General features: G+C 43.1%; 2 protein-coding genes across 6 annotated transcripts in view; both read right to left on the reverse strand.

Annotated features, from left to right (window-relative positions):
- Window positions 1-13399: 13399 nt before the first annotated feature.
- Window positions 13400-94578, reverse strand: LOC120936162 (cytochrome P450 2K6-like). 4 transcript variants are annotated; one of them, XM_040348310.1, is made up of 10 exons: window positions 94476-94578; window positions 82223-82418; window positions 75059-75221; window positions 55236-55385; window positions 50965-51125; window positions 47952-48128; window positions 39170-39311; window positions 32341-32525; window positions 16740-16881; window positions 13400-14179 (listed from the first exon to the last, which is right to left on the reverse strand). In XM_040348310.1, exons 2-10 carry the CDS (start codon window positions 82403-82405, stop codon window positions 14001-14003), a joined length of 1482 nt encoding a protein of 493 aa, XP_040204244.1. In that variant the 5' UTR covers window positions 82406-82418; window positions 94476-94578; the 3' UTR covers window positions 13400-14000. The 4 variants fall into 4 exon arrangements, with proteins under 4 accessions (XP_040204244.1, XP_040204246.1, XP_040204247.1 ...); XM_040348312.1 differs by lacking the exon at window positions 94476-94578 and adding an exon at window positions 93761-93923; XM_040348313.1 differs by lacking the exon at window positions 94476-94578 and adding an exon at window positions 93678-93747.
- Window positions 94579-103420: 8842 nt separating this feature from the next.
- LOC120936163 (cytochrome P450 2K1-like) overlaps window positions 103421-144179 on the reverse strand; it is a 99402-nt gene continuing 58643 nt past the window's right edge. For both annotated transcript variants that reach the window (XM_040348314.1, XM_040348315.1), the window contains 5 exons: window positions 120209-120385; window positions 118513-118654; window positions 113840-114024; window positions 105496-105637; window positions 103421-103755 (listed from right to left, as the gene is read on the reverse strand). In XM_040348314.1, the coding sequence (XP_040204248.1) occupies window positions 103577-103755; window positions 105496-105637; window positions 113840-114024; window positions 118513-118654; window positions 120209-120385 (825 nt within the window). In that variant the 3' untranslated portion in view covers window positions 103421-103576. The remainder of the gene's footprint in view (window positions 103756-105495; window positions 105638-113839; window positions 114025-118512; window positions 118655-120208; window positions 120386-144179) is intronic.

Raw genomic sequence — 144179 nt, forward strand, 5'->3', positions numbered from 1 at the left:
TTGGTCACCACACAATAAAGTTAAAAAAGGGTAAGCAATATCTTATATCGTGTGCACCCCAAAGCTCAAACATATGTGTGTATGTGTGTGTCTACATATATATATATATATTCCTGACACCTTGATCTCCCTGCCAGCGCAGTGAAAGAGAAGTGTGTAAGAACTTCTCTTATGGCAGAGCCGATAAGAGGGAGATCTTTGACATTTTCCCACCTGCACACAGAATGATAATGCTAATGCACAAAAGGTGTTTAGAGTGTGCCAACAAAGGGTGCTGTATGTACACATTGGACACCAGTCCAGATTGTTTTTTGGTTCCAGGCTGGTGTGAATGAGTCCTTAGCTAACCTACCACATAAAATGCTTTAGGCCGCATACACACGGTCGGGCCAAACCGATGAAAACGGACTGAAGGACCTTTTCATCGGTCCAAACCGATTGTGTGTGGGCCCCATCGGTCAGTTATCCTTCTTATCCGCCTCTTCAAATCTATGCCAGAGACACTCGAGGGCCATGAGAGAAAAATGCAGACTCTGGGCCAGGATGCCAAATTCTGGCTCACCTGGCAGGGCTTTGTGCATTGTGTCCTCCATAGCAGTGGGAGCAGTGAAAAGAGATCACTATTCCCTGTCTGGGGCACTGGGCAGTCTGGGAGAGCTGTGAGATGTGAGAGCTGTGAAGGGGGGCTTTGAGAGCTGTGGAGGGGGGCTGTGGGAGATGAGAGCTGAGGAAGGGGGTTGTGAAAAGGTGAGAGCTGGGGGGGCTGTGAAGAGGTGAGAGCTGGGGAGGGGTCTGTGAGAAGTTAGAGCTGTGGAGGGGGGCTGTGAAAAGGTGAGAGCTGGGGGGGCTCTGTGAATTGGTGAGAGCTGGGAGGGGGGGTTTGTGAGAGGTAAGAGCTGTGGAGAAGGGCTGTGATGAGGTGAGAGCTGGGAGGGGAGGTGAGTGAGTGAGTGAGTGAGTGAGAAACTTATATAGCGCAACAAATGCGAACTTAATCGCCTCAAGGTCTGTGAAGAGGTGAGAGCTAGGATGTGGGTATGTGAAGAGGGCTTGTGAAGAGGGCTGTGAAAAGTCAGGGAGTTTACAGTTGAAGGAGTGGATCTTAAACCGGAAGGAGTGGGACGAATTTAGATAGGGGGCGCCTGTATTTAGTTTTTCCTAGGGCCACAAAAAACGAAATACTCCACTGGTGAGAGCTATAATGTTTTGGATTTTCCATCACTTCATATCCTGGTGATGGGAGTCACTGGGTCAAATAAAGGGTTGAATTCCCCAGCAGGGACACAGACAGCAATATAAAACAGAAAAAGGTTCTTACCATTTCCCACTCAATCCAAAATGAAAAAAAGGGTTATGACTTAATATAATCTTTAAAGACCACCTGTAGGCTATAGCAAGGTACTGCACTGTTATAATGATAAAACAGTGCCGCCAGATGCTGGACTACAGCAACATAGAGGGGTGGGGGGGGGGGCAATGCCTTATGTTTCTCTACTTTTTACTGTAATGCTGATATTATGCTGTGTTATCCCAACTAGGAGGGGAAAGCAAAGCCAAGCCAATCCATAGACTTCTATGCAGAGCGTTGTGAATCATCGGAGTTGTAGTTCAAGATGGCAGCCATACAATGGGACCCATGGACTCTTTATTCTACAGTTCCCAAAAATCACTAAGGTGCTGGTGGAGGAGCAAGACAGATTCTATTGGATTGCTCTCTTGGCTCCATGGGCAGATCTGTAGCAAGGGTTGGACTGCTTTTAGGCCTGGGGAGATTGATCGGGAGGCAGGGGATGAGAGAAACATTCTTGCTACACTACAGACAACTGTGATTGAGCTGCACCATTGCTGCAGAGGGACTGGAATGTCCTTTCACCGACTGCTTTTCACCGCAAGAATTCAGAGGCACCTCAGATAGGTAAAGGGAGAGCAGTGTATAGGTAAGAGTGGTCATCGCCCAACATATGCACTGTTAAGCAGGAACTGAGTTATTTGAGGTAGGACATTGAGCATACCACATTGGACCAGTGCTTTACCAACTCTGCAATTATACCATTCCCTCCTTGATACAGCCTCTGTGCCATATTTGTTGTATTTCTACTACCCCAATACTGCATGCTGGTCTGTTAAGACTGGCATCAAGTGCACCCACAGTCCTTAAAGGACCCCAATGATAGCTAGCAGAGGAACAGTTTAAAGGACTTCCCCTCCTGTTGAAACACTCTACACACTCTTCTGATACCCTTTTTATTATGACCATTTTTACACAAAGAGTCTATGCCAGTCAGTATAGGCCTAGCACAACCACCATTAATTCACTCTGGAAGTATAGTTGTCAGGGAAATGGTCGTAGGAGTACTGGCAATAGTGTCAATAGTGCCAGTACTGGTAATGGATGCTTCTGCCACATTGCCATGCGCACTAGTGCAAGAAGTGCGAATGGGTGTACGCAAGTCCACAACGGTGCTAACGTGCAAAAGAGAATGCGCAATGCGCTAATCAGCATACACACAATGTGACAGGTGCGGCCACTTAATGGCCTATATAAGACTGCTGCTAAGCCCATCACATTGCTGGATTGTCGTCAGCTTCCCTGTGTTTCTATACCTTTGCACCTACTCCTTGGATTTCCTGTTGTGACCCAGCTTGTTCCTGACCTGTCTGATCTGCTCTCCTGGTTTGACCCCCTGGCTTGCTTTACCGACTTTGCTGCTATCTCCAGTGTCTGATCCTGGCTTGCATCACAGACTTGCGACTGCTACCTGTTCCTGTTACCTGTCTCTTCCTCCTGTCAGAAGTGTTTGACCCCTGGCCTGGCTTTCACTACAGTCTCCGGCACACACCACTGCCAAGTGTTACTGAGGATTCCTAGAGACTTTTTCCCAGCTGTGTATCCTGCATTATCCGGTATACTTTAGGTGACCACCGGCTCTACTCTCCTGTACCCATCCGACAACCTGTGCTTCTTTGGGCACTACACCTTTTGTAACATCTTCAGGGGTGTACTGCGCTTAGCCGCAAGTGGAGCCCTCTCTGCATTTTGGCCTCCAGCCAGGTATGTGACAATAGTCCAATATATGGTTGCTTGAGTTTCATTACTGCCCACTGCTGCACCTAAGGTGGCATTGCTACTGTTTATGGGGATATGGAAACCAAATTTTTGACTGGCATGTAGCCCTTACCACTCATCATTTTATACGTTGAATGTGTTACTACCATTTTGACTGGACTTAATGCTTGCTTTTTATTAATTTTGCTTAGTGCCAATATATTCATTTTGCTTTTTCTGACAAAGTGTTTTGCTTTGACAAAGTGTTATTTTTGATTGCCAAGTGTCACTCACAGTGGATTTCTTTAGTGTTATTGTATGTCCATGTTCAACCCTGTGTGTCAGAGATGCTGAGGTCTTTGAGAAGGTTGAGGCAAAGAACAAGACACGCACCTTATTCAGTTGCTCCTATGGGGGTAGCTGCAACACATTCCCCCCATTGCCATGTTCAGTTAAGTCTATAAGACGTAATATATGCTCCAAGATCTATTATGGTAATGTTCCAAGGTCTCCATCTATTATGGAATTGGGTTGTAGTTTCTCTTTTCATAGCAATGGTTTCTTCCATTTCATGGATTAGTTTGACTGTTAATAACCAATCTTTTATTGTTGGAGTGTCTCTGCTTCTCCAGTTTGTCGGGATTAGTGCCTTAGCGGTATTAAGTAAGTGTCGTGTTAGGGAGTTTTTGTATTTTTTGTAGGAGAGATCATTGACATGTAACAGGCAGCAGGCTGCACTTAGTTCTATTTGGGTGTTTGTGATATTAACTATCCATTTATTAATTTGTGTCCAATAAGTTTGAATTGGTGTGCAATTCCACCAAAGATGTAGGAAGGATTTAGGGATTTTAATAGAGATTTTATTTTTGTAAGAAACTTTACCTGAGGATGCATCCTGGGTTGGGTTCAAAGGAATATTGAAATCTCCACCCAAGAGGATGCATACCTCCGCAAATTCCTTCAGCTCATCAATTATGAGTTGGGAGAATGCAGTATGAACCTTATTTGGAAAATGAACATTGGCAGGTTTACCGTCCAAGGTTCCTTTTAAAAAGATGTATCTGCCTTCTGGATCAATTATTTGATGTTCTGTGTAAAAGGTTGTGTTTTTTTCTCAAGAGAATTGAAATTCCCCTTGATTTTGCATGTGAATTAATAGCATGAAAAGCTTCCGTGAAGTAATTGTTTGTTAGTTTGGGTATTTGAGAACCCTTAAAGTGTGTCTCCTGTAGATATACAATTTGTGATTTACTTTTCTTAGTTCATAGAGTACACACGCCAGGAGCCTTGTAACAGAGGTCCAGCGCAAGAGAGCACGCCGATTCGATGCACCATAACAGGTGTGGGACTACCTCCTTTCTATACTAGATCTGGTATTACGGCGTCTCCTAACTGGTCACTTTGCTTTAAATTCAATACTATGGCCCAATATGAATTCAAACGGTGTTAAATCACAAGAATCCAACTACCCAACTTTATTAATATCTGCAATCTACCCAAGGGTACTGCATCACCCAGAACCCTGCGGATCTGACTCCCGCAGGGGGTGTAGGTGCTGCTTAGGCGCGCCCCTGCCCGGTGGGCATTTTTCCAACCTCCCTCGGTCCTGCTTCTTGTGTCTCAGCTGGCGTTGCTCGATATCCCACAGTTGCTGATAAGAGTGTGTCATAGATGACTGCTGTGCCCAGAAGACGCTTTGTGCGAAACATGTCGGCGATCAGCTGTTCCATTCATCTAATTCTTGTTGCATCTTATCTGTCACAGGGCAATCAATGATTTCAATCATTGTATTTTTTATATATTTTGTTTTCATGTATTTATAATAAATTTTGATATTTTTCTATATATCCTTCTGTACCTTGTTTCATTGCTCACCTACTTATGACACGACACACCATTAAAAGTCCTAGATTACTGATACGGTTTTATTACCTATTCAGTTTGTTCTTCGCTCTTATATTTTAGTTCATAGAGTAATTTACTCCTCTTTTCTGGTGTATTTAGGCCATTTATATTGTGTGATAAAATGTTAGGGTTTTTTCCTAATCCTGAATATTCCATGTTGTTTAAAACTGGTAGTCAGGAAAGGCGGGATAGAGGGAGGGGAAGGGGATGGAAGAAAGAAGAAGAAGAAAGAGGGGGGAGGGGTGCAGGAAACTCTAGTGAATAAATCATTAATATTAACCCAAATAAAGCCTCTAAAATGTGTGGCTTAGATGTTAGATCGTATAGGGTAATCAATTATAGGTATCTAGAGATCACTGTTTAGAGGGGTCCTTCTGTTGGATATTATAATTCCTTCTCCCCCAAATGTATTACCTGAAAAGAAGTAGAATGTTTGTGGTTGAATTGCGGTACTACCTTGTTCAGTAACAAAGATAAGAACAGTCTATAAAAGTTTAAGAGTCCATTAGGTTCTGAATACAAGTTTCTAGTGCCCAGTGGGGCTGTTATTTAATTACAGCTGGAAATGATTGAATCTTGGGCAGAAAAAATTATCAGGTATGCAAGTCAGTAGTTGCCAATAATTAGTGAACAGATTCTTGTTGTATATTCTTAGATGTAGCTCCAGATAATAAGAGTTTATCTACATCAGATAACATGAATGTTATTAAACCACTCAGGTAGTAGACATGTGCATTAGTTTTCGTCCGGATGCATTTTCGTCCAAATTTCGGGAATTTTCGTTATCATTTTAACAAATGTAAACAAACGCACAGAATCTGTAATCCGAAAGATGTCACATAAAAAATGCTTTTTTTTTCGTTGTCGTTGCTACAACAGTTCGATATAGATAGGAGATTCAACATAACACTAACAATAGCAATCTGTGTCAATCTAATCTGCAGTTGAATGTGCCTTAACTCTATTAGTCCAAGATTATTCTACACAGAGAGGAAAGATTCGACATAGAGAGAAGAAATGCAACAATATAGAGACAGTGTTGGGGTAGACCATTCGACATGAATGATGAAGATTTGACTGTGACGGTATTAGAATGATATCCCCGTCAAATATTCCCTTCTTCCATAAAGAGCATCACCCAATATTCCACGAGGAGGAACATTCCTGGAATTGCCCCAATAAGCCACACATGAGTCAGCGCTTACTGCTGGAACAAGACACTTTAATGGCAGCTTGCTGCTGGTATATATACAGTTTTCAAGCTAAATCCTCAATCAAGGAACAATGAAATCTCCACCCCCTTCTCACACACAGTGGGGGCTCTCATACAGATTATTAGGCAGACATTTCGGAGCCGACCTGAAAACACATTTTCTTTAGATAATGACATCAGTGAAGGTAATTACTAGTTGTACAGAATACATTATCTAGACAGCTTGGCCCCGCATATAGAAGGGATAATTACCACAATGAAGCAATCAGAATAATTAACATGAGTCACTTCTAATCACAGTAAACAGTAAACACAGGGCTCCTTCACACACACAATTACCCTTTGAAATAGGACTGGCTGAGGAAGGGTCATTAACATTTCAAAAGCCTGTTACACTTAACACACACACAATATTACTTAGCAGGGAGAATTTAAACTGAAGCATCTTTCACATTGACGAAGCAGCGAAAAACATACAAACGTTGAATCTGTCATTGAACGCTTATGGTGTCTGTCGAAAGTTCTAAGAAGATTCGACAAGCAGCTAAACTGTACGATGCCACAATTGTACATTTCCGGTCAAATGCTTGGCCCATAAGCTATAGAAGAATTCGAATGTTGGTTTACTAGTAATAATAATTTCTAAATATAATTATTACTAGTGTCATACATTAGAATTCTTCTATAGCTTATAGGCGGAACATTCAACCAGCAATGTACGATTGCTGCGTCAAACAGTTTAGCTGTACCATTGAATCTTCTCAGAACATTCGACAGACACCGTAAGCCTTCAATGACAGATTTGACCTTAATTTATTCAGATTTTCGGACGAATGCATTTTTTTACGAAACTAAATAAATAAAAACATATTCCGGAACTAAATAATTATTTTTTTTGGACGAAAACAAAATTTCGAAACAAAATATTTCAGTGTGCACATGTCTATCAGGTAGTAAGTGTGGTATAAGATCAGTGTGTAGCCAATGCATCATGTAGTTTTCAGCAGAGAATAGCAGGAATTAAAGTTGAATTAATTAATTAATCATAGGTGTGTGCACAGGGTGTGCCGGGTGTGCCTGGGCACACCCTAATCTGGGGATTGGCAATCTGTAGATTTCTGATCTACCTGTTGATCATGGACAGGTGATGGATAGGCTACGATCCTTCCTTGCCAACCCCCGAGACCTGGACCTGGGTGGTGAGGGAAGAATTTACTGGAACCAATCTGTATTTTCCTCCGGCAGCAGCTGAAAGTAGGCTTCTCTTCCTCTCCCTCCTGCTGGCATTCAACTACCACATTCAGCACCAGTATATGCCACCCCTCCTGTCCCTGTTCCTCTACTTCCTGCTGCCAGGGCCCCCCCTCCCCCTCCCTCTGTGTGATCCCTTGGTCCCTCTGCCTCCCAACCCCTGAAGACTCGCCGGTTTCTCCTCCTTTCCGCTCCTGCCAGATGGCGAGGGAAATCGTTTCAAAATGTAGAGTGGGTAAGAAGCCAGTAAATATGTAATTCTGGCCCCTTTCCTTTTGAATGAACTCATTGAGTGATTCACTGTCCAGTGCCGCTGAGGCTGAATAGGACTGGTGAATCTATGTCTGCAGTCCCTTTCTCTGTCTCAAATGTGAAACATCAGAGGTCTGTTTGGATCCCTAATATTTCACCATAGCCCCCAACAGGGCTCCTAAAAAACTAATAATAATGATAAAAAATAATGTAAAAAATAATGAAACTACCCATGTTTTACATTTATTTATAAGAATGTGAGTCTATGTGTGTATGTTTGTATATATACAATTTTAACTTTGGTGTGCACACCCTAATACAATAGGCTGTGCACACCTATGTGATTAATCCTGGTTCAGTGATACCATTAAGATACCATTAAATAAGTAGTCACACATCAGATTGTGTATTGGGCCGTTCAGGTATGAAGAGTAGAGTAACTTCAGTATGTGTGCTAAGGATAAAAGCCAGAGTTGCAATATGTTATCCCAGTCTGATATTGCCATCTTCTGGCGGTTCATGGTATCACATTTTGGAAACCTAGGGCCAAATTCTCAAAAAAGCTGCGTAACTTAAATTTCAGCAGTTACCGTATTTATCGCGGTATAACGCGCTCTGGCGTATACCGCGCACCCCCAAAGTGGCCCCCAATCCTGTGGGAAAAAAAGATTTTTTGTTATTTTGTACTTACAGTTTTGATGTCTTGCGCGGCGTCCATCTGCGGCCTCGTCGGGTGTCCTCTTCGGCGGGTCGGGCGTCCATCTTCGGCGGGTCGGGCGTCCATCTTCGGCGGGTCCGGTGTCCATCTTCGGCGGGTCCGGTGTCCATCTTCGGCAGGTCCGGTGTCCATCTTCGGCGGGTCCGGCGTCCTTCGGCGGCGTCCTCCCGCTCGTTTCCCGCCACGACTTTGAATACTGCGCCCGCATATAGCGAGCGCAGTACACTCGTGAATCTTCGGCCAGGCTCGGGCGCCTCTCGCACTGACGTCCTGTACGCTCAGGACGTCAGGACGTCAGTACGAGAGGCGCCGAGACTGGCCGAAGATTCACGAGTGTACTGCGCTCGCTATATGCGGGCGCAGTATTCAAACTCATGGCGGGAAATCGGGTATCGGCGTATACTGCGCACCCACGATTTTGCCCTGATTTTCAGGGCAAAATAGTGCGCGGTATACGCCGATAAATACGGTAAGTTACACTGACTTAAAATTTCTACCTAAGTGCCTGATCGTCAAAGCACTTACATAGAAATTACACGCCGTGTAACTTAAGTGCCGCCGTCGTAAGGCGGTCCTCCTCTCCTGGGGGGGTTTAAAATTTAAATGAGGCGCGCTCCCGCGCCGGCCGTACTGCGCATGCGTGTGACGTAATTTTCCCGACGTGCAGTGCGCGAACGTAATTAACGCCGGGCGGCTTTGAGAATTTCGACGGGACACTAAAGTTGCGACGGGTGAAAAAAAAAAGACGCGCCGGGAAAACAAATAATTATAAAAAAAAATGACAGCGTCGCTCAGCATGCATTCCTGAGAGGGAGAACTCCATGCCAATTTTCAAAGAAAAAACCGGCATGGGTTCCCCCCCCCCCCAGGAGCATACCAGGCCCTTAGGTCTGGTATGGGTTGTAAGGAGACCCCCCCACGCTGAAAAATTGACGTAGGGGGTCCCCCTACAATCCATACCAGACCCGTATCCAAAGCACGCTACCCGGCCGGCCAGGAAGGGAGTGGGGACGAGCGAGCGCCCCCCCCCTCCTGAGCCCTGCCAGGCCGCATGCCCTCAACATGGGGGGGTTGGGTGCTCTGGGGCAGGGGGGCGCACTGCGGGCCCCCCCACCCCAGAGCACCCTGTCCCCATGTTGATGAGGACAGGACCTCTTCCCGACAACCCTTGCCATTGGTTGTCGGGGTCTGCGGGCGGGGGCTTATCGGAATCTGGGAGTCCCCTTTAATAAGGGGGCCCCCAGATACCGGCCCCCCACCCTAAGTGAATGGATATGGGGTACATCGTACCCCTATCCATTCACCTGGAGGCAAAAAGTAAAAGTTAGTAAACACACAACACAAGGCTTTTTAAAATAATTTATTATTCTGCTCCGGATGCCCCCCCTGTCTTCGTTATTAGCTCAATTACCAGGGGGGGCTTCTTCTTCCACTCTCCGGGGGTCTCCTCCGCTCTCCGGGGGGGGTTTCTTCTTCCGCTCTCTGGGGGGGCTTCTCCGGACTCCGGGGGGCTTCTTCCATCTTCTCCCCTCTTCCGCTGTTGACTCGGCGAACCCCGGTTCTTCTCCAGCTGTCCGGTGCCTTCTTCTTCAGCGCCGGCTGCCTGCTATGTTTGTGTGTTAGCTCAATTAGTAACAGGCAGCCGGCGCGGTCTTCTGTGACGTCAGGGTCTTCTTCTCCCCTCTTCCGATGTTGACTCGTCGCCTGTTGTCGCTGTAATGATGGAAGCGCGCCTTGCATCCCATTTATATAGGCATCACCGTCCCATCATGCTCCGGCAGGTACCCACGTGGTAAACACGTGGGTACCTGCCCCAAACACTTTTTTTTATGACAATACCATGCATATAAGCCTTTAAAATTAGCACTTTTAGTTTTTCATGTTCGTGTCCCATCGACTTTAATGGTGTTTGCGTGTTTAAACACATTTTTTGCCTGTTCACAAGTTCTGGTCCGAACCGGGGGGGGGGGTATTTGGCTCATCCTTAGTCCTTATGTACACAGTATTGTAATGTAATGTGTGCTTGTACTGTATACAGGTATTTCCCACACCATGTCAGCAAAAAGAAAAATCATGCTTGCATCTGCAGAAAGTGTTCAGAAAAAAAGAAAATGTATTTATTGATCTTGATATGAAAAATAAGATCATTAAGTGAGGCCGGCAAAGAAGTTAAAGAAAAAGCTAGTGAATTGAAACTAACTAGGCAGCGGGAAGGCCTCATTCATGAAACTCATTCATGAAACAGAGAAATTGCTGGTGGTGTGGATTGACGAACAAATAGAAAAAAGAATGCCAATGAGGCTATTTTTGATTCAAACCAGTATTTTTGAGAATTTGAAAGTGAACAAAGGAGAAAATTTGACTAAAATATTTATAGAAAGCCATGTAAGGTTTCAAAGGTTTTGTCAAAGATTCAACCTCTATAAACGGAATATCAGTGGGGAGGCTGCAAGTGCAGATGTGGAAGCAGCTGAAAAATTTGTGGTGGCGTTTGATAAAATCATCGAAAAAGGTGGCTGCTGTCCATAGCAGATATAGGCATAGCCCACTTTTAAGTACACAATGGGGTTTATTTACTAAAGCTGGAAAGTGAAAAATCAGGCTCACTTCTGCATAGAAACCAACAAGCTTCCAGGTTTTATTACCAGGCTTAATTGAACAAGCTGGGGTTAGAAGCTCATTGGTTTATATGCATAAGTGAGCGTGATATTGCAATTTCCAGCTTTAGTAAATAAACCCCATTGTGTACTTAAAAGAGTAACGTGGATGAATCTGGACTTTTTTGGAACAAAAAGGTCCTAGATACACAAAGAAAATAAAACAGTCACATTGTTGTTGGGAGGAAATGTTGCTGGGTTCAAGTTAAAGCCTCTCCTCATCTATCATTCACAGAACCCACATGCATTAATGCAGGTTAGTAAGCACACACTGCCTGTTTTATTATAGTGTAAATAAAGCATGGATGACACAAGCTTTATTTGATGACTGATTCACCAACTGTTTCATACCTTCAGTCAAGTGTTGTTGTCAGCAAAAGGGTGTTCCCTTTAAAATTTCCTCCTGCTCGATAATGCCCGAGGCCACAGAAACATCTTGATGAACTACAACCAGACATAAAGTTAGTGTATCTGCCTAAAAACACAACTGCTATCCTACAACCCATAGACCAGGGTGCAACAGCAACATTCAAGCCCTACTATTTTCCAAAGATGTAGCAGCAACTGAAAATTATGAAGTTACCCTTCATGATTTTTGGAAAGCTTACACCATTTTACATTGCATCAGCTTGGGAGCGAGTAATAGGAAAGTGTATGCACTGTATATGGAAAAGATGCTTAAAGCGTTTTGTGAATTTTGATGAAACAGATGTTGAAAATATAAATCAAAAAAGTGTGCCACTTGTTAACATGCTTGACTTAGGCCCCGTACACACGACCGAGTTTCTCGGCAGAATTGGGCCAGAAACTCGATCGGAGCTGAATTCTGCCGAGAAACCCGGCGTGTGTACACTTTCGGCCGAGGAAGCCGACGAGTTCCTCGTCGAGCCAAATAGAGAACATGTTCTCTATTTCCTCGTTGTTCAATGAGGAAAGTTGGCTCGCCGAGATCCTCGGCAGCTTCACACAGAACTCGACGAGGAAAACGATGTGTTTCGCCTGACGAGTTCCTCGGTCGTGTGTATGAGGCCTCAGATGTTGAAGTGACCAATATTAAAGAATTTGTGAAATTTGTTGAGGGAGAGCTAAGTAATTAAGATTTAATAGAGTTGGAAGCACAGCAGCACTTAGAACAGAAAGAGGAAGAAAAGGAGGAAACAGTGGAAGACGTACAAAAGAAGTTCACAATCAATGGGTTAGCTGGCGTGTTCTCAAAAGTGAATGCAGCTTTATTACAATTAGAGAATATGGACCCAAATGTTGAAAGGTTCTCTAAAGTGGAACAGAAGATGAAGGAACTTATGCAATGTAATCGTGAAATTTATGACGAAAAAAAAGAAAATTACAAAGCAGAGCACCTTAACAGAATTCTTCTTGCAAGCTACCCCTACCAGTTCTATCATTTCCTTCTCATCTTCTCCCTCATCTACAACTCCTGATGACCCTGATGGTAACTCCAATGATGATACTGATGACCCTGCTGGTAATTTCAATTTCAGTGATGACATTGATGACCCTGAGTGAGTGAGTGAGAAACTTATATAGCGCAACACATGCAAACTGAATCGCCTCTGGGCGCTTGGTATCCATTCCCTGGGCCCTCAGAAGAGATGGGTCTTGATCTTTCTCCTGAAGGCCAGGTGGTTTACCTCCAATCGGATGCTGGTTGGTAGAGCGTTTCATAGTCTAGGTCCTTGGACTGCAAATCTCCGTTCTCCTTTGGACTTGTATCTGGCTTTGGGTATCTGGAGTAGATTTCGGTTGGTGGATCGCAGAATGCGATTGGTGTTGTGAGCTTTTAGTTTCTCGCATAGATATTGGGGGGCATTTCCCAGAATACACTTATGCGTTAGACAGAGTGCTTTGAAAGTGATTCTGTCTTTTACGGGCAAACCCTGAAGCACTATTACCCTTTGAAGGATTTGATGACTAAAATGTTACTCAAAATGTCTACTGTACAGTACACATTTACTTTTTGGGCACTGTACACTCTACGTATCCTGTACAGTACAGTATTTTTGTTTATATGTTTGTGTTCTGTACTTCTGCAAAATAAAACAACATTATTGCATTGGAGTTTTGTGTTTAGACTTTTTTTTTCAGAATACAGTACAGTACAGTACAGTAGTTAGGAATGCTTAAAATATTGATTACTTGTGGTTCCTCATTTTAACGACCAATTAATTTAACGACCTGGTCGCTGGAAAGAAACCCGGTCGTTAAGTGAGGAGTACCGATACTGTTTAGATTACTATGTTCTTTTATTCCTCCCTTCTCTCCTCCTTTTTATCTTTCAATAAAAACAAAAAGAACCTACATTTTTATTTCTAGAATATGCATACTTAGTAACTCAGAAATTGTGGTCTGACAAAAACAAGATTTTAATCGCTATGGTGCAAATGTGAAAAAGTATTATGTTTCCATTTTCAAACAAAAAAAAAACAAATTTTTCATTTCCAGTTGCAATATTCCTGCTCAATTACTCTGAAATTTAGGTACAAGCAGTTTTAACTTTTGACTTAACAAAACACACCTATCCAACATCACACATGAGGTGCCCAACCATTACATTTTACCAGAAGTTTTAAAAATAGCATCATCCACTTAGAACCTTTGCCATAAATTCTAACTTTCATTTTTAAATTTCTTAAACTTTCTTCTGTTATGTTTTATTTTAAAAACACAGTTGGCATTAGGAAGTAATTTATCTGAGTTTAGTTTCTATTTTATAAATGAGTTAAACTAACACTTGTTATTATGTGTCTTTGTAAATACAATTCTGTGTATCATGTCAGAAATGCACACTTTTTTTTTTTATGTTCCATTTGATATTGCTTTTTGTTGTATAAAATTTTCTGTATCTTTGCTATTTACTACAAAAAAAAAAAAATCATCTTTATTTCTCCAAAATTGTGGTTGCCATGTACACCCCTGAATGCTCTGTATTGTTTTTTCTTGTCAGTCTCGAGGCAAAGCACAAATGTCATGTGTCACTGGTGGAGATGTAAATCCAACCGAAGGGGTGAGATCTAGCTTTTCCCCTATAGGAGCCTGGAAGGTGAAGTTTTGCAGTAGTGTAGTAAAGAAGAGAAACAGCTCCATTTTAGCCAAGTTCTCCCCGGCACAACTTCTCTTACCTAGAAGAAATAAACACATGCTTATACTGTAAACACATGCGCTGTGTTGCAATGTGTTGAATAAAAAAAAGAATGAGGTACTTTTTTTTCTGTGTGAATGCAATTATGGATGCATAGGAGATGAATGGGTAGATGCAAGGCAAAGTGTCGAGATGCAATAAACACAAAAACATACTTGAGGGGCACACCCAAAAAATGCTATACATTTAAGATGGTGCTGCTATAAGACCAAAGACAGTACAAAACAGATTATAGCGCATACATGCAAAAATGACATTTATCCTGCAAGGCTAGTTAAAAACACCTGAACATATTCAAAAATACGGGGGTTTGGTCACACTATATGGTCATATAGTGCTAAGCTATTAAGGAGATAAACTCCTCTATATGGGAGAACTGAAGGGATTCTTCCTATACACTGGTGGCCACTAATGTGAGGTAATGCGTAGTAGTGGGCTTAGCACTATATGACCATGTCTTTGGTCTTATAGCAGCACCATCTTAAATATATAGCATTTTTTGGGTGTGCCCCCTAAGTATGTTTTTGTATTTTGTATAGACTCTGACCAGGTTCTTGGGATGGAGCACCCCTCCCCCTCTTCATTACCTCACATTAGTGGCCACAAGTGTATAGGAAGAATCCCTTCAGTTCTCCCATATAGAGGAGTTTATCTCCCATGGTTGAGACACAGGTTCTTTCATTCTATTAACAGGTTAGGACCCACTAATTTCGGGGAAACTTTGTCGCAGTAAGTGGGCTTAGCACTATATGACCATATAGTGTGACCAAACCCCCGTATTTTTGAAAATGTTCAGGTGTTTTTAACTAGCCTTGCAGGATAAGTGTCTTTTTTGCATGTGTTGCATCTGTTTTGTAGATGCAATAAACACCACACAACAATAGGAAATGCAGAAGAATCCCAGTCATGTTCCTTATAGCAATCTAACCTTGAATATCTTGGTTGCTAGGGTAATCAAACACTAATGTGAGAAAAGTCCAACAGATGATCTATATTCCAACAGATCAAAGTGAAATAAAGGTGCTGCATAAAGCGCTAATGCAAATGGAATCCAACAGTATCCTCCACTAGGTGACGTCACCAACATATAGTTAGAATGTACTCTTACCCCACAATATAGACTCTCTATTATGGAAGGTCAAATGCGCTTTTAGATATACCAGCTCCAGACATCAATAAGGAAGTAGTGCAGGCAGTACACGTCTCTCCAGCCATTCCTCCCACAGCAAAATCAGAACCTCATGTCAGCCAAACAACACCCAAAATAAATAAATGGGGCTTCCAATTGTGTAAAACCCTTTAAAGTGGTTGTAAAGGTTCGTTTTTAAAAAAAAATAACAAACATGTCATAATTACCTCCACTGTGCATCTCGTTTGCACAGAGTGGCCCCGAACATTTTCTTCTAGGGTCCTTTGGCAGCTCTCACGGCTCCTCCTCTCATCAGGTAACACCCTAGGAGAAGCACTCTCCTGGGGGTTACATTGTGGGAACGCTCCCCAGTCATTCATTGGGCACCATAGCTGCCGAATGTATGTCTTAGCCTCCCCCCGGTGCCCGCATCAATGGATTTGATTGACAGCAGCGGGAGCCAATGGCTGCGCTGCTATCAGTCTATTCAATCAAGTGCAGAGAACCCTGGGAAGAGGAAGAGTGCATGTCCGCCGGGTCAAGTTCAAGGGCTCAGGTAAGTAAAACAGCTGGGCTAGGGGGCCGGTGACAGACAGAATTTTTTTCACCTTAATGCATAGGATGCATTACGGTGAAAAATCATAAGGGTTTACAACCCCTTTAAGGTGTTTATTAAATTACATGCACTAAACAGAAGATCACTGAAGGTGCATCAATGTTAGAAAAACTGCAGCATGAATCTTTAAAAGAAAATCGCAGTGACTGGGATAGCATCTCCTCGCCCCTCAGTGATCGATAGGGTAAGAGTAGATCCTAACTATATGTTGGCGATGTCACCTGGTGAAGGATACCGTTGGATTCCATTTGCACTAGCACTTTATACAGCACATTTATTTCACTTTGATCTGTTGGAATATAGATCATCTGTTGGACTTTTCTCTAGTTAGTGTTTTTTGCAGCGCAACTTTTTTTATTTGAGTCAATGTGTCTATCTCTCACGTACTGTTGCTGCTTTCTGGTTATAGTTTGTTACACAAGCGCAGTATGATTTTTGTTTTTTTGTGCTAGGGTAATCAAAAAATGGACTGGACATTTCTAAACATGTAAATGTAAAGTAAAAATGTTGTCGATCCATAAAAATATTGTTTTACTATTCAGTTTTATTAAGTGACAATCAATATGCCATGTTTTAGGGATGCTTCGTTAGTTGTGTGTGGATGTAAATGGGTCAAGACTGGGAGTGGGGCTCAGTAACAATGAGTGATAATGTGATAGTTTTTGATTTTCCAAGCTTTTTAATAGGTCTAAGAGGAGATTGGTTAAATTTACAGGTAGAAAGTAGTAAGTAGAACCCTTCTGAAGGTAATGATAAGTTCTTATCTAAATGTACAGTGTATTGACTTTGGATTACCTGCTGAAAATGGCAGAAATGCTTCTTTTTTTAAGAAATTTCCCTTTGAATCAAGAAAATGTTGTGGGTAGAACTCTTCTGGCTTCTCAAAGTAACTCTCATCCCGAAGTACAGAGGCCAGTAATGGGATCACATAGGTTCCCTGTACGATAAGGAATTCAGGTCAGTTCCAGCCAACTTGTGTACATACCATAGACTCTGATAATAATGAATAACATCAAACACTGTTCTTACCAGGCATCTAGCTTTAATAAGACCTTATACAGATCATGCAGTTTCCAGATGAAATACACTCTAAAAAGCTTTCAATTTGTATTACACTGGATGAACTGGTACATTTAGCACATATTCTGCTATAAACAGTAGTGCAGGCAAAAGTGGATAATTACCTTTACTCCCTGTCCCATAGACACATTAGAGAGTCTCTCCAAAATATAGTTTATCCCTTTATGACACTTGCCATAAAAACAAGTATCCCCTTTTACTCCTGTTCCAGTGAAAATTTAGATTTTTCCCTTACCTACAGTGGCAGTAGTGTATTTAGGTTCTGTGCTGCCCTAGGCCTGACTAAACTTGTGACCCCCTAATTTAAATATGACCCACCCCTTCCTGTCAGGGTCACACCCCTTTCTTTTTAAGACCCGACCTGAAATTTTCAAGTGGGGAAACTAGTTCTTAGGGCCTGGGGGGGGGGCATTGGATTCCCTTCATTTGCATAGATTTCCTCTTAGTTCCTGTGTGGCTATGGGGCAGGAAGTGAAGGGAAATCTCTGCAATGGGACAGGGATGGTAAAAAATAAACTGACAGGGGCTATAGTCCCCCTTAATCCTTCCAAAAACAAAAATTAAAGTGTTGCCTATATTTCTTCTTTAAAGGGGTTGTAAAGGTAAAACTTTTTTTCCATAAATAGCTTCCTTTACCTTAGTGTAGTCCTCCTTCACTTACCTCATCCTTCGATTTTGCTTTTTAATGTCCTTATTTCTTCTGAGAAATCCTCATTCCCTGTTCTTCTGTCTGTAACTACACACAGTAATGGGAGGCTTTCTCCCTGCTGTGGAGAAAGCCTCTTGAGGGGGAGGGGTGAGCAGGAGGGTCAGGATGCTCTCTTCTTTGCAGATAGAGAAAGGAGCTGTGTGTTAGTGAGCATCCTGACACTCCTGCTCGCCCCCTCCCCCCTCAAGAGGCTTTCTCCACACCAGGGAGAAAGCCTTGCATTACTGTGTGTAGTTACAGACAGAAGAACAGGAAGTGAGGATTTCTCAGAAGAAATAAGGACATTTAAAAGCAAAATCGAAGGATGAGGTAAGTGAAGGAGGACTGCACTAAGGTAAAGGAAGCTATTTAGGGAAAAAAAGTTTTAGCTTTACAACCCCTTTAAGCACAAATTCCTGATCATTTTATGGAGAGGACTAACAAGATATAACCATGCCAATGGTGCAGCAGAAAACATATAGCACAGTACGGAAAACGTACGCGGTGACGTGGCCGCGCCGTTGCCGCGACGATGGTGCGGCGACGTGCGCGACCCTGGAAGGTAAATACTTCCACGCATGCGTCGAATCACTTCGACGCATGCGAGGGATGGGGATCGGTCTGACTTATCCGGTGAGTCTGTACAGACGTCCGGATCAGTCCGACGGACAGGTTTCCAGCGGATAGATTTCTTAGCATGCTAAGAAAGTATTATCCGCTTGAAAACCGGTCGGCTGGACAAATGTCCGCCGAAAAATGTCCGCTAGGCCGTACACACGACCGGATTTGTCTGCTGGAACTGATCCGCGGATAAATCCCAACGGATAGATCCGGCCATGTGTACGGGGCCTAACAGTGTAGCGCAAGCCGGCGGGGACTCTTTCCGTGCTGCCCCCCTGCAAAGTGCTTCCCTAGGCCTGGATACAGCAATGTACAGTGGTCACCTATACAAAAGGGAGGGTGAATCCCCCCAACAAAAACAGACATAAAATTAAAACTGCCTTGTTCATCATATAAAATAAAGATCATATTTTTTTTGCTACCAAGAAATTAGGCTAATGTGTGATTACAAGAAATTGCAAGGGAAAGGCAGGTAAGTAGGAGAGCTGATGAAATACTTTAATAGATTAAGCTCAAATCTGATCCGCCTAGTTGATGATGATGTTTAAGAGAAGGGGTCACCTTCCCAGTGGTGTGAGAAAAAAGTCCCCTTAAAGTGGAGGTCCACCCCAATTTTTTTTTAAAAAGCCAGCAGCTACAAATACTGCAGCTGCTGACTTGATTAATGGACTTTTAATTACCTGTCCAGCGCGCCTGCAATGCCGGCAGCCGAGGCCGAGCAATCGCTTGTCTCTCGACTGCCCTCGCCGCCACCCTCGGTGAGGGAATCAGGAAGTGAAGAATTGCGCCTTCACTGCCTGGGTTCCCTACTGTGCATGCATGAGATGTGCGCCCTCACTGGTCCTCGCTGTCTCCTGGGACCAGTGTGTTTCCCAGAAGACAGTGGTGGGTGACGCGAAGGGGCGTGACTCCCGTGGGAGTCTATTCCCGGAAGTGGGTGCAAATACCTGTATTATACAGGTATCTGCACCCCTCTCAAATGTGACACCGGAGGGGGGTAGGGTTCAAAAAAGCGGAGGTCCACTTTTTGCGTGGACCTCCGCTTTAAGGTATGACATGCCAGATGTCTTGGCTTCCCAAGTCTAATGAGACTTAGGTGTTCATCTAGTTTTACAGATTCCTAACCTGCAAGCATAAGACATTAAAAGGCCCTGTGTAACAGTGTGCTCAAGTCATGTGGGGAATTGGCATGGATGTGGATCAGGGGATGGAATGAAAGGGATTTACAACCAGCCATCCCACATGTGTGGCGGGCATAGGGATTGTATTGCGTACCAGGACTGTAAATTGGGAGGTTTGTCCACATTAATTAAGCAGCTAGTGGGCACCTAAACCTGCTTATCAAAGAAAGACGTTTAATCATAAGCGGCCCTATGATTATGCAACTCGCAATGAGATATTCAGATCAGAACAACAAGACAGAGCAACGCTTGCTTATCTAAATAAAAAGTAATTAATCTTTAACTAGTCAGAAAATAAAAGTTTAGGAAAAGGTTGTGCTCTGGGTGGCCCTTATTGCTGCTTAAAGAAAACTGCTGATATCAGAATCCCAGTGACTGATTGTTATAGCAGGAATATATCCTTCAGCATAGGATTGCAATACATAAGTGAGAGATCTTACTAAATTTCAAGAAGGGAAAGATCCTTATAGTACATATGCAGGTTGGATATGGGGGTACTCAGATTAAACTGTTTTTAATGACATAACTGTCATTTTTATGGTGGTGGTAAATAGTACATTGGTTTAATATTTTTCAAACTGTTTTTTTTTTTTTATAAATAAAGGTATTTGTGACTGCAAATGACTTCTATTCTTTTTTTTCATGAATTTTAGCATGGCTATAGTTAGTGAAGGATGCATCATACACATGACATTAAATTGACATGTATGCAGAGAAAAAGGAAGAACATTTATCAATGGGAGAAGAAGCTATGCGTTTTTTTTTTATTATTATTTGTATTAAGGCAGTGTTTCTCAATTCCAGTCCTCAGGCCCCCCCCAACAGGTCAGGTTTACAGGATTTCCCTCAGATGAAAAGGCTGTGGTGATTACTAAGGCAGTGAAACTGATCAAATCATCTGTGCAAAATAATGGAAATCCTGAAAACCTGACCTGTTGGGGGGGCCTGAGGACTGGAATTGAGAAACACTGTATTAAGGGAAGGGAGTGGAGTCATGTCAGATTGCCTGGTGACACTTACATCGATTTACTCTGCAACACAGGTCATTGGTTCAAATCCCAGCCATGACCCCTACACTACCATGACACTACCTGCCTAGAGTGTGCATGTTCTCCCTGTGCCTGTGTGGGTTTTATCCAGGTACTGCAGTTTCCTCCCATTCTCTAAAGACCTGCTGGTAGGTTAATTGGATACTGTCTAAATTAGCCCTAGCACTAAGTGTATGAATGTGAGTTAGACCTTAGTATGTAAGCTCCTTAACCACTTGCCTACTGTGCACATACACCCCCTTCCTGCCCAGACGAAATTTTAGCTTCCGGCACTGCGTCGCTTTAACTGACAATTGCGCGGTCGTGCGACGTGGCTCCCAAACAAAATTGACGTCCTTTTTTTCCCCACAAATAGAGCTTTCTTTTGGTGGTATTTGTTCGCCTATGTGGTTTTTATTTTTTGGGCTATGAACAAAAAAATAGCGTACATTTTGAAAAAAACCCACAATATTTTTTACTTTTTGCTATAATAAATATCCCATTTAAAAAAAAAAATGTTTTTATCTCAGTTTAGGCCGATACGTATTTTTCTACATATTTTTGGTAAAAAAAATAAACTACAAATAAAATCGCAATAACCGTATAGTGACTGGTTTGCGCAAAAGTTATATTGCCTACAAAATAGGGGACATAATTATGATTTTTTTTTTTTTATGATTTTTTTTTCTAGGAATGGTGGCGATCTGCATTTTTTTTCGGGACTGCGACATTATAGCGGACACATCGGACACTTTTGACACATTTTTGGGACCATTCACATTTATACAATGAACAGTGCTATAAATATGCATTGATTACTGTATAAATGTGACTGGCAGGGAAGGGGTTAACCACTAGAGGGCAGGGAAGGGGCATAGTGAGTGTTCTAACTGTAGGGGGAGGGGGGTGACTGGCAGAGGTGACTGATCTGTGTCCCTATGTACAAGGGACACAGCATCGGTCTCCTCTTCCTGACAGGACGTGGATCTCTGTATTTACACACAGAGATCCACGGTCCTGCTCAGTTACTGGGCAATCGCGGGTGCCTGGCGGCCATAGCGGCCACCGGGCACGCGCATTGTGTTCCCAGTATGCGCGTGCACGTTCCTGTCAGAACAATAGAGTATTCCGCCCGCTGTCATTTGACGGCAGACGGGTGTCAATCGGTTAAAGTGGTTGTAAAGCTTTGCGTTTCTTCACCTTAATGCACCTTGCACTCTCTGCCCTCTCCCCCGAGCCCTCGTTTTACTTACCTGAGCTCTGAATCTCTGTGGCCGCGATCCCGCATTGCTTTCCCCCAGGCTCTTCATTGGAAAGATTGATAGCAGCACAGCCATTGACTCCGGCTGCTGTCAATCAAATCCAATGATGCGGCCGCTGGGGGGCGGAGCCGAGTCATACAATTGGTGGCTATGGACGCTGATTATATGGCATGGGAGCACGCCCGCAAGCTAACCTCCCTCTGGAAAGAGCTTCCCAGAGGTGGTTAGCTCTTGCAGGGAGGAGCCACGAGAGACGCCGTGGCACCCCAGAAGAGGATGATCGGGGCAACTCTGTGCAAAGCAAACTGCACAGTGGAGGTAAGTATGACTTGTTTTTTTTTAAATAGCTGAACAGGTCCGACTTTGGATCCGACTTCAAGTCGCGCTGCATGAAGAAATCAATGTAAGTGAATGGAGCTGTCTTAATGCACACTACTGCAGTCGCTCCGACTTGAAAAAAGGTTCATGTACTACTTCAATCCCACTTCTAGGTGACTTGTACCCATTGATTTCAATGGAAGTCGCCTCCAAGTCGGATGCCCGTTCATAGTGAGGCAACTTTACAGGAAGTCGCCCCAGTGTGAACCTGTTCTAAGGCAAACCCCTCCCTCCCACAGGGGAACTCCACACCAAATTTTAAATAAAAAACCAGCATGGGTTTCCCTCCAGGAGCATACCAGGCCCTTGGGTCGGATATGGATTTCAAGGGGAACCCCTGCGCCCAAAAAATAGGCGTAAGGGTACCCCCAAAATCCATACCAGACCCTGCACACAGCCTGGCCGGTCAGGAAAGGAGGTGGGGAAGAGCGCGCCCCCTCCTGAACCGTACCAGGCCGCATGCCCTCAACATGGGGGGTGGGTGCTTTGGGGCAGGGGGGCGGAAAGAAGATAGCGGCGGTGCCCGGCAGAAGGGAGAAAGAATCTGAGAAGTCGGAAGACCCCCGGAGCTGGCTAATAAATTACTTTAAAAACCTGTCTAGTGTGTTTTTTTTCTTGACACTTCCCTGCCCCAAATCACCCACCTCCCCATGTTGAGGGCATGTGGCCTGGTACGGTTCAGGAGGGGGGGCTGCTCGCTAGTCCCCACCCCCTTTCCTGACCGGCTAGGGCTGCATGCTCGGATAAGGGTCTGGTGTGGTCTAGTATGGATTTTGGGGGACACCACGCTGTTTTTTATATAGGGAAGGCGGGGCCACCTGTCACGTGACCCCACACCCTCTGACACACCCTCTGCTACGTCACTGGGAAAGCCGGTCTTCCCCCTTGCGTCAGAGGGGGCGAGGTCACGTGACGGGTGGCCCGCCTCCCCTATATAAGAAATGTCAAAGCTTCAGTGTCCAGCGGAGAGAGGAGGTCGGCGATGGTGCGCTCTGGATGGATCTTCTCATCTCTGGACCAGAGATCACCCCCCGTTGCTGGATACAGACAACGTTGGAGCAGGAAGCCGGAACCGAGAGTGGATTACCACCGCTGGATTTTTTTTCTTTTTTTTTATTAATAAAGGACTTTTTTCTACGTGTGTGTTTTTTTCCAACTATTTACACTTCCTTCGTGAAATGGTAGGGGTACAATGTACCCCATTACCAATTCACATGGGGGCAGGATCTGGGGGTCCCCTTTGTTAAAGGGGTCTTCCAGATTCTGATAAGCCCCCCACCCGCAGACCCCCACAACCACCGGGCAAGGGTTGTGGGGATAAGGCCCTTGTCCCCATCAACATGGGGACATCCTGCCCATGTTGAGGGCATGTGGACTGGTACGGTTCAGGAGAGGGGGGGCCGCACTCTGTCCCCTCCTCTTTTCTGTGGCCGGCCAGGTTAACATGCTCGGATAAAGGGTCTGGTGTGGATTTTTGGGGGAACTCCATGCCATTTTTTTTTTAATTTGGGGTGGAGTTCCCCTTAAAATCCACACCAGACCTGAAGGGTCTGGAATGGATATTTGGGGGGAACCCCATGTCATTTTTTTTTAAATTGACTGCAGGGTTTGCCTTAATATCCATTCCAGACCTGAAAAGCCTGGTTATTGAATTTGGGGGGGGACCCCACGCTATTTTTTTTTTTTATGAATGAATTCGCTCTGAATTGCCAGAGCCGACAATTCATTATAGCCGCAAGTCAGTTTTGAATGTCTTTTTTTCTTTCAGAAATGACACTTTGTGCAGAGACAGTTCTATGTACGGGAAACATGCAATATTTTACATGCTAACTTTACACCCCCCCTAGGTACGAAATTTAAAGGAATATTTCACTTTTATTGTTTCACTTTTAGCATTATTAAAATCACTGCTCCCGAAAAAACAGACGTTTTTAAAACTTTTTTGCATTGATACATGTCCCCTGGGACAGGACCCAGGCCCCCAAACACTTTTTAGGACAATAACTTGCATATTAGCCTTTAAAATTAGCACTTTAGATTTCTCCCATAGACTTTAACAGGGTGTTCCTCGGCTTTTCGAATTTGCCGCGAACACCCCAAATTGTTCGTTGTTCGCCGAACAGGCGAACAGGCAATGTTCGACTCGAACATGAGTCCGACTCGAACTCGAAGCTCGTCCCTATTCAGGAGGTTTTCTTCATTCACATCATGATTGATGATATGCATGTTTTTCACATTTGTATGTGAGTAGTTTATCCCTAAGTTACAATTTTAATAAATGTTATTAGTAAAGAGCACTATGGTTTGCCTTTGTTTTATATGGCCACACATGACTGAATGAGATCCCCGGAGGAGGTCTGAGCTGTCTAGGTGCACTGTGAAGAGGAGTGGGGTCTACATAGTGAGAACCCGGGAGGAGGTCTGTCTTGTTCAGGAACAATAGGAGGAGGAGTTGTTTTCCCATGGCATCCTGAGAGATATGAATGAATGAAAAACTTATAAAGCGCGGCGCATGCGAACTGAATCGCTTCTGGGCGCTAGTTGTTCGTGTCTCATGACATCAAAAGAGCAGAGTTTTGATCTGTCTTCTGAAAGTCAGGTGGTTTTCCTCCAACCGAATGCTGGTTGATATAATCACAGGTGTGTGTGTGTGTGTGTGTGTGAGACTCTATAGTGGGCTCAACTTTTGGCATTCCAGCTAGAGGTGGTGGTCACTGAAGTCACTGGAAATTTATGAACTGTCACTGAAAGTTGCAATGGTGGAATTTTGTTATATTTGGACTTGTTTTATTTGTATTTGTTTATGGTTGCGCTACACTATATTTTGTTTTGTTCGATATATTGAGAGTCACATGTGGATACACTCTAAATGGCGTATGCAGCAATCATGTGAAGCCTATTAGTAGGCTAATTACATTATATATTGATTTCACATTATTATATTGATTATTGCACTGATTTTTTATATACCGTATATACTCAAGTATAAGCCAAGTTTTTCAGCCCCCCCCCCTCGGCTTATACTCGAGTCACCCTTTTGTGCCTGATCTCCCGGACTTTGGGGACCTGGTACCAAACTTGGCACACATATATCCCAACTCTTCCTCTACAAGTGTGCAAAGTTTGTTGGCCGGGGAGCACAGATTTTTCAAAGTCGGGCACCCCTTCCATAGACTCCCATGTTAAATGGTAATTTCTCCGGTAACTTTGGGGACCCGGTACACATGGCCTCAGATTTTTTTTCAAAGCCAGGCACCCCTTCTATATACTCCCATGTTAAATGTAAGTCTAGTCATGGACACAGTGAGGCATGGGCACAGTGAGGCATGGACACAGTGAGGCACAGTGAGGCATGGACACAGTGAGGCATGAGCACAGTGAGGCATGGGAACAGTGAGGCATGGACACAGTCAGGCATGTACATGGACATAGTGAGGCAAAGTGAGGCACAGTGAGGCATGCAGATGGACACCCTAGGCTTATACTCGATTCAATACGTTTTCCCATTTTTTTTGTGGCAAAATTAGGTGTCTTGGCTTATATTCGGGTCAGCTTTTACTCGTGTATATATTTTTATATATATATATATATATATATATATATATATATATATATATATATATATATATATATATATATATATATATATATATATATATATATATATATATAGGTTATACACATGGTGAAATACATGACGTGATCAAGGGCTGATACAGCTTAGCTTCTCTGACTAGCATTTGCTTGGTGGGAGCACATAGCTACCATTGAGAGAACATCTTCCCAATGGGAGGGCTCACAAGCCTTCTATCCTAGAGAAGGAAAGTCTGCCAAGGAGCCCTTTCAGAACAGTGCCCCTCTGTGTAATCAATAGTTTGGACCAGTCTTTTACAAAACAACTACCAGGGGATGGCCAGCTAAAGAGACAGACAGAAATCCCTGTACAGCACTCTTGTCGAAGAACTTTGGAACAAAGTATGGCAAAAGTTGTAGTACACGTTGTCCCTGGACACAGGGTTCCAGCAAGTCTGTTATGCCGCGTACACACGATCGGTTTGTCTGATGAAAACGGTCTGATGGACCATTTTCATCAGATGAACCGATCGTGTGTGGGCCCCATCATTTTTTTTTATCCATCGGTTAAAAAAATTAGGAACTTGTTTTAAAATGATCTGATGGTTAAAAAACCGATAGAAGGGGGGGGGCGTGGCGACCGAGCTCCGTGATGGCCGCATAGTCAGAGAGCTCCGCTCATCCGCCGGAGAATAACAGCCGCATCGAAGCCCACCAGCACCGGCCGCACACTAAGGCAATCCCGTCGGATCGTACGGACACCGTAGCACCCCGCAAGGATGACGAGACGCCGCAAGGACTCACTACAGCCGCGCAAGCTAGACAGCTACTTTGCTGCGGATCCCCAACATGGCGGCGGCCCAAGGCATCCACGGGAGGCTCCGACGGCAGAGTTGCCCAAAGAAGGATACGGTCCGGCACCCAGTCACTCCAGAGCTGCCGTCCTACACAGCGAATCGTCCTCTGGGACGCCAAGCCCCACCACTAGAAGCCCGGTGAAATCAAGGCAGCGGACCGCATCTCCTGCTAGGCCGCAGCCCGATCCTCAGATGGAGGTAAGCAAGCCTCACAACGCTGTAGCAGCACAGGGACGGTCGGAGGGGGATCCCATTACTGACTTCCCAACTACTAATGCCCCCATATCTGACACAACACTCAAGGAAATGCTGCTGTCCCTGAGGGCTTCACTGCATGCAGATCTCGTGAGGGGGATTAACAACTGCCATAAGGAAGTGCAGGCTCTGGGCGCCAGAATAGACAGGGTGGAGCACAAGATGGAGGATTACACATCCTCATACAATGTAATGGTGGAAGCCCACACTGCACAGGGAGAAGACATAGCTTGGCTGAAAGATAAAATAGCAGATTTGGAGGACAGATCTAGGAGGAACAACCTCAAACTGCGTGGAGTCCCAGAATCCATACCTCCTAACCAACTCCTGCAATTTGCTCAGGCCATGTTCTCCACTTTGGTGCCAGAATTGACTGTACAGGACCTCATTGTGGACCGAATCCACAGGGTTCATAAGCCGTCCTTTCTCCCAGATGAAACACCAAGAGATGTCCTATTAAGAGTGCACTTCTATCATATCAAAGATAAAATATTGCTGGCTTCCCGCAACCTGGATAATATCCCCTCTCAATACGCTGGCATAAGGTTGCTACCAGACCTCTCCAGACATACATTACAAAGGTGTCGTAACCTGGCGACCATCACCAAGGCATTGCGAAACCACAACATCATACATAAGTGGAAGTACCCAGCAACTCTCTCCATTACTCATAATGGGACCACGGTAGGGATTTCCACGCTGGAGGAGGGGATCGCTACCCTGAGGAAATGGAATATCTTACCAGAACAAGTGGCTGTCCAGGTGCCAAATGTAAACCCGCAATACCTACAAGGCGATTGGCAAATAGTGTCCCACAAGCGTTCGCATAAAAAGAAGAAGCAAACCGTAAATGGTGGAAACTCGTGAACCAACCTTTCACAAAATCAACAAATTCTCCGGGGACAGGGGATGAGTGTCTGTTCCTTACCTTTCTTATCCCCTCGACCCCTCCTGGTAATAAGCAGTAGTTTTCCTGCACTCGGATCAGTTTCAGGATCCTTTTCTTATGACCACTATGTTGACTGTTAATTTTTTGTTCTCAGTTTTCTTTTTTTCGTTCCCTTTTATACGTTCACCCTTTGATGCACACGGAATTTCAAGATACTTCTGGCCGTCCGGAAGCAAAACCTTTGCTTGTGAGATTCATCGCACACCATGGACTACGCCCGAGGTTTTGAAAAACGGGCACGCAGTGAGGAATCACATTACACTGTCATGCTACGACATATCAAATACTACTAATGTCGTTCAAGTGCCTATCCGTTAATGCTCGGGGTCTAAACCACCCTGCTAAACGATTCTCACTGTGGTACGAAGCACGCAAAAATAAAGCAGACTTGCTCTGTGTACAGGAGACCCATTTCCAACAGGACAAGGCTCCACTCTGCTCGCACCAAAACTACCCACATATTTTCATTGCTTGTACACCCAATCACAAGAAGGGTGGAGTTCTGATGGCCATTAGTGACTCAGTATCGTTCCAGCTCAAAGAGTCCTTTTTGGACGAGGGGGGGAGATATATCATAGTTACTGGCGACATGAATGCAAAACCCTACACGCTTGTCACACTCTATTCTCCAAACTCTCATCAGCTCCGCTTTATACGAAAAGTATTGAAAAAAGCTAAATCTATGCAATATGGCAACATGCTAGTCTGTGGAGACTTTAACTTGGTGTCTGACTTGTCGATGGATACTACAACCCAGCAGACTAAGGGCAAAGTTTCACTCCAAGCGCTACTTCACAATGAGGAACTATTCGATGCGTGGAGATGTCACCATGCCAATGAGAGAGACTACACATTCTTCTCTCATAGACATTGCTCTTATTCACGAATAGACATGTTCCTGATGGATAAATGGCTCCTTCAATGTGTAGAAACTGCTAAGATACATGACATAACGTGGTCAGACCACGCAGTGATTTCTATATCTGTTAGGGAAAAGGGTATCTCCTCCTCCCCCCCCATCTGGCGTTGCAATCCAAGATTGTTCCAAGAACCACATACACATAAAAAAATAGTGCAGCATATTGAAAATTTCTTTCATGACAACGAAGGGTCGGTTCAAGACCCCTTTGTGCTATGGAATGCCCATAAGGCATACCTGAGGGGAATACTTATCCAATTAGGGGCTCAGGAAAAGAGACGTCTTACCCAAAAGATCAATACATTACTCAAGGAAATTCATGATGTAGAAACGCTGAACAAACAAGCTCCCACACATAGTCTAATGAGTAAACTGGCCAAGCTCAGGGACTCATTGAGGGACCATCTCTCCCAGCAATATGATAAACACCTGCGACGTTTACAACTGAACTACTACGCTAACGCTAACAGAGCAGGCAAGTATTTAGCAAACAGGCTGAAAGCAGTACGCACTAAAACTAGAATTCCTTTTCTTATTAATCCCACAACACAACACAAAATTCTTGACCCACAAGATATTGCGAATCATTTCGCTGATTATTACAGCTCATTGTATAACTTAAAAGAGGATAGTGCCACGCCTCAGCCATCTGTGGACAAAATACACTCCTTCTTACAGAGACTACATCTCCCTTCCCTTTCAGAGCAACAACTTGAACACCTTAACGCTCCCTTCTCAATCCAAGAAATAGAACAGGTCATAGACACTCTCCCAAATGGTAAATCGCCAGGGCCGGATGGTTTTTCTAATGAGTACCTTAAAATATTTAAAAGTATTTTAACTCAGCATATAAAGCCGGTATTCTCCTCAGCCGCAGAGTCCGCATCCTTTCCCCAGGAAATGTTAAAAGCACACATAGTTACACTGCCCAAACCTGGCAAGGACCCTACTACCCCAGCCAACTTCAGGCCGATCTCTTTGCTCAATTCTGACATCAAGGTATATGCTAAACTGTTGGCCAAAAGATTAATGTCTGTTATTCCATCACTTATACAACGAGACCAGATGGGGTTTGTGAGGGGGAGACAAACCTCCGATGCTACTAGGAGAATTGTAAACGTATTGTATTCTGCCGTGACTAGCCGAACGCCTTCTCTGTTGTTATCCATTGACGCAGAGAAGGCGTTCGACAGGGTCCATTGGACCTATATGCAAATGGTACTTTCAAGCTTTGGCTTCAGAGGCCATATATTGTCAGCTGTATTAGCACTATACTCCTGCCCATCTGCTCAGGTGCACTCAGCTGGATTCCTATCCAAGGTCTTCCCACTGACTAATGGTACCAGGCAAGGCTGCCCTCTTTCGCCAACTATATTTAATCTCATGATTGAACCACTAGCCGAAGCAATTAGGTCACACCCTTCTATCACGGGATTCCAGTTTGGTTCTAGCTCCCATACCATAAATCTCTTTGCAGACGATGTTATTCTGCTGTTTACCAATCCGTTAAAATCTCTGCATCAAGCACATAACATCCTAACGGAATTTGGAGCAATATCATACTACAAAGTGAACTTTAGCAAATCCCTGATTCTAGACTTGGGAGTACCTTCCACAACGCGCGCCTCACTACAGGAACAACTGCCATACTCTTGGAGTAACAAGGGTATCACCTATCTCGGTATAACCATAACTAAAAACATCTCGACCTTAGTTAAAACAAATATGACCAACCTAATAAACAAACTGGAATCCCAACTGAAGGACATGTCAAAAAAAGAAATCTCATGGATGGGAAGGATATCGGCCTATAAAATGATGATCCTACCACAAATTTTATATATATTCCGTACGTTGCCGGTCCATATACCAAAGAGATTCCTTAACCGACTTTCAAGTATGGGTTGGAAATACATCTGGGGAAGGAAAAAAGCTAGGTGCCCTCGCACTATTCTTATTGCACATAGGAAGGTGGGTGGGGCAGGGTTGGTAGAACTGGCGGATTATTTATGGGCGGTTAGATTGGACCACGTGAAATATTGGATGAGTACTAAAGAAACCCCACTTTGGGTGGACATAGAAAAGACTATAGCGCCCACGACTGATTTAAAATTGCTACTTCTTAGTGACAAATGGTCTCCATGGGACTTTGCAAATCTTTCTCCACCCATACAGATCTCGTTGAGTGCATGGAGGCTATGCCTTACACGCCATAGAGTGGACGCTCAGGAATTACCCTATGAACTCCCAATAACATTGTTGGAAGCTAAAATTCCTTCACTGTCAGCAAAAGATCTGATGAACAATGGTATTACCCATATATCAGACTTCTATGACGGTCCCAAGCCCAAGTCCCTAGCACAAATAATGACGCAATTTGATTTGCCTGTTAACAAAATGTTCACCTGCCTACGAATCTTACACTTCCTCAAATCATATGCTAACCCAGAGATACGCGTGCCAACTAGACTATGGAACTTTTATTCTGACAACGACGAACCAAAGAAGGGTACAGCAATGTTTTACAATCTCTTACAGGATAAACTGACCTTCAAAAAAACAACTGCAATGGAAAGATGGGAAACCGATCTTGCCACCCCCTTCACTAATATACAGTGGCAGGACTCATTTAAAGAGATTCATAGAGCCTCCCATTGTGTTGGACATTGGGAAATGACGATAAAAATTGCCAATAGATGGCATTATACACCATTCAGACTGGCAACATACTATCCAGCGCTATCACCACAATGCTGGAGAGGCTGTGGGCAAATAGGTAATCTATTACACATGTTTTGGCACTGTCCGAATATTCGGAGTCTATGGAACCAAGTCTTCTCCTTTATTTCCTCTCTGACGGGAAATTTGACCCAACCCTCTCCAGCATTGGCAATTCTCCATCTAGGCGTAGAACGGTTTCTCATAGAGCATAGACCGGTTGTTAGCCACGTCCTTCTAGAAGCAAGAGCGACCATTCTACGCACTTGGAAAACAAATATAACTCCGAATCTCTCTGATATAGTTAGAGTAGTCCATAGAAACCACACGTTCGAACGTTTGATTGCAATTAATTCTCTACAATGTTGTCGATTTGACAAATGTTGGTCTATCTGGCCCAAGAAATGATTACATTGTGCTAATGAACTGTATTGCGTGCAAAGTATATTGTGCATCTTGAGTGTGTCGTGTATTTCGTGTGTATCGCCCAACATCTTTTTCCTTTTGTTTTGTTTTGTTTTGTTTTGTAATGCTTTATACGAAAGTCTTAATAAAAACATTGTGATAAAAAAAAAAAAAAAAAAAAAAAACCGATAGAAAAAAACGATCATCTGTGGGCACGTCCAGTATCAAGTCGACACATGCTCGGAAGCATTGAACTTAATTTTTCTCAGCACGTCATTGTATTTTACGTCACCGCTATCTGACATGATTGTTTTTTTAACAGATGGTGTGTAGGCAAGACTGATGAAAGACAGCTTCATCGGATATCTGATGAAATAATACATCAGACCGTTTTCATCGGATGAACCGATCGTGTGTACAGGGCATTAGGGAACACAACCCTACATTTGAAGACAACAAAGAACAAATATCACACTACTTACTTTTGGTAAAAAGTATCCTTTAAAATTAACATCCTCTGCGGTGGCATGTGGAAGGTTGGTCGGTAATATGTTTGAAAACCTCTGAATCTCATGTATAACTGCATCTGTATATGGCATCTTCTTTCGGTGCTCAATCTGAGGAACAGCCGATCCAATAACCTTGTCTATCTCATCGTAGACATTCTCTAAAGTCAGCAATGGAAATAAAACATAAATATGCAGTAAAAGGAGAAATGTAGCCAAAATAAAATCAACCAGTAAAGGTCACGTCAGGTCATGTTAGATTATGTTGGTTTATAATGTCAGGTCACATTTGTAAATAATGGAAAAAGAGTGTTCTTCAGAACCGGACACTGTGTGTAATGGCTACTTTGAAGGCTACTTTTCTAGCCAGGAGCACAAACAAATGAATAGAATGTTTTCCTTTTCTAAATGGCAAATTCAATTTGAATGCTTTCTTTCTAGCCAAAGGTACAACAAGTTGATGGAATGCTTTTCCTCTATATGGCGAATTCAATGGTGCCATGCAACGGTAGTTAAATATGTGTTTTTTATGCATATTTATAGCTAAAGTTTGTCTTTCGCCAGATTGTAAATGATCTAAATAATTTTACTTACTATCTGAAAAATCTTTTTTTTGGGGTTTTATTTATTTTTATTGAGAAACATGCTTGATTTACAGAGTTCAAGTACCCAGATCACAAAAAAGTACAGTTTAGACACTTCATAAGATTATTTATACAAAAAGAAGTTGTCCGTATACAGAGGATAATTAACCAACGAAAAAAGGTTAAGCGTTTGTTAACCCAGAAAAAAAAAAAAATTAGATACTGTTCCCTTAAAGCATGTTTTACAGCACAGTGCTTGTGCTGTGTAATTTGGCCCCCTGTATCACCTGAAATACCTGGCTGATCCTGCCTGATTCTACACTCCCCCCTGTAAGCTGATCATGATATATCAGGGCTGCTGAGCCCTGACACCATAGTCAGAGTACGTCCCTCTGTCAGACGCTGCTATCTGCAACTCTCCTCTGTCTCCCTCTGTCCTCCTCTCCTTCCCCTCCCTGCCTGTCAGCTCTTACTAGTGCTGCTCTGCTCCTCTCCTCTCCTCTACCTACGGCTTAAAAACTATGTTATCTTTATACCATACCCTCTGTTAGATAACAACCTGTATCCTGGTGCCTGTGCTCTATAAAAGAAAGCAGATTTCTACCTGTTTTTCACAGCGATCACATGACTCCATGCTCTCTGCTCCTCTCCTCCCCAACTGATGTCAGTAGGAGAATCTTGACCCTGCCCACTGGAGATATCAGACAGGGAGAGCAGAGATCCTGTAGTCATGTGATCATTGGAAGACACTGTGAAACCAGTAGAAATCTTTTTTTTTTTTTTTTTATAAAAGCACAGGCACTAAGATACAGATTGTTTTCTGACAGAGGGCATGATATAAACATGAGATAGTGGCTTAACAACCACTTTAAACAAAAACAGTATCATTTTACAGGGGCATAGAAAAAGTGCACCCACTCGAACAAGTATGAAATGTCTGTTCATGAAGTTTCAAGACCTCAGTCACCTGCCTCTCAGATGTAATAACACTCTTTAGTATAATAGGATGGGGTGGGGGGGGGGGGGTTAAAGGTCTAAAAGAAAGTCAAGATATGGAAAAGGATAGAAAGAGTAAAAAGGGGGAGAGAGTGGGGTTCGGGTTGGATAGAGAGTAGATCTTCTATAGTGGAGTTAAGAAATATTTTTCCTGCCTCTTTTATCTCTTTACTTACTCACTGATGGTTTCCTAAACATACAGTATAAATAAAAAAAAACCTTTGCAACATTCTCCCTGCTTCTTTCAATAATGTGCTTCAAATATGCAGATAACTCCCAAATTGTGCAACATCAAAGTGCTACAATTCCAGTGCAAATTTCAAATTAATACAATAACAAAAAGTGCTTTGTGCAGAATATCCTTTTCGCTCATTTAAGTCTTTATGAACCTTGCTTTGTGCACAGTGGGGGTTATGGTGTGTGGTTGTTTTTCAGGGATTGGGCTTGGTCCTTTTGTTCCAGTGAAGGGAACTCCTGAAACGTCAGCATACCAAGACATTTTGTAAAATTTCCTGCTCCCAAATTTGTGGTAACAGTTTGGGGACGGCCCCTTCCTGTTCCAACATGACTGCGTACCAGTGCACAAAGAAAGGTCCTGCCAAATATGGGTTTAGCAGGAGTGTAGTGCCATTTGAGGAAAAACTGCTTAAATTTAACTTCCACAATCATAAATGAAATTGAGGGAACATGTGTTGGTTGCAGGTTCTTGTTTTTTTTTTTTGGTTATCTGATAAGGAGGTATGAATCTCACAATCCCAAGAAGTTAGATAGCGAGGATATGAGAGGGCTTCAAGATTTAAAAGAGCAAAATAAAACTGAAATGTTGTTTTTCAAGGGAGAAAATTAGGAAAAACATTTTGAAAACAGAAAAGTCTCGTACACACGTTCGGATTTCCATCGGACAAAGCCGTGGAATTTTGTGCAAAGGGCGTTGGCCGTGAATTTGTTCTGCATACAAACGGCAAAACTTTGTCGATTAACAAACAGAAACAAAGTGGTTTTCTGCTCTTTAGCGCCACACTTTGGGCAACTTCTGCTAATGAACGTTTGTGAGGCACAGAGGGTCAGGGACAGTTATTGAACATGGCCCAGATTGGTGAGTTGGTTGCTCATTATCAAATATTTGGTGTAATTTACATCTGCTTTGTATTTGTATCCAATATTGATATCATTACCTTTTCAAAACAATCATGCAAATGTATTTTCTCTGAAAGTAATCTATGTATCCTAATGAATTTGTAGTGATTTTTGTTTCAATGCCTTATTCCTTATAGATCATTTCTTTATTTTCCAGTATGACCTGTATTAGCTCCTGATGAAGCTCTATCTAAGCTAAACATGTTGGGCATCCTTGATACAGGTTTTCTTGTGGCTCTCTGTTGAGCCTTTCATGTCCTTTGTGATGATATTGTGTTTGTTTAATTTTTTTTTTTTTTTAAATGTATATATGTAAAACAATAAATTATATTTATATCTATTTGACTTATTGGTGTTGATTTTGACACCTTCAAAATCCCAGGGTTTGTTACTCTTCCCATTTGCTTTTTTACCAACTTCGGCTAATGTTGTCATATGGTTAGCACTGATTCTGAGCATGCGTGTTTGTACTTTGGATTTCTGTACACACGATCGGAAAATCCGACAAGACATTTGTTGTCGGAAAATTTTAAAGCATGTTATCCCACATTTGCTGTCCGAAATTCCGACAACAATTGTCCGATGGAGCGTACAAATGGTCGGATTATCCGACAAAACCCTGCCATCACACAATTCCTGTCGGAAAATCTGATCGCAAGTATAAGGCATTAAGGTCCTTCAATGACTGCAGAGTTTTGGGCAGTGACTTAATAAATTAACACACTAAGGCCTAGCAGCAGATATCCATAAAGGAAGGCACAGGCAAAGAAGTGAGAGACTCCAGAGGTAACATGATGTAAGAAAAATGGTTTGTGAGGAAACCAGGACTGAAAGTATGCATCCATAGAGTCAGGTAGGAAGTAGGAATGGCCCAATAGATGGTATTTGTGGGTAGTTAAAGGACCAGCTGTATTTTGTGAGAATAGAGTCCCACATTGCTTTAGATCAGTGGTCTCCAAACTGCGGCCCGAGGGCTGGATGTGGCCCTCTGCTTGCCTTTTTCTGGCCCATTGGCCACTATTCCTCCCACTGATACAAGACACTATTCTGCCACCTGCCACCAACAATGGGGCATCATTTTTTCCACTCACACCAAAAATGGGGTACTATTCCTCCCTATGATACCAGGAACCGGGCACTGTTACTCCCCCTAATACCAAATGTGGCAATGCTTACTCCCACTGATGCCAGGAACATCTCCACTCCTGCTGGCCATAGTCCGGCCCTCCTAGAGTCTGAAGGACAATAAACCGCCCCTTTGTTTAGAATGTTTGGAGACCCCTGCTTTAGATGATATGATTAGTGAAAAGGTATGATTCTGGTTCTTAAGTTCTGGGTGCACCCAAATACCAGTGACGCAAATAAAGTGTGCTTGATTGGTGACTGCTTAAGGTAAAGAATGACACACAAGAGGTCATCACAGACACCTGAACCTCACATACTGTATAGTCTCCTGCTGTCTTTCTGGGCTTGGTATCAGAGAGATCATTTTGATGCTTGCTAGACGTATAACAGCAAAGGCTTTCTAAATAAATCCCAACCTTGATCAGCACTTGTGGAGAAAACTTAGAATGCTTGAAGAGTGATGACTCTTATGCCGCGTACACACGATCATTTTTCGGCATGAAAAAAAAATTGTTTTAAAAACATTTCATTTAAAATAATCATCATTTTTCGGGTACTGAAAAATGACAATTTTTAACGACGTTTTAAACAATGTCGTTTTTCGGGTTGTAAAAAATTATCGTGTGTGGGCTAAAACGACGTGAAAAATCTGCGCATGCTCAGAAGCAAGTTATGAGACAGGAGCGCTCGTCCTGGTAAAACTACCATTCGTAATGGAGTAAGCACATTCATCACGCTGTAACAGACAGAAAAGCGCGAATCGTCTTTTACTAACACGGAATCAGCTAAAGCAGCCCCAAGGGTGACGTCATCCGCATGGAACTTCCCCTTTATAGTGCCGTCGTACGTCACCGCACTTTGCTAGAGCATTTTTTTAAAACGATGGTGTGTGGGCAATGCCGTTTTAATGATGAAGTTGGAAAAACTTTGTTTTTTCTAAATGCCAAAAAACGTATTTTTTTTTCATGCCGAAAAATGATCGTGTGCACGCGGCATTAAGCTTGGGTCTTTAAAGGGGAATTCAGGAATAGGCAGGAAACTTGGAAAATATCTTCTGTGAATGAGCACATGATGATAGAAACAAAGGTAATAAACAAAACACTGGGGTTGATTTACTAAAACTGGAAACACGATCTGGTGCAGCCCTGCATTGAAACCAATCAGCTTCTATTTTTTTTTGTTTTGTTTTTTGTCAAAGCTTAACCACTTGCCGACTGCCTAACGTAGATATACGTCGGCAGAATGGCATGGACAGGCAAAGCAATGTACAGGTACGTTGCTTTAAATCTGCCACCTAGTAGGTGCACACGCATGCCCACCCGCCAGCTCCGTGACCGTGTCCGCGGGACCCGCGGACTCGGTGTCCGCAGGTGTTCCACGAACGTGTCATGGAGTGGCAGAATGGGTTGATGCCTATGCAAACAAGGCATTTCCCTGTACTGCCTAGTGACAGGACAGTGATCTACTGCTCCCTGTCATCAGAAGCAGTGATCCACACAGTTAGAATTACTCCCTAGGACACACTCAACCCCTTCCTCACCCCCTAGTGGTTAACCCCTTCCCTGCCAGTGACATTTACACAGTAATCGGTGCATTTTTATAGCATTGGTCGCTGTATAAATGATAATGGTCCCAAAGTAGCATCAAAAGTGTGTGATGTGTCCGCCGCCATATCGCAGTCATGATAAAAATTGCTGTTTGCAGTCATTACTAGTAAAATAATAATAATAATAATAAAAATGCCATAAAATCATCCCATATTTTGTAGACGCTATAACTTTTGCACAAACCAATCAATATACGCTTATTGTGATTTTTTTACCAAAATAATGTAGAAGGATATATATCAGCCTAAACTGAGGAAAAAAAAAATACCTATTTTTTGGGATATTTATTATAGCAAAAAGTAAAAAATATTGAATTATTTTCAAAATGTACGCTTTTGTTTTGTTTATAGTGCAAAAAATAAAAACCACAGAGGTGATCAAATACCACCAAAAGAAAGCTCTATTTGTAAGAAAAAAAAGGACGTCAATTTTGTTTGGGTGCATTGTCGCACGACCGCGCAATTGTCAGTTAACGCGACACAGTGCCGAATTGCAAAAAATGGCCCGGTCATTGGGCAGCCAATTCTTACGGGGCTGAAGTGGTTAATTTAACAAGTGTACATGTGGTTTGCAGTAAAAGTTTATTTTCTTCTCTTTGGTCCCTATGTGGTTTCTACATCTCCTAAAGGTAATGGTTTCAACTCAGTTTTATTCTGTTATAGGTTTATCAGCTAATCATAGGTGTGTGCACAGGGTTTGCCAGGTGTGCCTGGGCACACCCTAATCACCCAGTGTGCTATGGATTCCCCCTGTTTCCTGTCTCCCCCCTGCAGTGCTGCCAGCTTCCCTCCTCTCCTCTTAGGAGCTGGGGGAAGGGGTTGGTAAATATTTCATTAATTGGCCCCTTCCTTTTCTGAATGAAGACAGTGAGTGATCTGTGCTCATCGCTCCTGTCTTCATTCTTAACTGAAGCATCGAAAACTGTAGAGAAAGAGACTGGGGAATTACTGTCCTTAGTTTCTTCCTCAAAAGTGAGACATCAGGAGTCTGTTTAGACCCTTGATATTTCACCAAAGCCCAATAATGGGGCTCCAAAAAAAAAAATCTATATTTTACAATTGTAAAAAAATTATAAAAAAATTAAATAATGAAAAAAAAAAACACTACTGACGCCGTCCCCTGTCCTACTGACACCAATCTTTGCTCTACTGACACGGTCCACTGCTCTGCTGATACACACACATTTGTATGTGCTCTGGGGTGAACAACCTAATGCAATAGGCTGTGCACACCAATGCAGCTAATGGTTTATATATTTTATAAAGAGATACAAGTAAACAGCAAGGGGCTCTGCCCATCAGACTATATGACCTTCAACAGAGTTTTCACTATTGGTGGGATTAACGCCATTATTACTTTGAATCTCTGGATATTTCATCATTAGCAGAAGCCCCCATCTCAAAGTTGTTGAAGTTGTCTCCATTCCAGCAATAAATAGATTGTTAATGAGGACTGTTAAATTATCATTGTGGAAATACTTTGCAGATTCAAGCTTTTCCTGGAAAAAAAAAAGAAAAAAAAAGAATTTAGATAGCAGAAGCAAAAAGGTGGCTTTTTCATATATACCGTATTTGTAGTCAGTGTCTTCACTCGTGATACGTGATAACCTTAATGACCAAGACCTGCGGTGTGCCTTGGCCTAGCTGGTCGGTACGCCTAAAAGAGGGCATACCCTTAGATAAGAGAATGATAATGACTGATGTCCGAAATGAAATGAAATAGATGAAATGAAAAAAGGGGGACGGGAGGGTGGGAACCAGGAAACAAGCCGAGGAGGGACCTGTAGGAGGAGGAGAGATATATACCCCCAGACTCCTCCTACAAATCCAGGCTAGCCTGCGGCCAGCCTTCTGACTTGTAGTCAGTGTCTTCACTCGTGATAAGTGATAACCCTAATGACCAAGACCTGCGGTGTGCCTTGGCCTAGCTGGTCGGTACGCCTAAAAGAGGGCAAAAAGACACAAATGTAGGTCAGTAAAGAACTTTATTGAAAGGATAACATTTAATCTAACAACGAGGCAAACGCCCTGCTAACCTCCGTACAGGGTTCAGGAATGTATCTGCTGTAGCAGGAGGACCTCCAGCGCCCCATGTGCTTAATGATGTAAGACGGGACCCCCTGCTTGGAGGCTGCGGAAGCTGCCCCAATCCTAAACGAATGTCCAGAAAAACGCTTTGGATCAAGCCCCAACTTGGTGAGTAAAATCCTAATATGCGAAATGAATTGTTTCGAAGTAATTGGACGTGTATTGAAGGGGAGCAGTGGGCTACTTAAAGGAGTAACTGCAAACAGACTACAAAGGGAGTCAAGCACTTCAACCGGGCACCATGTGCTATTGGTTCGGTAGTACTTGACGACGAACCCCTGCCCCGTTTGTCTATTCTTATTGTTGGGAAGTTGTAATTCATAATGCTCAGGAAGTCTGGTGAGACTGCCTCTGAGCAGAACAGGCGCCTGACCGCTGGCTTGGGATACTTCTCCGGGGCGGAGAAACCCGAAGAAGCTTAGATAGATGGCTGCTTTGAGCACCAAGCTAGGACCTGCGCCAAAAGGGGAAAGAGACAGCATGTCTGACATGTCACGGAAAATCTGACCAGTGACTGGTTGCCGAGACAACTGTGACCTCCCCTTGGACCTCTGGATCCCCCTCAGCATGGCTTTCAGAGGGTGAGCAGCAAAAATGGATGGACTATCAGGAGAATGCAAAGACCTAAAATGCTGAATGCCCGACAAATAGATCTTAATGGTACTGGCAGACAAAGCCAACTCACTGTGGCAATAGGCCACAAAAGACATAATATAATTAATGTCCTTGGGGCAACTACAAGGATATGACACCATGAACCTAGAAAACGTCCTCCAACCCGCTGAGTACGCTTTCATGGTATTCCTGGACAAGGACCTGTTGGCCAGCTCAATAGCCTGCGCCCAGAAAGCGTTCAATCCATGACCAGCAGCGAGTAAGGGGGAACTGGCTGTCCCGTCCGTTCTGCCACCGGATGCTGCAAGAAAAATTGAGGCATGTTGAGCCGGGACAAGGCATCAGCTGCACCGTTGAGCTCCCTACTGATAAATTCCCCACGGAAATGAAACTAATACGTCAGGCCCAGCCACGTCAATCTACACATGAACGACATGATCAGCAGAGACCCTGACCTTCCCTTATTGACAATGTTCGCTGTGGCCAAATTGTCAGTTAGAAAATTACAGTGTTACCTGACCACCCCGGACCCCAAGTGACTGCAGCTGCCAGAATCGGATAAATCTCGAACAAGGCTGATGTGAGAGAGAATTTCGGCAGATGAAAAACCTCTGGGGGCCAGCGGCTGGCCAACCATTCTTGACCAAAAATGGCCCCAAAACCGACCGAAGTGGCGGCATCTGAGAACACTCTGGGTGAACAAACAGTTGGCTGCGGAATAAACATGGAGATGCCATTCCAGTTGCTCAGAAACCGATCCCACATGATGAGATCAGCCTGGGCATCAGCTAGAAGCTTAATGGCTGAGTCAGGATCCTGATATTGTGGGAAAAGGGCCAGTAACCTGGACACAAAAGCCCTACCCTGAGGAATGATCCTCACGGCGTGGTTCAGCATCCCTTGTAGAGACTGCAACTCCTTTTTAGAACAGACCGGGGATCGGACGAACATTCGAATTGTCTGGCGTATCCTATCCAGCTTCTCTAGGGGCAGACTAGCCACCATAAGATGGGAATAAAGCGTGATTCCCAAAAAAGTGATGACTTTAGTCGGCCCTTCCACCTTATGGGCGGCTAAGGGGACATTCAACTCTGAAAAAAGTCCTGACAGCACCTGCAGATCCCTGGGCGGGACCTCAGGGCATTCCAATAGTAAGAAATCGTCCAGATAATGAATTACCTTCTGACACCCTCTGCAATTACCCAAAATCCAGTGAAGAGCCTGGGCAAAGATGTCAAACAGGTAAGGACTGCTCTTTGACCCAAAAGTTAACCTGGTGGAAAAATAGTACTGACCGCGCCATTTGATGCCGTGCCATTGCCAGAGAGCAGGACGGATCGGAAGCAGCTTGAACGCATCCGTGATGTCAGCTTTGGACAGCCAAGTGCCCCGGCCTAACTGAATAATCTGCTGGATTGCCAAATCTACTGAAGAGTACTTCAGAGAAAACTCCTCAGAGGGGATGAGAGCATTGAGGCTAGGGATATGTGAAGAATGAGGCGTGGACAAATCATAAATTAAACAATATTTATTAGAACATTTACCACAGACTACCCCAATGGGGCTGACCCTCCACATGCAGAATGGTGATGCAAGGAAAGGCCCAATCAGGAACCCTTTGGTCACTTCGGTCTGTAGCAATTCGTCAACAATCGCAGGGTGACTCTCTGCTGACCTCAAATTCTTACATTCGAAAGTCTCGGTGGGAAGAGCTATGAGGCCAGTGTGAAAACCTACAGAAAACCCGTCTAGCAGAAACTGCCTAACCACTGGGGCTGGGTGATTCTCCAGATAATCCCCTAACAAGGAAATATTTACTTGGCATAGTCATGATGCATTGAACGGCTTGCCCAGACAAGCGGTTTTAGGATGGGCTCTAAAGCAATTGGCACACACATGCAATAATCTGCACTGATTGTAATTGCAACTTGTGTAGTTGTAATTGTTGCATAATTGTGCTTTACCCAGATACCGGACAGGCCTGCCCAATTTATCCACCTGACCTGTACTACCAGAAAAAATACCGGCTGCCTGCTTGGAGGTCCCAATATGACCAGAAGGTTCCAAATTTGGACACCAAGCTGTGGTATGCGATGATGACTGGCAGTTAGCACACACGGGCGATTTCTGGTTGGCAAAATGCCTGCAAAAGAGTTCCATGTCGATGTTGGCCCAACATGTGACAGCCTGGAACTGGGCCCATGTAGCCGCCACTTTAGCGGAGAAGGAACGATGATAATCGTAAAAAGTAAAACCCCCGTACTTGTGTGCCAAATCAGCCACTTTATGTAGGTAAAGGTCAAACTCCTCCCTCCTACCCCGGCTGACTGAGCAGACAATGGGGCAGATTCATATAGATCTGCGGATCTTTAGATCCGCTAGATCTACCTGGTTTACGATCCGCCGGTGCAATTAAGCGAGGCAAGTGCATGATTCATAAAGCACTTACCTCGCAAACTGCACCGTCGGATCCTAACTCCCCCCGGCGGAATGCAAATTCCGCGGCTAGGGGGAGTGTACAATTTAAATCAGGCGCGTTCCCGCGCCGATTTAACTGCGCATGCGCCGGGGCGAAAAAGCCCAGTGCGCATGCTCCAAATGTCGTCGCTACGACGTCATTGTTTGCGGCGGGTACGTCGTTTGCGGCCATCGGTATTCCCGATCGCGGTACGCAAACGACGTAGAAAATTTAAAAATCGGCGCGGGAACGTCGGCCATACTTAACATTAGCTACCCCTCATAGAAGCAGGGGTAGCTATCCGCCGGAAAAACCCGAACGCAAACGACGTAGAAAACGAGCGACGGGCGGGCGTGCGGACATGAATCGGCGGTTTTCCTCATTTGCATATGCGACGGGTAAAAAATCGCGACGGGAGATTACAGCCTAAGATTCGACTGGTGTAAGTCACTTACACCAGTCGGATCCAAGGGAGATCTATGCAGAACTGATTCTTATGAATCAGTCGCATAGCTCCGACGGTGGAATCTCACAGATCCGACCGTCGGGTCTCACAGATACGACGGCGGATCAGGAGATCCGCCGGCGTATCTATTGATGAATCTGCCCCATTGTCTCTGAAGATGCCGAAAGCCAAAACGAACTCCGGCACACTGAGCTTGCGATTAAGCCTGGGATCCTTGGTTTTGAGCACCACCGACACCTCCCCACAAGCAAACGACTTGTTCTCGGTGACGTCTTGGGTAGCTATTAATAGAGAGGCCAAATTTACATCCTTCCCTTCCAAAATATCCTTCTTAATATTTGCCGGGATGAAATGGGCCGTGGACACAGAAGGTAATGCTGCCAATGGCGACGGCGCTGCAGAAGGCAAAAATGAGACATTACCTGGCGGAGCAGGGGCTGGCGGAGCGGGGGCTGGCGGAGCAGGGGCTGGCACCAACTGCGCGAGCTTCCATCACCTCCATCCTACCCTGTAGCTGCACCATGGATGTGGAGAGTGTATTTAACACTGCGTTTATCTGGATCAAAGAGTTGTGTACAGAAGCGTGTTCTGCGCTGGTGGATGGCAGCGACAGGGACGGAGATGGAAACAATAACCTGAAAAGTTCCGCTTTCCTAGCTGAAGCTGAGAAAGAAATGCCCTTGCGCCGAAGCTCTGCCACAAACCTCGGGACAGTCCAACTCCTTAACGATGGTGTGCTGCAATGCGCCGACCCCCCACGAGGGGTAGGTGGGATGAACGGAAACTTGTCGCTCTCTGATACGTGAGACATGGCGATATCTACAGGAATAGAAAATTACACCGACAATAAAACACGCAACTGTATCACCCAGCAGACCCCCTACGTGCCAAAGTACAAACGTGTGTGATAGACCAATAGCGCGTGAAATGAGATTTGTGACAAATGTGGCTTAACGTAAGAAATGAGTGAGCCCGAGAAACCTGTCGCGCCAAGACAGGCAATTAAAAACGAACACTCAGGGCTATAATACCCACAGACCGTGGTGGGTAGGTGTGAAAGAAATGAATGATCGTGCAGTATGACGTATGATGTACAGGCGAGAAGATTGTGGTCTACCAATCACTTAACAAACGCAAACCTCAGCCTGTATGGGTCTGTAGACGTGACAGACCCTGCGATGTAATAAACTGAGCACCCGTGAAAGGAAAACGGCATACATACGAACCTTGCTGAATTGCGTTAACAGCTGAAATCCACCTGAAACATCACAAGTACCTGCAGTGAAGCAACTGTACGATGATCGTGAACAGAAATGAAATGTGGGTGGAAACTGAAACCATGAACCGAACTGCGCCCATGAGCCCATAAACGCCCCCCCCCCCCCAACTAAAACATGCAGCCGTTGGTGGAAAATTACAAATAACACTACAACAAAAAAGACCATGGGACATATATGAAGGCAGACAGCCAGAAACGACATACCTGACTGATCGTAAGCCAGACTCATGACAGATCACCATGACCGACAGCCATGCGAACGCACGACCGCTTGCCCTGACAAAATGCATGACCGTCAAATCGCATGACAGATATCCATGACTGATCGCATGAAAAGCCATGACAAATCGCATGCCTAACCAAGAAAGACCGGCTCCCATGCCGACGCATGGAAACCATGACAATGCCCGACAGACTACCATGACAGATTGCATGACAACCTACCTGACAGTGAAAAATCGCCTAACGGATCGACCGTGACAAACCGCATGACGGATCTATCATGACAAAACGCCTGACGATTTTAAACAAAACGCATGACCGACTTACCATGACAACGCATGACAGACCTACAATGACAAAACGCATGGCAGACCTACAATGACAAAACGCATGACAGACCTACAATGACAAAAAACGCATGACAGACTTACAATGACAGAAACGCATTGGCAGACTTACAATGACAAGAACCGCATGACAGACTTATGAAAAAACGCATGACAGGCTGAAAAAATTGATAAATGGCATGACAGGCTGAAACATGACAACTCGCATGACAGGTTGAAACATGACAATTCGCATGACCGGCTGAAACGACAAATCGCACGACAGATTGCCAAAGACAAATTGCATGCTGGATCCATCAATGACAAATTGCATGCTGGATCCATCAATGACAAATCGCATGCTGGATCAATCAATGACAAATCGCATGCTGGATCAATCAATGACAAATCACATGCTGGATCCATCAATGACAAATCGCATGCTGGATCCATCAATGAAAAATCGCATGACAGATTGAAACGACAATTTGCATGGCAGATTATAATGACAATCGCATGACGGATTTCAAAATGGCAAACGCATAACGGCTCTACCCATGACCAACCGTATGCTGGATCTACCAATGACAAATTGCACGACAGATAGAAATGACAATTGCATGACAGATTACAATGGTAAAATGCATGACGGATTACGATGGCAAAACGCATGACAATTTTTACAATGGTAAATATCAATGTATATTGGAAGCACATCCATAGGAGAATGCTATCAATAAAACTGGCTGTTCTCCCCTGAATACCATCTAATGGGATAGCTCCAGTACAAAAAGTATTATAAACACACACACATGCAACTGCTGCATAGCCCTTACTTTACATCTTTGGACACAGGCTAGCTATACTGCTGATCTTGTAACCTGTGAACGTGCCACGCACCCCCCCCCCCTTCCCGCCCGGCCATGAACGGCGATTCTTACTGATGCCCACGCCCATGAATGGCGATACTCGTGGATGGCGGTGCCAAGCGAACACCCCGCACGGGCCCACGAGGGCTTCCCCATGTCGCCGGAATGCGCGCCGCCACATGATACCTGGAGACCACGAGGCAAAACGAGGAGCGCTGCTGCTGCACCATTCCCCTGCTTGAACGAATGACCGGAAATGACGTCAGGCAGCACCGGAAGTGAACCAGGAAACAAGCCGAGGAGGGACCTGTAGGAAGAGGAGCCAGCCTTCTGACTTATCGGCATATAACACGCACCCTAACTTTAAGATGGAAGTTTCAGGAAAAAAATTTCCACAGCCCCCTGCGTATAACACACAGGCACAGTTTACCCTTTTTTAGGGTAAAAAAATGAGCGTTATACGTCAATAAATACAGTAATCACTGTTCCACAGATTTATCAACACTAGAAATACAGTTAATCTATGTCAGGCCTCGTACACACGACAGAGAAACTCGTCGTAAAAGAAACATTGTTTTCCTCGACGAGTTCCTTGTTAGGCTTGTCGAGAATCTTGTCAAGCTTGCTTTGCGTACACACTGTCAAGACAAAATCTTGTCGTTCTCAAACGCGGTGACGTACAACGCGTACAACGGCACTATAAAGGGGAAGTTTGATTCCACTGGCGCCACCCTTGGGGCTGCTTTTGCTAATCTCATGTTACTGCGTTTTAAGTAAAAGTATGGTGAGAGACGAAAAAATGTGCTGCATTAAACGATGCAAGATTTTTAAAAATGTAGAATGTGCCATCTCCATAACGAACGCTAGTTTTACCAGAACGAGCGCTCCCGTCTCCTAATTTAGTCTGAGCATGCGTGGATTTTTAACCGATGGACGTGCCCACAGACGATCGTTTTTTTAACCATCAGATAATTTGAAAACAAGTTCTACGTTTTTTCACCGATGGGAAAAAAAACAATGGGGCCCACACACGATCGGTTTCGTCTGATGAAAATTGGTCCATCAGTGTGTACGCGGCATTAGTCTCGGCATCAGCAGGCAGCCGCTGCTCAGTTTGCACATAGTGTCAGAGGCTCAGCGGCGGTGGAGGACTGTGTCTGTGTCCCGACTCCCGAATGACTGGAAACAAGCAAAAATTTATTGACGGGCACTGGTAGGCTGCATTTGATGGAGCGCTGTTGAGGCTGCATTTTATGGGCGCTGGTGAGACTGCATTGATGGGCGCTGGTGAGGCTGCATTTTATGGGCGCTGGTGAGGCTGCATTGATGAGCGCTGGTGAGGCTGCATTGATGGGTGCTGGGGAGGCTGCAATAATGGGTGCTGGGTAGGCTGCATTTGATGGGTGCCGGTGAGGCTGCATTTGATGGGTGCTGGTGAGGCTGCATTTGATGGGCGCTGGTAGGCTACATTGATGGGCACTGGTGAGGCTAAATTGATGGGCCCCTGGGCAAAGTAATTCTCTGGGGCCCCTAACAGCCTGTCCCAAATTACATACCTACTCTCAAGAATTAAAGTATAAATAGTTAAAAAAATTAAACATAATAAAATTGATTTTAACCAATAAGAAAATATGCCATAAATCAAAGACTAATCAACACAAAGGACACAGTACAGGGGGAGTCAGGAGGGCAGAATACTGAGATCAGGAGGGGAAAGTACAGTTTATGGGACGCTGGCTGGGACATGGCCATCCCGGGACAGCTTAGTAGAGAGCACATGCACTTTATTTAGAAACATTAACAATTAACCAATAACCTCTTGTTGCTTGACAAGGAAGGCATCGATGAGATTTCTTTGGTCATTAGCATCCAACTGATCCTTGTACTTGGTGAAAGTTCCCCTAATGAACTGATGCAGCTCTGTGACATTCCTATTCACAGTCTGATGACTTCCCGGTATCCATTGCATCACAGATTGATAGGTATTGTACAGCTGGAAGAGACAAAAAAGATAGGGGAAATGGTCAAAAGAAGACCTTCAGAAGATTTACCCCACCCCCTTCATGACCAGGTGACCAGGCAATTTTTTTTTTTGCGATACGGCACTGCGTTATTTTAACCACTTGCTGACCAGCCACCGTCATTGTACTGTGGCAAGACGGCACGATCCTGCGAACCGTCGTAGATGTACTTTGGTCCCTTTAAGCGGGATAGCAGCCTGCACTGCAGGGGTGCCGATGCACATGGCTGGCGGTCGGAATGACCGCCGGCCACGCACAACCGTGGGCACCAGAGGCAGAACAGGTTTCAGACTCCTCGCGGGGAATGGGCGTTCCTATGCAGAGGGGACAATGATTGACGACCAGCTATGGCGTGTCACGCTTCCCGAGTAGGACTCGGCTCTTCACGGCGCTTTACGGTGCCTGCGCACAGACTAGGAGCTGACTGCGCAGGCGCCGTGAAGAGCCAAGTCCTATTTCGGCTATTTCCGGGAAGCGTGACGCGCCATAGCCGGCCGTCAATCATGTTCCCCTCTGCATAGGAACGCCTACTAGTCTGAAACTTAACTACGGGATTAAACAGTGAGTACGGCGCAAAAAAATAAAATAAAGGCATACTGTAGCTCGCGCTAGCATGCTGGATGGCATGTTAGAAAAAAAAAAAAAATTTTAGGGTGAACCCCCGCTTTAAGTGAAAACCTGAGAGAGCTAATCAATCTGCATTGTATCAGTGTGTTATTAAAAGATATACACATCATGTCTGAACCTAGGGTGTCAGAAGGGTTGGAAAGTTCACAGGGTCAAGGTGGCACAGATGAACATGCAATTCTAGGCATCCCCCTAGGGGGCAGTGCTACAGAAACATGGAAATACTAAACATTTAGTGGTCTATTTCTAAAACATTTGTTGCACAAATTTCAGAAGAATTCATGCAAGTTGAATCAAATGTCACCAGACAGTATTTTCTGTAAGGCTCCGATCGAGTTTCTGGCTGAATTCTGCCGAGAAACTTGGTCGTGTGTACGGGGCCTAAGAGATTAAAGGAATACTAAATGTTTGTTTTTTATTAGATCAATTGATTGCTGTAAGCTAGACAGGGCTCACAATTTCAAGTCCTGAGCTACTAGCCAGGCCTCACGAGTTACTCGCCACCAGTTGCCCCACCTAATTCATACACTGCCCTGCGCCCAATTGCACCCGTAAACACGCCCTCGTAGATTATCTCATGGAATGACAATGTTTTATGCAGAATCAAGTTACAAAATTAAATATTACCAACAACATCTTTAACAAAATAGGACAGGGCACTGGGGGCAGACCAGAGGGACAGGGCACTGGGGGCAGACCAGAGGGACAGGGCACTGGGGGCAGACCAGAGGGACAGGGCACTGGGGGCAGACCAGAGGGACAGGGCACTAGAACTGTGTCTCTTCCCCATTCTCTTGCTGTCTCCTCTGCAACTCCCATCCATCCTCTCTCTTTCTCCTATTCATCTCATCATCAGGAGCCTGTGTGTGCGGCTCCACGCTTGCATGTCCCCACTTCCCCCTTTTATTCAGGCTGGCAGAGAGGAGAGGAGGTGCAGCACAGCGGGAGGGAGTACAATCCAGCGCTGAGATCCACACAACTGCACAGCCATTGACACCATAGCACAGCGCACACTGACAGCGCACAGCACACATTGAGACCAGTCTGTTCACAGTGCTCAGGCTAAACTGTTGGACACTTACATAGAGCACACAGAGAAAAAAACTACACACTAGAAGGCTTCCGCTCTCATGTCAGGGCAACTTTCAGTGAGTGCTGCACCGGAGTGGTAATTTTTGCAATCCTCCACCTCACTCATTACTTTCTGCTCTCCAGCTACATTGGTCGGGGCCCGGGGGAGGGGGGCAGGCTCAGAGAGGTCATACTGTTAGGTCCCATGGCTTAATGAGAATTGTAAAGAGAGCACCTGTGTACTGCTCTGCCTGTGCGAGGCTCAACAGACTACTTTTCCCGAGCATGCACCTTTCCTCTTCGGCCGCCAATCTCATCTGGACTCTAAGTGTAGGCACAGGTTGGAGGGAGATTGGTCATGCAGCCCTGTCATCACTCGCCCCCAGCTTAAATCCACTCGCCAAATGCTAGTAGGCGAGTGGAAATTTTGAGGGCTGAGCTAGAGCATTTAAATATCACTTACCTCATTTTTCCTTTTGACCTCCAAAATACAGTAATCCAGGTTTGAAAATGCCATTTCCTGTCACTCCTCTTCTTGCTTTCCACCAGCATCTGAGCCGCTTTGCATGGTGGAAAGCAGAATGTGCTCACCCCCTCCCTATGACTACAACCCTGCGTGAAGATGCTCTCTTATCCCTCACAGGCATGGAGGCTAAGCCTAATGGGAACTGTAGTTCCCATTAGGCCGTGATGTAGCAAGAATGAATGCGCACCGCAAACCAGGAAGTCAGTGAGAATAATGATTCAGGAGTGACGGAGGTGAATAAAACAGCTCGATTTCAATAGGTATCAAACTAGTTATAATGCAAAACATTACTTTTTACTTTATCAGCTACTGTCAGACTTTAATTTAAGAGGAAAATATTTTTGTCTTTACAACCCCTTTAATGCCTGTATCGTTAGCTTCATCTAGTGGCCAAAATGCGGTATAGTTTTCCCAAAATACCTTTACTGCATTTTGGCCACTGGATGGAGCTGGTGATACAGAAATTCATATAAAAAATAAAAATACAGTGACATTGCATTGAGCTTGCATGACATCTTCTGCCATTCATGTAACAAATGTTTTATAAATTGACCCCTAAATGTCATAAATTTGAATTAACATACCATGACCATGGGTGATCCAAGTAGTCTTATGTTCTCATTTATTAAACCCATTAATCTCAGCAATACTGGATCTTCATAGTTAAAGCGATGGCCCAGTAAGATGGACACAATAATATTGGCCACGGCAGCATTCATTATCATGGTGTTTTCAAATGGTTTTCCTGAAATTATATGTATTAAGGTTATATTGAGAATGGGAATAAGTAGTAATATTGAAAAAAAAATCATAAAGTGTAAAAATCTTTAGTCAGAATTACAGTCTCTCAAAAAACGTTATTGATTTTGGCCTAAAATATTTTATGTTTACATTTTTAAAATTAAGCATTATATCCTTTTAGGGCTACTTATTTCAAATCTTTATTTTACAAATAAACATGTAAGGCCTCATACACACAACCGTTTTCCTTGACAGAATCCATCAAGAAACTTGGTGGCAGAGCTTTTTCCTTGTCGGGAGTCTCAAATTCCTTGTCGCGTTCCTCGTCGGGCTGGTTTTCAACGAGAAACACGTTCGTGTGTATGCTAAGAAACCCATGCATGCTCAGAATAAAGTATGAGACAGGAGCGCACCTGCGGTAAAAGTAGGGTTCGTAATGGAGATAGCACATTTGTCACGCTTTAGCAGACTGAAAAGTGTGAATCGTCTCTTACCAAACTTTTACTTAACACGCAGTAACATGAGATTAGCAAAAGCAGCCCCAAGGGTTGTGCCAGTGGAATTGAACTTCCCCTTTATAGTGCCGTCATACGTGTTGAACATCACCGCGTTTGAGAACAACGAGATTTTGTCTTGACAGTGTGTATGCAAAGAAAGCTTGTCAAGATTCTCGACAAGCCTAACAAGGAACTCGTCGAGGAAAATGATGTTTCATTTACCACTAGTTCCTCGTTCGTGTGTACGAGGCCTAACACATTTATGCCCATTACACTGAAGTCAGAGAGAATAATGCCGCGTACACAAAACCGTTTTTCATGACGTGAAAAATGTATTTTTTTTAAATGGTCATTAAAAACGACCGTGTGTGGGCTCCAGAGCATTTTTCTCGATGTGAAAAATGGCCTTTAAAAATTTAGAACATACTCTAATTTTTCTTGTCGTTTTTCACATTGTCATTTTTCTCGTTGTGAAAATCGGTCGTGTGTAGGCTTTAACGACGTGAAAAAAACATGCATGCTCAGAAGCAAGTTATGAGACGGGAGAACTCAGGTAAAACAAGAGTTTGTAATGGAGATAGCACATTCGTCACACTGTAACAGACTGAAAAGCACGAAGACTGAAAAGCGCAAATTGTCTCTCACCAAACTTTTACTAACACGAAATCAGCAAAAGCAGCCCGAAGGGTGGAGCCATCTGAATGGTACTTCCCCTATATACTGCCCTTGTACGTTTTGTATGTCACAGCGCTTTGCGCAAGCATTTTTTTTTCACGATCGTGTGTATGCAAGGCAGGCTTAACAATAATCATGTCGACAAAAAAACGTTGTTTTTTCTAGGACATTAAAAATGGTCGTGTGTATGCGGCTTGAGGGCTTGCTTACACTTGCTTCTAAATGTGGCATTGGACACGCTTTTTTAAAGCTCTCTGAACGCCATTTAAAGCCCCTGTCACTAAATATAATGGTTAGCTTACAGTCCTGTTCACATGTTGTGTTTGCTGTACCTAAAAATGCATATGCCATGTCACTTTCTTAGTGCTTCAAAGCATCCCCAAAGGCTCCATAGGAGTCTATGACAAAACTTGCTTACAGCACCTGACGCTTTTAAGGGGCTTTTATTTAGCATTAGCTTTGCATTGTATTGGAAGAATTGCAGGTATGAGATGCCCCAGGATGCAGTGGGATATCAATAACTGAACCGGAAAGAGGCCATCAATAGTCACTCACAGTTCATGAGTATATATTCTGGAAGAAAAGGTGAGAGGGGTCCAGACTGGAGCGAAGCAACTAGCAGATGGCAGATGTGGTGTGCAGCATGGGACCCCTATAGCAGAAGGTGAGGGTGGACTAGAGAGAGAGAGAGAGGGCTAAGCATCAGAGGATTAGCAGAGCTGGGGGACCAGATCAGGAGAAAGTAGCAATGTCACATGTGGTGGGCAGCGTGGGAGCAATATAGTTGGAGGTGAGCGAGGCCAGAGACAAAAAAGATCAGCAAACTGGTAAACAAGAGGATCAGCAGAGCTGGGAGTTACTACTGAGCAGGGGATCAGCAAAGCTAGAGGTATTACTGATTTGAACATCAGCAGAGCTAGGGGTACTACTGAGCAGGCAGTCTGCTGAATGAGGGTACTAATACGCTGGGGATCTGCTGAACAAGGGTACTAATAAACTGGTGATTGGCTGGGCAGGGGTACTAATGGGTTGGGCATCTGTTAAATGGGGGTTAATACTGAGCCTTTCCTTTGGGCCCCTTTAAAGCAAACAGAAAATCAACACACACAGGGCATATGCCAAGCTTAAAGCGGATGTGCCATGAAAAAAATATATTAAAAGCCAGCAGCTACAAATACTGCAGCTGCTGACTTTTAATATTAGGACACTTACCTGTCCTGGAGTCCAGCGCCGTCCGCAGCAGAGGACGAGCAATCACTCGTCACTCTGCTGCTCCCCCCGCCATCCTCAGTGAGGGAACCAGGAAGTGAAGTGCTCCGGCTTCACTACCCGGTTCCCTACGGCGCATGGGCACTGATTGGCTCCCGCTGTGCTCTGGGAGCCAAATGTTCCCCAGAGCACAACGGGGGGAGGACGGGAGGTGACGTTCTGCCCGCAGTTTACCCGAAACTGTGTGGCCAGACGTGGGTGCAAATACCTGTCTTTTGACAGGTATCTGCACCCCACTACCCCCTGAAAGGTGTCAAATGTGACACCGGAGGGGGGGAGGGTTCCGATCAGCGGGAGTTCCACTTTAGGGGGGAGCTACGCTTTAATTAAATCTTCAAAAAAGCATCATAGAAGCATCACAAAGACATAAAAACATGTTGAAGCAGTAGGCACTTTAAGGTGTGTTGAAGTAAACTCGCTGCTGTTTTTTTTTTTCCATACCTGAAAAGCAAAAGCCATAATGAGCTAGTATGCACCGCATAGTAGCTCATTATGAAATACTTACCTTGGAAGGAGGTGTGGGGAACTTACCTGGTCCATGCCGAGGGAGATGTCATCTTGCCTCGGCGTGTCTTCCGGGTATCGCCGCTCCTGCGCTGTGAGTGGCTGGAGCGGCGATGTCGTCACTCCCGCGCATGCACGTGGGAGACTTCTTCCCGGCGAGGTCCGGCGGCTGCCGGCCCTTTAGCCCAGGATCCCCGCTGCGCATGCACCACTGCAGTCAGCTGCGCATTGCGAGGGGAATATCTCCTAAACCGTACAGGTTTAGGAGATATTCTTTATACCTACAGGTAAGCCTTATTATATATGTAGGTAAAAGTGGTAGTACAGAGTTTACTACCACTTTAAAGCAAGTATAAATGAGCCCTAAATGTTTTCTAAAGTGTAAGTACAGCAGAAACCCAGACTTTCAACTTTTTCCATGAGTAAAACATTGTGCAACAATCTGAACACAGCAGTCTGAGAGAAAAACTGAGATGGAGGATTATTTCCTCTGATGCATTCAACTGTCTATGTAAATTTGATCTTAAGCTATTGAGCTCTGTCAACAGTGCTTTTTATTTCAACAGAGTACCAAATAATAGACAAGTAAATGTGTAAAGGATCCTACAGCCACAGTTACACAGTACTGTGTACTGCAGCTGCTAGCATAAAACACACATCAGACTACTGATTGTGCTCTTTAACTGCTTTGGAATTATTATACATTTGTTAGACAGCCTATTGTAGTGTGGCATTTTTTAAAATAAATATCAGCATTGATATTATAAAGTATATTAACCTAAAAGACAATGTCCACCTGTAAGAGATAATCTAAGGAAAGTGTATACATACCTCCCAATATTTTGAGATGGGAATGAGGGACACCTACTAGCAAACGTATGAAGGCATAGGACAGACCCCTGCCACACCCCTTAAAGGGGAAATTACCCCAAAAATGAAAAACAAACCCTTTTTCAAAGATAAAAAGGTGCATTTTATATACAACTATATCAAAATGAGGGACAAATGAGGAGGAAAGAGGGACAGAGGGACATTGCTCCAAATCAGGGACAGTCCATCAAAATCAGAAACAGTTGGGAGCTATGCGTATCTCTACTTTTGGACGTTGTGGAAGCCCCTGTCAGGTTATTATTGTTGTTTGCCCAAAAAAATAATGACAATTGACAAACCTCCAAAAGATTTAAACTTGTTCACCAAACTTTGACACTCTTCATTTATCTTGTTTTCAATGGATTTCTTCCCCATCCCAAAATCTCTGAGTGTTGAAAGAGTAAACCGTCTCATCACTTTCCAGTTGTCACCATGAGAAAATACAAGACCTAAAAGGAAACTAGATAAACAAAAAATACATAAGGAAAGCAATGAGCATGTTTGACATGGCCCTATTTTTTCCCTTAACTTTATTTTCCAGTACAGTGTCAGGACAAGTTCACTGAAAGTAAATTTGTTTATTTAAGGGGAAGGAATGCAAAGTACATCTACCAGTTACTGGCATTTAGAATCTTCCAAAAGAGATCACAGCATTCCCTCTGACAATACCTTCCCTGTTTTCCAATTTCCAGAAGGACATTACCATATTGGTTCAGGTATAGGGTTGAGCGAACCCGAACTGTAAAGTTCGGGTTCGGTACGGACTTTTTTTTTTTTTTGTACCCGGACCCGAACCCGGACATTTTGCTGAAAGTTCGGGTTCGAGTCCGGTGTTCGGCAATGTAATGGTGCGCTGCAGGGCAGCCAATCACCATTTGTTTTACTTGTTTTACCTAGAAGCCATCACAGCCATGCCTACTATTGGCATGGCTGTGATTGGCCAGTGCAGCATGTGACCCAGCATGTGACCCAGCCGCTATATAAGCTAGAGGCACATAGCACAGCTCGTCACTCTGCATTAGCTAGGGTAGGGAAAGGCTGCTGCTGATCTGAGGGAGAGTATTAGATAGGACTATCCTGCTTCAGAAATCTACACCAGCAACCTTTCTTTCTGTGAGATACTCTGCATTAGATAATTAAGGGCAAGGTTCCTGCTGATCTAAGGGAGAGAATTATATAGGAGTCAGTCCTGGTTCACAAATCAAATTGCAGCTGCACTGCATCTGTTCCTGTTAGATACTCTGCAAATTGCAGCAGCAGTGCATTTCTTTCTGTGAGATACTCTGCATTAGATAGTTTAGGGCACGGTTCCTGCTGATCTGAGGGATAGAATTATATAGGAGTCAGTCCTGGCTCACAAATCAAATTGCAGCCTCTATATAAGCTAGAGGCACATAGCACAGCTCGTCACTCTGCATTAGCTAGGGTAGGGAAAGGCTGCTGCTGATCTGAGGGAGAGTATTAGATAGGACTATCCTGCATCAGAAATCTACACCAGCAACCTTTCTTTCTGTGAGATACTCTGCATTAGATAGTTTAGGGCAAGGTTCCTGCTGATCTGAGGGAACGATTTAGATAGTACTATCCTGCTTCAGAAATCTACACCAGCAACGTTTCTTTCTGTGAGATACTCTGCATTAGATAGTTTAGGGCAAGGTTCCTGCTGATCTAAGGGAGAGAATTATATAGGAGTCAGTCCTGGTTCACAAATCAAATTGCAGCTGCACTGCATCTGTTCCTGTTAGATACTCTGCAAATTGCAGCAGCAGTGCATTTCTTTCTGTGAGATACTCTGCATTAGATAGTTTAGGGCAAGGTTCCTGCTGATCTGAGGGATAGAATTATATAGGAGTCAGTCCTGGTTCACAAATCAAATTGCAGCTGCACTGCATCTGTTCCTGTTAGATACTTTGCAAATTGCAGCAGCAGTGCATTTCTTTCTGTGAGATACACCCTGTATTTACTTTTCTTCTATTTTGCTATTCAAAAAACATCCATTTAGGGCAAACAAATATATTTTGCAGTGTTTCCTCTAGTGTTTGCCGTGTTTCCTCCATATCTGTAAGTGTGAGACAAACACTTTAGCTAGTGTTCTTCTGTTGTTCTATTCAAAAAACACCCAGTTTGGTGCAAAAAACATATTTTGCAGTGTTTCCTCCAGTGTTTTCTGTGTTTCCTCCATATATTTAAGTGTGAGATAAACACTTTAGCTAGTGTTCTTCTATTGTTCTATTAAAAAAACACCCATTTTGGGCAAAAAAATATATTTTACAGTTTTTCCTTCAGTGTTTGCCGTCTTGCTTGCATATCTGTACGTGTGAGATACACACTTTACATACTGTTTTCTATTGTGCTATTCAAAAAAAAAAATATTTTGGACAAATAATTTATTTTTTGGTGCATTTCCTGCATATCTGTAGGTGTGAGATAAACACTTTAGCTAGTGTTCTTCTATTGTTCTATTCAAAAAACACCCATTTAGGGCAAGATCCTAAATTTTTTGAAATAAAAGGAGAACGTAAAATAAGGGACGTGGCCACGGTCGTGGTGCTGCTGGTGGAGCTCCTGTTGCAGGGAGAGGAAGTGGTCGATCTGTGCCAGCTACACGCACAAGTGAAACACCTTTCGTCAGGTGCGAGTAGGCAACAGAGCATGCAGCGGTATTTGGTCGGGCCTAATCCGGCTCTACGAATGTTGAGGCCAGGAGCAGAACAGGCTGTAGTAGATTGGGTTGCTGAAAGTGCCTCCAGTTCCTTCACATTGTCTCCCAACCAATCTTGTGCTGAAAGATCAGAGTTGGCACCTGCAGCCGATGCCCATCAGTCTTTCACCTCACCCCCTTGCAAATCAGCCAAGCAGTCTGAGCCCCAAATCATGCAGCAGTCGATTTCTGCTTTTTGATGAGTCTGTTAGCATGTTTTCCCAGGGCCATTCACCTAGCCCTGCCCCAGAAGTGGAAGAGATTGAGTGCACCGATGCCCAACCACTTATGTTTCAAGATGAGTTCATGGGGGGACCATCACAGCACGTCTCGGTCTGCAATTGTGCAGACCGACAAGGAGGGCCGTGGTGAAGACTGGGTGGAAGATGATGTGGTGAACAATGAGGTCCTCGACCTCACATGGAATCAACCTCATGCAGGTGACCCATGTAGTTCGGAGGAAGAGGCGGTGGTCGCACAGAGCCATCAGCACAGCAGAAGAGGGAGTAGGGTGCCAAAGCGGAGCGTCCGTCCCCTAGACAGTACGCCTGCTACTGCCCAACGCAGCAAGGGACCGAGCACACCAAAGCCAGGTCCAAGGAGTTCCCTAGCGTGGCAGTTCTTCACACAATGTGCTGATGACAAGACATGAGTGGTTTGCACGCTGTGCAATCAGAGGCTGAAGCGAGGCATAAACGTTCTCAACCTGAGCACAACCTGCATGACCAGGCATCTAAGTGCAAGGCACGAGCTGCAGTGGAGTACACACCTCAAAAACCAAGAAAGGTCTCTGGCTCCTCCTGCTTCCTCTTCTGCTTCAGTCTCGGGCCTCTCGGCCTCTTCATCCACCTCTGTAGTGACAGTGCCATCTGCCACCCCGCAATTAGAGGACTGGCAAGCAACACTACCACCTGGGTCACCAAACATCTCCACAATGTCCCATGGAAGCATTCAGCTCTCTATCTCCCAAACACTGGAGCGGAAGAGGAAGTACCCCCCTGCCCACCCACGATCCCTGGCCCTGAATGCCAGAATTTCAAAATTCCTGGCCTTTGAAATGCTGTCATTCCGTCTGGTGGAGACGCAGAGTTTTAAAAGCCTGATGGCATTGGCTGTCCCAGAGTATGTCGTGCCCAGCCGCCACTAATTTTCCAGGCGAGCCATCCCTTCCCTGCACAACCAAGTGAGGGACAAATATCAGGTGTGCACTGCGCAACGCCATCTGTGCCAAGGTCCACCTAACTACGGATACGTGGACCAGTAAGCATGGTCAGGGACGTTATATCTCCCTAACAGCGCACTCGGTAAATGCAGTGGCGGCTGGGCCTGAGGCGGATAGCAGTTTGGCGGATGTTCTTCCACCACCGAGGATTGCAGGGCACTTTAGTTTACCTCCTGTTGCCAACTCCTCCTACTCCGCTTCCTCATCCTCTACCGCCTCCTTATCCGGTCAGCGTAACACATTCACCACCAACTTCAGCACAGCCATGGGTAAACGCCAGCAGGCAGTTTTAAAACTTTCCTGTTTGGGGGAAAGACCACACACCGAGCAGGAGTTGTGGAGGGACATGGAACAACAGACCGATGAGTGGTTGGCGTCAGTGAGCCTCAAGCCGGGCCTGGTGGTGTGCGATAACGGGCGAAATCTCGTAGAGGCTCTGGGCCTAGCCGGTTTGACGCACATCCCTTGCCTGGCACATGTGCTGAATTTGGTGGTGCAGAGGTTCCTGAAAACTTACCCCGATATGCCACAGCTGCTACAGAATGTGTGGGCCGTCTGTGCGAACTTTCGGCGTTCTCACCCTGCTGCTGCTCGCCTGGCAGCGCTGCAGCGTAACTTCGGCCTTCCTGCTCACCGCCTCATATGTGACGTGCCCACAAGGTGGAACTCCACCTTGCACATGCTGGCCAGACTGTGCGAGCAGCAGCAGGCGATAGTGGAGTTTCAGCTGCAGCACGCAAGCGTGAGTCGCTCTGCGGAACAGAACCACTTCACCACCAATAACTGGGCCTCCATGCGAGACCTGTGTGCCTTGTTGCGCTGTTTCGAGTACTCCACCAACATGGCCAGTGCCGATGACGCCGTTCTCAGCGTTACTATCCCAGTTCTATGCCTCCTTGAAAAAACGATTCGGGCGATGATGGAAGAGGATGTGGCACAGGAGGAGGAGGAGGAGGGATAATTTCCAAGGCTTTCAGGGCAGTCATTCACAAGTGGCTCGGAGGGTGGGTTCCTGCACCAACAAAGGCCAGGTACACAATTGTCCAGCAAGGGCACAGTTCTGGAGGATGACGAGGTGGAGGATGAGGAGGAGGAGATGGAGGAGTAGGAACCATGTTCACAGCAGGGTGGCACCCAGACCAGCTCATGGCCATCACTGGTTCATGGCTGGGGGGATACAGAGGACACAGATGATACACCTCCCACAGAGGACAGCTTTTCGTTGCCTCTGGGCAGCCTGGCACACATGAGCGATTACATGCTGCAGTGTCTCCACAACGACAGCCGTGTTTCGCAGATTTTAACAGGTGCTGATTACTGGGTCGTCACGCTGCTGGATCCCTGTTACAAGGACAATGTACCATCCTTAATTCCCTCACTGGAGCATGATCGCAAGATGCGTGAGTACAAGCGCACGCTGGTAGACGCGCTGCTGGTGGAATTCCCACCTGACAGCGGGGACACAGTGGAAGCACAAGGCGAAGGCAGAGGAGGAGGAAGAGGTCGCCAACGCAGCCGGGGCACCGCCAGCACTTCAGAAAGCAGGGTTAGCATGGCCGAAACGTGGAAAAGCTTTGTCAGCACGCCACAACAACCAGCACCACCAGCTGATATGGAACGTTTTAGCAGGAGGCAGCATTTCAGCAACATGGTGGAGCAGTATGTGTGCACACGCCTACACGTACTGAATGACGGGTCTGCCCCCTTAAACTTCTGGGTCTCCAAATTGGGCACATGGCCTGAGCTTGCCCTTTACGCCTTGGAGGTGCTGGCCTGCCCTGCAGCCAGTGTATTATCTGAACGTGTATTTAGCACGGCAGGGGGCGTTATCACAGACAAGTGCAGCCCCCTGATCAGAGCCAATGTGGACAAGCTCGCGTTCATTAAAATTAACCAGGCATGGGTCCCACAGGACTTGTCCGTACCTTGTGCAGAATAGACATGTACAGTATACCAGCCTTACCCAGCCATTCTTGTTTTTCTGATCTTTCTAGGGTTGCCACCTCATCCCTTCAAAAGCGAAAACATATTAATTACACAGGTTCTCTGGCTGATTAAGGTGCTGCTAATTAAACTCACTTGGTGCCTTATCGACATTAAATTATCCCCAGAACCTGTGTAATTACTATGTGTTCAGGTTTAAAGGGATGAGGTGGCAACCCTAGATCTTTCTCACTCTTTTGGGGTGTACCCTAATTTAAAAAATAAATCAATTAAAAACCAAAACCTGCTGTGTTGGCTACCTTGTCCTCCTCCACTGCAGCTTCCACCTACACCGCCACATCCACCGCCACCTCAACCTCCTACTCCATATGGACCTCATCCTCCTAGGTCAAGATTATTATTTTTTTTTTTTTTATGTTATTTTTATTTTTTATGTTATTTTAAGTTATTTCCCGATCCACATTTATTTGCAGAGTACTTGCCATGCTCTTCCCGACATTTTTCTGCCATTTCCATTCATTTTTTAGAGACATTTTAGTAGTCAAAAGTCTGGGTCCCCATTGACTTCAATGGGGTTCGGGTTAAGTTCGGGTCCCGAACCCGGACTTTTTTCCGAAGTTCGGCCGAACCCGCCGAACCCGAACATCCAGATGTCCGCTCAACTCTATTCAGGTATCATACAGTACATGATTTAGGGTGTTTGCCAGTGAATGACATGGGTGGATCGTAACCAGTCAGAGATACAGGGGGGTGAGTTTTTTTTTCCAATGTATTGGTGTACAGAGTTTAGCAGCATTAATAAGATGTAATATAATAGACCGTTTGTATGTTGAATGAGGTAAAGATGTATGACATAGTAAATATTGAGCAGCTGTAAAATCAGGAATATAAGTCGTAATAAGGGAGGCGGTGTACTTCTTTCCAAAAAGGTTGTATTCGTGGACATTCCCATCATATGTGAAGAAGGTCCTTGATAAAAGCCATATTTAAGGTAGTACAGAGTGATCTAAATATTTGTAAAGTGGGGCCAGTAAGAGGATGCATACTATTTCCACGTGGGATTTTGTGAGAGCTAAATTTGATGAAGATTCTTCAAGTTCAACCCAGGCTTTAGTTTTTGTATGTAAGTGCCAATTAATTACCCGCGTTAAATGGCATGACCAATAATATTTTTGAATGTCAGGTAAACCAATGCCACCCAACAGTTTGGGGATAACTAATTTGTCCCATTTTACTTGAGGTTGTTTGGAGGTCCCTATGAATTTTAAGCATTTTTTTTTAAAGTGTTGAAGAAGGAGGTAGGTAATTTGATAGGGATGGTCTGTAGAAGGTAAAGAAGTTTGGGGAGAACATTCATTTTTATTATAGCCACTCTCCCGAACCATGAAAATAAACCTTTATCCCACTTCAGGAGATCAGTGTGAATAGTTTTAAGGTAAGGAAGTTACTAGAGTATAAGTCTTGTAGTTTTGATGGTAATTGTATTCCAAGATAAGTGAGAGCATGTTCTTCCCATTTAAGGGGGAAATTATTTTTGCATAGAGAAACTGTATTGGGAGGTAAAGATATGTTCAGTGCTTTAGATTTGGTAAAGTTAATTTGTAAATTGGAAAGTGATTTAAACAGCGAAAAATCTTTTAACAAATTGGGTATCGTGGTGATCGGATTTGTGAGAAAAATTAAATTATCATCTGCATATGCAGCAAGTTTGTATTTTTTTTTTTTTATTATTTCAATTCCTTTATTGTCTGGGTTAATGCGAATTTTACAAAGAATAGGTTACATAGCAAGTATAAAAATGATAGGGGACAGCGCGCAACCTTGTCATGTTCCGTTCGACACGGAGAAGGCGTCCGACAGACAACCGTTGATTTTGATTCTCACAGTAGGAGATTAATAGAGTGTAAGGATAAACTGAAGTATGCGGTCTTGGAATCCCAGCACTTTCAGAGCTTCAGTCATATAATCCCATGTTATTCTACTGAATGCCTTCTCCGCGTCGAGAGAGAGGAAAAAGCCAGGTGTAGATGATTTGATTAGCCAATGATGGATGTTAATGGTCTTTAGGGTATTATCCCTTGCCTCTCTTCCGGGAATAAATCCCACTTGATCTAAAGAGATTATGTTTGGGAGTAATGTGAGTAGACGGTTTGCAATAATTTTAGCGTAAAGTTTTACATCCACATTTAAAAGCGATATAAGTCTATAATTTGAAACTAAAGAAGTGTCTTTATTCGGTTTCAGGATCATAGTGATGTGTGCTTCAAGAAGATCATTGTGAAATGGAGAGGGAGCAGGACTAGAGTTAAATGTTTTCAGAAAGTAGGGAATGATAGAATCAGTGAAGGATTTATAATAACTAACAGATAAACCATCAGGACCAGGGCATTTGCCTATTTTAAGTTGTTTAAGAGCTTTGATAGATTCATCCCATCCAATAGGTCTATCCAAGTGTGCAGCTTCAGTAGGGGTAATGGGATTCGGACTATATTGTGTTAGGAAATTGGCAATCATTTCCTTTCTGTTAGCAGTTTGATCTGCAGAAGTTGTAGACAATAGATTGTATAATTTGGAGTAAAAAGTTTGAAACTGGTTAGCAATTTCTGTAGAGATGCACATTTTTTTACCCGTGGGATCTGAAATAGAATCAATAGTTGTATCCGCTCTTTTAGATCGGAAGGCTCTAGCGAACAATTTTCCGGATTTGTTGCCAAATTCATAAAAAAGTTTCTGTGTCAAAGGAAATTTGCGTCTAGTTGTTTTTCCCAATACATCAAGAAGATCTTCTCTAGCGTTTTAAAGTTCAGAGAAAGTATCCATCGCTAAAGATTGTTTGTTTACTCTCAAGAGAATGGATTTGATCAGATAAAGATGTAATAAGTGCTTGTCTTTTTTTTTCCTTTTTGTTGCAATTGAGATAAATTCACCTCTGATTACACATTTGTGGGCACACCAAAGGGTCATTGGGTGAATCTCATCAGAATCATTCTCCTGAAAGTATTGTATAATGTTAGAATTTAAAGATTTTATATTGTCGGGATCAGTAATAAGGGAATTATCAAGTCTCCAAATCATAAATCTAGTAGGTATTGTCAAAAATGTTAAAGTGATGGAAATGGGATGATGGTCTGATAGTATCATAGGATCTATTGTTGCCTCTACAAGAGCACCAAGATCATCCTGAGTCAAGAAAAAGTAATCAGTTCTAGTGTATCTATTGTGAGGTGAAGAGAAAAAAGTGTAGTCCTTAGTGTTTGGATGTAAAGTGCGCCATGTAAATGTAAAGTTAGATTTTTAAGTATTGTTTTGACATTACGAAGAGCATTATATAGAATAGTAGAAGTACCAGAGAATGTGTCAATCAAAGGGGTAAGAGCCAAATTGAAATCACCTCCTAGAATAAGCATTTCAGATTTGAATGTAGTGAGAAGTTGGATGGTATTTCTAAAAAAGGGATCTGTATTTTATTAGGAGCATAAATGTTAGCTAAGGTAATAGGTTTGTTATATAATATACCTTTTATGAAAATATAGCGGCCATCATTATCCAATAATGTATCTTGAACCTGGATGGGACAATTTTTGGAAATTAAAAAAGAAACACCTTTAGTTTTTGAGTCAGAAGTAGTGGCGTGATAGGTAATGGGATATAGTTTACTATGTAGATTTGGAATGTTACTTGATTTAAAATGAGTCTCTTGAAGGAAGACAATATCAGCTTTGGGTTTTTGTAATAGTAGAAGCAATTTAGATCTCTCTGGGATATTAAGTCCTTTTATATTCAGAGAATAAAGCTTGACCTGGGGTGGAGGTAAGGTAGTTTTCAGACGTGGCATTATGTATAGGTTTTTATGTATACTTAAAATAGGTAAATGCGGCAAAATAAAAAAAAGAAGTGGAGATGGGGAGGTAAGTAAGGGGAAAGGGAGAAATATATTCCCAAATTACTAACCTAGAAGAAGTAAGACTAGCTTATTCTTCAAATTTTATTGAATAAGGTCAGATATAGGGTAGATCTGGGGAACAACAACCCAAAGAGAGTAAATACCAAATACTACCACTATGTGGGGGTTAGAGAGATTCTAGTCAGATAGATGTGTGTGGGAATCAAGATAACCCACCGCCACAGATCATTATATAATAAAAGGAGGTATGTAAATAGAACGTTTTATGATCAAAATGTAGATCAAGGAATAATAGGAGATGGATATGAAGCAGTCTAAAACCATTTATATCATATATTTTATAAATATATAAATCGGTTTAGAAAAGGGGAGAAACAAAAACATTACCCAAGCCTTTAATGAGAACAGTTCATTTAGGTTATATCATTTCCCAAATTACTATTGGGATCAATTCATTAAGGAGAATGCAGTAGTGAACAAATGTCAAGTGACATTTTGTGAAAAGAAAATATCAATAAAAATATAAAGGATCAGTCAAATAACAACTATATATATATCTAAGTCATAATACAATTTTAATTATTTTTTCTCTTTCTTTTTTTTTCCCTTCCTTTCCCCTTCCTTTTTTAAATCACATTTTTTTTAACATAAGGTGTAGTGTTATGTAATATAGAGCCCTTACGATGGATATAAAACCCTTTTCCCCCTATTTCTTATTCCCCCACCCCTTCCTTCTGTTTCACCTCATCTCTTTTATGTTTATGTTATCCTTTCCCTTATCTTTTAAAAATGTAACCAGTTATATAAGGGGAAAGCAACATGTGTAATGTGGAAAAATTGTAGTTTTTATATATTTTTTTCTTTTCCTTTTCTCAAACAATAGTAACATTTAAAGTGTTATCAAGAACAGGGGGCCAGATTCACAAAGGAGATACGACAGAGTATCTCAGATACTCTGTCGTATCTCTCAGAGTATATATGCGACTGATTCATAGAATCAGTTATGCATAGATATCCCTAAGATCCGACAGGTGTAATTGTTTTACACTGTCGGATCTTAGGATGCAGTATCGCGGCCGCTGCTGGGGGGAGTTCACGTCGTAAACCAGCGTCGGGTATGCAAATTAGGAGTTACGGCGATCCACGACGGATTTTTGCATTCGCTATGTAGCCGCTAGTCTAGTTTCTCGTCGCAAAGTTAGTCGTCGTTTTTGGTGCCTTAACTTTACACAGCAAACGTATTGCTGTATAAAGTATGGCCGTCGTTCCCGCGTCGAAATTTAAAAATGAACGTCGTTTGCGTAAGCCGTCCGGGAATACGGAATTACGCTACGTGCATCGCCGTTCGAAAAAATGACGTCACTGCGCGCAAAGCACTGCGCGAATTCCGAAACGGAGCATGCGCAGTAGGTCGCCGGCGTAGTTTTCATCGCAAGTGCTTTGTGAATCAGGCACTTGCGATGAAAACTTGCGGCGGTGTAACGTATCTACGATACATTATGCCGTCGCTAGTCTACGTGAATCTGGCCCAGGAGTTCTATAAATCCCCCTTTTTTTCCTTTTGAAAGATTATTATCTTAGTTAAGGTTAAGTTATTATGAGGAAAAAGAAAAGGGAAGGAATCAGTGAAATATAGAGTAAGATAAGTAAGGGGGGGGGGGGAATTTCCTTGAGAATAAAGAGAGTTACAAACCTGAAGTGACCATAAAGGGAATGAAGTAGTGAAAGCGATACATTCTTCAATAAATAATTGGTATGTAGTAAATGATAAGGAAATAACCATTTTAACCAATTGTGAATTCAAAGTCTATTAGGACAATTGCCACAATCAGTCTTTCAATAACAACCAATTAGTAGTCACGTCTAAATTTTCTTGAACGCGGAGAACCGGTTAAGCTTAAACCTTCATGGGGAACCCGGGAAGTAGTGAGGGATCGGTTTCCTGATAGAGAACGTCGTTGGCGATGAAGGGTTGCTTGTGTTTCCATAATTTCTTCAGTTGGTTGCTCCCGTTTACCGGCGTTGAAGCGAAATTCAGCGTACCAGTTAGGGACGTCAATTACGGGAATGCCCAATGTGTGGCAAAAAACCTGTAGATCCTCTGGGACCCATAGTAGTGCCGTACGACCCTGATTAGTAGCTAATAGACCAAAAGGGAATTTCCACCTGTATATTATTTCCCTGGTACGTAGTAAATCCAGTAGTGGTTTCAAATCCCTTCTGTACTGTAAAGTGACGTTGGATAAGTCTTGAAATATATGAATATCTGATCCTTCATGGGAAAGCTTAGTTTTGATCCTAGCCTTCTTGAGAATGTCTTCCTTTAATTGAAAGTCATTGAGACAACAAATCACATCTCTAGGGGGATCCGTGGCTTTTCCTTTAGGCCGGAGAGCGCAATGGATACATTCCATCTTTATTGCTGTTTGTGATGGTCGGCCTAGAAGGTTATTAAAAATGGCAGTCACAGTGACAGCAAGTTGATCGGTGTCAATTACCTCCTGTAATCCACGGACCCTAAAATTGTGGCGTCTGCTTCTGTTCTCAAGATGTTCTCAAGATCTTCCACTTGACAATGGAGGGTATGGGAATCTACCTTGCGGTTTACACGGCGGAGAACAGAGCTCTGTTGCGCAATAGTTTATTCTACGTCTTGCATCCTCTCATTGATGGCGGGTATGTCGATGCGCAGTTCTGCAATAGCAACCGACAGTGTTTCTTTCATGTCAGCTGCCACCGTGTGGAGATCATTGAGACTCGGTTGTTGCTGTTGTGCTTTCAACGATTGATCTCCCGGGTCTATATTAATTAGAATCGGTGGAGTTCCAGTCATCGGGGGGATTAAATCCTCTGAGGGATCTTGTTGTGAAGTCGTCATGTTGTGCTTCTGACTCTGGGTATTATGCGGTATTGTGCAAATCCCGGAGTTTGTTTGACCGCGGGGAGAATGGGAATGAGAGGTGGATGAATCCTGGGATGCCGTTCCCAAAATCTTGATAACGGAAAATTGTCAAAGTGCGCTCTGGGATATAGAAATGATCCGTAGCGGCGGGAGCTCAGCAATTAGGCTGCCATCGTCCAGCGAGGTAAGGCCATGCCCCCCTCTCCATTGTTTTTATGCATTTGTGTTCATGATGGAAGTCTCGCCATCTATAGGGATTTCATACACCATGCCAGTGGGGCTGAAGATACTGGTTCATATCTTCAGCCCAAGGTAAGATTTCCAAAGGAAATTAGCATCTCAATAAAGCTGGTCTTCAAAGGGAAGCATGAAGCTACTTAGTTGCATAGTTGGTGAGGTTAAAAAAAGACCATCAAGTCCAAGCTATGTGTGTGCTTTTATGTCAGTATTACATTGTATATCCCTGTATATTAAGGTTGTTTAGGTGCCTAGCTAATAGTTTTTTTTTTAACTATCTATGCTGCCTGCTGAAATAACTGATTGTGGAAGAGAATTCAACATTCTTACCGCTCTTACAGTAAGTGCTCTAGAATTTCCTGGTAGAGGGCTGTGCTGACTTTGGACTTGATAAAACACAGTGGACCAACGCAAGCAGATGACATGGCTCCCCAAATCTTCACTGACTGTGGAAACTTCACACTGGACCTCATGCAACTTGCATTCTGTGCCTCTCCACTTTTTCTCCAGACCCTGGGACCTTGATTTCCAAATGAAATACAAAATTTACTTTCACCCGAAAAGAGGACTGAGCAACAATTTAGTCCTTCTGCTCCTTAGTCCAGGTAAGACGCTTCTGATGTGATGAAGAAGGAATGTAACAGCTGTAGCCAATGTCCTGGATACGTCTGTGTGTGGTGGCTCTTTACGTTTCTTGTGAATCTCCCCCAAATTCTTGAATGGCCTTTGATTCACAAAATCACAGCTGCAGTTATCCTTGTTGCTTGTGCACATTTTTCTACCAAACTTTTTCCTTCCACTCAACATTCCATTAAAGCGGGGGTTCACCCTAAAAAAAAAAAAAGATTTATCTAGCATACAAACGAGCATACTAGCGTCAGCTACAGTATGCATTTTTTTTTGCGGTGTACTTACGGTTTAATCCGTAACTTTCGTTTCAGACTCCGGCCGGGAAATGGGCGTTCCTATGAAGAGGGGTACATGATTGACATCCAGCTATGGCGCGTCATGCCTTCCGAAAAAAGCCGAAATAGGACGCTGACATATACGGTGCCTGTGCAGTCAGCTCCTAGTCTGTGCGCAGGCGCCGTATAGCGCCGTGAAGTGCCGAGTCCTACTCTGGCTATTTTAAGAAAGTGTGACGCGCCATAGCCGGCCGTCAATCATGTTCCCCTCTTCATAGGAACGCCCATTCCCCGCGGGTGTCTGAAACGAAACTTACGGATTAAACCGTAAGTACAGCACAAAAAAAGGCATACTGTAGCTGATGCTTGTATGCTAGTTTGGATGGTAAAAAGTTGTGTTTTTGGGTGAACCTCCACTTTAATATGCTTGGATACAGTGCTCTCAACAGCCAGCTTTTTTAGCAATGACCTTTTGTGACTTACCCTCCTTGTGAAGGGTGTCAATGACTGTTTTCTGGACAACTGTCAGCAAGCTTCCCCATGATTGTGTAACCTACTGAACCAGACTGAGAGACTTTTTAACCACTTTCTTACTGGGCACTTAAACACCCCTCCTGCCCAGACCAATTTCCAGCTTTCAGCGCTGATGCACTTTGAATGACAGTTGCGCTGTCATACTACACTGTACCCAAATGAAATTTTGATAATTTTTCCCCCACAAATATAGCTTTCTTTTGATGGTATTTGATCACCTCTGCAGTTTTTATTTTTTGTTAAAAAAAGACAGATTTAAAAAAAATATATAGTTTTTTATATTTTGTTATAAAATTTAGCAAACAGGTAATTTTTCTCCTTCATTGATGTACGCTGATGAGGCTGCACTCGTGGGCACTGATAGGCGGCACTGATGGGTGGCACTGAAGGGCATTGATAGGTGGCACTGATAAGTGGCACCAATAGGTGGCATTGATAGGTGGCACTGATAGCTGGCGGTGATGGGCACTGATGGGTGGCAGTGATGGGCACTGGTAGGTTACACTGATAGGCAGCATTGCTGGGTGGCACTGATTGGAATCACTTGTGGGCATTGATAGGTGGCACTGTGGGCATTGATAGGTGGCTCTGTGGGCACTGGCAGGGAACAATGGCAGGTGGCACCGGCAGGTGGTTTTCATGGGCACTGATGAGGCTGATGTGCCTCCTTCCTCCTTGGGACCGATGTCCCTTGTGCACAAGCCGGTGATCGGCTTTTTTTTCTCCTCACGCTGTTAGCGTGAGGAGAAAAAAACGATTACCGATCCTTAGTTTACATCAGGTGATCAGCTGTCATTGGCTGACAGCTGATCACGTGGTAAGGGGTCGGGACCGGTCCCTTACATGGTCTCAGTGACCCGGTGATCACAGCGCGCACCCTGCAGGGGGCACGCATTGCGTGTGAAAAGGTGAGGATGTCTATTGACGTCCTCCCGGTAATTGGAGTCCGCGCTGTAGACTTCAATCGTCTATAGCGCGGATTTTGAGTTAATTAGCTGATTAGAGTGTGACACCATGAATCTACAATATTGAACTTTTTCACAATTTTCTAATTTTCTGAGATACTGAATTTTGGGTTTCGACTAGTTGTAAGCCATAATCATCAAAATAAAAAAAAAAATAAAATAAAAAAAAAAAGGTTGAAATATATCACTTTGTGTGTAACGAATCTTTATAATACGAGTTTCGCTTTTTGAATTGAATTACTGAAATAAATTTACTTTGTGATGATATTCAATTTTTTGGAGATGTGCCTGTATGTGTTCTACATTCTGTGGAACTGTTATTTAATAATTAATGCATTCATGTGGAATCTAATAGATATGCAAGCAAGCTAAGAAGGAAAAAGGTAATAGCCGCTCCAGGTGGGAACCCAGACGAATATCCTCGGTTGCAGACAACTCAGGTGCAGGCAATGCACTTAGCAAAGCAGGAACAAAGATTGTCTCTGGACAGCCGCACTCTGAACAAATTGTAGCCTTTTATCAAAAGTCACTACAAGTCACAGCAAAATAAAACCTGACTGATGACGCGTTTCGCACTGAAATTAGTGCTTAGTCATAGCTTCAGTGCGAAACGCGTCCGCAGTAAGGTTTTATTTTGCTGTGACTTGTAGTGCTGTCCTTTTAATAAAAGGCTACAATTTGTTCAGAGTGCGGCTGTCCAGAGACAATCTTTGTTCCTGCTAAGCTAAGAAGGAAATTGAAATAAAACAGGGCCAGTAAGATTATTCATATGATTATTATATTAAAAGTTTGAAATACCTGGTCACATTAAGGTGATGTACATTGATGCAGAATATATCTTCTGGTCTGGATCTCCCATAGAGCCAAAGTATGTAATAAAGGTGAAAAAATGAGAAGTATTTTTATTCAGTTGATATAATGACTCAATTGTTCAGTTAAACGTCTAAAAAGGAACAACTCACTGCTAAGAGGTCCAGATATAAAGGTATTTTGATAAAAGCCAGGGGTACAATCCCAAAAAGTATCATACGTGTTTTGGAGGTCCAAAAGCACCCCTTTTCTTAAAGGGTCACTAAAGGATTTTTTTTTTAGCTAAATAGCTTCCTTTACCTTACTGTAGTCCTGGTTTCATGTCCTCATTGTTCGTTTTTGCTTTGATGTTGCTATAATTCCTCTCTGTTCTGGACACTTCCTGGTTGTCTGTTTCCTGATCACCACAGTACTGGGAGATTTCTCACTGTGGTGACTAATCAAGGAAGTGTGATTACTGTGTGTCAGCACCAATCCAGTTTCGTTTTACAAAGCATCACTGCCCTCTATTGGCTCTTTGTCTCTGTACATCAGAGAACCAGGAAACAACAGCAAAAACTAAACTAAACTACAGGTACATTATATGATTGTTTTGTATCTAATTTTAATCATTTTTAAAAGGAATCAGTTGACTATTATGTCTCTTTACCCTATAAACCGTCATTTCAGCAAAAAAAAATTAATTCCTTTAGTGACCCTTTAAGGGCTTCATTGACAACAATGTAAATAAACTAGAAGTGAGCTGGGCCTTTAATGGTAACATTTTTAAGAGTGTGATAACCAGCACAGGCCTCGTTAGCAGCTCATTTGGCTACTTTTTAGATTGTCCCCATGACTTTTATCAGAATAAAGTTGTATCTGCACCTCTCATTAAAGGTATGGCGCTTCCAAATCTTATTTTTGTTACATTACATCATAAGCCAGGGAGACAGTGGAGATCCTCGGGGGTGTAGAAGATCTGCCTGTCCAGGAACCAGATCATTTACATCAACATCAATACTTTAAAGTGGTTGTAAAGCATGGGTGCTCAACCTGTGGCCCTCCAGCTGTTACGGAACTACAAGTCCCATGACGCATAGCAAAGCTGAACAGTTACGATCCCAAAGGCTGAGGCATGATGGGACTTTTAGTTCCGTAACAGCTGGAGGGCCACAGGTTGAGCACCCTTGTTGTAAAGGTTTATTTTTTTTTTTTTTTAAATAACAAACGTGTCATACTTACCTCCACTACGCAGTTTTGCACAGAGTGGCCCCAATCCTCCTGTTCTGGAGTCCCACGACGGCTGTCTCGGCTCTTCCCCACAGTACCTAACCCCCTCTGGGAAGCTCTCTCCATAGGCGCTGACTGTATGACTCGGCCCTGCCCCCCAGCGGCCACGTCATTGGATTTGATTGACAGCAGCGAGAGCCAATGGCTGCGCTGCTATCAATTTATCCAATCAACGCAGAGACTCCGTGGAGAAGAGGACACTGGGGACGCGCAGAGCAGGCGAACAGGCTCAGGTAAGTAAAACAGGGGGGCTGGGCGGTCCATGACAGCAAGGTGTTTTTTCACTTTAAAGTGGATGTAAACCCACTCTCATCCTTACTAAACTACTGCCATAGTGCTGATCTATAAGGATATAGATGCCTCCTGCATGTATCCTTACCTGTCAAATTTCTCCCCTCTGTTATAAGAACTGAAAAACTGCAGATTCTGTGGGTGGGTCTGTTGTCTGTAGCTCTGTGGGTGGAGTCGTGATGTCAGTAGACTCCCTGCCCTCCTCTACACTCCCCTTGTCAACATGTTTTTTCAGGTAATAGGCTTGGCACCTTAGTTCCAGTGAAAGTATCTCTTAGGGCATCAGCATACCAAAACATTTTCAGACAATTTAATGCTCTCAACTTGTGAGGGGTGGCCCCTTCCTGTTCCAACGTGACTGTACAGCAGTGCACAAAGCAAGGTCCATAAAAACATGGATGAGTGAGTTTGGGGTGGAGGAACTTGACTGGTCTGCACAGAGTCCTGACCTCAACCCGATAGAACACCTTTGGGATGAATTAGAGTGAAGACTGCAAATCCAACATTAGTGCCTGACCTCACAAATGCGTTTCTGAAAGAATGGTCAAACCTTCCCATAGACACACTCCTAAACCTTGTGGACAGCCTTCCCAGAAGAGTTGAAGATGTTATAGCTGCAAAGGGTGGGCCAACTCAATATTGAACCCTACGGATTAAGACTGGGATGCCATTAAAGTTTACGGGCCAGATCCACGTAGATCGGCATAATTTTAAGCAGGCGTAGCGTATCGTAGTTACGCTACACCGCCGCTACTTTGAGAGGCAAGTGCTGTATTCACAAAGCACTTGCGTCTAAAGTTACGGCGGCGTAGTGTAAATGTGTCGGAGTAAGGGCGCGGAATTCAAATGACAAAGATGTGGGCGTGTTTTATGTTAATTCAACTTGACCCCACGTAAATGAAGTTTTTTTTGAACAGCGCATGCGCCGTCCATGGGGGTATCCCAGTGCGCATACTCGAAATCACGTTGCAAATAGTCAATGCTTTTGTCGTGAACGTAATTTACGCAAAGCCCTATTCGCGAACGTTTTACCCAAACGACGGAAAATTTGACGCTGTCCCGACAACCATACTTAACATTGCGTATGCCTCATAGACCCAGGGGTAACGTTACGCCGAAAAAAGCCTTACGTAAACGACGTAAAAAAATTCGCCGGCCGGACGTACATTCTGAGAATCAGCGTATCTAGCTAATTTGCATATTCTACGCGGAAATCAACGGAAGCGCCACCTAGCGGCCAGCGTAAATATGCACCTAAGATCCGATGGCGTACTAAGACGTACGTCAGTCGGATCTAGCCCCTATTCAGGCGTATCTTGTTTTGTGGATACAAAACAAAGATACGACGGGGCATCCTAGAAGTTACGCGGCGTATCAATAGATACGCCGACGTAACTTCTTTGTGGATCTGGCCCTTTATGCGTAAAGGTAGGTGTCCCAATACTTTTGACAATATAGTTTATACCAGTGATATGCAATTAGCGGACCTCCAGCTGTTGCAAAACTACAAGTCCCATCATGCCTCTGGGGGTCATGCTTGTGGCTTGCTATGCCCCCATCTATAGCTGGCCATAACAGTAAGTAGCATTGGAAGGCTAAAGCAGATAACAACAAAAACCTGGGGAATGCCCAGGGAAAAACCAAGCCTACTTACCGACCAGCTTGCAGAAAACCAATTAACCTGTCTACAGTATGCGTTAAAAACAGGGAAAAACCAAGCCTACTTACCGACCAGCTTGCAGAAAACCAACGCATACTGTAGACAGGTTAATTGGTTTTCTGCAAGCTGGTCGGTAAGTAGGCTTGGTTTTTCCCTGGGCATTCCCCAGGTTTTTGTTGTTATCTGCTTTAGCCTTCCAATGCTACTTACTGTTATGGCCAGCTATAGATGGGGGCAGTGGACATGTTTATGCTTCACCTGTGGTGTTTATATTGGTCCATTAGTGCACCAACACCTTTGCAGCCATTGTGCTATATGCTGGGTGCTTGGTGTGCTCTTGTACCTTTAAAGGAGGGGTGGCTTCCCTTCAGTTCACCTGCCCCTGTCTATCCATTAAAATGCATGTGCCTCCACTGTGGGGACGCTCATTGTTTAGTGTTAGGACCACAGATATTACAGGGTGCCTTGGCGCGGCTCTGTGGCTCACGCATGCGTTTGCAAATGCGTGCGGACTGAACCCCTGTTTTTAATGCATACTGTAGACAGGTTAATTGGTTTTCTGCAAGCTGGTCGGTAAGTAGGCTTGGTTTTTCCCTGGGCATTCCCCAGGTTTTTGTTGTTATGTTGTGGCTTGCTATGCCTCATGGGTCTTGTAGTTCTGCAACAGCTGGAGGTCCGCTAATTGCATATCCCTGGTTTATACTAACATATCTAGTAAATCAGCCTCTCTGTAAAATTAGCAAATATAAGGTTAGAGAAAAAAAGCAAACAGAATTACCGTATCCTTTGGAAATTACATGGAATATGGGGATGTAAGGTCTCTCAGAAAACTCTTCAGCATGGTTGATGAGAGCATCCTTCACCGTCTCATAGCCACACAGAACAACCACCTTTTGTGTCCCTATTTGTACGCTGAACACTGACCCGTATTTCTTAGCCAGCTGCAAAGGATACAAAAAAGTCAAATATAGTTTAGCTTCTAACTAGAGATACAATAAGTGGATAAGTGGATAGATCAGCGATTTTCCAATCTGTCATTTGCCAAATCAGAATTTGCCAAGCTACCATGATGTAATTATTAACCTAGTTGACAATGTTCTGTGACTTTCAAGGACATCCCCATTATTTTTTAATTTTTGCAAACAAGAAATTTAATTCAAAATTACACTACACAAGAAGTAATTATATAATGTATTCTATATCATCAAGTCAATTACTTTAAAATAAATAAATAGGGGGAAATCATACACAATGAATGTAACATCTGCCATAAAAATGGTCCATGATTACAGGTGAAACTCGAAAAATTTGAATATATTGTGCAAAAGTTCATTTATTTCACTAATGCAACTTAACCACTTAAGCCCCAGACCAATATGCTGCCTAAAGACCCAAGGGGTTTTTACAGTTCGGAACTGTGTCGCTTTAACAGACAATTGCGCGGTCGTGCGACGTGGCTCCCAAACAAAATTGGTGTCCTTTTTTCCCCACAAATAGAGCTTTCTTTTGGTGGTATTTGATCACCTCTGCGGTTTTTAAACAAAAATAGAGCGACAATTTTGAAAAAAATGCAATATTTTTTACTTTTTGCTATAATAAATATCCCCCAAAAACATATATAAAAAAAACATTTCCTCAGTTTAGGCCGATACGTATTCTTCTACCTATTTTTGGTAAAAAAAATTGCAATAATCGTTTATCGGTTGGTTTGCGCAAAATGTATAGCGTTTACAAAATAGGGGTTAGTTTTATTGCATTTTTATTTTTTTTATTTTTTTTTACTACTAATGGCGGCGATCAGCGATTTTTTCCGTGACTGCGACATTATGGCGGACACTTCAGGCAATTTTGACACATTTTTGGGACCATTGTCATTTTCACAGCAAAAAATGCATTTAAATTGCATTCTTTATTGTGAAAATTACAGTTGCAGTTTGGGAGTTAAACACAGGGGGCGCCGTAACATTTAGGGTTCACTTTGTGTGTGTTTACAACTGTAGGGGGTGTGGCTGTAGGACTGACATCATCGATCGAGTCTCCCTAATAAAAGGGATCACTCGATCGATGCGCCGCCACAGTGAAGCACGGGGAAGCCGTGTTTACATACGGCTCTCCCCGTTCTTCAGCTCCGGGGCGGCTATAAACGAATAGCCGCACCGTCGTCCCGGATCGCTCCCTGAGGCTTACCGACCGCCGCATGTACCGGGGGGGGTCCCGATCGGACCCTCGACCCACGTCAAGCAGAGGACGTACAGGTACGTGCATGTGCCTGTCCGTGCCATTCTGCCGACGTATATTTACACGAGGCGGTCCTTAAGTGGTTAAAAGGTGAAACTAATGTATGAGATAGACTCATTACATGCAAAGCAAGATAGTTCAAGCCGTGATTTGTCATCATTGTGATGATTATGGCTTACAGCTCATAAAAACCCCAAATCCACAATCTCAGAAAATTAGAATATTGCATGCAATCAATAAAACAAGGATTGTACATATGTACTCAGTACTTGGTTTGGGCCCCTTTTGCAGCAATTACTGCCTCAATGTGGCGTGGCATGGAAGCGATCAGCCTGTGGCACTGCTGAGGTGTTATGGAAGACTAGGATGCTTCAATAGTGGCCTTCAGCTCTTCTGCATTGTTCGGTCTTATGTCTCTCATCTTTCTCTTGGCAATGCCCCATAGATTCTCTATGGGGTTCAGGTCAGGCGAGTTTGCTGGCCAATCAAGCACAGTAATCCCACGGTCATTGAACCAGGTTTTGGTGCTTTTGGCAGTGTGGGCAGGTGCCAAGTCCTGCTGGAAAATGAAGTCAGCATCCCCATAGAGCTCGTCTACGGAAGGAAGCATAAGGTGCTCCAAAATCTCCTGGTAGACGGCTGCGCTAACCCTGGACTTAATGAAGCACAGTGGACCAACACCAGCAGATGACATGGCTCCCCAAATCAACACCGACTGTGGAAACTTCACACTGGACTTCAAGCATCTTGCAGTGTGTGCCTCTCCATTCTTCCTCCATACTCCGGCTCCTTGGTGTCCAAATGAGATGCAAAATTGGCTCTCATCAGAAAAGAGGACTTTGGACCACTGAGCAACAGACCAGGTGTGTTTTTTTAGCCCAGGTAAGATGCTTCTGCTGTTGTTTGTTGTTCAGGAGGCTTGACAAGAAGAATACCACATTTCAAGCCCATGTCCAGGATCTGTCTGTGTATAGTGGCTCTTGATGCACTGACTCCAGCCTCAGTCCACTCCTTGTGAAAGTCCCCAACACTTTTGAATGGCCTTTTCCTGACAATTCTCTCCAGGCTGCGGTCATCATTGCTGCTTGTGCACCTTTTCCCTCCCACATAACTTTCTATTAATGTGCTTTGATACAGCACTTTGGGAACACCCCACTTCTTTTACAATTACCTTCTGAGGCTTTCAATGGAGGATGTCAATGATGGTTTTCTGCACAATTGTCAGGTCAGCAGTCTTTCCCATGGTTGTGATTCCTTCTGAACCAGACTGAGAGACCATTTAAAGGCTCAGGAACCCTATGCAGGTGTTATGGCTTAATTAGCTGATTAGAGTGGGACACTTTGAGCCTAGAATATTGCACCTTTTCACAATATTCTTATTTTCTGAGATTGTGGATTTGGGGTTTTCATGAGGTGTTAGCCATAATCATCACAATTATGACAAATCACGGCTTGAACTATCTTGCTTTGCATGTAATGAGTCTATATCATATATTAGTTACACCTTTTAAGTTTCATTAGTGAAATAAATGAACTTTTGCACAATATTAAAATTTTTCGAGTTTCACCTGTACATGCAGTTTAACTGCTTGCCGACCGTATACAGTACATATACGGCGGAAAGGTGGCTCTCCTGGGCAGGATCACCTGCTTATTACGTGATCCACGTACCGGACTAGGCGGTGTGCTCTGGCTGTGCTTCGATTGGCTGCAGCACAAACCAATCAGCGGGTGCCGGTAGATGATTGGTCCCTGGCACCCGACGATCGGCTCAGGAGATTCTTGAAGACAGTCCTGTGCAGGTAAACCAAACGCAGGGCTATCTTCTGACAGCAGCAATGTGCTTTTTTTTTTTTTCCTGCTAAGTAAAAAACAGCACATTGCTTAGAAAAAACAGCATACACAGTAAAACTGCACTGTGGCCACGCGCAATCGTGTGCACAAAAGCCAGAACGGGGATTTGTGTGTGTAAAAACCAAAACACTGTTATGTCAGGGGAGAAGAGACATATTGTTTATTTCTACTAAGAAGGAACAACGATATGTCTGTTCCCCAGTCAGTACACTCCCCTCAAAGTTAGAACACATCTAGGGAACAAACATTAAACCCCTTGATCGCCCCCTAGTGTTAACCCCCTTTACTACCAGCGACATTTTACACAGTAATTAGTGCATATTTAGTGTACTGATCACTGTACAAAATGTCAATGGTCCCAAAAATGTGTCAAAAGTGTCCGATCTGTCCGCCGCAATGTCGCAATTCCGCTAAAAATCACAGATCACTGCCATTACTAGTAAAAAAATTAAAAATAAAATGCCAAAAAAAGCCATAAGTCTTTCACATAGTATGTAAATGCTATAACTTTTGTGAAAACCAATAAATACACGCTTATTGCGATTTTATTTACCAAAAATATGTAGAAGAATACATATTGGCCTAAACTGATGAAGAAATTGGTTTTTGTTTTTTAAATGGGGGGATAATTTAGTATAACAAAAAGTAAAAAATATAGTTTTTTTCAAAATTGTCGGTATTTTTTGTTTATAGCGCAAACAATAAAAGCCGCAGAGGTGAACAAATACCTTTCGGAGGTCAAGTGGTTAAAGTGTAATTTAAGGAAAAAATACATTTTCTCAGTACATAGAGTATAGAGGGATTAGAACACTTTTTGTCCCATTTACCTAAGGCTGCATTCGCACCTGAAAAAATACCTGAAAAACACCCAACAATCAAAATCCCTGTTCACATCTGAGCGTTTTGTCATCTGAAACAAAACGCCTGAAAAACTTGGGCAGATTACAGGCGTTAACTTTGAAAATGAAATTAAAAGAAAATCCCCAAATTTTGGGTTGACACTAGTTCTGATGACCCAAGTGATAACCCAGGATTTTGGGTATGGCACCAGAAGGGGGGGAGGGGAGGGATATCTCACCTATGGGACACAGATGGCAAAAAAATAAAAGAAAACAGGGCTATAATACTCACTTACTCTATCCTAAATAACAAAATAAGGTTATGCAATTAGTTACACTTTAACCACTTAAGGACCGGACCAATATGCTGCTAAATGACCAAAGGGGTTTTTACAATTCGGCACTGCGTCGCTTTAACAGACAATTGCGCGTTCGTGCGACATGGCTCCCAAAAAAAATTGGCGTCCTTTTTTCCCCACAAATAGAGCTTTATTTTGGTGGTATTTGATTACCTCTGCGGTTTTTATTTTTTGCGCTATAAACAAAAAAATGCAATATTTTGTACTTTTTGCTATAATAAATATCCCCCAAAAACATATATAACATTTTTTTTTCTCAGTTTAGGCCGATACGTGTTCTTCTACCTATTTTTGGTAAAAAAATCGCAATAAGCATTTATCGATTGGTTTGCGCAAAATTTATAGCGTTTACAAAAAAGGGGATAGTTTTATTTTTTTTATTTTTTTTACTACTAATGGCGGCGATCAGTGATTTTTTTTTCATGACTGCGACATTATGGCGGACACTTCGGACAATTTTGACACATTTTTGGGACCATTGTCATTTTCACAGCAAAAAATGCATTTAAATTGCATTGTTTATTGTGAAAATTACAGTTGCAGTTTGGGAGTTAACCACAGGGGGCGCTGTAGGAGTTAGGGTTCACCTAGTGTGTGTTTACAACTGTAGGGGGGTGTGGCTGTAGGTCTGACATCATCGATTGAGTCTCCCTATAAAAGGGATCACTCGATCGATGCAGCCGCCACAGTGAAGCATGGGGAAGCCGTGTTTACATACGGCTCTCCCCGATCTTCAGCTCCGGGGAGCGATCGCGAGGGGGCGGCTTCGTCGCGGATCGCTCCTGAAGCCACGGGAACCGCCGCATGTACGGGGGGGGGGTCCCGATCGGACCCCCGACCCACGTCTAGGCAGGGACGTACAGGTACGCCAATGTGCATGTCCGTGCCATTCTGCCAAAGTAAATGTCCATGCGGCGGTCCGGAAGTGGTTAAAGGCTCAATAGCAAGGTTCTACTGGATAATTTAAGAATATTTGAAGCTTATAGAACACCAAATACTGAGTTTAACCCCTTGGCGCCTCCCATCCCTTTAAGGGGTTTAGGATGCCGGGAGGCAGGGCGGGGTTTATGATCATGTGACCACTGTGATCAGCTGTCATAGCGGTGACATGATCAGAATGCTACTGATCACAAGTAATGATTGTGACTGAGATTTTTGTTAGTCGCCAGTAACTGTGCCGAGAGCGCTCAGGGCCGGCGCTCTCGGCACAGCCGTGTTTACGTTTGGTACGCAAATATGCGGCCTCTCTGCATCAAGGCCCACCCGCCGAGAGGCCACATATTTGCATACTGTTGGACAGGAGTTAAGGAATATGGGTGCCTTTTTGTCAAATTGGTGGCATTTACCGGCAATTGCACCATCCTAATTGGTGCGACTCTGCATCTGCGGCGCTGCACTGGTTTCAAAAAGTAGCTTCTGTACTACTTTTTGAGATTTACATTACATTGACATCTGTGCAGAAACTTGTACAGATGTCTCTGTAATCGTGGCCAAAATCGGGACTGCCAAGCGCAAGTGAAATCAGCTTCTGCAGCCCAGTGTGAACCTGGGCTTAGTGCTATGTAAATGCACTGATTACTGTATAAATGTCACTGGCAGGGAAGGGGTTAACACTAGGGGCAATCAAGGGGTTAACTGTGTTCCCTCACTGTGTTTTAACTGAAGGGGGATGGGACTCACTAGGGGAGATGACAGATCGCTGTCCATACTTAGAATGAACACACGACCAGTCTCTTCTTCCTAAAGAGAACCGGGATCTGTGTGTTTACACACACAGATCCCCGTTCTTGCTCTGTCACGAGCGATTGTGGGAGCATGGCTGTAATCCCGTCCGCCGGGCACTAACATCAGCAACGGGGTTGCGCGCCCCCTAGTGGCCAAAAGGCTAAGCGACATCAGGTAACGTCACTTTGCCCAGCTGTGCCATTCTGCCGCAGAAAAACTGCGGCAGATGGTTGGCAAGTATTAAAGAGTAGGGTTGCCGTTGCCTTGACAACCAATGATTAATTCATCTATCAGTGGGGTTCCCCTATTGACAGCTGAAGTGTAAACAATGTCCTGGCAATTGGAGCTGTCCCCCCCCCCCAAAAAAAAAAAAAGCAGCCAGGTAATCTTTCTCAACAACATTGCTCAGCCGAAAAATATAAATAAAAGGAAACATTGTTTCTTTTTATCTATCTTTCTGTTTTTTGATTAAATCGTTCTGTTTAACCTCTTATTAACCCTTAATTTACTCCAATCAGCCTTATCTCCTTAGTAACTCCTTATTCTCCTTCTCAATGTAATTATTTTTTTCCTGATGCTTTTTTTTTTTCTATTTTATAAACTATTAATAATTATTAAAAAAAAATCTTTTGTTTGCTTTGTTTGTTAATATTTTTACACCTTTGACATATATTTACACTTTCACATTGAAAAAGGCGCAAAAAAATCATTTAATTTATAAATAACTTTTCAATGATTTGTACCATTGCTGACAGCTGAAGTGTAAACAAAACATTTGCAATAGGTATCGGTAATTGGTATCAGCGATTACTAAAAAAAAAAAAAAAAAGTATCTGTACTCGTACTCATTGTAAAAAAAATGGTATCGGTGAATCCCTAATTATTATTATTAATATCATCATCAGTTATTAAACAGATGCATCATACCTCTAAGAAGGTCTTGTATGGTCTTTTCAGATCCAGAATATGCATGTTTCCAATGATGGGTAAAGGTTTTGGGCCAGGTGGAAAATTTGGGTATACATTCTGTTTGGAGCCTTGAGTAATCTTCACCAGAAAAAGACAGAGCAGAACTAGCAGAAGAATGGTAACTGGGTCAGTGAAAAACATGACTCCAGAATTCCTATAAAGAAATGGAAATGTTGTATGTTTTAAAGAATAGTTCAGTTATAAAATGAAGGTCGTTAGTTAATTTTTCCATTCATTTAATGTATTTTCAAATGCATATTCTAATAACATTACTGTATTAATTACCCACTAGTCTGTACTGGGTGGGGTTGACTTACTAAAGCCTATTCACTAAGCAAACTGAACATTTACAGTCTCTGTACTTTTAGTAAATCTACCCCATAATCTGTAATTAGTTCGGTTGGTGGTATATATACACACACACACACACACATACATATACACACAATATGATATAAGTATGTAGATTACAACAAGTTGAGCCTAATGGACCAACACATTTCGCATAGGTCCAGTGCTTCTTCAGGATCCACAAGCTTTCATTATCAAAAATATGGGTACAATATCCAAAATTGTAATACAAATAATATTCATACTAAGTCTATCAACTTGGTTAATTATATATTTGACAACAGCTGCACTCAGTGTATTGCACTTATCAATACAAAAACACATTTAAAACACATAATATCATCCTACGCTCTGGCGGGCGTGCTGACGTCACGTCCTTGTATGTTTCATCGTAGAAGGCGTTGTCACTGGGGCAATGGGCATATGACGATATTATGTACTGACTGCCTGTTTTACCAGACTTGTGAGCATATGCCTATTTTAATAAAGTACATTATTTTATGGATGTTGGGCAATGAGTTTTTCTCCCTCTCTTTACACGCACCATGCTCTGTATGGTTGGTCTGCCGATGGATTTGGAGATCCTGTCTAAGAGATTAATCACCACTTGCGCCTTTCTAAGGGATGTTTCATTCCATACCAAATGAGGGGTGTTCTGAAGCGAGGTCAGACCCTGTAATAAAGTCTTCAAGTTTGGTAAGATTCCATTTATTATACTGGTGAGGGGCACAGTTGGGTGAACACCTGGAGTGCCAATATAATTGGTAGTTCATGTGTGGAGCACCATTCCAACATTATTATTGTAGTTGGGACTTTATGTGTTAATACAATATTTTTGGATTTGGCACAGTGTTTCTTGCATGATAGCATGCACTTTATGAATTTTTGCTTTTTAATTATTTATATATTCAATATCAACTTGATTTGTTTTTCGTGGTATATATTTATATATGTGATGAATGTTTTTTATGAAATTTCCCTATGAATTTTCCAAGCACTTTATGCACAATATTTAAAAACACCCTATATAAATTAAGCAGCCCGTATGGTGAGATATTATCCAAATTATGTATAGCAGTAAAGTGTAGATATCTTAATCAGAAAGACTCTGGCCCGGATTCACATACAACGGCGCATAGTTATGCCGGTGCAGCGTATCGAATATACGATACGCCGAAGTAGCGCAAAGCGGCGAGCACAGTATTCACAAAGCAAATGCTCCCAACGTTGCGCCGGCGTAACATAAATTCGTAGGCGTAAGCCGGCCTAATTTAAAGTAGGTGGAAGTGGGCGTGATCCATTTAAATGAAGCGTGACCTCATGCAAATGATGGGCCGAACGAACGGTGCATGCGCCGTCCCGTAGACGCAACCCAGTGCGCATGCTCAGAATCACGTCGGAAATACTCCCTAAGATACGTCGAATCACTGCCTACGACGTGAATGTAACCTACGCCGAGCCCTATTCACGTACTACTTCGTAAACGACGTAAGATACGACGGCTGTTCCCTGGTCCATACCTTTGCATGAGTTGCGCCTCATAGATGGGGAATAACTATACGCCGGACGTAAGCCTTACGTAAACCGCATATCTAAATACGCCGGGCACAAGTACGTTTGTGAATCGGCGTATCTCACTCATTTGCATATTCGAATCGTAAATAAATGGGAGCGCCCCTTGCGGCCAGCGTAAATATGCGCCTACGATACAACGGCGTAGGAAGGTTACGTCGGTCGTAGGAAGCCTATTTTCAGGCATATCTAGTTCTGTGGGCATGGCGCACAGATACGATGGCGCACATTTGCACTTACGCGGCGTATCTCGAGATACGCCGGCGTAAGTGCTTTGTGAATCCGGGCCTAAGTGTGTAAGCAGGAAGGGAGCCTGTGTTCACATGTTGTCCATTACAGGGTACTCCATACAATCAAAAAAGAAAGACAAGATCCATAGGAAAAATCATACCACCAGACGCAAAGTGCCCATCCACACTCAAACATGGACGAGAAGCCACAGCACAATGAATCCACTCATACTTTGAATACCATTGCATTCACATTGACCAGCGACCAAATTTCTACTGGTGTATGGTCAGCTTAAGAGTTGTACAGATAAAAGAATACTATGTGTGCAGATGAGAGAGTGATAAAAGCAAAACAATTCTAACCTCCACAGAACAGAACAGGATAGCAGCACACTTCCCTTGGTGTGTATGAATAGTGGGACACGAGAGTGGATCCTGCCTCCCTCCTCCAACAAGATTGTCCTGCTTGCAAAATTCAAAGTAATTGGAAAGAGCAGAGAACACAGCCCACGCTCCTCCCAGAATGTGAAGATAACACCAATCCAGGTTTATAGGTTGGAGAAATGCTGTTGACACAGACCTCAAAGGGAGAATTCCACCTTTAGTTTACTATGGGTCAAATGAGATCCAACGTATAATAATGAGACCGTTATAAAGGCTTACACTAAATAAGTTGCTTGTAAAACTATCCTTTGCAACTGATAATGTTGGTCCATAAGACAAGATTATATAAAGAAGTTTCAGTGACTGTCCAGGAGTGGAGGAAATGTGGTCTACAGCAGTGGTCATCAACCCTGTCCTCGGGGCCCACTAACAGACCAGGTTTTATGTATCATCTTGGGAGATGCAGACTAAAATATTGCAATCACTGAGCAGAAACGGATATCACCTGTGATGTATTTCAGTTTTCCTTAACCCATTTCAATTCAGCACACAACGGATTAACACCTCCTCTGGAGCCCCACATGACCCCCTCTATCTAGCTAAATATAAAGACAGCCCCTCCCCCAACTAGGTTTTTTTTTTGTTTGGTCAGCTCCAGGCCGCAAAGTCATTTGTTTGCTGCATCTCTCCCTGCCGAACCTACCCTCCTGCCCCAAAGCACTCACCCCCCCATGTTGAGGGCATGTGGCCTGGTACGGTTCAGGGGGGGGGGCACTCGCTCGTCCCCACCTCCTTTCCTGAATGGCCGGGCTGCATGCTCGGGTTAAGGATCTGGTGTGGATCTTGGGGGGACCCCCACGCCGTTTATTCGGTGTAGGGGTTCCCCTTTAAATCCATACCAGACCCAAGGGCTTGGTATGCTCTTGGAGGGGGACCCCATGCTGATTTTTTTTATTCTATTTTAGGGCATGTGGCAAGGGGTGTGTCATATGCCTGCATACTTTTGCTGATAGGTGTCCCTCATTCCCATCTCAAAGTTGGGAGGTATGGTTACCAGGATTATTAGATTGGCATGCAGGAAGTATGCTTTTCTGCTCTGTATGCAGGAAGTATGCTTTTCTGCAACAATTGCAAGCCTATTTGACTAGAGGGGTGGCAGCCTTTGTGGAAGTCATGCCAGGATTGCTTGGAAGATATAGGTAAGGGCTAGCTTGAAGGTCTTGGGGCCTTAATTCAACCTTACAAGCTAAATATGCGACCAGCAAGTTTCGGACAAGAGAGATCAATTCTTTCTAGCAGCTTTTCTTTGATTGTTAGTGTCTCTTTTTGTTTGTTCTCTGTAGCTCCAAATCAGCTTTGGTATATCCCAGTGTGTGCTGACATGAGGTGGGCCAGGAAAGGGAACATAGATATCTAATACTTACTGTAATTAGAGAGTGTAAGAGAGCTGGTTCTCTTTTTTTTCAGGCAGTTTTCCTGTCAAGAAAACCGGTCATGTGTACGAGGCATCAGAGTCATAAACCACTACTCTCTAAATTCTGTCTTTTAGCCAGTTATCCATCCATTTACAAACTGATATTTCCAAGCCTGTAGATTTTACCTTACACATTAGCCATTGATAGTCCCTGATTGTCGAGGCTCTCATGCAACCTTGCTGAATCGAGACGGGGATCAAGTACGTTTTGGGGGGGGGCTGCTGCACACGGAGGGCATTTTTTATTTAATGCGTAAAGATAAAAATCCTTCTCCCTTTAGAACGACTTTACCACAACGAGGGAGAAAGAGAAGGCAATTGGGAAAGGAAAGGGTGAGTTAGTGCAGCCTTTTAGTTAGACAAACTTACATAATATATCAAAGGTCAATTGAAGAATTTATCAAAACATGATGATAAGCAATAAAAAAAAAGCAGGCCGTTTGAGGTTGCACACTCCCCCTTCAGGCTGAAGCCCTATTTAACTCTTGCGTAGACTTTTCGGTTATATTGCTTGATGAAAGGAAATTATATTTTTCAGTTGGTTTCTCATATTTTTCATAGACCTTTTTCAGCTTTCTAAGTTCACTGTTCAGTTGCTCATACAGGTTTCAGCTTTAATAAATATTCTCACCCAATACTTTGACAAGGAGCACAAGGGTGGATGGCAATTACAACCTACATTGATATCCAATCCCATATGTACTTTAGACTTTTTATACTTCTATGTTTAAAAGAGGAAAACAAATGGAACTGTGGTGAGTGGACTTTTCCCAGAATAAATCATACCCAAAGTGCTTCCCTTCCTGTCATGTAGAGATGGGTCGAACAGCCCCCTGTTCGGTTCACAGCAGAACTCCCGAATCCCGATCAAAGGAAAAGCTCAGCCCGGAACCACAAACCCCATTGAAGTCTATGGGAGCTGAACATGAGAAATAAAAAGTCACCATTTTGAAGGATTATATGCAAGTAATTGGCCATAAAAAGGGGTATGGGGGGCCAAGGACTGCCCTGGGGGACATGTATCACTGCAAATTAAAGAAAGAAAAACTATCATTTTTAAAGCAGCAGCGATTTTAATGATGCTTAAAGTGAAACAATAAAAATGAAAAATTCCTTTAAATATAGTACCTGGGGGTCCCCTTAGTCTGCCTGTAAACTGCTGCATTTGTAGCAGGTATAGAACATGCTGCAGAAAAGTTGAAAAATGTATTTGTGGTTGCAATTACTGGCACTTAGCTATTTAAAAAGAAAAAAAAGCAGTGTGGGATACCCCCCCCCCCCCCCAATCCATTCCAGGCTTTTCAGGTCTACTATGGATTTTAAGGGGAACCCCATGCCAAAATTGTAAAAAAACGGCATGGGATCCCCCCAAAATTTATACTAGACCCTTATTCCAGCATGCATCCCGGCAGGCCAGGAAAAGCAGAGGGCGAGCGAGCACCCCCCTCCTGAACCATACCAGGCTGCATGCCCTCAACATGGGGAAATGGGTGCAGAGCCCCCCGATCCAAAGCACCTTGTCCGCATTTTGATGAGGACAAGGGCCTCTTCCACACAACCCTGGGCTATGGGTTAATTAAAAAGACTTTGGGCCAGATTCACATAGAGAGATTGTATCTCTGATTTACTTTGGTCGTATCTATGCGACTGATTCATAGAATCAGTTACGCATAGATATGCCTAAGATCCGACAGGTGTAACTGTGTTACACCGTCGGATCTTAGGCTACAATTCCAGGCCGGCCGCTAGGTGGCGTTTCGGTTTATTTATGCGACAATTATGCAAATGAGGAGATACGCCAATTCCGAAACGAATGACCGCCCGGCGCTTTTTTTTTATGTTGTTTGCGTTCGGCTTTTTCCGGCGTATAGTTACCCCTGCTTCTATGAGGCGCAGCCAATGCTAAGTATGAATTTAGAAACTTCGCGTCGTTTGCGTACGTCGATTCACAAAAGCGCTGGACGCAAGTTACGCTCACGCCGAAACCAATGACGTCCTAGCGACGTCATTGGGAGCAATGCACGCCGGGAAAATTTGCGGACGGCGCATGCGCAGTTAAATCGGCGCGGGGCGCGCCTGATTTAAATACTACACTCCCCCTAGCCGCGGAATTTGAATTCTGCCGGGGGATTTAAGATACGCCGCCGCAAGTTTTGAGGTAAGTGCTTTGTGAATTAGCATTTGCTTTAAAAAATTGCGGCGGCGGATCTTAAATCACATAGGTTACGCAGATCTAAAGATCCGCTAACCTATGTGAATCCGGCCCTATGTGTGTAAGCAGGACGGGAGCCTATGTTCACATGTTGTCCATTACAGGGTACTCCATACAATCAAAAAAGAAAGACAAGATCCATAGGAGAAATCATACCACCAGATGGAAAGCGCCCATCCACACTAAAACGTAGACCAGAAACCACAGCACAATGCATCCACTGATCACTAGGAACAGACAATCACTCTGTACTTCCCTGTCAAAACAGGGATCTGTTTGTTTACATTGACAGATCCAGGTTCTGGCTCTCTGTGCAGCGAATGCGGGTGGCCGGAACACATCGCGGCCGCCAGGAATGTGCATCGGCTCTCCCACTGTGCAGTGGGCACGTGCCTCCGGCGGCGCGTGCGCACTTGCTATAGCTCTTAAAAGAGCCAACATACGCCTACGGCGATTAGTGGGAATGAGCCAGCCTGCCGCTGTATAATGACGGCGGCTGGTCAGCAAGTGGTTAAAAACAACAAACATGTTGTACTTACCTGCTCTGTGCAATGGTTTTGCATAGAGCAGCCCAGATCCCCCTCTTCTCAGGTCAACCACCGGCGCTCCTGCATCCCCCTCCTCTCCTGCTGAGTGCCCTCAGAGAAAGCAGCTTGCTATGGAGGCACACAAGCCACTGCTCTGTGTGTCAATTCACAGAGCCACTTCCTGTGTGTCCATCTTCCGAATTTTTTTTTTTTATATATATCTATAGACAAATGTTTTACCTTTAATTTCAGTTTTGAATGGAATGGGTTGTTTTACAAGGTGATTGTGTACAATCACTTTAAAGCTACATACAATTTATGTGTTGGCACAAAGAATTTGCCATCCAAGCTACTAGGCATAAGCTTGGGTTTGGTCCAAACCCAGAAAGAAGTTGTGACTGGGCATTGAGCCAATTAACTGCCAGTGGTGGATGTCTTACCCCGCAGCTGTATGTAATCTTGCGTTTCCTTTTTTTTCCCACTACTACTTGCTGCCCACCGTCAAATGATGGCGGAGCGGTGTGGCTCTTGTTCTGGGACAATGTCATATGACGGAGTTCCAGAATGACCGCTCTTGCGCGTCTGTGGCTCTTTTACCATGTGATCGGCTGTGTCTAATCACAGCCAGTCACATGTAAACACGGAGATGCCGTAATTGGCTCTCCTCGTCTCACACTGACAGAGTGTGTGGCAAGAAGAGCCTTACAGTGGCATCGTCTCACAGGGGGACATGTAGGAATGTAATCAGGTTACTGATCATCAGTGCCCTGATTACAGTATATCAATTAAGTGTCACCAATCAGTGCTCAACATTGCCCACCAGTGCCAATAATCAGTGCCTACCAGTGGTACCAATCAGTGCCCACCACTGCCCACAAGTGCCACCAGTGCCCATTAGCAATGCCAGTGAGTGCTGACTATTAGTGACACCTATCAGTGCTGTCCATCAATGCCTAGAACTGCTGTCAATCAATGCCATTCAGTGTCGCCCATCAGTGCCACCCATCAATGCCCATCAGTACGGCCTATTAGTGCCCACCAGTGCTGACTATTAGTGCCCACTAGTGCCACCTAACAGTGCCTACCAGTGCCACCTATCAGTGCTCATCAATGCCACCTATCAGTGCCCATAAGTGCAGCATATTAGTGCCTCCTCATCAGTGCCACCTAATCAGTGCCGCCTCATCAGTGCCCATAAGTGTCACCTCATCAATGCCCACCAGCTCAGTCTATCAGTGCCGCTTCACCAGAGCACATCAGTGAAGGCGAAAAATTACTTAAGCAGGCCATACACGGTCAAATTTCGAACTCATTTTCTTTTCTTTTTTGTGATCCGACGATGCCACCATTGATTTTCGAAATTCGGCCAACCAAGCCTTCATGTTGCTACAGGAAAGAATTTTTATGGCCGGGAATATGCTTTTCTCTCTGGGAATTTTCTTTTCTTGCACATGTGCAATTTTTCTTCTATTACATTTTCGCACGATTCTCCCATTATTGATTAGAAAATAGTTTGTTTTTCCAAAAATTTCCAACATGTCCGATTCCTCAAATTTGATTCCCAAACGAAAATCAGCTGTTGCTGTAGCCCACTGATGGTGTGAAATTCGTACGAAAATTCTTTGATACGATTTTCTAAAGAAATACAATGAGAGTTGAGAGTTGAGAAAAACTTCAATGTCCATACTTTAGGCTTCTTTTTCTTTGCTTTATTTACCAAACGTGGTAAAAGGATAAAAGTAGTAATTCAAGAGGTGGAATGCTATTAGGTAGTAGGTTCAGGTATAAAATTTGGTTCGGAAACACTCCTGCTTCCAGAAACGCATCTTTCGTCGCCACACTAGCCAGAGTGGGTATTGTGCACCTGGATAGGCCTCTCTCACTAGCCTAGCAGCCAGGGTGTCACACCGAAACTTTAGCAAAGTCTCTGCCACAGACCTTCCCAAAGGTGGAGATATATTTGGTCCAGAATCCTTCTCAACACAGGATTAAGCACCAGGATCTCTCTTGAATAAACTCTTGTGAATGCAGAACTGACAGGCAACCATCGCTCAGCCTTTCAGTAATGGTCATCCTTCGATGAAGTTCAAGGCCTCTCTTGAGATACCAGCCTCGTGCTCGGTGCTCTCCAAGACAGGTTCTTCATTGAGTGGCTTCCTCCCTCAGGACGGACAGCACAGGACCACTCTGCAAACGTAGACCCAGTCTGACTACCAGGCCTACTCAGTAGATCACAACCCCGGACCAACGTGGTCCCGGAGCCAGGACCACTTGAACACGCACCCCCGGCCATGAGGGCCACACACGGGGGGTGGTGGGATGACAGGCCAGGATCGGCAACGACGACCCTGGGCTAATGACGTCTGTCCCTTAAGTACTCCCGCTGAAGGGGAACACCCAAAACACCTTGACCTGACCGCTGCCACTCTTAGCCTGAAGTGATAACGACATCCCAGAAAAGAATAGTGGTCACTCACAGTACAGCAATGGCTGGAACAGAGGCCCAAGGTTAGTGAAAAACATACAGTCTGAGTCAACTAACCCTCAACTACCCCTTAAATTTAAAGTAGCGCCAGCCAGAAAGCAGCAGGCCGCTACACTAAGTAAAAAAACAGGAGGAAACATATCGTGCACAGCAACACGCTGTCTCCTAGGGGTCGTTTTGTTTCATCTCAAGATCCATATCATCTTTCTAAGGCCTTATATGCCAGGTGGGCTATATGATACCCCACCAGCGCTTGCATGCTCCATGTGTGTTTTTTCCCCTATTATGTGATCGCTCATTATATAAGATACATGTTTGCCCCTGTCAAGCAACAGTTTATTCCAGTTGTGAAACCAGTTGAGCGCTGCCTATTCCATCGCAGTCTGCTGCAAATTTTTCCACATTTTTGGATTTTTGTTTAGCAACATTCTACTTCATTTGCTAAACCGACTGCATGCTGCTTATCTTTTCTGCAGCTTACTGGAAATCTTCCATACTGCGGAAACGTTCAGTTTTTTCGGATATTTGTACATGAGGCTCAATCTATCCTAAGACAGTGAGACTCGTTCTCTTTTTTTGTTACCTCTTTGAACCTTGATCGTGTCCTGAAGAAGCCTAACGGCGAAACTCGTAGACGCACAAGGGCTCACTGTACAAACTATCATTTTTACATGATTTTTTACTTTTGAAAACTGTTACTATACTATGTACTTTTTTTCAATAAATATTGTTTTTTGATACTTCTCCATTGTTTCCATACCTTTAAAGTCTGACCCATGGTTACTGTAAGGAGTAACCTTCCATGTTTCCTCTCAAATTTACAGATGTGGTATTGTGAGTTTTTTCTTTTCTTTCTTTTCCATAAGTAAAAAAACATATTTTTTATTAAATAAAATGGTCTTTTTTTTTGTTTTAATAAAAAACCCAGCAGTGATTAAATACCACCAAAAGAAATCTCTATTTGTGTGAAGAAATTAATAAAAAAAATTGTTTGGGTACAGTATTACATGACCGTGCAATTGTCATTCAAAGTGTGACAGTGCTGAAAGCTGAAAAATGGCCTGGGCAGGAAGGGGTGTAAGTGCCTGGTAGGCAAGTGGGTAAAAGAAAAGCTCATGACAGCAATGCACAGAAAAGACCGCATCCACTCTCAATATTTGGGACTTCAATTTTATGCAGACCTGTCTCAATATACATTATTAACCACTTGCTTACTGGGCACTTAAACCCCCCTCCTGCCCAGACCAATTTTCAGCTTTCAGCGCTGTCGCACTTTGAATGACAATTGCGCGGTCATACTACACTGTACCCAAATTAAATTGTTATCATTTTTTTCCCACAAATAGAGCTTTATTTTTGTGGTATTTGATCACCTCTGCGGTTTTTATTTTTTTGTAAAAAAAAAAATATTGAATTAAAAAAATATATATTTTTGTTTAAAATATTTTGTTATAAAATTTAGCAAACGGTAATTTTTCTCCTTCATTGATGTACACTGATGAGGCTGCACTGATGGGCACGGATGGGCTGCACTGATAGGCAGGGATGGGCTGCACTGGTGGGCCCTGATAGGTGGCACTGGTGGGCACTGATGAGTGGCACTGGTGGATGGCACTGAAGGGCATTGATAGGGGCACTGGTGGGCACTGATTAAGCAGTGATAGGTGGCACTGGTGGGCATTGATAGGTGGCACTCATGGGCATTGATAGGTGGCACTTGCAGGTGGCACTAGCAGGTGGTTATTGTGGGCAGAGAGGAGGCAGATATGCCCCCTTCCTCTTCGGGACCGATGTCCCTTTCACAGAAATAAAACGTGATACTGCGCTAACAAAGAATCATAAATAGAAATAAATTCAATTACACAAATTAATATAGATAAATCAGCAGCAGCTTAAAACGTAGGATAAAACACATAAAGACATACAAGATGTAAAAAAATGCTGCGCTACAATACAGTAACTAAAACATGAAAGCCAACAGTAATTAAGTAATTGGAAACTAGCCAATCCCACAGAGTATAACCATTGTTTTAATATATGTAATAAAACCCTTTTATACGGTATCACACTAGGTCAATGCGCCCTCCTTTCTTTTCTCTTTTTTAGCCTTATGAATTCCCATGATTCTGAGGAGGGCTGCAAGATTATTGAATATACCCTGTAATTGGACCACGTTACCCTATAGCAGGAAATACCAGAGCGCAGGAGAATTTTCTGTTTGCTGTTTCTTATCCTCTAATAGGTCTTGAGGCAAACATCACCTTGACTGATTCCAAATTGATAAGAGGCACACAATGCTTGGAGGTGTGGGTGTCCTTCAGCTCTTGCTTCTCCTGGAATCCCACTGTCTCCCCTGCTCCTAGACTGAGTCAGCAACACAAAAGCTGTGTGCAGTCTCTTACATAAGCAGGTGATCAGCTTTTTTTCTCCTCACGCTATCAGCGTGAGAAGAGAGAGAGAAATCAGCTGTCGTTGGCTGACAGCTGATCACGTGATCAGCTGTCATTGGCTGACAGCTGATCACGTGGTAAGGGGCCGGGACTGGTCCCATATTCGGATCCGTGATCAGTGACTCGGGTGATTACAGTGCGTGCCGCGTACGTCCTGCAGGGGCGTGCGAATATCGTGCAAAGGGGAGGACGTTTATTGACGTCCTCCTGGGATTTGGGGTCCGCGCTGTAGCCGTTATTCAGCTATAGCACGGGCGCCAAGTGGTTAAAAAAGAAAAATCTCAACACCATAACAAAACCACTACGGAATCATGACATCAGATACAGATGGGGATACCCTACAAAACTCACTGTCACAAAGGAGGGCTCTAACTTTGTCAGATTCTTTGGAAAAGGGGTTTTCCCTGCTAAAAACATGACAGATTCTCCCAGACACTGCTGACGTCTCTTCATCCTTTAACAAACCTAAACAAGTGGATCTGAAATGGAAAATGGTAACCACTAAAAATTAAAAAAAAAAACACACCTGATTTCCAATGGATTAAGTTCTTCTCATGCTCACTTCTCTGTATGCAGGAGTATAATTAAGCTTGATACACTCTCCTTTTAAATTTGAGCAGCAACAGCTGCACATGGGGGTACAACCCCCTTTGTATTATTGACTACCAGTTACAGATTAATGGACAACATGTTAATCTATTGTTTAAAATGTTTAACTAGTTTCTGTTTTATCCATAACGAACACAGTCTTCTTTCATGGAAACAGCGTACATCACCGACAAGCTTCACAATTTGGACTATCCCAACTTCAACCACTAGAGGTCACCCATCTACCACAATGAGTAGCCCTATCCCTATCTTGCAGAACATGCTCCTTACATGAATAATCTGAGTCTGAATTTCTTGTCTATAAACTCTAATTGTCTCCCTGTAAAGTGCAGAACTCTTTGGCAAGAAGCCCCGAGTTTTAGATGTGAGGTCCTCTGTGTGCAGGAGACCCATTTCACCAACACAGCACCACCTAAATACACACATGCAAAATGTCCCCATATTTTTTATGCAAGCACGGACTAAAAAAAAAAAGAAGGGTCTTAACAGCCATAAAGGACACGGTAAACTTTAATTTCCTTGCGCAAAGTAAAGTTTACCGTGTCCTTTATGGCTGTTAAGACCCTTATTTTTTTGAGTCCGTGCTATTAGCATAGAGTTGATATCACATATCAATATCAAATATCTGCCCTGGGCAGATATTTGATATTGATATGTGATATCAACTCTATGCTAATCACAATAGTCAATGTGTATGCACCCAATACACACCAAATACGGTTTTTCAACAAACTGCAAAAAGTCATTCAAAAACACCAACAAGGTGGTCTGCTCATAAGTGGGGACTTCAATAACACCCAGGCCCCAACCACAGACTCTACTGCTCCCTGCGGAAGGAACACAATACCTTTTCAATGACCCATCCAGTCACACGACCTCTACGAGAGGGACTACACTTTTTTCAAACCCCTATCATTCTTATTCAAAAATGTATTTATCCCTACTTGATAAATGGCTCTTAACAAAAACTACTGCTACTTCAATACACACCATCACATGGTCCGACTCCTATATGGAGAGCCAACTCCCACCTACTTCAATGGAAAAGAGTACCGCTCCAAGCCCTGCGACCTATGCTGTGCTTCCGTCCTGTAGTACTGACAGGTGCAGACTCTGCGCTGATCCGTGGAAAAAAAGAAATGTTCCTGGACTGCCGCACTCTGATAGGCGATTTATTGAAACAAAATGAACAAAGGATAAAATCCAAAGCTGTATAACATCCAAAAAATCATGCAACACTGCAATCAATGGTAGAAAGTGGACATAGGGGACAAAAAAGCTAACATGTTTCACATCATGGATGCTTAGTCATAGCTGGGTTGTGTGAGGATCTAAAAGGATTTGAATAGAAAACTTTGAATGTATCCAAACCATATAGAGCTGGTCTGCACAGCATTAGAAAATTAGATACCTGATTAAAACTGACACAACCCATGGTCAGAACAGCATCTGCACAATCAAAAACAAAAACACACATGTGTATGTGACATTCTAACCTAAAACACATTTTATAATATAGACTTTATACGTGTATGTAAAAACATACAAAGAAATGCAATAAATGAATAAATATATATAAATATGCTGCAAAAATAAAGTGCTATTAACCCCCCTGGCGGTATTCACCAGTCTGACTCGGGATGAGATTTTTGGGCTACGATCGGTAACCCCGAATCAGACTCGGGCTCGCCTAGCTGAATCCATAGGCTTGGTTTACTTACCTTGTCCCTGGATCCAGTGATGCCACCGCGCTGTGTGAGCGAGCGGGACCTCGCTCGATTCACATAGTGCCTCTGTGTGCCGCCGATCTCCGTTCCCTGCGACGTTACAACGTACAGGGGCGGAGAACGGCACCAAATTCAAAAAGGTAAACAAACACAATACATACAGTATACTGTAATCTTATAGATTACAGTACTGTATGTAAAAAATACACACCCCCCTTGTCCCTAGTGGTCTGCCCAGTGCCCTACATGTACTTTTATATAATAAAAAGTGTTCTTTCTGCCTGCAAACTGTAGATTGTCCATAGCAACCAAAAAGTGTCCCTTTATGTCAAAAATGGTTTTAGAGCAGCTAGAAACAGCGATAATAAATTATAATCACTTGCAGAATTGTGCGATAGCGATTTGTGGGGAAATTCGTCATAAAAAAAATAAAAGTAATGACAGTGACAATTCTGCAACTGAGCAAATTTCAGTGATTTTGAGTTGATTACATTATTGAATATTTTTTATTATAATTATATTATTATTTGTTATAATCATTTATAATTATTTATTATGGTATAATTTAGAATGTAGTTTTTTAAAAAAAAATTATACCTGGGATGCCTACTAGACTCTTGTTTGGTCAGATTTAAGTGAGTTATTCCTAAGAATTACAGGCCTACAGTATAAAACGCCAAATTTCCTTGCAAATAATGGTACCGCTTTCAGCAACTTTTTTCTGAAATAATCATACCGCCAGGGAGGTTAAATAAATATAAATGAAGATGTGGAGACAATGTGTGAATGTGGAGTTGGAAATAAAACATAACAACTAATGAATTGTTGATATGCAAGTGCGCAAAAACTGCAATAAATATATGAATATAAACGTGTGTATATAAATATAATTATGAAAACATGGTCCAACATTAAGTGAAATAAATTAAATGGAATTAGATCAAATCAAATTAAATACAATTTAAAATTAAGATCGGACCCATGTAGCGCAATAGATTAAATTAAATACTTATTTATTTATGTGCAGACAAATATGTTCAATGTTTGTATAATATAGTCATGCCCATGATGTAATGTGGGCAAACCCCGACAAACATGATGAGTATGCATGAAGAGAAATTATTTATAAACAAAAACATAAAAACATAATATAATAAGTTGCTAAAATTTGTATAAATTAATATACTAAAGTTGTTATAATTACTACCAACAACACTTGTCATATAAACTAATCCATTGCATCTAAAAGACATATAAAGAATAATATCATTAACATAAATCTATGGACAGCAAAGGAATACATGGAATAAAATGACAAGTGTGTTGTGGGTCGAGCCCTAAACACTGAACGTTAAATATTAAAGCACGTATCTACGTGGTGTAAATGTGTATTTCATAATCAAAAAGAGGTCTGTTTTGATTTGTTTCATCCCAAACAAAGGGAGTATATATAAACCAAATATACGTCTTGAAACGAATCCTGGAACAAGAAAACGTGTGTGCATTTAAAGAAAAGTATAATATATAATCAATATATGAATGAGGATGGTGGAAATTACTAATAAAAATGTGATACATCCCACTCAAAATATAATCCTGAGGTGCGTCTAGTATTCAAGAGAAATATCCACCGAACCTCTTGCTTACACAATATATTGAACTTATCACCACCTCTCGGTGGTTTTACAATTTTTTCTAGTCCCTGAATAAATAAACTGGAGGTGTCCTTGTGATGGAGAAATCCAATAACAAAAATAAAAGTAAAACGGAGATGGGGTTTTGGTGGCAATACTAATAAACAACATAGAAACAAAGACGGGGATAATGATGTCATCAATCCTATTCCCACTTTTTCCACTGCATACAGCAAGGAATTTCAGAAAATAAAACACATTGTCACCAAAAACCTTCCCATTGTTATTGTAATTTTATTCCATGTATTCCTTTGCTGTCCATAGATTTATGTTAATGATATTATGCTTTATATGTCTTTTAGATGCAATGAATTAGTTTATATGACAAGTGTTGTTGGTAGTAATTATAACAACTTTAGTATATTAATTTATACAAATTTTAGCAACTTATTATATTATGTTTTCGTTTATAAATAATTTCTCTTCATGCATACTCGTCATGCTTGTCGGGGTTTGCCCACATTACATCATGGGCATGACTATATTATACAAACATTGAACATATTTGTCTGCACATAAATAAATAAATAAAATATGTAATTTAATGTATTGCACTACATGGGTCCGATCTTAATTTTAAATTGTATTTAATTTGATTTAATCTAATTCCATTTAATTTATTTCACTTAATGTTGGACCATGTTTTCATAATTATATATATATATATATATATATATATATATATATATATATATATATATATATATATAAATAATATACACACACACACACGTTTATATTCATATATTTATTGCAGTTTTTGCGCACTTGCATATCAACAATTCATTAGTTGTTATGTTTTATTTCCAACACAGATCAGCACCGTATTTATGAACAACTCCACATTCACACATTGTCTCCACATCTTCATTTATATTTATTTAATAGCACTTTATTTTTGCAGTATATTTCTATATAGTTATTAATTTATTGCATTTCTTTGTATGTTTTTACATACACTTATAAAGTCTATATTATAAAATGTGTTTTATGTTAGAATGTCACATACTGTACACATGTGTATTTTTTTTTATTGTTTATTTATGAAATTTTCAAAGACAATATACAGTATATGACATTGTGACAAGTAAATTCAACTTTCGGTAATACATAGCAGACAAACCTTAGACAATGTGGAGATACAAGCACAATCTGACAAAATCATGTAAGATAATCAAGTATCAAGGCAATGTAAGCTAGCCACAGTCCAAGACAGACAGAACTATAAAAAATCAGCCATTACCAGATAAAAGATATAAAAAGGACTAGAAAAAATAAACGTAAAATATGCACCAGGGGAATAAAGACTCATGAGAGGGTTCAGATAGATAACCCGATGAGAACTCGGAATCATCCCACAATTTCCAAATGCTCTCAAACAAAGGCAGAGTGTCTTCAATCTTAGCAGTTAAGTGTTCCATCCTATGTGTATCTACTATAATTGAAAGAACCTGGTGAATAGTGGGGGGTGAAGTGGAGAGCCAGAGCCTAGGAATGGCTCTCTTCGCAGCTAAAAGGACAAAAGACATACGTTGTCTTAGGCAGACCCGTAAGGGGCAGGCCCAATATGAAGTGTAGAGGTGACAAGGGTACGGGATGGGATAGCAGTGACTGTAGAAGCTCTTGAATCTTTATCCAAAAAGGGCCAATGAGAGGACATTCCCAGAAAATATGAAAAAGAGAGCCCACGGCCCCCACGCACCTCCAGCAAAACTTAGAGTGTATTTTTGTTTTTTATTGTTTTTGATTGTGCAGATGCTGTTCTGACCATGGGTTGTGTCATTTTCAATTAGCTATCTAATTTTCTAATGCTGTGCAGACCAGCTCTAATTAGTTTGGATGCATTCAAAGTTTTCTATTTAAATCCTTTTAGATCCTCACACAACCCAGCTATGACTAAGCATCTATCCATGATGTGAAACATGTTAGCTTTTTTGTCCCCTATGTCCACTTTCTACCATTGATTGCAGTGTTGCATGAATTTTGCGGCAGTCCAGGAACATTTCTTTTTTCCCACCTACTTCAACAAAGGGACTCCAGAGGCCCATACACACGATCTGACTTTTTGACAACAAATGTCCGATTGACCTGTTTGATCGGACAATCCAACCGTGTATACGCTCCATCGGACAACTGTTTTCGCTTTTTCATCGGACAAATGTTCGGTGTGAATGCTCTCAAAATTTTCGGCAACAAATGTCCGATGGAGGCTAATCTGATCGTGTGTACACAAGCCCATCAGACTAAAGTCCAAAGCACAAACACACATGCTCAGAACCAATTCTAAAGATCAGACAACAAAAGCAGAAGTTGCCCACAGGGTGGTGGTAAAGAGTTGAAAAACCACGTAATTTGGCTGAAAAAGTCCTGCCGTATGTATGCAGAACAACTACACGGCCAATGCCCTTCTAACGGATAAGTCACGAATTGTTGTGATCACCTTATGAAGAGGGCGATAGATCAGCGATTTATCACCAACACTAAGCGCTTTATTGAACACTCAGGGGCAGATCCACAGACTACTGATACGCTGGCGTACTTTCAAATTACCCGCGTCGTATCTTTGGTTTGAATCCTCAAACCAAGATACGACGGCATCTGGGTTAGATCTGACAGGTATACGTCCTCGTACGCCTTTCGGATCTAAGATGCAATACTTCGGCGTCCGCTGGGTGGCGTTCATGTCGTTTTCCGCGTCAGGTATGCAAATTAGCTATTTCCGTCGATCCACGAACGTACGAGCGGCGGCGCATTTTTTTACGGCGTCTCTAGTCGGCTTTTTCCGGCGTATAGTTAAAGCTGGTATTTTGCGGCTTATAGTTAGACTTGCCATGTTAAGTATGGCCGTCGTTCCCGCGTCAAAATTATTATTTTTTTTTTTTGCGTAAGTCGTCCATGAATCGGGATAGACGTATTTCACGTCTAAGTTAAAAAAATGTCGTTGCAACGTCATTTAGCGCAATGCACGGCGGGAAATTTAGAAACGGAGCATGCACAGTTCATTCGGCGCGGGGACGCGCTTCATTTAAATGAAACACGCCCCCTAATCGCCGATTTGAATTCCGCCGCCAAAGAAGCACTACGCTGCTTACGGCGCAAAATCTTTAAGGATTCGAAATTACGCCAGGTAAGGTACGGCGGCGTAGCGCATCTCTGATACGCTGTGCCGATCTATTTCTATGTGGATCTGGCCCTCAGTATTTATAACAACGGAATCAAAGACTTTATGAATTTGCTTACTTATTTATTACATTTTTATTAATTTTTATTCATTTATTCATATGATTTTTCTACTTATTTATTCATGCTATTTATGTATTTTGTCTATTGGATTTATTGCATTAATAACTAGTAGTGCACATTTATTATTCAGCTCAGGTGCATGAGGACACACCTGGCATAATTAATCACCATTATGTGCACAAAGATTTTGGAGTATTGGTTCACATAAGTCACATTTTTACCACGGCACATACTATTTATTTTTTATTATTATTTTTGATAATCAATTGAACAGCGCCACACCTACTTTCTATTTTACTCATTTATTTCCTCCACTTAGGTGGTAGTAATTTGTAGAGGCAGCAGTTCTCTCGATTCTCCTTTTTATATCTGCTGGTACTTTTCCATTTACGCGGAATCACATAACCTATTTCGTATATTGTCTTATATGTCCCTATAAGCTGCTGTATGTTGGTCGCACTATAGGCCTACTGAGACAGCGCTTCGGCAAACATCGTCGCTTTGTGGAAGTGGGTTGCGACGAACACATCGCGTCACATCACTTTTTAGAGCATCATAGTCAGTCCACGATGGGCTTGTGGGTAAAGGTTCTAGAAGCCACACCCAGAAGTTTTTCCAAAGCCAAACGTTTTTCCAGATTATGCAAACGTGAAACGTTCTGGATATATACCCTGGATACCCTTGTGCCCAATGAGCTCAACAAGGAACTGGAACTAATCACTATGTGTAATCTCACACATCAGTAGATAAAAACAAACGGTGCAGCTATGACTAATGTTGAATAATGCACTTGCTATGGGTGTAGTCCATTTACGTACTCCCAGGATGTTGCTAGGACATTGCTAAGAGAGGCCTAGTCATTACTGCTCAATGCTCACTTTTACCATCACAGGAGCAAGCTGTTTTCTCGATTTACACTCCCCCATCCAATGGTGTCTCTAGGGAGGGGGGCAGAGGGGGCCAACATTATGCTGTGCCCCACCATGTGCCCCCACCCCCAAAAAATATATATATTTACTTTTAGCATTTTTTGTATTTTGCGTGGGCCGCCGCTGGAGTAACACAGTCTCCCGAGAGGGAGAGCGTCCCCAGTCAGCTCCTGCGGGGGATTCCTCCCCCCTCCCTCTGCTCGCTGACGCTGCATAATGCAAGCGCTCACACAGTCACAGCCGCCCGATCTGCTCCTTCCCCTGCATCCTCATTGGCAAGGAGAAGAGCGAGTTGCAGGAAGGACTCCACGAGGGCCCCAGGATATATATATATATATATATTATATATATATATAAAATTGCATTTTATAGTTGGCCCCCCTACCTTTGTCCCTGCCCCCCCATGTGCTCCCCCCAAATATGAAAGCTGGAGACGCCACTTCCCTCATGTGTGCATTCTCAGGCAGATCCACGTGTTTTGGTAAGCGCACTCATATCTTTATTGAGTTCACAGAAATGATTGTTTGACCATGAGGATCTACGTGGTAATTTTACCATTCACTCACAAGTTATATTGATGGACTTTACACTGTTATATTTGCCCATGTGGATGAAAGCATGGACTCTACCACCCTTGAAAGGGTTTTTACCTACCAGAACCGAGTCATCTCCAGATGCCTTGTGGACTCCTACCAATGTCCTAGCCATCCATATGGTTGGGATACTAACATTGTATTTACCTTCAGTCGAAGAATATCAAGTCTATTGTTTTTTCCTTTGGTTGACACCATTCGGACACTCGGACCATTCGGGATATACCATGCTTGATCGATCCGTTGTCGGGTCCAACAGTTCTAGTAAACGTATTCCATCCACACCATTTTGCTTGAAGAATTATTGCTGGAATGGTCCATATAGTCTTATGACATCTCTACTGGCTTATGTATATTCACCTATGATGGACATTTGTATCATTTCATTTTTATGTGGATTGATCATTATTTCATGTGTGGACTGATTATATTGTTTCAACAGGACACCCTGTTGGGTGTAGTTTGTTTAGTGTATTTTCACATTTCACTTCACTATACGTAGCGCTACACATTCATACACAGCAAGGGAATTATAATTATTGAATTTTAGTCAAAGCTGCACAGTTTGTTTTTTATCTACAGCCACCCCTTGTCTGCATAGGTAACTTGCATTTTATATTGTAGTCACTTATACTTTATTTATTGTATTTTTTTCACAGAAGTCACTGTTAATAAATCCATTTATTATAACTTTATTTTAGCGTTTAGTCTATCAGTGAGTTAGGAGGACATTTGTAACACTTGTTATTTTGTCTCTCTGTAAACACACTTCTGTACAAAAATGTATTTTAAAAATGTTTTCTGAAAATGCTGTGTGTAATGGCCTTCCTCATCAGGTGCGAGACACAGCACACGTGTCATGGCTCATTGGAGGAGTTGTGAATCCAACTGCAGGAGTGAGGTCAAGTTTTGCTCCATGAGGAGCCTGGAAGGTGAAGTTTTGCAGCAGTCTTGTAAAGAAGAGAAATAGCTCAAGTTTAGCCAAATTCTCACCGGCACAACTTCTCTTACCTAGAAAACACAAATGCACATTTATAGTAAAAAAAAACACATTCTGCAAAGTATTGGGAGAAAAAAAGGGTCTTGTACATTTTTTGATACATGGAAATGTTTTGAGGACCAATAGGAAAATGATGAGTAGCATGCAAAGTACATTACCGGTAATTAAAAAAGAAAAAAAGGAGGTACATCAGAGTGCAACTGGGAAGAAGAATCCCAGCCAAGCTCCTTACAGTAATCTCTTTAGATCTTGGGTACTACCATAATAAAAAATAGATGGTGCTATCCTACAAAATCAAGTAAAGATGCTGTCCTCAAATTAATATGCTTGTTGTCCACACATCAAAAGCCACCATTTAGTAAAAAGTAATATGCTACATTTCAGGGGAGCTTCAACGGCTGCTTCCTTAGAAGTTGATATTGAAACCACATCTTGGCGTTTCCTTGATGCCCCTGCATATGCATACCAGTGCCACTGTGTTATGGATCTTTCAGTTCCACCTATAATCCCTCCCCAGGGACCACCCTCTCCTCCATGCCATTTCCTTCTTCCCTGTGGACTCTCTGTTGCTTTTGCTTTATCTTTTTCTGTCCCCCCCTTATTCTTCTTCCTGTTTGCAAGAGTTTAGCACCTTTTATTCATGAACCCTCCAGTACAGAGGAGCCTCACCCAATGCTATTTTCAGTTTAGATTAGCACGCAACCCAGCGAAACATGCACAATTTACTGCACCTTCTCATTTAATGTAGTACAATTGGTGTTCATACTTTAAGGTTTCTTTATTGTTTTCAAACCCATTATACTTCTACGGACTGCGTCCCGACTCAACCTTTTGCCTCGTGGGGTTAGCCCTCAAGAGTAGTCTTGTTCTGCATAATACCTTGTTTTTTGTACCAATAAACTATTTGAACAAGAAAATATATCTTGGTGAATGGATGACATTTGTGAACAGGCCTTGAGGAGTAGGAATGTGATTCAGCTACAGTTAATCACCACAGGATAATTAAAGTGGCTCTAAAGCAGTGGTTCTCAACTCCTGTCCTCAAGACCCACCAACAGGCCAGATTTTAGTATTACCTAGGGGAGATGCAGACTAGAATACTGCCATCACTGAGCAGGAAATTATATCACCTGTGATGTATTTCAGTTATTCTGCAAACCTGGCCTGTTAGTGGGTCCTGAGCACAGGAGATGAGAACCACTGCTCTAAAGGCTCAAGGTGTTTTACCTTCATGCATTATGCATGAAGGTAAAAGACCTTCTCTGTGCAGCAGTACCCCCTAATACTTACCTGAGCCCCATCTCGATCCAGTGATGTGCACGAGAGCCTCGGCTCTCGGGAGAATCTCCCTTCTCATTGGCTAAGACAGTCACAGTCAGTGAGGCAATAAGGAGAGAGGCTAGGGCCAAGCCATGGCTCTGTCTGTGAATAGACACAATGGAATTCACCTGCTCGGGTTCCCCCACAGAAAGCTTTTTGCTCTGAGGGCACTTAGCAGGGGGGGGGGGGAAGGGCCAGGAGCGCCAGCAGGGGACTCAAGAAGAGAAGTATCAGGACTGCTCTGTACAAATCATGTACAGAGCAGGCAAGTATAATATGTTTGTTATTGATTTTGTTAATTGCCTTTAATATCACTTTAAGAAATTTAAGAGGAGAGTAGTATAATCTACAAAGAATTTAGGGGCCTGCTCTGGGTAGAAAGAGGGAAACTTTTTGTTATCCAATTTTAAATCATATTGACACTAGATTACCTGCTGAAAATGGCAGAAATGCTTCTTTTCTCAAGAAATTCCCCTTTGAATCAAGAAAATGTTGTGGGTAGAACTCGTCCGGTTTCTCAAAGTGATCCTCATCTCGCAGTACAGATGTCAGTAATGGGATCACATATGTCCCCTGTAGAATAACAAATTCAAGTCAGTTTCAGCCGATTTGCATAGACACCACAGACTCTCATAAGAATTATTTGCATTGGCCTAGATTCACACAAAGACCCAGATTCTCGTAGAATGGCGTAACTTAGGGCGGGCGTAACGTATCGCATTTAAGTTACGCCGCCGCAAGTTTTTCAGGCAAGTGCTTTATTCACAAAGAACTTGCCTGTAAAGTTGCGGCGGCGTAGCGTAAATCACCCGGCGCAAGCCCGCCTAATTAAAATTAGGCGGGTAGGGGGCGTGTAGCATTTAAATTAAGCGCGTTCCCGCGCCGAACGTACTGCGCATGCGCCGTCCGTAAAATATCCCAGGGTGCATTGCTCCAAATGACGTCATTGGTTTCGACGTGAATGTAAATGGCGTCCAGCACCATTCACGGACGACTTACGCAAATTACGTAAATTTATAAATTTCGATGCGGGAACGACGGCCATACTTAACATTGGTTGCCCCTCATATAGCAGGGGCAACTTTACGCCGGAAAAACCTAGCGTAAACATTGTAACTTTACTGCGTCGGCCGCGCGTACGTTCGGGAATTCGCGTATCTAGCTAATTTGCATACTCGACGGGGAAAACGACGGAAGCACCACCTAGCGGGCCAAAAAAAACTGCAGTTAAGATCAGACGGCGTAAGAGCCTTACGCCTGTCGGATCTAATGGATATCTATGCGTAACTGATTCTAGAAATCAGTCGCATAGATAAGACGGCCCAGATTAGGACTTACGACGGCGTACATGGCGTTGCGCCGTCGTAAGCCCTTTGAGAATCTGTGCCTAATGCTGCTGCATAATCATATATTTTTCATTGTGTTTTTTTCATGCATTTTTTATGTGTTTTCATGCTTAATGCATTATTTTATTTTTTTTAGAATGGAGACGTGCCCTTTTCGTTCACTTCTATTGAAGTGTATGTGATCCTGCATCTTTTTAAATATCGTACTGAACCCCATTGCATTGATGTGAATGAGCACTATTGAGAAGAATGTAATTTCCATTGTTATACCCTGTTTCAAATTGTTATGCAACTTTGATTTCAGTGTCACAAAGATTAAATATTTTATTTTTTAGTTGAACTCATGGATGGCATTGTGTCTCAGGGCTCTTTTGATCACTGAAAATCTCGAAAGGGATCTCTCTGCTACTGAAAAGAGTGAAATAGTTCAATACCTTGGACGAGGTACGAAAACATTAGATATTTCACGAAAACGTAAGCGTGATCATCGCACTATTAAGAGATTTGTGGCCGATTCAGAGCACAGACGAGTTTTGTGCAGATAAAGGCACATTGAGGAAGATTTCTGCCAGATCAATGCATCGGATCAAGAGAGCAGCTGCTAAAACTCCATTACATAGAAGCAAACAGATATTTGAAGCTGATGGTGCCTCTGGAGTCCCATGCACATCAAGGTGTAGAGTCCTCCAGAGTCTTGCAACTGTGCATAAACCTTCCATTTGGCCACCACTAACCAATGCTCACAAGCAGAAACGGCTGCAGTGGGCAGAAAAATACATGAATACATAAAAATACATAATTTTCAAACAGTCCTGGGCAACCCTGGATGGTCCAGATGGATGGAGTAGTGGATGGTTGGTGGACAGCCACTCTGTTCCAACAAGGCTGCGACGTAAGCAAGACGGTGGTGGAGTCATGTTTTGGGCCGGAATTATGGGAAGAGAGCTGGTCGGCCCCTTTAGAGTCCCCAAAGGGGTAAAGATGACCTCTGGACCCCGGGTTGGAGCCTTCTCATTGTATATTTTTTATTTTATTTTTCCATTTTATTTTTTCATTCTTGGGGGCTCAACCTGCCGCTCTCCCGGACACTATTTCGCTTGTTGGGCTTGTCCCTCTTGAGTCCCGGACTGCTTTAATGTTGATGTTATTGTTACGGCCTCAATTCTCTTTTCAGGTGGTTCAGGCTCCATGTTCCAGACCGGGAGACACTCGCAGATTGTTCCTAAGTATCTTCTATTATATGACTTCTGATGACATGTTTTCACTCTGCTGCTGTATCACCATTGTGTTTTTTTCTCACCGTATTTGCACTTCACTGTTGTTTTTGCCTACTAAACTGTTTGGTTTCCTATTTCTCGTGCTTAACCAACTCGTTTTTGTTTGTTTTTTTCTCTCTCTTTGTACTGCTATTTTTCGTAGCGTGTTGGTTTTGTTCCATGATTGTTTTCCAGTGGAGTTGGGGGCCGGGGGGACCGCCCTACCTGGAGTAATCCCACCGCCCCCCCCCCCTTTTTTTTTTTGAGGGGTTTTTCTTTTTTTTACGGTGTCACTATGGATGCCGTTTGGCTCATGGCTACTAGCCATGCTGTATGTTTTTTTTTTCTTTTTTTGCGTAGCCTTTTGGAGCCACCTGGTGGCCTTTTTTGTTATTGCTCATTTTTTTATCATTATTGACCTGGCTATTATGGTCTCCCTCCTCACCGCCTCTACCTAGCTGTCTCCTGCTACCTCTACTTGTTGACAAGAGTGGTGCAGACGGGGTCCATACTCAATCCATGTCTTTTTATTTTTTTTGTGTCTTGTTTTTTGTTACCACCCGCTCTTACTCTTCCCTCTGTCTTTTCTCACCTCTCCCCTCTTTTGCTCTTATTCCTATCTTCCTTCCTTCTTTTCCTCCTCCAGGCTCTTTCTGGCGCTATTTCTACCTCCGAGAGTTGCTGATGTTTGATATTGCCTACACCCGTGCTCTTGCTCTTTATCCCCACCACTCACTCCTACCAATAACATGGCTTCTGTTTGCCCGATAGCATTAGCGTCTTTTAACTGTAGGGGATTCAACACACCTGAGAAGCAGAGTCAGGTCCTTTTTCATTTTCATAAAAAACGTTCTGACATCTTGCTGCTCCAGGAAACGCATTTCCGTACTGATTCAGTACCGGTTCTCCGTAACAGGTACTATTCACAATGGTTCCATAGTACTAATCCCCAAGCGAAGTCTAAGGGTGTATCCATAGCCTTCCATAAATCTTTTAAGCCTGAGGTCCTAGACACCCTTGTTGATACTAATGGACGCTTCATTTTTCTCAAACTAAAACTAAACAACTTTCTTTTCACAGTGGCCAACATATACGTTCCAAATGTGGGTCAGGCTCGGTTCCTCTCATCGGTCCTCACCAGACTATCCTCTTTTGGGGGTCCTTGTTACATCGTTGGGGGAGATCTCAATGCCGTCATGTCCCCCTCTGCAGATCCATCCTCGGGTAAGTCCTCTATCCCACACTCTACACTAACACGCATCAGGGCTCTTCTACATTCCTTCCACCTGGTGGATGTCTGGCGTGTCCAGCATCCCACGGACAGGGATTACAGTCATTACTCTGCAGCACACAACTCGTATAGCAGACTAGACCATTTCCTGATATCCCAGTCACTGCTAGATTCCCCTTTACAAACGTCCTTGGGTCAATTACTCTGGTCGGACCATGCCCCGGTCTACTTGACTCTTGCACGCCCCCCCACTTCATGTAGAGGAGCACACTGGAGGCTTAATGATAATTTACTGCGGGATTCCGTATGTGTGGCTGAAGTTTCTGCCGCTATCCGTCACTTCGTTTCGGATCACTCCTCGGACACTACCCCCCTCTCATCCAATGGGAAGCCTTGGTGTGATCAGAGGCGTGCTCATCCAACATGGCTCCCGCCTCAAGATGCGATCAAGTGACATTCGCTGTCTCCTCTCCACCATAGCGAAGTTTGAACCTCTACACAAACGTAACCTAGAGCCCGCCATTTGTGTCCGTTTATCGAATGCTCGTAGGGATCTCCTTCAGCTTCTTGACTCCCATTCCTTGATAGCTCGGGATAAGGCGCGCAACTTCCATTACTCACTTGCCAATAAATGTGGTAAGCACCTGGCACGGGTCTTGCACCCCAGGACGCCCCGTTGCTCCATTAGCTTTATTTCACACCCTGATCAAACTAGATCGTACAACCCGGATGGCATATCCTCTGCCTTCCGGGGGTACTATTCGCGACTCTTTAATCTGCAGTCCGTGGACCCGACCAGGTGTTATACACCTTCGGGTGATGACATGCGAGATTATATTGTTGAGACGGCACTACCCCCCGTTAATGCGTCGGATGTGGCTGAACTAGATAAACCCCTCGATACGTCCGAGTTTCTCGGTGCCATCAAAAGTTTACAGGTGGGCAAGTGCGCTGGCCCAGATGGATACACCCCACGTTTTTACAAGACCTTTTATCCCCGTTGATGGCTAAGGCTTTTAATACAATGAATGACACCCCTGCACCGCCCAAGGCGTTACCCAAGCAAGGCAAAGACCCCTCACAATGCAGCAGCTATAGGCCTATATTCCTGCTCAACGTGGATCTAAAGTTGTTTGCGAAGGTCCTGGCTAATCGTTCGTCTCCTCTACTCCCAGGTGTAATCCACAATGACCAGGTGGGATTTGTCCCGGGCCGGGAGGCAAGGGACAATACCACCAAAATGATCCACTTAATCTCTTACATCCAACGCAGAGGGCTGAGGGCTTGTCTCCTCTCTTTCGACGCCGAAAAGGCATTCGATCGGGTCAACTGGGGATTTCTTCGACTCTCATTGGAACAATTGGGCCTGGGAACACCCTTTATTTCCAAGGTGATGTCCCTTTACTCGCAGCCCTCAGCTTCGGTCTTAGTGGACGGTTCTGCTTCTGCGCCCTTTGACATCTCCAATGGTACTCGGCAGGGCTGCCCCTATCCCCACTCTTATTTGTCATTGTAATAGAACACTTAGCTTGCGCCATTAGACAAAATGTCTCCATTCGCGGTATCCAAACGCCTTCCTCCCATTACAAACTATCCCTCTATGCTGACGACCTTTTGGTATACTTACAGGACCCCCATATCTCCCTTCCATCCCTCTTTGCGGAATTTCGTCGCTTTGGCACATTTAGCAACTTCAAACTCAATCTGTCCAAGACTGAGGCTCTCAATGTCTCCCTCCCCACCGCTACGATGACTATGCTCAAAGCCGATTTTTCTTTCAAATGGCAAACGAGGGGAATCTCATACCTTGGTGTCATTATTCCTTCTAACCTCTTTTCTTCAAACTATGTTCCTCTGCTCTCACGCTTGCGAAAGGACTTGGAGGAATGGGGGGGGGACTTCCTTACCATGGTTCGGAAGGATCAACACCCTGAAGATGGACACTCAACCCAAACTCCTGTACCTCCTTCAAATGGTTCCCATCTTAAGTCCTTCTTCAACTCCCTACGCTCTCTCGCCATCAGATTCCTGTGGCGACGGGGGCTACCTAGGGTGAAGTACAATGTGCTCACCCGCCCAAAGCTGCAGGGCGGAGCTGGCATCCCTGACTTCGAGACCTACTACAAGGCCACACACATTGCGCGTGTCTTGGAATGGTTCCCGCGCCCTTTCTCGAAGGCCTCCATCGCCCTAGAGCAGGACTTGTCTCACGTAGACCTCCGAGCACTCCTATGGGGATATAGAACTGAACTGGCACACATGCCTCCTCCCTCCCCGCTTACTCTGGCCTCTCTCAGATTGTGGTACAACAGGGGGTTATGTTGCCTACTATCCTCCGACCTCTCTCCGCTATCCTCCCTATTCGACAATCCCTCCTTCCCCCAAGGCTTTGGTGTATCTTCGTTAGGCCCCTTCAAAAGGACTGAATGGCCCCAGGCATGCTCCTTTGTGCATCCTGCTCTGGGGTCGCCAGCGACACCGACAGGCGCTCATGACTGGCTCACTGCACTTCACTTGTCCACACTTACAAAGCACCTACATTCCTCCTCTCAGGTACACCGCCCAGAGTTTGAACGACTGTGTTCCCTCTCGGAGACGCCCAGGCACCTACTCTCGGCCATATATAGCCTACTACAAACACTCACGCACACCGAGCTACCCTCTTACACTGGGATGTGGTCTGCAGATCTGGGTGAGGACATCCGGCAGGCGGACAGGCAGACTTTGTTTTACTTTACTCACAAGTCCACAATCTCCTGCTACGCACAGGAAAAAAACTACAAGATTCTGTCAAGATGGTACAGGGTTCCCTCCGTGTTGCACAAAATATTTCCGTCCACCCCAGCATCCTGTTGGCGATGTTCTGCTGCTGTGGGGACTTATCTACATGTCTGGTGGGATTGTGAGAGGATCCGCCCCTTCTGGACTCAGGTATTTGAATGTTACAACAAAGTCTACGATGAATCACTGGTTCCCTCACCTAAAATTGCTCTTCTTTCTATCCTGCCAGGTTCTGTTAAATCGCAGAGACGGAGTCTCCTCCGTTTCTTCATGTCTTCAGCAAGACAGCTCATACCTTCCTACTGGAAATCAAAAAATATCAAATAATATTGCGCAAACCACTAATTGTCGTGGGTCAGGCTGCCAACATAACAAAGTGGATACTTCGTGGAAACAATGTGAAAAAAATGTAGCGCCCAAGGTGAAAGAAAAATAAAAATAAAAACACCTAAAAAGGATAATGATAAAGTGAATATGACAGTCAAACCACCTGCATCATCGACTGCTCTAGTGACAAAAAAAATGTGTGAACCTGTGAGGTGAGATCAAACACATGAACAAACAACCAATGTAACTCAAATGAAGATACCAATATAAATGGTGCCAAAAAGTTGAAAGTGATCTGATCAACTGCAAATGAATGAGACTAGAGCATCTGGTCTCTCATAAACACACACTGGTGTAGGGTAAATAGTACAGATATCACTCAAGTGTTCTAAAAAAATCCTTGGCTAAATATATAAACCATACGTGATACTGGAAGTCGACCGCAACTCCTCCATTGTCACGCTGGGTCTCTATTATGAACGACACCATGAGAATGGAGGAGATGCTGGCTCTTGACAACGACACTTTTGATAATTATACATTCCTCTGACACCCTGGCGAACATGTTGTCCACCCAATCATGATCACTCCTGATCGCCTCCGTCTGTGTCACCTCCTTAAGACAAGCTAGGTTCCCCTCCCCCCCACCTTATTTACATTGTTTCTTCCAATTGCCCCATGATTCCCCTCTGGCTTTCTTCTCTCTCTTCTTCTCTTTCCTTCTATTCTCTCTTTCTTCCCTCCTTCCCCCTTCCTCCCCGCCCTCTCGCACCCCTGATTCTTGCCCCCCCCCCCCATTTTTATTTTTATTTTTCTTGTTATTTTTTATTTGCGGCCTTTGTTATTTTTTGTCCTATGTGTCATTTTTTCTTTTGATCTTATTGTTTCCTTCCTGGAGACTCTGGTTGCAATGTTGTCACCTACCAAGAGGCCATTTTGGACGCTCACAATTTTTGTTTTGGGTTCTTGTCATAATTGTTCCTGTTATGTTATACGTTGGTGGGAGTCCTGCTATGGGCGATAGCCATTGGGCTGACTCTTTACCACTACGTATCTATGACTGTTCCCTGATTGTGACACCTCATGCTGTTCATGTATAATATGTTAAAATTCCAATAAACATATTTTCAACTCTAAAGATGACCTCTGCAAAGTATGTGGAGTTCCCGACTGACCACTTCCTTCCCAGGTACAGAAGGAAGAACTATGCTTTCCATAATAAAATCATCTTCATGCATGACAATGCACTATCTCATGCTGCAAAGAATACCTCTGCATCAATGGCTGCTATGGGGATTAAAGGAGAGAAAGTCATGGTGTGGCCTCCATCCTCCCCTGACTTCAATCCTATTGAGAACCTTTGGAGCATCCTCAAGCAAAAGATCTATGAGGGTGGGAGGCAGTTTACATCCAAACAGCAGCTCTGGGAGGCTATTCTGACATCATGCAAACAAATTCAAGCAGAAACTGTCCAAAAACTCACAAGTTCAATGGATGCAAGACTTGTGAAGCTGCTATAAAATAAGGGGTCCTATGTTAATCTGTAACGTGACCTGTTAAAATGTTTAAAATTGTTAAAATGTTGTTCAAAGTTTGATTGAAATAGCTTTTGATTTCAGTAAATATGCTGCGAATACAATAAATGGCAATTTTCAGTTCTTTACAACCGTATAGTGATTTGAAACTTACTGTGCATAATAATTTGGAACATTAGTAATATTCCAATAATTTGGAACATTATTATTATCATTATTTTTATTAAAATGGAAATTCAACTCAGTATTAGACCTTGTAAAGCAAGAAGGCAAAAAAGAACAATTATCACAATGCTTACCTTTGGTAAAAAGTAACCTTTAAAAGTAACATCTTGTGTGGTGGCATGTGGAATGTTCAACGGTACTATGTTGCCAAAGCGCTGAACCTCATGTATAACAGCATCTGTATATGGCATCTCTTTCCGGTGCTCAATCAGAGGAACAGCAGATCCAATGACTTTATCTATTTCATCCTGGACATTCTCTGTAGTCAACAATGACAATACATCAAAAATGTGCAGTTAAAAGGTGAAAATAGACAAAATAAAGACCACTGGTAACAATATAAATACAGTATGTCATATTAAGACATGTACGAAGCCGTAATGTAATGCAGGTGGAGGACAAACTTGACGGGGTGGAAGGAACGGACAGGAGAGGAAACCATACTTTTGCTTCAATAAACCTTGATTGTGAAAAAAAAAAAAAAAAAAAAGGAGAGGAAGGGGTTAAGCAATAGAGGGGGTGTCCTAGAAAGGTCTGGTTGTACCGGATTGGAAGGAGGAGAAGTTATGAGAGGAGTGGCAGAGTCATTACAGGGAGATGAATGGGTGGGGGAAAGCAGTCGGAGTGAGAAGCGAGGTGAGAAGTCCCGCCCTCCCACCCTTTAATTAAAGTTGTTCCTATTGATGGGGTTGTAGGGTGACAGGTTGTTGAGGTTGGGTCCCTGATTTTGGTGGGAAACGGGAGATATATGAGAAACAGTGGGACCCATCTTTGGTATAGAGTGCTCCCGGTTGGTCTGGTGTTAGTCTGGATCACCAGTGATAAGTTGGTGGGTCTGTGGTCAGTTAGTGGTCCTCAAGGCGATTTTGGTGGCTGGGGACCCGATGCTAACTAAAAGATATCACAGACCCTAAAAAGTGTTAAAGAGTTAAAATGTTAAATAATTAAAATATTGAATTAATGTGTGTATATATATATATATATATATATATATATATATATATATATATATATATATATATATATATATATATATTATATACACACACACACACACACACACACATACTATACACATTAATTCAATATTTTAATTATTTAACATTTTAACTCTAACACTTTTTAGGGTCTGTGATATCTTTTAGTTATACATACACACACACACACACACACACACACACACACATACATATATAAATATATATATATATATATATATATATATATATATATATATATATATATATATATATATATATATATATATTTTGGTTGTTTGTTAAATAAAAGTCCAAATAGGCCATTTAAATCCAGCAGGTGTCTGCATTATTTGTAGGTAAAAAAGGTTATATACATGGGTGTTTAGGTGCAGCAAGTTATCTGACTGCCCTAGTCATGATGGTATATAATGTAAAGTCAAGTTTGCATATGGAACTTTTGAATAGTTCTCTAATAATGGTTAATTTGATGGTCTCCTTTCTAGCCAAAAGGCACAAACTTTTGACACAATGATTTTTGTTTTACTAAATGGAAAATCCAACATTTAAAAGCAGCTATGAAAAAATATGTTAAGTTGGCATATTTTGAGGTTTGGCCTCATATTGTTCAAGCAATTACATTTTTTTTGTTTGTTTTTTTAACAACGAACATGTTATACTTACCTGCTCTCTGCAGTTGATTTTTCAAAGGGCAGCCTGGATCCTCCTCTTCTCTGGTCCCTCTTCACTGCTCCTGGCCCCTCTTGCAGCTTGCTATGGGGGCACCTGAGCCAAGCTGCAGCTCAGTGTGTTCATTCAGATGCGGAGCTGCTGTTCGGCCCTGCTCCCTCTCTCTCCTGATTGGCTAACTGACTTTAATTGACAGTCATGGGAGCTAATGGTGCCGCTACAGTGTCTCAGGCAATCAAAAAGGAGAGTCCCGGATGGCCGAGAGCCTTGTGGACATCGCTGGATAGAGATGGGGCACAGGTAAGTATTAGGCAGTGTTGGGTAGACTGCTACACACAGAAGGCGTTTTACCATAATGCATAGAATGCCTTTACAACTCCTTTAATCTCACCTGCCTATGTCATTCTCTCCCTGTTCACATAAGTGGCAAGTATGTTTATGGTCTTTGGTTTGTCTAGAATAGGGTTAGTCAGCCCTTACTCATCATTTACTCTCCTTATATAACATCAATATATGCTTATTCAGCCTTTACGCATTACCTACTTTCCACATTTTAGGCATGCAATTCTGGGGCCCATGTTCTCCCCTGTGGTATAAGGATATCTCATTGAAACTTCTTGTGGATGCTTGACCTATAATTCAGGTTAATTTGAACTATCGTGATACAATACAGGTGGGGGTGAGTTTACTTGTCCAAAAACACACATTGTATGTAGTGTTTCATAGTCAATCAATTAATACTTTAAAACCTTGGTTTGAGAGTAACTTGGTTTGAGAGTGTTTTGCAAGACAAAAATGATCAAAGTCCAATGACATGCAAAACTGCTCCACCATCCGATAAACGGTAAATACTCTTATGCCGCGTACACACCATCACTTTATGTGATGAAAAAAAACGACACTTTCTGTGAAGTAAAAAATGACGTTTTTGAAACTTCAATTTTCAAAGACAAAGTTGCCTACACACCATCGTTTTTCTCACAATGTTCTTGCAAAGTGAGGTTACGTTCCACCACGTTTTACCATTGAAGCTTGCTTCATAAGTAGCTTCTGGGCATGCGTGGATGAAAAAACGTCTTAGAAAACGACGTTTTTTGCTACACACGGTCAATTTCTGTGAAGTAAAAAGTGCACTTTTGAAAAACGACACATAAAATTGAAGCATGCTTCAATTTTTTTTGGTCGTTTTTTACAAGACATAAAACGACGTTTTCCCCCACACACGGTCAATTAAAGTGACGTTTTTAAAAACGTCATTTTTTTTCATCACATAAAGTGATGGTGTGTACGCGGCATTACACTTAAGACGAATACAACAAGCTCGTAACACTTGACAATAACACTGGCCACTGGATACAAATCGGCTTGTTTGCAAGACAGCCAAGGTGAGAGGCTGGGGGAAACAGGGTCACTTGGATTGGAGCACTTACACACTCGGGAATTATTGTGGATGGTGGAACGTTATTGCATGATATTGGACTTCAATTATTGCACACTAAGGAAACATTGTGGATGGTGGAGCGTTTTTGCATGTCATTGGACTTTGATCATTTTTGCACAGAGACTTACATTTGCACTCTGTATATATATTTTATATTTCTGCATGAAGAAATTATCACAGTTGATTTTTTTCACTTATTATAATTTTAATCATATATATTTTTTACATTTTCTATTAATTATTTATTATAATTGTTTCACTTTTTTGGAGATGTCATATTTATTGCTAGCCGATACGTAGTGCATCACTGCATTATTGCACAGAGATTCACAGTTGCACGTTGCATTTTACTTCTGCATGAAGATAACATTTCATTTGAGCATTCACTTATTTATATATTATTTTGGAGATTACGTTTTATAGTGCTAATTTGTATGCTTGTTGGAAGTGGCAGCTGTAAAAAGGTATTCTAAAATAAATTCCAACCTTGGTAACCACATACAGTAAGCACAGTTTAGGCTGGGAGTGATGACCCAGACTCCTCAGCTTGGGTATAACTCAGAATAGGCATGGTAATTGGGTAATTCTAAGAATGAATACATGAGGATATAAAAGAAGTGCACAAAAACATTGGGCGAGTTCAGGGCTGTCTTTAATGTTGATCGGACCCTGGGCAAAAAAATTCATGCCCCCCATGCAATTTTGCTCTCCACCTTCTCTGAGACAATAAGTATCAGCTACACTTAATATTAGTTTACTGTATCAAATCAGGCAGCGATTGTGATTGGTTGCCAGAGGTTACAGCATATCATTACCACTTACTGACTGGTTGCTAGAGGTTACAGCACACATTACTTCTCACTGATTAGTTGCTAGAGGTTACAGCCCATGATTTCTTCTTGTTGATTGGTTGCTAGAGATTACTGGACAGTAATACTGCTCACTGGTTGGTTGTTAGAGGTTACAGCACATCATCTCCTCACTGCAGGGGGGCATGATATACATATGAATGCCACCTTTATTTACATATGAATGCCGATGGCCTCATCTATTTACATATGAACGCCACCGCTACTTACATATGAATGCTCCTGTTATTTACATATGAATGACGGTTATTTACACGTAAACACAGGATCTGCAGGTGAGTCATCTGTACACAACAATAGGGCAGAGCTGGGCAGCATTAGCAGCAGCACTTCACAATGAGATATCAGAACACAGCAAAGGACTAAAACTTCAAGGGGATTTAAACTGGGATAGTTGGCAAAAATGAGGCAGCTGCTTTGGGCCCCACAACAATGACAGGGTCCAGGGCAGCTGCCCCTTTTGCCCTGCCTTAAAGACGACCCGAGTGAGTTGATATGGCTAGTAAATGAGTTGTATTTGATTAAATGAAGGGTAACCAAACCAGCTATTGCCTGGTGAAATTGCACTGTAGATGTGGTCTGCTGTAAAATATTATTGTAGTCCTCTGGTGTCATATCTCTGGGTAGTGGTTTTAGGTCAAATGTATTTATTTAGAAGCTTTTCACAAATTGTTTTATATCTTTACTAAAGGACTCACCCAACAGAATATATGAGCTATAACAGAGATTTGGTTGGACAACATTAAAGACATCACCACCAGTATTCTTACTTTGAATCTCCGGATATTTCATCATTAGCAGAAGCCCCCATCTCAAAGTCGTTGAGGTCGTCTCCATACCGGCAGAGAACAGGTTGCTAATGACGACTGTTAAATTGTTATCATGGAAATATGTGGGGGATTTGGATTTCTCCTGAAAAAAAAAAAAGGAAAAAAAAAAAGTTGTTCCTTTGTGCTAGCAGAGACAACAAGGCATTATTTCATTGTATAGTTACTGTGCCACATATTTTTTTAACAGTAAAGTTACAGTTATCTGACATAAGCTTAATCCAGACTGTCACAATATGCAAATCCAGGGCATAACCAGTAAAATACCAAACTATGGGCAATCGATAGAGTGCAATATTGGAGGTACGTTGTTAAAAATAGCAATACAGTCGTGCTACGACTAAGGCTATTGCCAAAATGCATCAGCATTAATGTTGTCACTCTGATGTACCAATATACGACACTTCAAGAATTACAGTTTTGCCGGCTCTTTTTTCTGTTGCATTGGAGTGTGTTGGGACACATCGAGGCTCGGCACCAGTGAGTGGACCTGGTGTATGGATTGGGTTGTCCCTGCAGAGAGTGCTGTTACATTTATTATTTTCCATGCTTTTCCCTCAGTGTCAGAAAAACTGACTCTCTTCGGTGCACTAGTGGTAATTGACAGTGTTCTCAGTATGGAGTGTCTGGATCCTCCAAATATGTTTTTCTTAAGGCGTTGACCATAATTTCTCAATCTGTAGACAACTCCTTTTGTATAATATGATTTGTCCCTCAAAACTCTATTGATATTTTTGTTGAATAAAAGATCAAAAAAAGGACCTTGAGGTTTTAATCAAGTATATCATTGCATTTAGGGGCTAAAAATATGAATACAAGCTACTCACACAGGGGAGAACCTCTGGGAGATTCAAGGATGGAAAAGGATCTGGGGGTCCTAGAAAATCACAGGCTCAGCAATAGCAGGCAATGCCAAACTGCAGTAAGTAAGACTAGTCGACAATTAGCATGCATTAATAAGAGTATTTTACTCAAGAGATAAAACTATAATTCTACCACTTTAAAAAACTCTGGCTTGACCACATCTATAGTACTGTATACCTATACCATTCACTTCTGGTCACCAGTGCTTAGGAAGGATTTGGTTTGGTCAAAAACACACAAATGCTTATCTCTCCAGGTCTTTCAAAATTGTTATGTCTTCAAAGACATAAACAAATGTATCCTTTATATCAGGGGTGCCCAACCCTTTGAAGAGCAAGGGCCACTTAAGCAACTTGGTAACCTGTCGCGGGCCACAATGAGTGGAGTGGGTGGATGGCAGCCCACTCGGCTCTATAGAGCCCACTCTACCCTCAGCACACCAAACTTGCAGGTAATATAAGTCTGTGGCTCAGTGCAGGTAACCCACAGGTGCACTTCTCTGTACCTGTGAATCAGTTTGAAAGCAGCCCAGTAACCACTGCAGAACAGATATGCCCATATATACACACACTGTGATTTTAGTACTAAAAAAACTTACCTTTAATAACAGTATTCTATTGTATTTTATTTCATCCCCGAGCAGGAGGTCGTGGGCCACATCAGAGGGCTCCGCGGGCCACATGTACCTTTTTGCAGATCTATGGTCGCAGATTTACATGCACTGGTATGTTGTACTAAAGGCAATTTAGAATATTATATAATAAAAAGAGTTAACCTCTTGCTGCTTGATAAAGAAGGCATCAATAAGATTTCTTTGATCGTTGGCATCCAGCTGATCCTTGTACTTGGTGAAGGTTCCTGTAATGAACTGACGCATCTCAATGGCATTCCTATTCACAGTTTTATGTCCTCCTGGTAGCCAGCGCATCACAGATTGATAGGTATTGTACAGCTGGAGGGCAAATAATAAAAGGGGAAATAATGCAAATAATAGGATAATAAGAAGTATAAGAAAAATCAGTTGCTTTAAAGCTGCATTTCAGGTAAATATCAAATATTATTATTTATATTATTGTACAGGATTTATATAGCGCCAACAGTTTGTGCAGTGCTTTACAATGTATAGGGCGGGACAGTACAATTGCAATACAGTTCAATACAGAAGGAACAGGAGGGTCCTGCTCAATACACAAATTAATGCAAATCTGTACCTTTTAATACACAGTACATGATTTTTACTTTTTATTAGTCTCTTTCAATCGCCTGTACAACAAAGCTCAGATTGGTTTTAATCAAGTATAACATTGCATTCAGGGGCTAAAAATATGAATGCAAGCTACTCACTCAGGGAAGAAACTCTGGGAGATGCAATGATGGAAAAGGGATCTGGGGGTCCTAGAAAATCACAGGCTCAGCAATAGCAGGCAATGCCAAACTGCAGTAATGCTAGTAAACTATTAGCATGCATTAGTATGAGTATTTATTCAAAAGATAAAACTATAATTCTATCACTTTCCAAAACTCTGGTTCGGTCACATCTAGAGTATGCCATCCACTTCTGGTTACCAGTGCTTAGGAAGGATGTGTTGGAACTGGAGAAGGATAAGTTCACCTTTGACACTTGTTACATGTTCCACCCATATTTATCTACTCCCCACGATCCCCCCTTCCTGTGACAGCGGGCGGGGGATCTTCTCCCGCCACCCACTGCCAGAATTTAAAAACAGTGGTGTGGGCTACGCTCACGAGGCTGTGTAATTCATTCAAAGAGTTCTGTGAATGAATGAACTACATACTGTTGTCCTCTGTTCCTGATGGCTTGTAGTTCCCAATGAACTGTGACGGTGCTGGTGAGCGCTTTCATAGTCCATTGACTCTTCCTGCCATTCAGTAACTGTCTGTCTGTATTGGAGGTATGGAAAGACAGTGTACTGAGAGCCTGCAGGATCCAGGCATTGGACTCACATTCTGCTTAACAGAATGCAGAGTAAAAAAATATCAAATGCACATTTATTTTTACCTGAAAAGATGTGGATTTGTTATTTTTTGTAAAAGGTGAACTTAGCCTTTAAATGTATTTTCCCTGGAGAACAGACACTTAAGAGGAGATATGATCACAACATACAAATATTGAAATACTTTAGTCATTATATCATTGTCAGGTCATGTTGCTTGATAAGGCACGCGGCCACTCAATGAAATTGGATGAGAAGTGGTTCAAGTTTAAACTATGTAAGAGCTTCTTTACTGTTAGAGCGGTACAGATGTGGAACTTCCTTCCATAGTTGGTGGTGTCAGCAAGGAGTGTTGATATTTTCAAGAAACTTTTAAATGGGCATATTGGCAAGCACGATATACCAGGATATGGGAATTGGTAGTGACATAGACACACACAGATTGAACTGTATGGACTAGTTTCTTTATTCAACCTTACCAGCTATGTATGGGGTTAATTTACTGAGACTGGATAATGCCAAATCTGGCACAGCTCTTCATAGAAACCAAACAGATTTTAGTTATTTTTTTGTTAAAGCTTAATTGAACAAGCTGAATTTAGAAGCTGGTTGGCTACTATCCGCAGATTTTGCATTTGCCCCCGAGGGGGTCCCGACCCCCAGGTTGAGAACCACTGATTTAAAGAAACAGAAGACAGTTCAGTATATAAATCTTACACCATGGCAAGACTGAGCATAGCAAGAAGGCATAAGGTGGTCCTACAGCATCAACAAGTTCTTTCGCAAGCAGAAATTTCAAAGAAGACAAATGTTTCCACTTGTGCTGCCCAAGCTCTTCCACAAAAGCACAAAGGCCATGTTGAGTGCCAAAAACGCAGTGGTCAGCCAAGGAAACTTGAAAGGCAGATCCTGCTGACTTATTCACAGTTGAGAGATATCCTGTAGAATCATTAGCTCAATCCTGGCAGAAAACCATCGGCACCCTGGTATGCGTATCTATGAAGACCTGGAAAACGATTCTGCAGGCAACAGTAAAACGTAGTGGAGGTTCCTTGCAGGATAAGGGATGCATTTCTGCACATGAAGTTAGGAATGTAGTCAGAATTTACGTTCTCCTCAGCGCTGAAAAGTAAAGGCAGATACTGTACATATTCATTAATATCATCAGCATTCAAATCACTCCAAAATGTATTCTGGATCAAGACACTGACCCCAAAAAATGCAACAAAACTTTTGGAAGATATGATATGGACCATTCAGAACCCTGATCTCAACCATTGAGCCTGTGTGGGATTACATGAAACATAGGGATGAGTCGAAGGTTTAGTCCAAAACTTGTCTGTTAAGGCATTTAAACAAACACCCACACATTTACCAGTTCAGTGGGAGTCACGTATAAAACCAGTATTACTATGGACATTTTGAGTCCATAAAACAAGTGATGTCACTGGCCTCATTCATATACAAGCCCAGGAATTCAAGGCCATATAAGTGAAGGGGTGGTAGTGACATCACTGACCAGATATGGCAATTTCCTTGTCTTGGATGTGCCCAATTCAACAATGCCCTGAAAAGTATCATTCCTTGTTCTTGTTTAAAATTAATTGTTTATACCTGCAACTTCCAAAACATGCTATACTCTTTAAAGCATTCCTGTGGTCTATTATATGTTGCAGGGAAGATTGAGCGGATTAAAGATAGGATTTCCTCCCACAAATCTGCTATATGTAATCATTTGATTGGTGAGGCCATTGCTTGTCATTTTGTTCAAAACTTGGATTCTTTTTCATAGCTTTGTTGTTTTGGATCATGTTTCCCATTTAAGAACAGGTGGTAACCGTGAGAAATCATTGTCAAGGAACTAATCAATGTGGATAAAGCAATTGGAGAACTTGGTGTTGCATGGCCCCAATGGGGAATATGATCTAAAACCTTTGTTATAATGTTTTTGGTATTATTTTGCTTACTTTTTCAATTCTCGCAGGTGTTCCAGGTATGTGTTTTTAATGTTATAACTTGTCGCACTTTAATTGATTAATGATTATTTTTGTACAGGTAACATTTAATTTGTTTGTCTTATGGGTGGACCTATTTTAATTATCCTTTCCTAATTGTTTCCTCTCATGGGATAAATCCTAAGAAAATGTGCCTTTTAGTAAAACTGTCACTATGGTGCTAGATTAATAATGTATTTTTGGCAACATAGAGTCATGTGAATGTTTTTGTTTATTATTGTATTGTGTGGTGGTCATTGAGTTTTATAGTTTAAACTAGGGTCTCCAAACAAAGGGCTGCTTTATGGACACATGCATTCGTTTTGGTCCGGATGCATTTGTCTGAATTTCGGGTATTTGCGTTATCATTTTAACAAACGAAAATGAACGCGCAGAATCCAAAATATCCAACATAAAAAAAATGCTTTATTTTAGTTTTCGTTGCTACAACAGTTCGATATAGATAGGAGATCCAACATGATGCTGACAATAGCAATCTGTGTCTAACTAACCTGTGGTCGAATGTGCCTAACCTTAACTCTATTAGTCCACGATAATTCTACATAGAGAGAAAAGAGTTGACATAGAGAGAAAAGATTTGAGATTATAGAGACAGTGTTGGGGTAGACCATTCGACATGAACAATGAAGATTCGACGAAGCAGCGAAAAACCATACAAATGTTGAATCTGTCATTGAAGGCTTATGGTGTCTGTCGAAAGTTCTAAGAAGATTCGACAAGCAATTAAACTGTACAACGCCGCCATGGTACTTTTCCGGTCTAATGCTCGGCCCATAGGCTATAGAAACATTTAAATGTTGGTTGACTAGAAATAGTAATTTATAAATATAATTACTACTAGTGTCATACAACATTAGAATTCTTCTATAGCTTGTAGGCAGAACATTCGACCAGAAATGTATGATTGCGGCATTGTACAGTTTAGCTGCTCTGTCGAATATTCTTAGAACATTTGACAGACACTATAAGCCTTCAATGACAGATTGGACCTTAATTAAAGCGGAGGTTCCGCCGAAATACTGCAGCTGCTGACTTTTAAAATATGGACACTTACCCGTCCAGCGTGGCCGCAATGTTGGCAGCTGAAGGTCGAGCAATCACTCGTCCCTCGGCTGTACCCGCTGCCATTCTTGGTGAGGGAATTGGGAAGTGAAGCATTGCGGCTTCTCTGCCCGGTTCCCTACTGCGCAGTAGGGACTGTCACTGGTCCCTGCTTTCTCCTGGGAACAGAGTGTTTCCCAGAAGACAGCGGGGCGTGTGGGTAGGGGCGTGACTACCGCCGACTGTACAGTAGGTGACCACGATATTGTGTCAATCTCGCTCCCTTTCTCGGCGAGATTGACCACCTACGAGCCCCATTGCGGGAGCCAGCGCCGAGCTGGCTTGCCGCGATGGAGACAAAGCCGTCATAGAAGCGACGGGAGATCCGACTTGGATTCCCGCCAATTCTACACGTGTGCGGCGTTTGTTATGAATCCTGAGGGGGAACTCCCCGCCGGATTTTAAATAAAAATCCGGCATGGGTTCCCCCCTCAGGAGCATACCGGGCCCTTAGGTCTGGTATGGGTTGTAAGGAGACCCCCCTACAATCCATACCAGACCCGTATCCAAAGCACGCTACCCGGCCGGCCAGGAAAGGAGTGGGGACGAGCGAGCGCCCCCCCCTCCTGAGCCGTACCAGGCTGCATGCCCTCAACATGGGGGGGTTGGGTGCTCTGGTGCAGGGGGGCGCACTATGACCCCCCCACCCCAGAGCACCCTGTCCCCATGTTGATGAGGACAGGGCACCTTCCCGACAACCCTGGCCGTTGGTTGTCGGGGTATGTGGGCGGGAGGCTTATCGGAATCTGGGAGCCCCCTTTAATAAGGGGGCCCCCAGATACCGGCCCCCCACCCTAAGTGAATGGATATGGGGTACATCGTACCCCTACCCATTCACCTGGAGGAAAAATGTTAAAGTTAATAAACACGACAAAAGGGTTTTTAAAATAATTTATTAGTCTGCTCCGGCACCCCCTGTCTTCTTTAGCTCTTTCTGCAGGGGGGCTTCTTCTTTTATGTCTTCGGGTGGGGGCCGCTCTTCTTCGTCGCCATCTGGTTCTCTTCCACCGTCGGGGGGGTCGCTTTTATAAAAGCGCCCACCCCCCGGCGGGTTTCCTCCGACGTCTTCGGCGGGGGGTGGTGTGCTTCTCAGGGGGGGCTTCTTCCGCTATCCGGGGAGTCTTCTCCGCTATCCGGGGGGTCTTCTCCACTCTCCGGGGGTCTTCTTCTATGTTCGCCGCTCTCCGCTGTTGACTCGGCGCACCCCGGTTCTTCCTCCCACTGTCCGGTGCCTTCTCCTTCAGGGCTGAACGTCTTCTTCTTCTGTGCTGTGACGTCTTCTTCTTCTCTTCTCTTCTTCAGCCTTCTCCCGATGTTGACACGTCGCCTCTTCTCGCTGCAATGACAGGTGCGTGGTTTGCATCTGACTTATATAGGCCTCACAGTCCCATCATGCTCTGGTACCTACCCATGTGATACCTACCCATGTGGGTAGGTAGGTATCCACGTGGGTAGGTACCTTAATGCACCTTCTGTCTGTTTTTGACGTATTCTATGTAATAAAATGTATATCCTTTAAGTAAAATTGTATTTTTCATGTACTTGGGCACCGTTATAACCACTAAACAACATCTCTTTGCATCTATTCTACCAATAAAAGGTATGAGGTGCCGGATCTTATGAGGTCACTCAACTCAAACCCCTCCACATCAAGGAGTGGAGTTTATTGAGCAGGAGCAGGTGATATACTGTGTCAAAGGCAGTGGGAAGGTATAATGCTGCGCACACACGATCGGAAATTCCGACAAGAAAAGTTTAATGAGAGCTTTTGGTCGGAAATTCCGACCGTGTGTAGGCTCCATCTGACTTTTACTGTCGGAATTTCGAACAGCAAAAATTTGAGAGCTGGTTCTCAATTTTTCCGTCAAGAAAGGTTCTTGTTGGAAATTCCGAACCTCTGTATGCAATTCCAACACGCAAAAAAACATGCATGCTCAGAATCAATTTGACGCATGCTCGGAATCATTGAACTTAATTTTTCTCGGCTTGTTGTAGTGTTGTACGTCACCACGTTCTTGACAGTCAGCATTTTGTGTGACCGTGTGTATGCAACACAAGTTTGAGCCAACATTCCGCCGGAAAAAAATCCACTGTTTCCTTGTCGAAATTTTCAATTGTGTGTATGCGGCATAAGAGTTTGAGTATGGAGTAATGCCCATTGGTCTTAGCAGTCAGCAGGTCATTACTGTGTTTTAGTAGAGCAGTTTCAGTGGAATGTTGTGGGCAGAAGCCAGACTGTAGGAGATTGAGAAGGTTGTTGTCAGTGAGGTAGCAACTCATACAGTTGTGTACAAGGCATTCAGGAAGCTTGGAGGTAGGGAGATGGGTCTTAATTTATTCAAACAGGTGGGGTCCAGTGAGGAGAGGATTTTTTAAATATGGGGGTAACCAGTGCATGTTTGAATTGGGAGAAAAGATGCTGGTGGAAAGGAAGATGTGTGTTAGAGAGTTTAGGATAGAGTAGGAAGAAGGCCTTAGTAATTATAAGGGGACAGGGTCCAAGATACAGGTGGCAAGGTGTGCCTCGGAAAGGAGTTTGACCCTGTTGCCACGAGAAAGTTGCCAAAGGAGAAGAGTGTGGTGTTGGACCTAGTATGTTGTTTGGAGTATATACTCTGCCATCACTACTTACCCTGCCACAGTTTATTGTTCCTATTCCAAGCTGGCAAACACAAGATTACACACTCAATTAAGGTTTCTACTGCACCCAGATAGACTCACTTTTCCTAGTACTTTAAAAAGGGGCACCAAATAGAAAATAGGAGTGTCATGCAATCCCTATTGCTCAAATACCTACAGCCTCACTTCCCAGTCTGACTGTGCTAGAAAATCTTAGTTAAATGAAAAGCTGATGGGGGGGGGGGGGTGGTCAGGCTTGCCTAATCTTGAATTATATCATACAGTGGCTGTCCTTAGTAGAGTCTTAGCATAATGCCAATTGCAAACTCTGGGTTCATTTGGAACATGACACAACACACCACTATTCTAACTTCCATGGATTCACCCAACCCACCTGGCTACCTTCATCTATGCCAACACCATTGACAGCATCACTTTTTAAAATATCTGGCAATTAGAAAAAAAGGACAACGTCTCTTCGTGCCCTGGCCCAATGATTCCAATCATGGGAAACTCAGAGTTTTCCCTAAAAACGCAGAGATTTTTTTATAATAGTTGAATTCAGGACCTTCACTTATACAACAGCCCATTGGTCCAAATGGAATCAAAGCCCTGCGTGAGACTACAAACTTGACTTTACCATGCCAATGACAACGGCTTCACTACTTTCAACTTTGTAATTTTTACAAAAGCACTCACAAAGACAAATCAACTTCATAGGAACCTGACCCCAATAGAGGACTTGTGTCTCTCCAACACAGATTACCCCCATGTCATTTCATAACTTTACAGTATCCTTCTCTTGGGTGCTTTCCCCAATTGTCCCTGCTATGTCTGAGACTGGGGAATGGGGAACTGGGTCTCTCCCTTTAAAAAGGGCTGAGATAAAGCCTTTCTGTTGACTTTCAAATTAACCATAGCCTCCCAAGCACAAGAGAGAAATTCTTGTTCTTTAAAATACTAACTTGGTATTACAGAACCCTGAACGTGTTCCAAAACATTACCCAATCAATTTCAAACCAATGTCAGAGATTTAGAAAGCCAGGTGCTACGCATCTCCACTTAAGTTGGTCCTTTCCCAGAATCAAACTATCCTGTAAGTCCATATTTCTTTTAGGCCACTTAATTATGGGTAGAAAATGGCCAAAAATGCCAGATATATCTTTCCTGTCTATAATATCGGGATTCATTTCAAATATTTGGAAAGGCTTGTTCCACTTTTTAAATCTAGGCATGTCATTCCCTGATCCCTAGATATTGGAAATCCACTACTATACCCACAATTAGGGAGTGGGTGGCTGAATTTGACAGCATCATGAGGATGGAGGAGCTACTTGCTAACTCTACCAAAAGCTTGACAATGTTCCAGGACTGTGTTTGCTTTTCCACTTTCCATGCATGCACTCCTACTTTTCCTTAGCTAATGATGGGCAACTTCCACCCAGTCATTCAATCATTTTAGTTCACTTCCTGCCGAACACCTCCCCTTTACCATCCCTTGTTCTCTCCCTTCTCCTCTCTTTTATCTCTATTTCTAACTATCCCGTCTCTATAAGTGACCTCCCACTATGAACTTTTACTTGTCATCTTCAGGTATTCCATGGCAGTGTGATGAACTTTCCTCTCAAAATGCTTATCGGTTGCCTTGTTGTCTGCCTGGGCTCAATATTGCTCACCTTGGTCTTTACTCCATGTCACAACACAACTGTAGGTAGACACCTACAGGATCTGTTCTATATATTTTTTTAGCTTCCAATATTTTTATTGAAAATTAACAATGTTGCATCAGACATAAGTAACAAAGATAGAAAGAACAATCGAGCTCTGTCAGATTATATTACTCATACAAAGAGTCATAAACATAAAACCTATAGACAAAAAAAGAGACTCAACATAAAATGCAGTTAGCGGGAAAGCCCGTTAATATATCCATATGACATAAGGATAACCAAGGAAAAAAACACAATGTTCCCTTTGAACCATATCCTTCCCCTCTTCCGCTGTTAAATCATTCATTGAATGGTAATAAAAATAGAAAAAACAAAAAAGAAAATAAGAATAAAGCTAATGAGCTATATTCTCGACTCCCTAGGGTCCAACTAGTGGTTGTCCAGGAAGCCACACTACCCCATAATCACAAGAATGATTCATACCAGGAGCAAGATGTATATAAAGAACAGAGGAGGAAGAGAAGAGGGAAGAAAAAAGGAGGGGAGGGATTGGGAAGGGTAGGGAAAGATAGGGAAGGACAAGGAAAGGTAGGGAAGGGGAAAGAAAAGGGAACCCCTCCATATACTTCCACCAGCATCATGTTAACGTAGAGATAGAAGTTCCGTTAAAGCATCCCACAGTTGGCAACAATAACAAGAATAGACAATTCAACATTAAATGTTTTTAAAAGAAAAGAGAAAAAGAAAAGAGAAAAAGAAAAGAGAAAAAAAAAGAGAGGAAGAGAAGAAGAAGAGGAGAGGGCCAGCCGGAAACATTTTATGGCGGAGATAGGTAACGTATCCACGGATCCCACGTTCTATCGAATTTCTTAGTAGAATCGCGAAGGATACAGGTGAGTCTGTCGTTAACCATGATCCAATTAAGTTTATTCTTCACGTAATCAAGAGGAACCACCGACTGCTTCCAATATCTAGCAATAGTTATTCTTGCCGCCAAAAACATATATGTGATTAACGTCATTGATTTTTTGGGAACCTCACCGGGTAACTTATGAAAAAGCGCTGATTGCGGGGATCGACGTATATTAACACCCGTTACCGAGTAAATTAAATTAAATATACGAATCCAAAATCTAGTGACCACGGGGGACTGCCACCAAACATGAAGCATTGTACCCATCTGTCCACAACGCCTGAAGCAATTGGGCGATGCGGACGGGTGCATCTTAGCGACTCTGGTCGGGACCAAATACCAACATAGAAGTGTCTTATAATTTGCTTCAATTAATGTAGTATTAATAGATATTGGAGGTTTGGTATGTTTTGGGACTTTCAATGAGGCAGTGGCTATAAATAAGCCAATGACTCCATCCCTGGTAGTTTGATATAGCAAGGAAAGGAGAAGGGACACAAGGAGGGAAAGGGAAAGACGTGTGTAAACCTGGGTAACAAAATAGTCATGGGACTATGAGTGAGACGGCGGCTGGTAAGCTATGCCATGACCTCTAGCCCTATTTATTGTAAAAAGGATAACATACATGGGGAAGGGAAAAAGGGGGAAGGGCAGGGATGACCGGGAAGGCAGGAAACAGGAATTGTGGGACTTTAAAATGAAACACACCACCGAAAAATGAATCAATTAATGAATTAAAATGACATTTAATGGATACAGCAAAGCATACCGAGCAATGAACATATATAGCAATGGGTACTGTACAGATAATAATAGGCATGATTGGTAAATCATAAATTACATAGCATAAAGCATAAATAAACCTATGGTGTAACATCATATGCATTGCTGTCTCCAACTAGTTGTAATGGTATACAGTAAAAATACATACAGACAAAATGTCTGAAAAACATGATGAACATGCTGTTGGTAAGAAAGATATAAAATTCATTGATTCATGATTCTCGGAGGTAGACAATACATAGTAGAATATAGTTACTGTGACAGAACATCAATAAAAAGCTTGACGCGTTTCGTGGATAACTTCCACTCATCAGGAGCAAGTATGGCCTGGGTATATCTATGGGTAGATTAGTAGTAGGATAGCGTAAATTTTAACCAAACAAAGTTGGCAACTCAGAGCACCGTGGAAAACATAATCCCCGGGGGGAGCTGAGGTGGTGGTACTGCGGCAGCAACATGGCAAGTGAACACTGGTAGTTGGACATTGGATAGAAGAAAGTCCCCAAACGGCAACCATGGTTGGGGTATGTGTTGGGTGGTAACCCGTAAGATTCCTGGAACAGTGGGTGACCAACAGTCCGTTCAAATGTAGTGAGAGCACCAGGCGCCCAATAAATAGGCACGGAGGATAGTCCATAGGAGTGTGATCATAAGGGCCAGTCAGTGCGCCGCAGACCCCCACCAACGTCACGCTGCATACTGTAGAGGGAAAGGCGCCCGCATGGAGGCGGAGGACGCTCTGGAAAGGACGTCCAGCCCTCCCTCGTGGTGCACGCTGATGGACTGGAAAACACAGCAGTACGTGGCGTCAAGAATGACGTCATTCGTACGGCTGTGCTTCGTACGGAAATTATATCGAATTTCTTAGTAGAATCGCGAAGGATACAGGTGAGTCTGTCGTTAACCATGATCCAATTAAGTTTATTCTTCACGTAATCAAGAGGAACCACCGACTGCTTCCAATATCTAGCAATAGTTATTCTTGCCGCCAAAAACATATATGTGATTAACGTCATTGATTTTTTGGGAACCTCACCGGGTAACTTATGAAAAAGCGCCGATTGCGGGGATCGACGTATATTAACACCCGTTACCGAGTAAATTAAATTAAATATACGAATCCAAAATCTAGTGACCATGGGGGACTGCCACCAAACATGAAGCATTGTACCCATCTGTCCACAACGCCTGAAGCAATTGGGCGATGCGGACGGGTGCATCTTAGCGACTCTGGTCGGGACCAAATACCAACGTAGAAGTGTCTTATAATTTGCTTCAATTAATGTAGTATTAATAGAAATTTTGGATAAGGCGAAGGCAACATCTTGCCAATCTAATAAATCCAACGTGGTATTCAAATCCCGTTCCCATTGTTTCATGTAAGGGAGCTTGGCATTCGGGTCAGTGAGGATAGTGTATACTGTAGATATCCTTCCCCGTAGAAGGCCCTTTGTTTGGCAAGATAATTCAAAATTTGTAAGAACCATGGGTCCAGCCAACTGATTAAGTTTAGATCTTATAAAATAAATAATCTGATTATATCTAAATAGTTCGCTAGAAGGCATCTGAAATGTATCTGTAAGATATTGCAACGAGTGCGGTTGATCTCCAGCAAGATAATCTCCTATCCTAAGGAGCCCCTTGTTTAGCCACCACAGAAACAGCATTGGAGTCATTCCAGGAGAAAATTCAGGGTTAAAGAGAATGGGGGCTAATGGAGTATGTGGGGAGGACAAAGGTTTGCGATGTCGTACTCCGTCCCAGACCGCCAGTGAATGGGAAAGGGTAGAGCACAAGATCGGAGGGCGAAGACGACCAGGAAGCCACATTAAAGAGCCTATAGCAAAGGGGTGACATGAAAGAGCCTCAATAGAGACCCAAAGGGGTGTAGATCCTTTAGCCGTTGTGTAGGAAAGATGGGTTATTTGAGCCGCCTGATAGTAAGCCTGTAAATTAGATTGTTTCAAGACACAGAGTCAATTTATTCATTTGCGGTTTCTTATTGTTCCAAACAAAACGGGAAACCTCTGATTGCAATCGCTGTAAATCTCCCCTCGAAACCGCAATTGGCAAAGTCCTAAAATAACAAAGTAACTTGGGTAAAAACGTCATCCTAATAGAGTTGATTCTACTGAACCAGGACAAGGGATAATCTGCCCATCGCCGAAGATCCTCCCGAAGTCGACTGAAAAGTGGGGGATAATTAGCTCGATAAAGAGTATCGATCAAGGGTGTCAGTTGAACACCTAAGTATGGCAACAATTTTTGTGTCCATTGGAATTTATATGGAGTCTGTAAGGTTGAGACCGTCGAGGTGGGTAAAGAAATGTTGAGGGCCGTAGTCTTTTGGGTATTTAAAGAGAGTCCTGAGATCCGAGAGAACCGATGGAACAGGGTCAAAAGATTAGGTAAGGTCAATTGAGGATTTGTGACATACATAAGAATGTCATCAGCAAACAGGGAACATTTATGCTCCCGCTGCCCACAACAAATGCCACGTATATCAGGATGAGATCGGATTGATACAGCTAGGGGTTCAATCGCTAAGGCAAATAATAAAGGGGAGAGCGGGCAGCCCTGTCTCGTCCCACGTCGGATAGGAAATGATGCCGATTTATATCCCCGAACAGAAACCTGGGCCGATGGATTACTATAGAGTTGTTTAAGCAATAAAATAAAGGTGGAGCCAAATCCAAATGCCTCCAGCGTAGTAAATAAGTAATCCCAATGTAAGCTATCAAAGGCCTTGTGAAGGTCCAAAGATAGAAGTAATAATTCCCTTGACACAGGGGCATCCCATTTAGAGCTCACTGCAGAGATCAATGCTATGGAACGACGAATCTGATCCAGCGTCTGACGTCCGGTTATAAATCCAGATTGATCCTTGTGAATATATTGCTCTAAAAAAGAACCAAGCCGTATGGCTAAAAGTTTGGTCAGGATTTTAAGATCGCAATTAAAGAAATAGGCCGATAATTAAGAATGCCTGTGGAATCTTTATGTGGTTTGGGGATAACACTAATGTACGCCCTATTGTCATCTAAAGGAACTTTTCCACCATCCCGCAAAAAATTAAAGTAGAGAGCCATGTGAGGAGCCAACTGCTCAGAGAATTTCTTATAATAAATATTAGAGAGGCCGTCAGGGCCCGGAGATTTATGTAATGACAATACTTTAATAGTATTCTGTATTTCCTCGCAGGTAATGGGTTGGTCCATAAGCTCTCTATGGGATTCAGTGAGGGATGGCAGTGATAAGGTGTGAAAAAAACCGTCAATGGAGACAGGAGTGTGGTCCTGGGTTGGGTTGTATAATTTAGTATAAAACTCTTGAAATTCCTGAAGAACTTTATGGGGATGTTGGGAGAGATCGCCATTTGAAAGTCTAATTTTTGGAAGAGCTACGTGGGAATGTTTAGGGGAAAGTTTACGCGCCAACAACGAACCCTGTCGATCCCGCCAAGTAAAAAACGTATGATTAGTCCATCGCAACTGTTTTTCTGCCTTAGTGGTGAGACAAACATTAAGTTCCGTACGTGCCTGTTCAAGTCTAACCAATAGGTCAGGGTGTGGGGAGCGTTTGTGTTGAGTCGCTAATTCTTCGTATTCCGCAGTCTTAACACGGATTACCTCATCACAAGCTTTTTTAAGTCTAGACGATAGCTGAATCAAAAAACCCCGTATGGAGGCCTTATGGGCCGCCCAATTAATGGCAGGAGTGGTATCCTCCGCCCGATTGATATCAAAATACATTTCCAAATGAGAGAGAATATCTAAACAATAAGACTCATCACTAAGTATTGATTCATTCAATCTCCAATGGGATTTAGCTAATCTGACAGATAAATTAGTGAACACCAATACAATCGGGTCGTGATCAGACAAAGGCGTCGCAATTATTTTAGCCGAGACCAGTTTAGGCAGTAAACCCGAGGGGAGAAAAACATGATCGATACGTGAATAACGGTTATGGGCCCTGGAGAAGTGGGAGTAGTCTCGATTTGGAGGATTGGCCTCCCTCCAAGCATCAATAAAATCATAATGGTGTAGCAGCTGAGCAAATTTACGGCTTTGTTTAGAAGGGGATTGAAGTTGAGGGTGATGTGACTTATCCAATATGTGATCCAGCGCCAAGTTAGAATCACCAGCTATAATGACATCACCCTCAAATTCAGAAGCCAAAGAATGAAATAAAGAATTGAAAAAGGCGACCTGGTTCGTGTTAGGAGCGTAATATACTAAGATTGTTACTAAATTCTCCCCCAAGTGCCCTTTCACCAACAAATACCTCCCCTCTTTGTCCCGTAGTATTTTAGATTCGGTAAATGAAAGCCTACTGGACAAACAGAGCGCTACCCCTCGTTTTTTCTCTGTAGCATTAGCAAAATAACAAACAGGATAATTTTTATGTATATACCGGGGAGTAAAGGAAGAAAGAAAATGTGTTTCCTGAAGGGCTACAATATCTGCCCCTATGGACCTATAATAATTAAACAATTTGATACGTTTAGACGGTGAACCCAGCCCTTGAACGTTATGTGAAAGCAGTCGTATGGTTCCAATGGAGTCAGCGAACTTGGACATGGTCAAGGAAAAGAACAACTTTAAACATCAGACTCACCCACCAATGCACAGACAACACGAAAGTCCAGGCGAGATTCTGGCTGACCCTCAGAGGATAAAAGGAAAAACAAGGTTAAAAGTAGAAAAAGTAAATAAAAAAAGAAAGAAAAATGACACAAGGGCTTAGGAACGCCCAGTGTCAAGAGGTGTAGCATAAAGTGATTCTTAGACAATATAAAACACCAAAAATGTAACCAAATAGTCCAGAACTCAAGTTCTGGAAATGTAGGAGTCTCCACCAAAGGCAACCAATGGGAAGAGTCCGACAAGTCAGGAGAGAGCATAGCCACCCCCCGGCACATGTATAAAACAGCATGTAAAATTACCCCCCAACCCTACCCAAAAAAAAAAAAAAACACCCAAGTCTTAACATCAATACAGCCAATGCGTCCCAAAGAACAAAAAACACCAGGTTCAATGACACCCAGAATAAGAGCAAAACATAGGCAGCAGCTAATGTCCCGCGAAAGGACCACTGAGAAGCCGCCGCCCCACAGACAAGGAAAAAAAAAAAAAGACAAAAAAGACAAAAAAAAAGATTAACTGGTGTCAGTCAGGAAATTCTCAAGTAACTCGGCGAGAAGTCACAGATTTCCGTGATGTCGGGGAGGACCAAAGCGGCAAAGGCAGAGGACCGCGGGATCTTGCTTGGTTCTGAGATGATGGGTCATGGGAGATAAATCCCAGTTTCAGCAGGATTTTTTCACCTTCAGCAAATGTGGCAAAAGAATGTGATCTATTGTTATAGGTGAATTGTAAGCGAAAAGGATAGTTCCATCGATAGTGAATATTATGTTGCACCAAAGGCGAAAGCAAAGGTTTAAACGCTCTTCGTTTTTGAATGGTAGCTTGGAAATATCCGCAAAAATCTGGAGCTTGCAACCTTCAAATTCCAGATCCGGGTGCTCTCTGGCGTACCTCATGACCGCTTCTTTGACCCTGAAGAAATGAGGCTTCACAATCACATCCCTGGGAGGCCCGTCTTGCTTCAGAGGGACAAGAGCCCTATGAATACGATCAATTTCCATGTGGAGTTCGTCAATATCAGGGATAGCAGATTGCATTAAAAAATAAGCGACAGAGGGAAGATCTTTAATCGTTTCTGGCAAACCACGGACACGAAAATTATATCGCCTGGCGCGATTTTCAAGGTTGTCGATTTTAGCGTAAGCTTCTTCCAAGCGATCATGAAGTTCAGTAATCATTTTAGAATTCTGCGCCACTTTGTGAACAGTGTCATCAACTTTGGATTCAATGCTATCTAAACGACAGCCTAGCTCCTGGAAATCTTGCTTTATATCTGCAGCCAGCTTAGTGGTAGCTTTCCCCAACTCTTTCTGTAACATATCTGCAAAACGTGCCAAAAGAATAGCATCCGGAGAATATGGGAGCGGTGCAGGCAAGGGAGCCATGGAACCTCCAGGACTATCAGTATCAGTGTCCTGGCTACTGGGCTGCATACTGTCATTGTCTGCTTCTTCACTGGCCTGGCTGAGAAATATATCCGCCATTTCTCTATCTAGAGCTGAGGAATCATGGGAAGCAGGGCTTGGAGATGACAGGGCCTGCGAGTAAGACTTGGCAGGGCTGGTGGAAACACAGGGAGGGTCGGTCAGCTCACCTGTATTCAGGGGGATCTTGGCTGGAGGCACACTGCGATTCCCCGAAGCTGGGGGTTTCCCCTCATTCTCTTGTGGCTGTGTCCTCCTTTCATCTGTCCGCATGGCGCTAGTAGCGGTTGCCATCTTGGAATCCCTCCCGGACCCACGAGGCTGACAGCGTGATTCGCCGGTCCTCCCCGCCGACCGGGTGGACATGGAGCGGGTCTCCGTAGTGAGCTCCAGGTGTTGCCGACCACGTCCGAGGGTAAGCCGGGTAGGGGGGCTGATAAAAATAGCTTAAAGTGCCGGGGGTGTGCGGAGCGGTCTAGGGATGCATCCGCTCCTGCCGCCCGCGCATGCGCTCTCTATATATTTTTTTTTATTTCTCTCAGGAATTATCAGAATGTTAATTAATTGAACCTATGGATGACTGTTACTCTTATTTATTTTGTTTAATCACGTTTTATTAGGTATTTTTATATTTACACACAGGTTCCACTTTCAGCATATATATAACATAATTGTGTATGTCCATTCTAAGGTTGGATTATTCCCAGAGCATAGCTCAGGATCATGGGGCCAGATTCACAGTCCGGCGGCGCAGCGTAACGTAACCCGTTTACGTTACACCGCCGCAAATTTTCCGTTTTAGTGCCCGATCCACAAAGCACTTACCTGGAAATTTGCGGCGGTGTATCGTAAACAGGTCCGGCGCAAGGCGGCCCAATTCAAATGGGGCGGGTACCATTTAAATTAGGCGCGCTCCCGCGCCGGACGTACTGTGCATGCTCCCGTCGCAAATTTCCCCACGTGCTTTGCGCGAAATTACGACGCGCCAACGTTTTGTGAATCGCGACGTGAAAAAAAGACTTGCGCCGGGAAAAATAAAAAATTCCAAAAAAATTCAAAAGCGACGCGGGAAAGACGGGCATACTTTAACATGGTGGAGTACTTTTACAGTGTTAAAGGTGCCCTATCTTTATGACAGAAATCTAACACTCGCGACAACGTAACGACGGGAAAAATCTTTGTGGATCGCCGTAACTTCTAATTTGCATACCCGACGTTGTATTACGACGCAAACTCCCCCCAGCGGCTGCCGCGGTATTGCATCCTAAGATCCGACAGTGTAAAACAATTACACCTGTCGGATCTTCTGGCTATCTATGCGTAACTGATTCTATGAATCCGTCGCATAGATAGAACAACAGATATGACGGCGTATCAGGAGATACGCCGTCGTATCTGCTCTGTGAATCCGGCCCTTAATCTCTAGTACATAACCACTGGATAGAGATAAAAACAAGGAGTACAGAACAAAGAGAAAAAAGCCACTGGGGAAATTTTTACCCAATCTTCCATATTGATTGCTTAGTGCTGTCGAGTGTTCTTGATACACATATGCCCAAGAGCAGCAAACGAGAGAAAAAAAACGGAGACAACTACAGACACATACAGACCTAGACAAACATACAAATTCTTCTGGGAAGCCCCCCTCCCGACCCTCTACCACATCATGCCACGCCGACCCAGCCCAATCAGATCCGAATCATGCCCCTTTTCATAAATAGAATCTCAAAATTTCCAGTTTTAGAAACTCGATCCAGGGCAACCAAACTTCCATAAACTTATGATAGTGTCCCTGATTGCTAGCCGTTATTTCATCCACTCTTTTTGTTTGGTTGATTTCAGCCACCCACTCTTGAATAGTGGGGGTGGCTATTGTATTTCAGTGTCTAGGTATAATCATTTGCGCGGCAGAGTAAATGAGGGAGCAATCCTTTTGTGACCTCTCGCAATGCCCCTGGATATATGGATAATAAGGCTATTTCTGGAGATTTATAAGATACACCAGTGACAAAAGAGCAGATTTGAAATACAGACTCCCAATATTCTTTAATCTGTGGACATGTCCACCAAATGTGGATCATTGTACCAATGTCTTCTCCACATCGCCAGCATTGGGTACCCCACTGCTGCCACTTTTTATCTGATCAGCGCTTATTTCTACATATAATGTAAGTGTTTCCTACCTGCATTAAATACATCCGTAATACAGTATTACGCTATGTGTTTTTCTTCTCTTCTGGTTATTTTCCGATTTGCCATCTGGCCCCAGACTCTTACCTGGCTTTAATGATTTACTAGCCTGGATAACTTCTGCCAGTGTAAATGGAGTCAAAAGGCACTCTGACCTCTCCTTCGGCACACTTGGCAGACCAGTGCTCTGTATGTAGTCACGGAGTTGTGCATGACTAAATCTATCTAGTATTGCTAAATTTGAGTCCTTTAACCACTCAAGCCCTGGGCCATTTTGCTGATCAAAGACCAGGCCACTTTTTTGCGATTTGGCACTGCGTTGCTTTAACTGACAATTGCGCAGTCGTGCGACGTGGCTCCCAAACAAAATTGACGTCCTTTTTTCCCCCACAAATAGAGCTTTCTTTTGGTTGTATTTGATCACCTCTGCGGTTTTAAATTTTTTTGCGCTATAAACAAAAATAGAGTTATAGAGCTTTTTGCTATAATAAATATCCTCCAAAAATATATTAAAAAAAAAGTTTTTTTTTTCCCCCTCAGTTTAGGCTGATATGTATTCTTCTACATATTTTTGTTAAAAAAAAAAAAAAATCACAATAAGCGTTTATTGATCGGTTTGCGCAAAAGTTATAGCGTCTACAAAATAGCGGGTAATTTTATGGCATGTTTATTAATATATTGTTTTTACTAGTAATGGTGGCGATCATCGATTTTATCGCGACTGCGACATTATGGCAGACACATTGGACACTTTTGACACATTTTTGAGACCATTTTCATTTTTACAGCGATCAGTGCTATAAAAATGCACTGATTACTGTGAAAATGACACTGGCAGTGAAGGGGTTAACCACTATGGGCGCTGTAGGGGTTAAGTGTGCCCTAGGGAGTGCTTCTAACTGTAGGGGGGTGAGCTTTGTGTGACAGGACAGTGATCACCGCTTCCAATTACAGGAAGCGGTGGTCACTGTCCTGTCACTAGGAAGACTGGGGAAATGCTTGTTTACATAAGCATTCCCCCCTTCTTCCTCACCGTGACACGTTTGCAGGTGTGCCCGTGAACATCGAGTCCGCGGGCCCCCCGGTCGGAGTCACGGGGACAGACATAAATACATACATACATACATACATACATACAAAGGGGACATACAGGGCTGCCATCAGGAATTATGGGCCCCCTGGAGTAGAGAACCGGGGGGGGGGGGTGCTGCCGCCGTATATTGAGAAGCGGGGGGGCTGCCGCGAATTGAGAAGCGGGGGGCCCTTTACAAAGAAAAGAAGAAATAAAGAAAAATATATATAAAAAAGGGGGGTAGCCAATCCGGGGCCCTGGGGACCTCTGAGCCCTTTAATAAAAAAAAAAAAAAAATATATATATATATATATATATATATATATATATATATATATATATATATATATATATATATATATATTTTATATATATATATATATATATATATTTTATATATATATTTTATATATATATTTTTTTTTTTTTTTTTTAAAGGGTGGTTGCCATCTGGGGCCCTGGGGACCTCTGGGCCCTTTAATAAAAAAATAATAAAAAAAATATATAGAAAAATAAATAAAAATAAACATTTATAAAAAAAAAAAAGGGGGGGTTGACATCCAGGGCCCTGGGGACCTCTGGGCCCTTTAATATAAAAAAAATAAAATAAAAATAAAATAAATAAATAAAATAATATAAAAAAAAAAATCATAAAAAAGGGGGGTTGCCATCCGGGGCTCTGCGCATCTCCGGGCCCCTGGGGACCTCCGGACCCCTAAAAAAAAAAAAATGGCCCTTTAATAAAAAAAATAATAAAAATATATATTTAAAAATATATATATATTTTTTTTATAAAAAAAGTAAATAAAAAAGCGGGGTTGCCATCCGGGCCCCTGGGGACCTCTAAAAAAATAATTGGCCCTTTAATAAAAAATAAAATAAGAATATTAAAAAAAATATAAATAAATAAATAAAAAAAAGGGGGTTGCCATCCGGGCCCCTGGGGACCTCCGGGCCCCTTACAGGTGTACTGCCTGTGCCCCCCTGATGGCGGCCCTGGGGACATATATACCTCCTTCTGCCTGTTCATGCCATGCTGTCGACGTATATCGTTGTGCACTGGTCAGCAAGCAGTTAGGTTATATAGTGAGGTATGATATTCGTGAAACGTAGAAGAAATTTGTTCTGTGGCACATACAAGGCCACGCTGTAGGCACTGCACCTTTGGTATATAGGTTCTGGATTGTCTCAGAGATTGAGCGAGTGAGTGCTTTACTACACTTATTTCCATATTCGTACGCCATATGTTGCGTGCATTCCTTATGCTTCACATATGTCTGATCAAGTAATGCTTATAATTTGAATCTCTATTGTTGAAGAGATTGAAAAATAGCAGCCCCTAAGTGTTGTTTATGTTACAATTCCAATTCATGAATCTCTTCCAACAGGGAGGCCATAGTGGAAGCCCTTTCCTTCTTCAGTCTTGTGTCATGCAATATTAAAATTCCTTTCAGGGTGCATTTTAGAGCCTCCCACTTTATGGGAGAGGCTGTTGTATCGTTTTTATGATCATTAAGGAAAACTGAAGTTGCTTCATCTATGGCCCCCACTGTCAGCGAATCATTTAGCAGGTTCTCATTTATTCTCCAAGTAAATTTGGGTTTTTTAGTGTTGGGGACCTTCATCGCAAAATATAGGCAGAAATGATCAGACCACTTTTGTATACCTATCTCGGACCATGGATCCCAAGGCAATGGGAAACCAAAAAAAAAAAAAAATGGAGTTACACTTACCGGTAACGTCCTTTCCAGTAGTCTTTCAGGACAGCCACAACTTGAGAGATAGGCTCCTCCTCTTCCTTAGGAAACACTGCACAGCCTTTAAAATCTCTCCTCCCCCTGCTAGACCTCAGTTTTTATACGAGCACTCCGGTCCGCTGGGGAGACACAAGAACATGTTAGTAATCCATAGTTTAAACATCAATATCATACTATGTTCATGGATAAAAAACCCTTTCTTCCAACTTTTCGGGAGGGTAACTAGGGCTGTCCTGAAAGACTACTGGAAAGGACGTTACCGGTAAGTGTAACTCCATTTTTCCCTATCCGTCTTTCAGGACAGCCACAACTTGAGAGGATAATCGAGTACTTACAATTTAGGGTGGGACCACGGCTTGCAAGACTTTTCTCCCAAAGGCTTGTTCACCTGCTGACACCAAGTCTACTCTATAATGCTTGACGAAGGTGGCGTAGCTGGACCAAGTTGCGGCTTTGCATATTTGATCTGGCGTCGCTCCAGCCCTTTCAGCCTGAGAAGTAGCCACCGCTCGAGTAGAGTGTGCCTTTATTCCTGTAGGGACTTCCCTACCAGTCAAGGAGTAAGCCTGCCCAATAACTAGTCTAAGCCATCTAGCAATTGTGCGCCGAGACGCTTTCTGTCCCTTTCTGGTCCCAGAAAACAAAACAAACAAAGAGTCTGACTTCCTAAAACCCTGAGTCAGCTCCAAGTACTGTAGGATGCATCTCCTAACATCTAGTGTACTAAACTTAAACTCCCTTTCACCTGAGGGATTGGAACAAAATGAAGGTAACACAACCTCCTGGCTTCTATGAAACTTAGAAGCCACTTTCGGAAGGAAAGCCGGATCGGTTTTAAAAACAACCCGATCTGGAAAAATTACACAAAAAGGAGGACGAATGGACAGGGCTTCCAATTCACTGACCCTCCTGGCAGTAGTCACTGCAACTAAAAAGACTGTCTTAAACGTTAAATCCTTTAACGAACACTTGTCTAAAGGTTCAAAGGGCAACCCTGTTAGCACCTGTAAAACTAGTGATAGATCCCACTTGGGGAAGGGAGGTCCCTGAGAAGGTTTCTGTCTGGACAAAGCCCTAAAGAACCTGATGATCCAAGGATTGGAGGCTAGAGGGCTCTCTAGAAACACACTGAGGGCTGAGACCTGGCTTTTAAGGGTACTCACTGACAAGCCTTTATCCGCTCCGCATTGAAGAAACTCTAGAACGGACTTGTGGCTTTGTGCTGGAAAGAAAAATTCCTGGCACCAAGTATTAAAACGAAGCCAAACTTTTCTATATATAGAACGTGTCTCCTTCTTCCTACTGTTAAGAAGGGTGGCAGTCAGTTTGTCCGAAAAACCTCTGGACCTCAGCAAGGACTCCTCAGTAACCACGCCGCAAGGTTCCACCTGTGTACCTGTGGGCATAGAACTGGACCCTGCGAGAGGAGATCCTCTCGAAGAGGAAGAACAAGAGGGGGTTCTGTGGTCAGTTGCTTGAGAACCGAAAACCAAGCCCTCTTGGGCCAGTGGGGTGCCACAAGGATAAGTGAGGTGTTCTCCAGCTGAAATTTTCTCAGGACCAGTGGTAGAAGAGCTGGGGGTGGGAAGGCGTAACAAATCCCGAATCGCCAGTTCTGGGATAGGGCATCTATCCCTCTTGCTCCCTCTCCCCTGCCCCGAGAGAAAAACCAATGTGTTTTTGCGTTCTCCCTGGACGCGAAGAGGTCTATCTCCGGAGACCCCCATCTCTTGACCAAAAGATGGAAGACCTCCTGATTGAGGGACCACTCGTCTTCCCTCAGTTGACTTCGACTGAGGAAATCCGCTGTACTGTTTTCTATTCCCCTTAGAAAAACTGCTGATAAGGACAGGGTGTTTGTTTCGGCCCAGCGAAAGATTCTTGTTGTTATGGCCGACAGGGCTACACACCTGGTGCCACCCTGTTTGTTCACATAGGCCACGGCCGACGCATTGTCTGACCTCACCTGGACGTGGTGTCCTCGAAGTCTCTCCTGAAAGAAGGTGAGAGCTAAACCGATCGCCCTCAGCTCCTTCCAGTTGGAGGAATGTTTCAGCTCTGCCACTTCCCAAACACCCTGTGCTGGAAGTACACCCAGGTGAGCCCCCCAACCTCTGCCGCTGGCGTCTGTGGTGACAACCAGTGGAGACCGGATATGCCACAGACGACCCTGCGACAAATTGGTGATCTTTCTCCACCACCAGAGGGATCTCTTTACCTGACTTGGGACCTGTACCAGGACGTCTAGGTGTTCTGAGCTGTGGTCCCAGATTCTGAGTACAAAGGCCTGCAGGGCCCGAAAGTGAATCCCTGCCCACTGGACTGCCGGTAGAGTGGAAGTTAACAGTCCTAGTGTTGACATCAGGAATCTGATTGAAACCTGATGGCTGCCCTGGAGGGCAGATACCGACTTTTCTAACTTTAGAGCCTTCTCTAATGGAAGGAAGACCCTTAGAAGGGTGGAGTCCAGGGTGTACCCTAAATAAGGAATGCGCTGCGATGGTATTAGACTGGATTTTTCCAGGTTTAACAGCCAACCTAGGTCCATAAGGGTCTTTTTGGTTAGTTCCAGGTCCCTGGATACTTGTTCCGGAGAGG

This window comes from Rana temporaria, chromosome 4, assembly GCF_905171775.1.
Source record: "Rana temporaria chromosome 4, aRanTem1.1, whole genome shotgun sequence".
In the NCBI taxonomy this organism is placed as follows: domain Eukaryota; kingdom Metazoa; phylum Chordata; class Amphibia; order Anura; family Ranidae; genus Rana; species Rana temporaria.

Excerpts from the sequence above, each read along its gene's own strand:
- LOC120936162 (XM_040348310.1), bottom strand. The coding sequence starts at position 82,405 with ATGTTTTTCACTGACCCAGTTACCATTCTTCTGCTAGTTCTGCTCTGT. Across the intron at positions 32,526-39,169 it reads GAAATATCCAGAGATTCAAA|AGAATGTCTACGATGAGATA; the intron begins GTAATAATGGCG and ends TGCTGACTTTAG. Across the intron at positions 14,180-16,739 it reads ATTTCTGCCATTTTCAGCAG|GTAAGAGAAGTTGTGCCGGG; the intron begins GTAATCCAAAGT and ends TATTTCTTCTAG.